The sequence below is a fragment of the Antennarius striatus genome, chromosome 6 (genome assembly GCF_040054535.1).
Source record: "Antennarius striatus isolate MH-2024 chromosome 6, ASM4005453v1, whole genome shotgun sequence".
NCBI classification, from domain to species: Eukaryota; Metazoa; Chordata; class Actinopteri; order Lophiiformes; family Antennariidae; genus Antennarius; species Antennarius striatus.
In genome coordinates, this window is record NC_090781.1 from 21,352,764 (window position 1) to 21,466,010 (window position 113,247).

Consider the following 113,247-nt stretch of genomic DNA (forward strand, 5'->3'; position numbering starts at 1 on the left):
CGCGTCTCCTGACAGGACGAGTTCTTCCAAAAACACACGCTGAGTCGTTGGATTTCTGCCTAGGTCACTCCGTCCCTCCCTTTTCTCCTCTATCTCCACTGTGTGTGTGGGTTTAGTCTGTTGGTAATGTGTGTGTGTGCCTTTGTCCGTCGGCGCTGTAGTCTCGAAACAGCACATCGACATCGCCCAGCGGTTGATTGTTGGTTTACATTGTGCGTTTGAGTGTTATACCATCTTGAAAGAGTACAAAATCGACGTCTTTGGTCGAAGTAATATCCTGATGACAATCTTTTGCGAGAAAAAAAAACGTATGTATTAAGATGAAAGTAAAAACGGAGATGGGGGGGAGGCAAAGAACAAGAGTCTAACATGGCCCTCTTTTGATAAGCTGCTGAACTGGTACCAAAAAAACTCCCCCGAAATATACTCACAACCCACCCAATGGTCAGCGTCTCCCCACCCACACACACACACACACACATACAGACACACACCAACACTCCAGTGGCGTCTGCTGCTCACTATTCCTCTTCATTAGCGTCCCAGAAGGAGATTCTTGTCATGTAATTAGCCGAAGACGTTTCTGGCTGCTTGTGTAACGCTCCCCCTCATTAGAGGAATGGCTTGGGGGGAGGGGGGGCGTGGAGACCCAGGCCTGGGAGGTGCAAAGGGGACACGGCAGAAACGTTGACAGCAGCAAGAACAACTTCACTTAAACGATGCGGGGTGAGGTTTTTAAACTCCGGTCCACCAATGGGGAGGCTCGATCAGGAACCATGTGATCTGGACACTCGTGAGAACGAGGCAACATCAGGTCCTCCACATCCCCGTTGTGTTCACACTGATAAAGACATCAGCGCTGCCGGAGACCAGTCGGCTTCGTTCAGGCTGTCCCCCCACCCCGTGAAGAGACCGCAGAGGAGTTGGGGGGTGGGGGTGGGGGGGGGGCTTATCAGGGCGATGAGAGGGAAAAAGGAGCTGCTTGTCAGTGGCTGGGCCTGTCTCGTGTCTCATCTCCTCTCGTCTGTCAGTCCTGAACATCACCAACATCCCAACAAGAAGAAGAAAAGACTTCAACCAACCATTTTTGTTTGATTTTAACGCAAACAAGGAATCGCTCAATAAAGGACGAGAAAATAAGCACTAAATTAAATACAAATAGATTAATTTAGTGCAAATTTTTTGTCATCTTTTCTGATATATTTGTGTAAAAACTTTTCAAGTCAAGTTACCTCGCAAAAAGTAGTTTTTCATCAAAAGCCGGATTTCTATAGAGCATTTTTATGACGCCAAAAAGCACTGACGGGACGTCTGGGATGAAGCACTTCAGTTTTGATTGACGGTTTCTATAATGGGCCGGTACTCAAAAGCACTTTTCATCCATCTAACTACCTTTAACAAATGTAAGATCTCAGTTGGTCCATAAACACCTGAAAACCTGGCTAACGTTGCTAACGTTCCCTCAAGACCACTGGAATCTCTAGAACTTCCTGCTGGGACAGGAAACGGTTCAATGCTAGGGGAAGAAGCATTTGCATCCAATTTGGATTTTTTTTGGGGGGGGGGGGTTTGCATGATTATATTTATGACATAAATAATCTGCTAAAGAAAAGAAGACTGGATGATAATCCACCACATCTCTGACACATCTCTCCTCACTGCTGTGGCAGGGTGGTGTACTGTTTTTTATTATTTTCTCTCCATCTCACACAATGATTCCAGTTTCCATCGACCAGCCACCCCCACCCCTCTCACCCCTGCTCCCACTCCCACCTCTTACTGTGCAGAAACGGGGTTATTTTTAGAGCTCGGTTGATGTTTTAAGGATGTCGGGTTCATACTGTAACATATTTTCAGGGAGGAAACAGATTTCTCTTTTTTACCCCTTCACCTACCTTTCCTTCTCTGCATCCTTTCTTCCTTTCCTTCTTGACAGCAATAACATTTAAAAGACTCTTTCTTTCCGCCTCACCCTCTCTTTAACCATAGCAATGTCAACTACCACCATACCTTCACCTCCCTCCTCACACCTACACAGCTCTCGTTTTCTCGTCTTCTGTCTTGTCTTTGTTCTCTCTCTTCCTAGCAGCAAGATTTTTTCTTCTTCTGCTCGCAAGCTGGGCCTGTCATCATTCATATAGGCTCACCCACTCTGTGTCTCTGGATCGAAGATGCTTTCAGTATAGTATCACTAAGCCTCGTATCAAATATATGAAATATCTGTGATTTACTGATCGTCGCTGTAGAAATAAAAGACATAATAAAGGCAGGTGAAAAATTAATTCTAGTTGGAAATACAACTCGGGTTTCTGACTTTTTTTTCACACTGCAGGCCAATTTCTCTCTGAAACCCTGAACCAGAGGAATCCGATACAATAATTTGACATGAGTTGACTTTATAGGAACTGAAGTTAACTTAATGGAACTGAACAGAGGCCTGACTCACACGTTGTTGCTGCTGTCAGATTTTCTTTCCACAGCTCAACTCTGCCCTCTATCAGCGGATATCGGTAATGCAGGACGCAGCGCGTCAACAGTAGCGCGACAGAAACCAAAGTAAATATCTGTTTGGCTTTTAATAAAAACGCTGATGTTATTATTAATTGGATATTCTACCATCTTCTACCACATCGGAATAAAAAAAATAAAATTTTCTTTTCCATAACACACTGCCTGGCATGCTGTTTGAGCTGATGAGGCCTACTGTCAGATGGCAATCAAGAGAGCTGGCATGACCACCTACTGACTTCTGTGGCTCTCACCAACCTTCTCAAATAGCCCTCACCATATGTTAACACTTTACTCCCCAAATACACATGATGACAGCGAAACTCTGTCTCTTTAAAACCCGGCGTGGAATGCTGTGGTTTGCCTTTGGCATTTGGGGTAGTGCCCTCACCCACACATAAACACAACCCTTAAAAGTGACTCACTTTTCTTTCTCGACGTCCCTGTCTCCCCGTGCGAGGATATTCCACGCGTTGTTATGGGATATGCGCTTTCTTTGTGCGCATCTTGAGCGTTAAAGAGAAATTTTGCCCGCGCCTTCGTCTGGCAGGCGCAGCGTCAGCGCATGGCATCGCATGTTTCCTGTTTCACCACTTTGTTGCGGCACAGGTAAAAAAAAAAAGAAGAAAAGAAAAGAAAAAAAAAGGACAGGGGCAAAGGAAGGTTGTTGGCGTCACCCTTTGCACCCCTCCTTCAGAAGGAGAACCAAACATCTCGTCATGCGTAAAACCCGATAAACCACAGGCGTCTAATAAACGAAATGAATCACAGTGATCTGCACTCTTCATTGATGCATCACCTGAGCTCATTTATAGGAATTCCTTTGCTTCTCATCCAAGATGTGAGAAGAAAGTAAGGCCAAGTGAGATGCCTCTAGCTTGAGCCAGAGAGCCATCCAGTGGCGACAGCCGGCAGTGGATTTCCTCCATGAATAGGATCAATAGGCGAGCTCTCCTTTATTAGATCCAGATTTGACCATCTTAAGGCACAGATGAATGATTTTTGTAGTCTGGTGAGCAGCACACATCGGGTTCAGCCTGTCAGACATGTCTGGGGGGGGGGGGAGATGGGGGAGGAAAAGAGAGACACGGGCCTCAAAGTAAAAGCCTTGAGAATGCGGGACAGGGGTAAACCCTAAACCTGAGAGCTGAGCCCGGGCTCGCAGCTTTCCAGGGAACAACACTTTTCTTATTGAGCCGGTGGGCCAGACCCAAATGAGAGGTGACAGCATATTCATTTCACTCACTGTTTTTCTATAAGGGCTTTTTAAAACGCTGCTGAATGATGAGCGGTCAGTGGATTTATCGTTCGGGGGATGATTTAGGATTTCTAAATGGCACTGCTTACCTCCTGCGTTTTGGGTTTTTTTTTTTCCACACGAGCAGGCATTTTCGTGGGCTTTATTCCAGCTTCATGTTGTTCGTGTTGGGATGAATTCCCCCCCACACCCTCATGCCTCCTCCCCTCCTGGCGACTGAGATTGATTAAAACTGTAAAGTGAGCACCTTGTCCTCCCCCCCCTCCCCCCCAGTCTGGACCAGGGGCAGGGTGTGTCCGTTCCTACGGCCGAATTGACATAAGATAAGTGGTTTGGGAAATCCACGCACACAACTTGAGAAAATAAAAAGCAATTTTACACACACACACACAAACACACACACACACACACACACACACGCACGCACGCACAGAGCCATCCACTGGACAATGACCCAAATGCACTCCCCTTTTCTTTTGATTAAGTGCATACCAGAACACATTGTATGTAATGATAACATCCATTTTGTCTCGACACCACATGTCCTTCCACAAACATCAGCTCTCCCGAGTTATAACCCCCCTCGGGGGGCGAGAATACCAAGACTGAGTGGATGAGGTCACGCAGTGGACGAGTCGACCGTTTCTTTTTTTTTTTGGCGGGGGGGGGGGTGTCTGGAGCTGATGAGTGGCAACACATCAGGAGGCATTGGGAGGTCGTTAATTTATAGGGATGCTATTACCTTCATAAATGCTTCGCTCATAAAACCAATGCCTTGCTTTAATTTAATACTTCCCGTTGCTAATCACCAACACACACACGCGCATCAGCGCGCCGCCGTCTGGAGCTGCGTCCAGGAACTTTTGAGAAGTTCTGCATCTTTTCTGAACTTTTTTTTTTTTTTTTTTTTTTAAGCAGCTTCGTCGTCATTAATGTTTCTGACACGCACTTTTCGTATCATGATTGCCTCAAACCCCTCTATATTTCATGAACTTGGGAGTCTAATGAGCGCCTGTTGCTCAGCGTCTGGCCCGCAAACGTCTGGAAGCCTGCGTTAAGAGATTTAATATTCTGCCCTGCCTTCCCTGGTGCCACACTGCCATTTTCTCTCTCCCTAAGGAGGAAAAAAAAAAGAGAGAGAGAGAGGGGCTGGAATGGGAGTGATCTCCATCTCCTGATCATCTCTCGGTAGCCCCTTCAACTAAATAAATAAGTCATTACACTTCAGAGTATAAGGAGTTTCATTTACTCTGGAGATGTAATCGCGCTGGTCTGTATAGGTTGGACATATCATCTCCAGTTCGAGTGTTTTCTGGTGGGTTCCCAAGAGAAGGAGCCCTGAAACGTTCACATAGCAGTGAGGAAAAGACCGGTCTGCTCATGGGCGGCTGCTGATGGCAGATTGTTTGTTGGGGAAGGGTCAGATTGTGTTTGCTTCTGCATTAAAGCAGTTATGTGTTTTTGAATCATCACAAAACACTAGTTTCGTGTCAGAATGAGAGATTTTAAACTGAAATAAAGAGATTTTGTTGTTTTTTTCCTCCCTGCAATCAGCGTCAGAATGTTCAGACAACCACAGCTTAACCTCTAATAATTGTCACGTTGTCGCTTGAAATGTCATTAAATGTGCGCTCTCAGGTCAGACAGGCGCTTGTGAGCAATTAGGAATGTTAATTAACTTTGCGCAAACAGGAGTGAGGAATTCTCTCCTTTGACAAAAGTGTTTGGATTCAAAGTTCCCCGTGAAAACCTTCATGATCCGCTCAGTGTAACATATTACTAAATGATTCCGTTATTCTTTTATCAGGATTTCATTTGCGGCTGAAAACGTGTTAGAAAACGTCTTCTACTGTATCCTGAGGAAGGCAGCACAGCAGGCGCATGAATGCCTTTTTTTTTTTTTAGTGAAACGGATGTTGGGATTTCCGTCCATTGTTTGGTGCTGGGAACACTTTTATCAATGTTGTTGTTTTTAATCATTGTATTAGGAAACGGCGCAACAAACACAAGGTCTAGCCAGTGATGAAAGGCGACCTTTTTACCAGATGACCCCCCCCCTCCCCCGCCATACTGTAAAAAATTCTGTAATTATGCGCTTTGGAGTTATTATAATAATTATTTCACTTCCTTTAGAGGTCTCTTGAATTTATCCTTATTATTCATCCATGAATGAGTCATTCATTCATTATTATCATGATTCAAAGACATAATTTAAAAGAAAATAACTTTTATATAAAATTGATGCCTGTTGCGTGAAAATGAGAGCTTAAATTACGCACCAGATTCTAATTGTGTGAGTAATTTTTGTAGATATTTTGCAGCTTTCTGGTTTGGGGGAGAATGGGGGGCGTCCAAGCTACTTTTCTGCTTCACTTTGGTTGCTCTGCGTGACACAGCGACCCTGATGAGGCTATAAAACGCAACGGTTGGGCGACTTTCCTCGCCGTGGATTGCCCCGCGTCCTTTGGGGAGGTGGGGGGGGGGGGACTCGTGGTCCAAAGATGAGAGAAGTAATGTAAAGGAAATGAAGTTAGTGAACTGAGTGGGGTCAAATGAGCAGGAAAAGACAAACCCACTGCAGAGGAACTCGTGCTGCTGCTGCTGCGCTCCTCCGGGAGTTGTCATCATGTGAACAGACAGGAACATGAATGGATCTGAATGACTGTTTCATATTTAAAATGATGTATGGTGAATTTGTCATCGTGTATTGTTTTCAGAAGGTGTAAAAAAAATCTCTCTTTATCAAAAAGAAATATTGAACATAAGCTTGATCTTTGTAAAGGATATTTTGTGAAATTGGTAATGACGCGTAAGATAAAATTCTTTTTAAGGTTTATTATCCATCTTTGAACACAAATTGTTCGCGACTTGAGTTGTGGAAAGAAAGTCTACAGGTTGAGAAAATGTGAAATGACAGCTTCTTGGAAGACTAATTTGTTTTTGTAGAGATTTCTGTGGTGCTTTTGAGGTTCACAGAGGATTAACCCACATCCACCACTCCTGTTATGTTCGTGCGTAAAAATGAATGTCAATTTCTACAATGAAAAATTATGAAAAAAAACAACCTCATTTTGTATTTTTCTTAACCAAAAAAGCTTTACGGGGTAGATTTACTGCGCTCTTTCTCTCCCTGCTTCTCCCTTATTTCATGGTTCAGTGGCCTCACACGGTAGGCGAGGGGAGGTTTTCTCTCGCTGCTCATTGGTCACAGCTTTCCCATCTCAGCAACATTTCCATTCATGCACCCGGCGCTCCTTTACAGCCCCTTTTCAAAATAACTCATTGTCATCATCTGTGGAAAACGGCTTTTTCCCGGACGGAACTAATTAATAAAAAAAAATTATCAGTCGAGCGATCGGATCGAAGAGAAAGAGCGAAAGGCGAACGCGGAAACGACAGGTGAGTGCGGAGAGAAGCGCAAAGTGTTTTTAGCGTTCGCGGGAGTGGCGCAAACTGCAGCGAAAGTGCGCCTGCAGAAGGATGATAGATCATTTTCTCTTGTTTTTATTGATGATCGGGCTGATTATTCAAAACGTAGAACGTAAAAAGGCCTATATTTCATGCGCATCGGTCAATAAAGAGACGATGTTGATTAATGGTTTCTATCCTTGTGTTGATGCATCACTTGTTCGTCAAAGATTGATTTTATTTCCAACATTTTACAACTGCGAAATGCGCCACTTGAAATGTTTGTCAGCTTACTTACTCTAGAAGGTTATGGGCAAGGGGAAAAAAAAAATAATGAATGCGTATTAGCTGAAAATCAGTTGGCTCTCGTTTATGATGGATAACGGCAAGGTAAGATGCTTAAAATGTAACACTAGAGGGGTCCCGGCCCACGGGGCCGTCTCGGAGGGAGGTTCACGCCGTTATTCACCAGTCCTCCTCCGCCTAATTGGCTGCAGATGCGGAATCCTACGCGCTTTTTTTTTTTTTTTTTTTTTTTTTTTTTTACCGTGTAGAAATTGGATGCATTTGGGAAACTTTATGAGGCAAGCGTTGCGTTTGCCTGCAGAAGAAAAAAAAAACCCCTACTGGTCCCCTACAAGTATTTAAACCATGCCACGTTCCTTGACTAATTTATCAGGTGGCAAGAATTGTGGATAAATAAAATAATAACTACAATGTTAAACCAGGCCTAAAGCAGAACATTGCGCAACGGAGGACATGAGTCCTCATTTGTTGTTTGATTTGTGTTTTTAGTTGGAATTTCTTTTGTCAGGCCTGAGATCACTAGGCCCCGTGGTCTGCATCCACTGATAGCTATGCTAAATATAGCCGGCCTGAAATGTTCCTGATTGGTTACTTATAATCCAGAGAGGTCGAGGCACGCTACTGAACAGCAGAATAACGTCCCTGTGGCCTTGTTAAGATGCGTTGAACTTTAACTGTGCGTCCTGGATGCCAGCAGAGAGGCCCACATGCGTCCATTTGCCTCATCACACAGTCTATATAACAGCTATTTGTGCCACTGCTTTCCTAATGATTGCGCAGGGAGGGAAGGGCTGAAGGCACCGTCCTCTGCGTGCCCTTTCACCCTAGACTTTGTAAGCTGCACTTATTAAAGCGAAAAGTGTTTCAATATGTGGTAAGCTTTGGGGGGAAAAACTTGATGGGGGTTGGGGATGGGGCCCTCCTTTTAGCTGTCCAGCTCCGATTGGGCGACTTGGAGTAATTCATCCATCCAAGCCGGTGGTGTAATTTCCATCTGCTGGTGTTTGCTAATGTACAGACAATAATTAAAACCTGGCCGCAACTGATACTTCTGACCACTCTGGAGAAAAATGAGGTCTTGAATGAATCAAAGGGGATGCGTGTGTTGTCAGGCGCACCGGGGGTGGGGTAGGCGGGGTGGGGTGGGGTTGGGGCATTAAGCAGCTTTCCCTTTATTTTAGGGGAAGTGGTAACGCCATGTGCGTCAGTGCAGGAAGTGATGTTTCCCCCACTTTGACGCGCGTTGGGTTAAAATAAATATTAATGATGGTATTTTCCTTATTCCCAGAGCCCATTGGATAACGAGCACCCTTGGGCCTGTCTGTCAAGTCGACATGTTTCAAACTGTCCCTGACACTTCGTCTTACGTCAAGGTAAGACACCACCGTCTCTTCGATCAGGTAATGTTGGAGGGAAACACCTTTATTTCTTTTCTCTCTTTTTTTTTGGTGATTGTTTGTTTTTGCTCTTTAATGTAAAGTCTGTTGCATTAGAAAGTAATAATTTCATAATTCGCATTCTGTTTCATATTGATCACAGAGGCCACGTGATTAGAATTTAGAAAAAGACCTGTTGATTTTTTTTTTCTTTTGCAGAATTAAAAGTTTAGCTTCACACAATGTCTTCTCTCTCTCTCTCTCTCTCTCTCTCTCTCTCTCTCTCTCTCTCTCTCCCTCTCTCTCTCCCCCTCTCTCTCTCCCCCTCTCTCTCTTTCCCTCTCTCTCTCTCTCTCTCCCTCTCCAGAGAACGTAAATAAAGCAAACAGCACACATCTGGTTTTCACATAAAAAAAGAAGAAGAAGAAAAAAAAAAAAGAAAACCTGCGTCGCGTTTTGGCGCAGCGTAAATACCTGCAACTGCTACATATCCCAGACAGTCATACCGTTAAATGCGTGTATACATTTTTAATATCAACCCGTGTATGACTGGATAATGACCGTGTAAAGTCAAGTTCAACGTGCACTTTTTGCTGCCATCCATCATCTACAGTGGGTGACTGTTCTGGTTGAGCCTCATTAAAATAAGCCATTGTGAAAAACCGAGCTTTGGTAATATCTTCATAATCAAGGTATTTTTCCAAAGGCGAGTGAATGTTTTGAAGACTTACTTCCCTTTTTTTTTTTTTTTTGAATAAGGGCCCTTTTCATCCAACTGCAGCGTTTGTGCCACTGCAGCTTCTGGGCTCTGAACAATTCCTGATTTGTTGTGAAAGAGCTGAGTATAATGTTTAAGAGGAAATATGCTCTTAAATGAGTCTTTCTGCTCTAAAATACACAGCAAGCCAGTAACTCCTACTCTGTTAGTGTAGGACTGCTGTCAATTTTACAGTTCTTGCAGTTCATAGTTTCCTCCATTTAAATACAAGCTGGATTATTTCTGATTCTTCTGATTCCAATGATGTTATTCTTTTATATCCTGCCTGGATTCGGGCTGTGTGTCTTTTTGCGTACGATTCGCTCACACTGAGGGAGATATTGGTCAGAATGTGGCATGCCTCAGCGCGAAATCTAAAGAAATATTCCTCATTCAAGCGAATCCCCCGCTCGGCATTTGGTTTTGTTTGGTTAAGGCCAGGCGAGACTGGAACTCTCCAATAAAAATAAATCTCAAATTAATTATGGCCTAGAGCAATGGGGCCAGACAGTTCATGTCTATGTGCTGCAGACTCCATGCGTATGCCCTCAGTATTTTGAATCTAGTTGTCTTTTAACACAAGAGAAGAAATGATCTGATTGTAAGACTGCAGACTTAACACTCACAGATTGTTGAGAGGGAACATTTCTCTTCTCTTCTTTTTTTATTCCTTTATTTTTCAACTTCATTTCCATTTGTGAAGCTTGCGCAACAAATAGAAACTTCCTTTCCAATCTTTCTCTCCTGTGACTAAACTCTCTCCACAATATGACTAAATATAAGCTTAAAGAGAAAGGATGTGCATGGACTGCTGAACATGAAGTCTGCATGTGTTCACCCCCTCTGGCTGGTTGCCCCGGTGCAGAGACAGAGTATGGCTGGTGGTGTGAGGAAGAAATGTCTGGCTGTCTAGTTCCAGCAGCAAGCCAGATGTTCTGTGGTCCACTGTGTAAACCGACTTGCATCTGTTTATTGGCCTTCCAAAATGTTTGTTACCGCTGTATTCATTATGGTCTTGGTTGGTCCTGGTTCCCCATTCTCACCAATAAGCCCGAAGGACTGGTATGGCAGGTATTTTGATACTGAGTCGTGGGGCGATCGTCTAAGGCAAACTGACGTTGAGGGGTTCTTAGATTTGGGGGTTTGGCGTCTCAGGGAAAGTCAAGGGTTGTGTGCCATTTGATAGGTTTCCTGTAAAGTTTCAGTGACACTGCATTTCAGTTATTTACACAAAACAAGAGTGGAGGGTAAATTTGCCTTTTCGTTGATGGAAAGTGATGAAATAGACCCAAATAAGCTCATCAGGGTAGAAAACTGAAACTTTTGTGACTGATTCTAAAGCCTTGTATGGAGAATCACCAGTTCGAGGTCAGTTATCAAGCAACTCTTTATTTGTTTAGGTTCTTTATCAATAATTTTCCTACATATATGAAACACAGACAAAATGTGGGCTATAAAAATAAGGCAAAACCAGTCAATGAAGAGTTAAACAAGGTGTCTCCCTTAATTATAAGAGCCTGAATTGGCCTCGGGCAGGAGAAGCCTTGACCCTTAGCAGGATCCAGATGTGGTGGTCCCAAGGGTGGGGGCCCTTAGCCCCACCAGACCCCCAGCTCCAGCGCAGACAGGCCAGCCCTGCTGTCATTCGGTCTGTGCGCCCACTCTGAGGCCGCTCCCCGAGGCAGAACCCCAACACTGCAAAAAATATTCATCAACATCATTCCACCTTAAATCACTTTATATTTTTGTGGATGTAATAAAACTGTAAAGTTTTTTTTTTGTTCTTATCTGAAGTTGTTTTCTTTTGGAAATCTGTGTGTTTCCCCAAAGTGGGCAACTAAAGCCTGTTTAAAAGTCCATGAAAGAACTTAAGTAGCAAAATCTGGATTCCATTTAAGCTTTTAAGAATAAGTTAACATATATATATATATATATATATATATATATATATATATATATATATATATATATATATATATATATATATATATATATATATATATATATATATATATATATATATATATATATATATATATATGACAGTAAGTTTGTGAAACTTGACTGATTTTTTTAAGTGTTATTCGCCTGGGTCACTTTCGGAGCTCTGGCTCCACGTCTGGCATCTGCACCAAAATTATGCTTGAATTGATGAGGGCAATTCAGACGCAAAGAAAAACTAACTATAGGGGGTGGGGGATTTTAAACACAGACGTGTAAGGGGGGGAGGGAGGCTGACTCTCAACATGGATGATAGATTAAATAATAACAATCACGATAAACATTTTTGTCCTTCTTTGCGCGCTTTGGTGGATTGTGGATGAATCTTGTGCGGGAACAACAGACGCACACGTGTAGAGCAGACCTTCAGACTGCAGCGCGGTTACGAGCTGAGTTCTTGGATTTTATTAATGGTCTCAGGGAAAACTTCACAGAAGCTTCACATGGAGCTGTAACACAAAAAAAAAAATCCACAAGAAGAAAAGACAAGGTTGCAACAACTTCTGTCAAAGGTGTTCATGTTCCCCCTGATTTAGATCTCCGTCAGCAGCGAGTCTAGGAGGAACGTCTGTCCACGTAAACGTTACAACTTAAAGTATTACTTTCTCTATGAAATATATGTGAACACGGAATAGGTTGATTTACAGAGGGATGGAGGCATGGCCAGACGCAAGTCTAAAAAGTGTAGGCGTGAACTAAAAAAAAAAAAAAAACGCACTTAAACATGGAATCGCATGACTTAAGAGATCCTGCGACAGTAAACCTCATTCCAGAAAAGCTCTGTCCGTGTTTGCAGAAATAATTTACAAGTGGGATAAACAGCAACCCCCCCCCCCTCCACAAAAATTGTGACATGACTAGGAAAGCAAAAACTACACAACCTATTCAACAGCAGGCTACATGGCGATGGCTGTGCACAACGCAGGCAGTCATCCTGTAAATATTTCCGAACAGAAAAACATAACAGCAGAGCGAACACTCAATTGTTTTCCCTGCTTATCTCTCTGGGACAGTATCCTGCTTTTTTGAAGGCAGGGCTTTCGGTGACACACAGCTTCCTTCTCAACCTTCTCAACAGCGGTGACTTCACTTCCCAAATTTAGAGGAAAGAAAAAACTCAATCCGGTAAAAAGTGTCTCTTTCTCTCCGCCACATACCGGGGGCTGGAATTAATTCAGGAGCGTGTCATGTTTGGGATATCGTCGAGGTCCGCTGAAAATTGCGCAAAATGGACGGAACTATTAAGGTAAGGGTGGAGAACGGGGTGTATGAGTTTGTGGGAGACTGCTTTTGCGGAGTTGCGCCTCCTTTTTTAAGCGTTGGGTTGAAATGCCCCTCTGTGTCGTTTCTGTGAGCTGGGACTCCAATCTGACGACGATGAGCGGCTTTTTTCTCTCGGGTTGAAAGCGGTAACCAGATTTCCTTCCCTTTCCTCTTTATTTGAAAGTATCCACTTTCCTTTTTCAATACGCTGCCTGTTTTTCTGGATACGCTACGTTGTGGATTCCGGGGCTAAATCAGAATCACGCTTTGGAATTTTTCTTTTTTTTTTTTTTTATGAGGGGGCACCAATTACGCACGTCTGGAGAAGCGACCGGAGCGACTGTTTCTTTCGCATATCACGTTGTAGACTTTCTTTTAGATTTAATTCACGTCTCTGAAGGTTTGGTTAAATCTGGGCAGCGTTAACTGACCAATAGCCATGGCTGGATGTACCGATGTATACGATGTGTCGAGCTGCGCAACGGCGGTGTGGCGCATCGCCCGGCTCGGTCCGAAGATCCTGTCGTGGGTCCCCCCCCCCCCCTAAAAAAACAAAAACAAAAAACTATTATGGTTTGATATTGAAGAAATGAAATTTGTGTTTGTCCTTTTTGCTGCTGTTCGGTTTTGTTTCCCGCTCCGCCTGTCACAGAGGAGCTTTTTGTCGAGGCTGTACGCAAAGCTGTCATTTGGTAACTTCATGCGGTAACAGCTCAGTTTACAACACTTTAAACCGCAGGGCTTCACAATGATACCTCGGCCTGCTCCTTTTTATAGTTACACAACTATTTTGAAATGTTGTTGGTAGTCGAGAGCGCCGGTTTAAGTCAACTTTCGGCTCATCTCCTCCCGACAGTTAAATTCCAGATGCATTATGGCTGCAGCCACCAGATGTTGAATGGCAAGTCCCGATTAGTTCACCCTGCGATGCGTTCAGCGTGCGTGTGCGTGTGTGTGTGTGTCCCCGGTGAACAAGTGTAATCCCGCAGGAATGAAACGTTTTAATTTTCTCTTATTGTTGCTGAAGTGTTGTGTGACTTTTTTTTTTTTAATGTGAAATAGCGGGTTTGTGGCGGTTGGGTGTGGTGTGAGTTTTGGGAGAGTGTAAACGTTGGCCAAGCAAAAAAAAAAAAAAAAAATGTCAGGCTGCATCTCGTCACTTAAATTCCGCCATCCACCGCTCGCAGCGTTGTAATGGTTTTTATTCTGTTTTTTTTGCGGATGATTGCCTTCTGCCGGATGAGAGGAGAGTCTCAGCCTGGATGTTTACGAGTAATAAATAAATCGTGACAGTTAATGCAATCATAATCGAAACGCTGGGTATAAATGTCTGGCTTCTAGCTGCATTCATGCGCGTTTAAAGAGAGGAAGGGCTCTCTAGCCATGAGAGCTTCCTGTTCTACACAATCTTTTCCTGACAGGTTTCCTCTTCCTCCTTAAACAAAAGGCAGGAATGCCCCCCCCCCCCCTTCTCCTCCTTCTCCTCCTCCTCCTCATCCTCCTCCTGGTGGTGGCTCCTGCTCGGTGGCTGCGTGTGAACGTCAGGCAGTCACACGTGTACCCTGGATGTGGAGAATGCACACGCATCCAATCTGCTCCAGACGCGTCGTGACGCATTGGGATAGATAGACTTGGCTGATGTAAACAGAACAGAGGTGGTTCCCAGCAGGTGTCACACTCACACAATGCTTTTAATGGGGCCTGCAGCTTAACTGCTGAGGCATGATGTATTTCATTTGTGTGTGTGTGTGTGTGTGTGTATGTGTGTGTGTGTGTGTGTGTGGGGGGGGGGGGGGTTTCCACCCCTTCCTTGTCTGGGATGCTGTAGAAAGATATTTAGCAAAAATGACAGAATTAGGATTTTATTTCTCTTTTTGCACAAAAAATGCTTCTTGAGATCAGATCTTTAAGAATCGTATTCAGATGGGATCCTCTTCAGAAATTTGAGAGTTGCGTGCTGTCTTTGGACACACGACTAAGTGTAACCGTCACATGCTCTGTAACAGTATGAGTGTGTGTTCCCTGCTGATACTGGAAAGAAAACACAGGCACTGGTCTGGCGCTGGTCTGTCTTTCAGTTTCTCTGGGTGTTGGTGGTCTGTGTTCCTTTTTTTTTTTTTTTTTTTTAAGAAAACAACCGTCTGCAATCTTCACAGTCATACCACACTTGCCAATCATTGCTTTAATTGCACGGTCTGATATGTCATTGTAAATGTGCAGCAGTTGACAAAGTCCTTATCGAGCAGCAATGAGACATTCCCTCACTCTTCTATACTTTATCATCTACAGACTAGCTGGTGTGCTTTCCTCAGATAGTGAATGCTGCCAGGGCTCAGACTATGATGGATCTGCTGATGAAATCACTGGAAAATCTAATTCTGGCGAGACGGTCAAATACTCTGGAGAGGTCCAGCCTTTTTTATCCACCCATTACCTTGGAGAGTATTTTATGAAAGTAGCTGCGTATGCAAAAAGATTTGAATTTGATATCAGGCGTAACGTTTTCTAACAGAAGGAGAAGAAAAGTGGAATAAAATGTCTGTTATTCAAGAAGAACTTAACCAGACTATCACGATGATATAACTTTTATTAAAAGCGGCTGAAAAAAAAGATGGTTAAAACTTTATTTATGAATGCTTTTTGTACAAGACAACCAGTAGTGGGTCTGTGGCAAAAGAGGGCACTATAGTGCAATTATGTAGTCTTCACAACTCCACATTATAGAAGGCTTCTTCTGACATTTTCTGTTACTGAATCATAAGTGGAATTAAAGTAGTTGGGGTTTGATGAGCACTTAAGCTTTTGTGTGTTTGGTTATATGTAAATACAACTTTTTTAAAACCTTTGCACAGAAAGAGACCTTTGTCATTAAAACACGTAGGAGAGAAAACTTACTTCTTGCATTAGATGTCTTAGAATGGAATGAGGCTGAAGTTATGTGAGATCATGAGGATTCTGATTTAATAAAAGCAACATTTTGGAGAATGCAAATGAACACATGCTGGAAATATTGATCAATGAATATCAAGTAGCTTTTTTTTTTTTTTCTTCCCCCGAGGCAGATATGTGGCATTTTGGAATGAAATAATTCAGCACTGTGGAATTAGACACGTCTCAGTCTAAGCTCTGCCATCAGATCCTATCAGATCCAGATGTGCATCAGACACGAGCTTAATCCTCAGCAGAAATGCATGACTGTAATGATTTATTTATTTTTTTCCTGTGTTTGATTGCTTTTAATTATAAAGAATAAAGTAATTAGAACAGTGACTGGCCTTCTAGAACATGCCTGCCACTGGTATCGGACGATAACATCGCCAGACGGTGTTCACTGTCAGACGCTCACCAGTGACAATTGTATGTTAAAAAGTGACCCATGAAGAACCTCTGGGACAATACAGCATGGAGCATGTTGGAAAACACATAACATCATGGCTTCTTGGCTAGCCCTGAGTTTTTGCGTTTGTTTTCTTTAATAAACTTACATTGCTCCAGCTGAGCCACAGCGGTGGGGTCAGTATGGTTGTGAACCCCCCCCCTCTACGCACACACACACGCACACACTTCTGTTGAGTCTTCAGCTGTGGAGGGCGGCCTGGCAGACAAGACAAATCAGGACATGACAGAGGCTTTAGTGCACTATGATAGAAAATGATTATGCATCCAGGTGTCTGAGAGATTCGATATAGAATATTTAAAAATTTCCCGCTCAGACAGTAAACATTACATTTTGATTAGAATTATTTATTTGTCTGATATGAAAAAACCAATATGGTCACGGCGCCCAAGCCCACAACTGTGTTTCCCTCCAGTGTGGGCACGATCGAAGTCATCCCAACATCAACAGGAAGCGGTGGTTGCTATGTGGTCTGTAAACACAAACGACTTAGGATGCCAGACTGCGATATGACCAATAACTGCACATAATTACTGTAAACAAAAATACACAAAAGATTGAAGTTTTGACATCAGAACTCCTGAGTTCTGAGAGGTTTGAGTTCTATCTGTGCAGTCTTGTCATTCTTGCCTGTCTTAGATGAGGAAGAATGATGCCAATGCAACTGGAAATGTAGGTGTTAAATGTCTTTTTTAACTTCAGGATATTTTTCCAGTAGCTTGTGTGGAATTAGGAGCGATGTAAAAACAACAAACAATGCCATAATGTTAAAATAAGTGAGGCAAAAAGTCCTGGATTTGCATCCTTTACCCATTTAACAGCAAACTTAAATGGGTTTGTAATCTTGTTAGCAAACCAAGCAAGTAAACAAACACATAAATGGGGTAAAATTTAAGCTCCATGGCAGACGTAGCTATGGTTGGTTAGCTTTGCTTAGCATGAAGGAGCAGGAGGAAGCAACACATCATGTCTAATGTTTTTCAATACATGCAGAAACTCTGTTATGTAATTGGCTACCAGCAGATTCCAGTCCAAAAAGTGTCACATATCTTAAATCCATCTGATTAGAGAGCATTTTAGGTACTGGAAGGTGTGGCTTTCTAATATAAGATAAGCTCGCTATGAGAAAGCAGTTAATGTTTCCCCAAGATGTTCACATATTGGAATTTTCTCATAAATTGTAAAGTATGTGAAGGTAGACACAAAGATTAATTGATTTTCCACCCACAGGAGGCGCTATCAGTGGTGAGTGAAGACCAGTCCTTATTCGAGCCTCCATACGCTGCTGCTGCCCCTCTCCCCAAAACAGACATGACTGCATCTGGAGCACAGGACTATGGTCAGACCCACAAAATCAACCCCCTACCCCCACAGCAGGAGTGGATCAACCAGCCTGTCAGGGTCAATGTCAAGAGAGAATACGAGCACATGAACGGTTCCAGGTAAGTCGTAATGTCCAGCACTTTTTATATTCTTTAGATATTTTCTATAAATGCAGATGCTTTTTAAAATTTTTTTTTTTTTTTTGCGATTAACTTTTACCAACGTTTCTCCTGGTGTTTATGCAGCAGGGAGTCTCCAGTGGACTGCAGCGTGGGTAAATGTAATAAGCTGGTGGGGGGTAATGACACATCTCAGATGAACTATGGAAACTACATGGATGAGAAGAATGCCCCTCCCCCCAACATGACCACCAATGAGCGGAGAGTCATCGTGCCCGCAGGTGATGAACAAAAATCTGCACATAAAATAACACACAGGTGTAAGTTGTTCTGGATGTGTTTGCTATGTTCTCTGCTGCCGTTGTGATTTCAGGCACAATCACTTCACACATTTTGCCAGTGCCGTAAATATTTACGAGTCCTTTTTCTCCTTTACGGGTTCACGGAGTAAAGTATTGTTCCAATTTTTTATGTTACTCCCGGGAGCTGGACGGAATGTGGGCAGGTAGAGATGTCTGTTTTTCTGCCAGACCTCTATATTTCTTCTCTGGACTCATGAATTGGATCTTTCAATAAGTGAAATAAAAACAGTCGAAGTAGTAACAAGTGCTGTTTTAGAGTTATGGCCCTTAGAAAAGGTAATTTTAAGGCTTTGTAACAACTAAGCCTGCAAGTCAAGGAGAATGAGGACAGTTCCCCAAAAATGAGCCTATAGGTTCTCCATGTAGGTCATCAAACAACAAGGAGTACTCGGCGGTTTTTCAGCTTTTTAGTTTTTCTTCTTGTGATACAGAACTATGTAGAATATCCTACAATGCTAAGTGTGATGGAGCAATCAATGCTTACTGTGGGGTGTTGAGTCACCCCACCAAAACAAATTTTATCCATGTGTTTGAAATAAGACCAAGGATATTTACAAGGATCTGAACAAAATCTGCTACTGATGCAAAATTCCTGTTTCCAATTTGTTCCTTTCTCCTATCACCTTTACCGTTGTCAGACGCGAGCTTCGCTAAGCTCTGCCTTCTGAGATATCTGTCGTTGAGTTCCTTTCTTCTTCCGTTGTCCCACAGACCCGGCCTTGTGGTCCCAGGACCACGTGCGTCAGTGGCTGGAGTGGGCCATCAAGGAGTACGGCCTGTTGGAGATCGACACGGCCATGTTTCAGAACACTGATGGAAAAGACCTGTGCAAGATGGGCAAGGACGACTTCCTCCGGCTCACCACCATGTACAACGCAGAAGTGCTCCTGTCTCATCTCAATTACCTCAGGGAAAGTGAGTACACTTTCAGTAATTTAAATGAGAATAGTTAAAGTAAAAGATGTTAAATTGTTGGCAGTGTTGTCTCATCTTGGAGTTTTGTCTTTGCTCTGGCTCGTCTTCGTCACAATTAAAAACATTTTTTTTTGCCACAGTTTTGGTCAACAAAGTCACACAATTTGGGAAATGCCCACTCATCTATCAAATAATCTGTCAAGCAGTTTAAGCTTAAGTGCTTCTTGAAGAGAATGTAAAAATAAAACTTATGTTGCAATGCAGTTTTTTTTCCTTGCCTCAAAGTTTTATAAAAATCCATCAATAAAGATTTTGGTGTGATCTTGCTAATAGACAGCAAAAGACAAACATAAATGCAAATAATCCCTTAATACCCTCCTGGGTGCAGGTAGAAGAAATCTCCAATAACAAAACAATTTTTTACAACCTAAAGGTAGAAACATTTAACAGTAAACTTGGCGAACTTCTCTCTCGTTACTTCTGCTGAACGTTTGACTGTTTTTGCTTAAGCTGAATTCTGTTTTGGCGTCTTTGCCAAAGAACGGAGGTCAAAATCAACTTTCAGTCAAAACACAAAGCTCTTTTCATAAGATGAGAAGGCAAAGAAAAGCAAAAATAAAACGCCAAAACCCAAGCTAACAACATGACAGTTTTTTTTTTTGTCACGCACTATACTCACATTACCATTCATAAACAATGAGATTGCTTTTACTGGAAACTCATTTCTCTATAATGGCTACCCAGTATTAAGCAGAGCTGTGGAAACCAAGAGGTTTTCTTTCCCAGCTCGAGATAACTATCGGCTACATACCCCACTTGACGTCGCAGTGCCTTATTCCACATGGTCTAGAAAGATGAAGCCCAGGTGCATTGCCTCGGGAATGGTGCTTGGTCTGTGTGTTCAGCACAGTAAATGAAGTTTATCTGCAATTTGCAATGGAGGTAACTTAAATTGAACCTTTGAAGACTTTGTCGGCACAATCCTTCATGTTCCGGTGGGGAAACAAAAGCCAGTTTTTTTTTTTGAAGCGGTATGCAAAATACCTTTTTTTAATAAGTGAAATTTGTTTTCAATGTTGGAATCAAAGGTGCATGTTCTTTTTCAAATCCAGACAAAGTTTAAGTTGGGTATAAAGCAAGCAATTTGTGAGTAATGTAATTGTCAGATGTACATATTTCCACCCATTTTTGCATTCTTCTCATTCTGTATTTTAAAATAAAATAGAGCCGCCTCTGCTGTGGTGGCAGAATATTATGACACCGCGTTGGGTGGAGTGACTGATGGCTTAACTAAATTTAACATTATTCCTAAGAAATTGTGATGGACTTTAGTGTGATGTAATGGGAACTGTATTTTGTGGGTGTCAACAGTTTTCTTTATGCACAGCGTCTGGGGAGAGAGAGAGAGAGAGATGCTTGTCATGAATATAACAGCCTCATTGTGCAGCGGTGCAGCGGGTGGATCTGTCTGACCGCCACTGGGCACACTCTGCAGAGCAGTTTTCATTATGGCCACTGGCTGTGGGACTTAGCCACGGCTTAGGCGTGCTGCACCACAACTCTGCCCTTTTTTTGATTTAGACCTTGTGTGTTTTGGAGACAGAAGAAATGTCTCAGGAATCCTCTCCACTTGCAAGTCGAAATTGCTTTGGATCCCTTCCCGACAATCAAAAAGATGAATGCTCCCCGTCCCGTGCCTGGACCGGCTGACCCGTTTTTGGGTGCCTTCCGAGAAGCGAGTATTATTGACACCGGAGGCCTGAGGGGCAAGAGGAACCGTGTTAGTAAATGAACGTCTAAGGACTGACGAGAAGGCAGAGAGAGTTGAAGGTTTATACAGACCCTGCAGGGCTGATGATTTAGAAACTAAAGTCGCTCCTACCCCCCCCCCCCACGGCACAAACAAACACCACGCACAATCATAGATGAGGAGTAACCCTGTCCGGAAAGTAGACCTCTGGCTTTACTCAAGAGAGATGGAGCTTGGCGGAACATCCGGAATAGAGAAAAGATGAACAGGGGGAAATGGCGTCTTCGGCCCTGGAAGTATTAGTGATTACGGGTCATGTGATGTCTTCCTCCAACCCCCTGTTCCATCTTTTATTACCCCCATCCTCCTCCTCCAAAAAAAACGTTGATCCAAAGGGGTACTGGAATCATTTCATACACATCTGTGTGCATTATGTATGTCTTTGAGTTGTGTTTATTTAACCTCTGATTAACATTCTTCAGAGCCATTAAGTCTTATATCTACACTGGGCAAGGACACACATCCCCACCCTACAGCCATACCATAACAACGCATTCCTGCCACGTCATGTGCACAAACACTCACAAGTGCTGCCACTGCGGGCACAACCGTAGCATCTGTCTCACTACCCAGCTGCTCACGGTAACAAGGCTAGTTGCCCGTGCATTATTTTGGCTTCCTTGTTGGTCATTTATCCAGATTTTTATAAGTGATGGCCACCCGCACCCCCAATGTGCTTTCAATTTGGGGTGCAATTTGAGAATTTGTTCAAATTACTCTGTCAGGCAGGGACCGCGGACTGTTTGCTTTATCGCACCCATGTAGGTCGGTTTGATACCACATGTGCTGGAAAAGAGAGCCGAGCATAAAAAAAAAAACAACAACCCTCAGACAACGAGAGGCTGTATCCTTCCACACATGGAGGTGCAAGAAGAGAAAAGGGATAAGAGGTTGGAAAAGGACAGAAGGAGAAGCGCAATTCAGAGCAAACACTGTATAGGAACGCAAATTGGACGGTTCAATATGTTCTTACCAGATGGATTTTTACAGTAGTTATTTGAGGACAAGAGCGGGAGGGTGTGAGCAAGCAAAACAGAAAAGGGAGCGCGAGATAGAAAAATAAATTTAGGGGGGTGAACTATTTTTTAGAAGTGTGTGGAAAAGTTCCGAGGTGGTCATGATTGAGTGCCGTTGGAGAATAGCAATAGTTCTGTTTCCCAGCTGTCGTCGCTGCTTGTATGTCTGGATGGATTTACAGTGAGGGAGTCAAGACACACTGAGAAAGAGAAAGAGAGAGAGAGGGAGAGTGATAAGTCTGGGCTTCTGCACCGCTGCTGCTGCTCGCTCCAGAGTGGGGGACATTCTCGGGCCCTCAAAAGTTTATACAGACCATAAACATCTGGGCTCGAAGGCTGAGTAGGGAAAAAAGGAGGTCTGGAGAGCTCTCTCTTTCTCTCTCTCTCCTCTTTCTTCCCTCACAACATTTTTATTGAGCTCCCTTTGCATTAGTTCCTTCTATTGGCAGATTATCACCGGCGCGCAGGGGCTCAATAATCTGGCCCCGCGCCCTCGCCGCTGTCAGCCGTCTGCCGCTCGCCGCCGTGGAGGGGCATCTTACTCGGACTGCTGGGCTTCAGACACTCAGCGCTGCAGGAATTTATGTACATATCACATTAGCATCAGTGGAGGTGGATAATAAGCAGTTGCTATTCGTGTAAACACTGCGATGAGCTCAGCTGTAATTTAATCTAGCTTCTTAGAGGCCCATTATAACTATGATTTCAACAAAAACTGCTAATTAAGAACGTTGATATGGGGCACTTCTCCAAAGCTCCGCATTTTATTCACACCATATTTTTATGTTTCTTCTTTCTACTAGATCTGTTGATGGGTTATCAAAAGGAAATGCTAGAATTTATTGTTATTTGCTAATTTATTCCCCAATAAGTGTTAATCAGATGTTGAAATTATGCTGAGCTGCCAAAATGACAATCTGAAGTTCATGTAGTGATTGTCTTTAAAACTGACAATTTAAGTCAAATCACTTTTATGTAGGCCCTGAATGGAACCAAATCACAAGTTACTTCAGGGCACTTAAGAAGAACAGATCTGGACCGAGTCTTTATTCAACAGAGACCCAACAATCCCCAATGAGCCAGGACTTGGCGAGTGGGAAAGAGAAAAAACATCGTGAGACGTGAACCTGTTTTCCATTCTTAGTGCAGTTAATTCTGACAACATTTATTGTTTCAAAGGCAAACAAATAGTTCTATTACCTAAAAGTATTTTTGTTGCTGATACCTCTGAGTAATACCTAAACTTGTTTTTCTCCTGGCTCATGGTTACACAACCTTTCAGACAGGGCTGTATTGTTTGAAACTTTCCCAGTTTAACTCTGGACAACAATCTGAAAGTGAATTTGTACCTGTTAATCTTGGGGTACCGGTGCATTGGTGGCTCCTGACTGTTCACAGGTGTTGACATGTTGGTAGTCTGTCTGGTGTTCTATCCGGGGTGTACTCTGCCAATCAGATGGGATTACCAGGTTACTTATTGGGTACGTTTGTAACGTCTTTACTGTGAGACTATTAGCCTTAAGTGATGGTAGACACAGCTTTTGAAACCTTGATATTCTACGCTCATAAACACAAACTGAATTTCCTGTCCGGCAGCGGTTTGCACCTCCAAAGATTATTTTCGTGCTGTTAAAAGTCCTTTCCGCCTGGTGAGAACATCTTTTCCAGCAGTGAGATCCAACATTCAGACAAATTTCACATCCTGCACTGGAAAGACGAGCGCGTTGGTGTTAAGCCTGTCTCGAAAAGCTGTAGGATGTGACAGTCTTTGATTCAAATGTGGCTTTTTCTTGAATGAAGATGTTCTCACTTTGTTAGAAGTGTGTTTCATTGAGAAATGCATAATGTTTAATGACGCCTGCCAGCAAGCATTGGACTGTGGGGGTCCATCAGGTGAGGATCCGCTCACGTAGGTCGTGATGGATTTCCTTTGGGGGGTCTCTTTGGAACTGTCTTCTATCCAAGATTGAAGACTGGCTTCTTGGTGCAGCATTATCTTCTAGAGGTTAATGAGGACTAACTGTTGGCTGGAGTCCATTTGCAACCCTTGAGGGTGGGAAGATGCCCAAAACTGGGTGACTGGGATTTTCAGCTTGTTGAAGAATCTCAGACCTCATGTCTGACCGGCGGTGTCAGTATCTCTGTAGAATAAACAACAGAGGCTGGAAATCAATCACAAACCTCTTCAATATCTGTATCCCCTCCGTTTTTTTGGGTTTTTTTGGTCATGCCAAACTGGAGGCCGTTTGAAAGAGCATCAGTCCTAGGAAGGAGAGAAAAGAAAATTGTTTGTGGATGTTATGTAATCTAGCCAGACTGTGAGCAGATGTGACTGGGGAAGGAAAAGAGAGAATGAGGGTCTTGAATGCCGTACACTGGCCAGTCCTCCCACTGCGCTGTCAGATTACCGGGACATGTTTGTTTTTGGAGAGAGAGAGAGAGAGAGAAAAAAATACGTCCAAATAAATAGGCAGCACGGCCAAGACTCCCTCCACCGAACCATCAGCTGTGGCGTTGCTCTCCCACCCGCCTTCATACGGCAGCCCTGAATTTTCTCAGCTGGTTGGTTTTGAGGTTTTTCTCAACAATGCTAGCCCGCTAACCCGTCTGGGTTAACCCACATATGTGGCACGCAGACGGAAAAGGGTTAACAGCCCCCTTTTTCTCCTCCATTCTCTCACTCCCTCCTTTCCTCGATGTTCATCTTTCCCCTACACCCCCCCCCCCATTCCAAAGATTGTACTTTGGTGGCTTGCCCCCGTGCGCTTACGCTCAATGTGTGGAATTATTTTTGTATGGGGAGCTGCGTTTGATTGCCGTGCAGGGACCCTGCCTCATACAATGGCTCCCCTGTTCTGAGGCCCCCAGGTTTCTAAACTAGACCCAGAGCCTTGGGGGTGCTGTGGAAGAAGTAGGTAGAAATGGGAGGGGAGGGGTGTCGGGAGGTTAGGATACGTGAGCAGAGCACCCCACTCTTTCCCCACAGCCACCCCCTAAAAAAACAGATCCCTAGTCTGCCACCATGGGCCCCCCCTTAACCCTCCAACCCCACCAGCAGCCAGTTAGTTAAGGATCCTGCATAAAGCCCCAACAAAAGCAGCTTCATGATACTTTGTGTGTGTGTGTGTGTGTGTGTGTGTGTGTGTGTGTGTGTGTGTGTGTGTGTGTGTGTGTGTGTGTGTGTGTGTGTGTGTGTGTGTGTGTGTGTGTGTGTATGGGGTTGGGTTTTTTTTAAACTCAGATCTCCTCATTCATAAAAATGGATCTTCCCCCACTCGGCACCCTGCTAGCCATCTTAGCGCTAAATCTTAACACTTCCCACGTAGTAGCCACTTGTGTGTTTTCTCTGTGCATTTTTGGGTCTGTTTTTCCACTCGCTGATTTATGCCTGGGGGCAGCTAAAATTAAGAGAGCATTTTGGTGCCGCCCAGGGTGCCTGTGTAAGTGGAGGAATGCGGAGCAGAGTTCTGCTCCATAAGGTGAAATGAATAGGCAGCCATATGCAGAGTCTTGCTTCTTTGACTTTATTATTCAGAAGGAGGGTTTTTCTTTAAATTGCTGTCAGGCTACCAGGAGTTTTCCTACATTTAATCAGGCTGACGGTGTTGCTGGATTCGCTTTTATTTGAGACTTGATTTATGTGTCGTGAAATGTTTTTCCTTCTGAGATTATTTTTCAAGACCCAAACAGGATCACAAAGAAATGAAAAAAGGCTCTATAACTGCCGGAGTTGAAGTCATTGAGCTGAATCGTCTGCTGCCACCTGCTGGTCATTTATGGAACCCTTTCAATTTGTGTTGTTAGCAGATAATTTCACTTACAGCAAACAAATGACTAAAAAATGAAGAAATTTGAGTGTTGAAAATATCCAAATTTTCTTAATAAATGCCAGCATTGAATATTAGGTAATGTATTATGGGACGGGTGGTTGATGTATCATTTTTGTCACAGTGCTTTCTTTGGTCCCATTTCAGGTAGCTCAACACTATCCTACAACACACCATCTCACACAGACCCATCCCCACGCCTGGCTGCCAAAGAAGGTAGGCAACACAGATATTTAAGCCTTTATCCTGCATCGTACTGTTTTTCTGTGTTTCTGAGTAGGTGTAGATGTTTTATGTCTGACAGCTTCAGACAAACACAAGAAAAGTACATAGTCAGTGATGACAAAACTCTGCGCAAGTGCACCTTTTGTGTCATTATTGTGGAGGCGTGTTAACAAGATGACAAAAGCAGCATGACCATGAGACAGCAGGGCGACAACAGAGGTGAAGAAGCTGGATGTGAGGCCCGTGGATGATGCAGTTTGTTGGCCAGAAAGGCTTTGTAGGCAAATGGCAAAGCAACTATATGTACTGTATGTATGGTAAAGATGAAGGAGAAGTCTGATTGGCTACTTCAGGATAGACTGGAGTTCGTGTGTGGGTCTCTGCTGTATGGATGGAGAGAGGATATACTGTATATATAAAAAAAAAAAAAGATTATTACACTCCAGTTAGATGCCAAGAAATTCCACAGACTGGATTGAATACATTTGATATCGGTTGATTTGCTTTAGCCAGTCATTTTGAAAAAGCTGCGTCAACCTATTTTCTTCTGTAACGTATAACTGTAGCCGTGGAGGGAGGTTCACCCTTGTAGAAGTCTTGCAAAACCCAGACTGAGTTTCTAAGAACGACGCCCACGACAGCTCAGACAGCTCAGGATGATGGTCTCTTTTCCCTCTGGATACCTTTTCACTCTACAAACATTATTTTTGTGCTGACATAACACCAACTAGGCGATGGCTGCGTTGCGTATCTGTTAAAAGAAATGGCTGCACATCCTTTACTTGGGTTATATGGTGTCACCACCAGAGACAGGCAAAGGAACTGGAATAACAGAGATAGCCTCGCTCACAGGATGAGGGACCCTATCAAGGCAGGAGGAGAGGAAACATTAGGCCAGATAAGTGCTGAGAATGCCCTCTGCCTCTCTCTATCTGCTGCAGCGGTGAGCGTTAGCAGCCTATGTCCTTGTTCTTGCCCGGCTTCAACAGCAATAGACCAATGGGCAAGCAAGATAAGACTCTGCTCAGTCACCTCTGACCCCAGTCTTCCTGGTTCTCAGCACCAGGTATTTGGACTGGCAGGGATAGTGGGTCACTCCCTTCAACAGCATTTCCCTTTTCACAAGAGGTGACTTCTATTACGGGCGTCTCGAACACGAACTGTGCCTCTGTTTTTCCTGTCCCGATCCCAGTCGTACACTTTCGACCTGAGAAAAAGAAGGGGGGGGGGGCAGGGGGGCTCCTCAAACACAAGGATTCATACCGCTCCGATTTATATTTAGCACTTTTAACTGGACAGGTAGAAAAAGAAAAAAAAGTTGTGAGGTTTTTTTTGCGACCCAACAATTTAAGCACAGTCTCGCTTCAGGAGAAGCCTTTATCTACATTTTCTCGGATCAGCGTCGCCAGATGTTCCAAGTTCATATTGCCTTTTTGAGAACAGTCAAATACCATTCAGGCTCTTTGGGGTAGAGTAAGCACAAGCATGAAGGAGGAGACAACCCGTAATCTGCTCCAGACTCTGCGGTGTAAAATGCAATGTTATGAATAAAAAAGGCCGCATATCAGACACTGAACGCTGCAGCCATGCTAAGGTGCACCGTGGAAAATATAGGCTGCATGTTGTGTATTCTTGGCATCTCTCCTGCGACGAAACGCTATAATTCGCAGTGAAGACGCTCACATTCTCCCTCCAAAGGAGGAAAGATGGTGATTCACCTCTGAATTCATTTACTTTGCTGCCACGTCAACACAACTTGAAGTCTGCCAAGAAGATATCAAGAGGTGTAATTCCCCATTTAAGATAAAGCTAATAAAAAAAAGGTTGATTAATAATACTTGTCAGTTTTCCCCTTGCATATGCATGTTTTTTGCCCTTCAACCTTGTGTTGCTTTGCAGCTTTCGCCGGTCGCCTCTCTGTTCTGTCCATCCCCTTTGTCTTCCCTCGTCTCGCCCCTTCGCTTTGTCATTTTCCTCATCTTCTTCACCCAGATGGTTTCTGAAGCACCTGCATTACAGGGATTAAAAGTTTACCCTGTCTGGGTCTCTCTCTTTCTCTCTCCCTTGGCTCAGTTACCTCTCCCCTTGTCCCGACTTTCTCCATCTCTCTCAACCTCTCCCTCTCTGTTCAGTTTTCTTTCCCTCCCTCTCCGTCTCTCTCTCTCTTTCTTTCTTTCCATCTCTTTCTCCCTCTCTCTCCCCCCCTCCCTCTCTCTCTCTCTCTTCGTCTAGCACTCAGACCTTGTTTTGACTAACCGGTCCTGCAGTCCATGTCTCCCAGGAGCGTGCACCACACCCCAGACCAGAGTGGAAACTGGCTCAAGTCGCAGTCGAAGCGAGGCCTGGAAAAATGAATCAGGAGGTGGGGGTGGTTTGCGAAAAGGGGGGGGGGCACATTCGTTTCTGTGTCTGTGTTTGCGTTGCTGGCTCGCCACGCATATCGCTCCACCACCACCACCATCACCACCACCCCCGCCACCACTGGGGCTTTGTGCGTTCTTACTCCTGCAGCTTCTTCCTTCTCCTGCACTTTCACTTCCACCTCGCCTCCTTCTCACTCAGTGCCGTTAACCCCCCAAACAGAGATTATATACCGGCGGAGACCTGGAGCTGTGTCTCTGTCTCGCTCTGATGCCAGGAAAGGGAAAATAGTTTTAGAGGTTAGCGGAATCCGCTGCCAGCGGCGATGATGCCAAGGGTATCTAAAATGTGGATGAGCCCATATTACCGAGCATCTCCTCCGCAGCCCACACTAGACAGTAGCTGGGCCGGCTGCCATTGTTTTCTTTCTTTTCTTTTTTTTTATAATTCCAAAGCTGTGTTTCGTCTGATTCTTTTTTTTCCTCTTTCTTTCCCCCTCTTTAGGTTCTTAAGTTTCTTCTCGTCTTTCTCTGTCGAGGCGTTATGCCCTTAGTCACTCCGTCTCCAAAATCCTGTCTGCTCCTTCACCTTCTCTCCATCATCTCTCCATCCCACCCCAACTACCCTCTGTCATGTCACCCGTTTGTAACCCCTTGCTTCACCTATGGAGGTAGCCCTGTTGTGTGTGTGTGTTGTTGTTGTTTTTTTTTGTTTTTTTAAAAACTTTTTGGGGTGGTGGAGAGTGGATGGAGGGGGTGGCTGGCGCTGAGTGGAGAGGAAAAAAGGACCACTAAAACAAAGAGAGGTTGTCTGCAGGCGAGGCAGGCAGGAAACGCAAGTCTCCCAGGACTCTCCCCCAGTCACTGCTCCTCGGCTGTCCTGCCGGCCCCCACCAGATTGAACCTGACAGTCCCGCTGAGCAACGGCAGCCCACTTGTTATTCGTCCCTCCTTTCCTTTTTTTTTTTTTTTGTCTTTCTCTGGGCCACACTATCCCGTCTTTCATTCTTTTGATCTGGTTAATTAATTCTCTCTGCTCATGTCTTTCGTTTTGCTCACCGTTTGATTCTCTTTCACAGTTAATCCCCTGCAGGCCCACTTTGTACAAATACCAGAACTTTTTATTGTCAGATAGGAATGGGCCTTCTGCGTAAAGGTTTTAAATTAGTCAGGTGATGAGGAGATGTGTCCCCATTTGGTGGATATTCTGCTAGTAGAGCAAAGAAAAACAAAGCAACTAAATATGACCCGAAAGAAGAACAAGACTCATAATGAGATTTGAAGTGTTTACACTTTTTCATTGGAAAATTGTGAAATAAAAGCAATAAAATTTTGTGTGGTTTGCTGCCAGGAAAATGTTTTATGGACACAGAAAGATTTTACAAGTGGTTTTTTTTGTGTGTTTTTTTTAGTTTTTATTGTGCTGAAGGGAGGGGAAAGAAGAACTTCTATTTGTGTTTTCTATTATTTGTTGTCTCGTACAGGAAAACTTGAACTGTCATTACATCCTAATCCACAAGAGGGCAGTGTTGCACAACGCTCGAGGATAAAACGACAGCTAACGATGAACTTGACGTCACAGGATGCCCCCAATGCTGTAGCTACATGAAGTTACATGAGTCAGGATGACACAAGGCCCAAAGGTGTTGTTCTTGTGCAGACGAGCGCATCCGTTTGACACCAAAGAGAACAAACATTCGTGTGTTTCAGTGTTTGGTCTCTCTTTTCTAACGTGGATGAGATCAAAAAAGTGCAGATGAATGCTGGGAATTATTTCAAAATGAACAAGCTTGGGGATGAATACTTTATCAGGAAAAGCAGTTCTAGGAAAAGGATTAGATGGACATGGATGCTTACATAATTCACGGTATATAATCAAGATTAAATTTGCATTCATAAAATCTAAAAATACATTAATTCTTAGACTTTATTCTTGTGATGAATGATCCTTATTGTGTAAAAGCACCACACTGTAAGATGTGTTCACTGCGGTTGTTGAACTGATTCAGAAAGCAGCCTAGTGTCCAGCCTGGAGTACATCTAGGAATTCAAACTGCCAACTTTGATTGCCAATAAGTGTCCTTCTCACCTACACTGATGGGAAATGGGATTTCCTCTTGACCTTAAATTGTTCTCCTTATCTCTACTGCGACCTCTTTTGTCACTGTTACTCTTCATCAGCTGCCCTCTGGGGGTAAAGCTGCTGACAGAAAGATGTAGAGATCACTATAACGCCGGGAAACGCGTGTCACACACACACGTTTGGATACAGCGTGTATTGTATTTCCTTGTGTTCTTGTTTGGTTCGAAATGGTTTATACTCACAATGATCCAAATCATCAAGGGTGCTGGCCAGGTGATTACACCAGTGGGGTTTTTGAAACAGCGCCACGGGAATGATACCATTTCTGTTTTATCTGCTTGTGCCAGAGTGATTGATAGAAACTGGAAGCGGTCCAGCTTCACACTCAGCCAGGCGCTAACCGCAGACACACAGCAGGTAGATCCCATGCAAACCAGGCCAGCTTGGCTGTTTCTCAAGGTCTCATAAAACTGAAATGTGTGGCGAGGGCGAACATCATACATGTGATTTTGTCTGAAGCATTTGTCTCTGTAAGCCGTTCACTTGTGGGCAAAGTGTTGCAAGCTGCTCAACCCATTGCACTGAAACAACATTAGCGTCTCCAGATATCCTGTGCTGGAAATAAAAAAAGAACCGCAATTTGATAGATTTATTAATGATCATTGGCACAGTTTCCCCTGCAGCCCTGCCATCAGGTCAGCCCACATAACATAGAGACGCATACCATAATCACACACTTAAATTGTTCGTTGAATTTCACCCTGTTAGTAAAGAGCAACTGGAATATAATAAACTCAAAAACGTGTTTCCTGTTTCTTCCTCAGACCCTTCATACGATGCCGTACGGCGGACAGGATGGTCAAACAACATGCACAGTGGCAAAGGTGAGCACACACAAGCTGTCCTTAAACACTGTTGACTAGGCATAACCAACCTAATCTGTAAATGCACAATTGAAATTGAATAAATCCCTAGAGGATAAAGATTTGACAAATCAAACCGAAGGTAGCTTCAATACCTGAGTCCCGACTATCAGGACAGACTCCTAAAGGTTTCAGATTCAAAAAACGAACAGATGAATAAAAGGACATCCACCAATTACAGCCGTGCTGACTTTGGACATCTAACAGGCCTTGAAGTTGTATTTTCTTTTATCTGTTGCCCTCCAACTGATTTTATTCCTGAACATTTTTTCCTGTCTTTTATCCTCCTCTGATTCTGCAGGGTCACCGGTGGTGTCTCAGAATGTGAGCAAGTCCAACGAGCAGCCCAGAGCTCAGCCGGGTAACGGCTCACCTTGTGTCTATTGATCATGACTTTATTATATTCATTATATTTTACAATTATTTATTCTATATTTATACTATTTAGTATGGGCAGCATGCAATTATAGCACAGTAGTTAACAAAGCTCTCCTTCTCTGCAGATCCTTACCAGATTCTGGGTCCCACTAGCAGCCGCCTTGCTAATCCAGGTATCGAGCCTATTTCTAGTAAATCTGCCAGTTGATATAAAAAAAATGAATAATAAGCTCTTGTCTGAATGAGGCTGAATACATCACTATTTTTTTGCTTCAGGTTCAGGTCAGATCCAACTGTGGCAGTTCCTCCTGGAGCTCCTGTCCGACAGCGCCAACGCCGGCTGCATCACCTGGGAGGGCACCAACGGCGAGTTCAAGATGACGGATCCGGATGAGGTGGCGAGGCGCTGGGGCGAGCGTAAGAGCAAGCCCAACATGAACTATGACAAGCTGAGCCGTGCGCTCCGCTACTACTATGACAAAAATATCATGACCAAGGTGCACGGCAAGCGATACGCCTACAAATTCGACTTCCACGGCATTGCTCAAGCACTGCAGCCCCACCCCACCGAGTCCTCCATGTATAAGTACCCATCGGACCTAGCCTATGTGCCTTCTTACCACGCTCACCAGCAAAAGGTCAACTTTGTGTCCCCGCACCCTCCATCCATGCCCGTCACCTCCTCCAACTTTTTCGGACCCACTGCTCCCTACTGGAGCTCACCCACCGCAGGCATCTACCCCAACCCAAATGTCCCCCGCCACCCTAACACCCACGTGCCATCCCACCTGGGTAGCTACTATTAAGCCACCCCGCACCGACCAGCCAAGACCTGCACTCCTAACAATGCCCAACCAATGAAGACTGAGTTGATAGAGGCATTTATACTCTGAAGAAACTTCGCTCCTGAATGAAGGATGAAAACTGAAGGAGATTTTTTTCTATTATTTGTAAGAATCTATAAACAACTGGATGCTACGGTCCCAAATGGAATACTACTTAGCTTTACAAGACTAGTGACTGTCTGTGCATGTTTTTTCGGACGTGCGTATGAGTTCTTGTGCCTTTCGCTCTGTCGCCGTCCAGTCAGCTGCACCTACAAGTGTCCTTTCCAAATCTTTCCCCAAACCAAAGCCTGAGGGCAAGGAGAGCGTCTCCTCGCTACGCTACAGCACCAGACATGGGCCTGTTCTTCACAGGTCTCAATCTACACCACCTCCCCTCAGTACATTATGTACATTTAGCTCTGAAACATCTGCCTTGTTGGGGGTTTCTTCCTCCCATCTCATCCTGTCGTCTGCCTCGGTCATCCCGGCATCTCGGTCTGTGTGCATGGAGTGTCCTCTGGAATTTGCTGGACAAGCAGGAGCTCTGAAAGAGATGGACTTTTCTCAGCACTGAATGAAATTTGGCAACAGGAATATGCCATTCACGATTTAATTTATCCTCCAAACTGGAAGGCTAGAGAAGAGTTAAATGCTGGAGAAGGAAGCGCTGTATGTTTTTCTGACCTGGGTCAACTCAGTTACTAAGAAATGCTTTTTTTGTGTGTTTTTTTTGTGGACTGTAACGGTCATTGTGTACAGTTGACTTTACTTTGCTGGGAAAGCTGAGTCAACCTGTAATGGAAATAATTCGCAAGAATAATTCAGGCCAGGTTAGATGTTTTCAGGGGCCCACACACTTGGCCATTAAATGTTTGCCGTCTTGTCAGCCGTGCCATATCCAGATGTTTCTGTTGCGCGACCATGTCAGTATTAATGTGAATGTCTTCTGGTTAACATATGTAAAAAGGGATTCCCTCAAGCAAAATCGAACTTTGTCAATGTTTTTTTTGTTTTTTTTGAATGAGAAATATCATTCTTGGATTTTCAGCACCGTTCCTGCTGCACACGTCTAAGTCATACAAGTGCCTTTTTTTTTTTTTTTTGCGCCAAGGCATAATGATCTGTGATTGATTATGGATAAAAGAGAATCTTAAAATGCGTAGATACATAATCACCATCTGGATTTATGCCAGAAATTTGACAACTTTTGATTCTGAAGTGTCTTTGCATTGAGTCATGTCGCTAGACATTTAAGTTGCAGGGCTTAGTCTGGTGAGCAGCATGTGCGTCTCACTGTTAATAAGACCAGCAAAATGCACACAACTCTCAAAGTCAGGATATCACCATTATGCATTGGTATCAGAACATCTCCATCTTCAGGTGTTCAAAGCTGTTGATAGCAAAAAAGCATTCCTTTGGAAAATAAACTGCTCGGAACTTAGCGGTTTATGAGACGATAAAATCCACAATGAGATGAAACAAAGGAATCCTCAGATTCGCAAACGCTGTGCGTTTGTCAGACCTGTTTTGTATTATTTTATAAGCATCAGACAACTAGGCATTAAAGCAACTTACTGTATAAATTATGCAGAGTTATTTTCATATGTGACACAGTATAAAAATTCAAGAGAATTAATACGAGTTGACCTCGGTCAAAAAATGCAAAACCTTTAAAGTCCATTTCTGCTAAGTAGTTTGTTCAGCATTGTAAGCGTTTTTATATCTGTACATTTGGGCAATACATTTTAACACTTATTCTTTTAATTGTTATTTTTCTACAAATTTGGTTGTACCATCTGAAGTGCCTTTATGTATACAAGGTATTTTCTTGTATTCCCAAAAATCCACAAACTGCTTGAATCCCAATCAAGAGGCCAGGGATTCCTCTACTCTTCATGTAACTTGTGATTTACGGCGGATCTTTTCTTCCCTGAATCACCTTTTTATGCAAAACGGCCCCCAGGAGTCGGCGGCTTTGTCTGTGCATAAAAGAATTTTAGGTATCTTTATGCAAAATGCAAACAGCCTTAATATCCACAACCAGCTTCTCCTAAAAAATATAGCTTTTAAAGGACAAATAAAAAAAGGGAACATGTAATTTGTAGCATAAAGAAATTATTCTAACGTGACTTCCAGTTTTCACAAGCATTATCAATGAAAGGGATATGTGCTACTTCCTATATGCAATGTATTTTGGATATTAAATATATAAATATATAAATATATAAATATGTGTGTCTTTGTGTGTGTAATTTTGCAAGTAACCAGTGTATTATTATTATTATTATTATTATTATTAATTATTATTAATTATTATTATTATTATTATTATTGTCATTCTTGCAATGTATGAAGTAATACCTTTTGAAAAAGGGCTTTTGTGTAGGAAAATGTGACAAAATAAATGTTTTTACCTCTCAGATCTTTCCACTGCCTGTCTTAGTGCCGGGACAGATTAAAGAAAGGAAAAAAAAATTTGAAAAAATTCAGATCCACAAAAGTAGAGCAAAGTAGAAAAAAACTTTACATTTCATTCATGTGTGTTTTACAGTTTAATCTTGTCATAGCTAAAAGGCTCGCTGTCTAATCGTAAGACATAAATGAACAAGTACTGTTTCCCGTTAAAGGAAAATATGTACGGTTTATGGTTTATTACACCTAATTTAATCTAATATAACCGCCTACAAAAATAATTCTACCTTCATGAATGGAATGAATGATTGACGCACTTTTAAATTATACAGTCATACTCTGAGGTATTTCATTTCTTTCCACCCCAATTATTACATACCAGCAATGGCAGAATAAAATGTGTGTTTGTTCTTGCTGGCTGAAGCAGAAATGAATGCACGTTTTCAGTTTTAATCATTTCTAGTAGTGCAGACACAAGGAGGCTTTTGCTGTGATGATCACATGATGAATTGCGCCTTCACCATTTCCACCTCTATCGGCTCCAGAATGGAAAATGTAGGTGCAAATTACTTTCATCTTCTGACGAAAGTCTTTTGTGCCTTTGACTCATCCGTTGCGTCATTTATTTGTGTCTCCAAACGCACCTTCAAATAATAGGCATTGGCACGGCAACAACTGTTTTGGACAAATTATAGCTAATGCCTTAAGAAGTACTTTGTGTTTTTACAGGAACCCTACAGATAAATAGTGCATCACAAGCACAATGAATGGCCATTAAGAGGGTGTTGTATGTAAATACGGTTGTGAAGCAAGTATGATCTGCATCCTGCTGATATTTGTGGTCCTTAGGCCTTGATCTGCTCAGCAATCCTTCATCTAAGTAGACTACGTATACAGTCTGCAGTCCATCATTAAGGAGGTCACAGTGGCTACTCCATCTCAACAAACCTGTAGGAACCGAGTGTTAACAGACACTTTACGTCCTCGTTCCTTTTAATGGAGATTTACAGTTTCCTACAAAGGACCTGCAGGCAAAACAACGAACAGTAAGAGCCAGGTTTTATCTGAAGGGGCCGTCGTCTCCGTCCTATGTTGAACACTGTTTGCTGTCAAAACTTGGCTTTGTTTGCAGATAAAAAACTTCTGTGGGTGTTGGCCCCTGTCATTACTGTATGTTGCTTTGACCTTTTTTGATGACAGTCCGGCTACGATGTCCCGGTTCAATTTAACAGAAGATGAGGGCACAGACATTTTTTTAATGCAAAAATAGTCTTTATTTTGGTGTATTATCCCCTGAGATCAAATACAAAAAGACCAAAAAAACAGTTCTTTTCTTTACAAAGCCTTCAGTTGAGAATAAAAATACAACATTACTTACCGGCCCCTGAGTCTGACCCTTTCCTTGTGACCCATTGTCCAAATAAGGTTTTTAAGTGTCTCCTAATGTGTCTAATGTGTCAGAAATCAGCAGCAAGAACCACTTTCTCTTCAACTTCGGTCCTTCAAGTAGAATTTACTCCCTGTGTAATATATACAGCAGTTCATTTAGATTTCTGCATCTCCAATTACAAATAAAAAACCCAACAAGAAAAGCCAGAAGAACGTTACAATCATTCGTCTTTTAAAGCAAGACCTGGCATAGACAAATCCATGTATGAGCGACTAAGAAAACTCTGCAGCTGCTTCGGTTTCACGTCTGACCCGGTCTCCCTCTGGAAAACAGGTTCCTACTCAGCAGACAGTGACAGGTGTGGTTTTTACATACAAATGGATTACAATAAGAATACTGGCCCACAGACGGCCTTCTTATTAGGGCTCAGCACAACAGAAAAACAAATAAGTAGCACAATGTCCTTCGTGGGGTGACCCCACCTGCCTCCATATCCTGCTTCGGTCTTGAGGAGTTCAATACTAGGAGGCATGCACTTTCCCCAGTCTCAGTTTCTGAAGGTCTTCGCAGTTGAAACAACCTCTCAGATCTTAGTGACTATCGGGGGTTCATTGATATCGATCACCTCGAAACCCTGATTGTCGTGTCCCTCTTTGGAGTGGTGATGGTGACCTTTGATGTTGTGGAAGCAGTAGGCACAGTGAGCGGTGGCCACCGGCACCACCTTGGAGAAGTTGGAGAAATCTACCCTGTACTTCCCCTCCTTGCTTCTAGAAATTATTGGTAAAAAGTTGAAGCCCCACATGATTTCCTGAGGAATGAAGGACGTCCGGACTTGGCAGGTGGAGCTGGTGGACTCTGCTGTGCCTTCCAGGAAGACCACCAGCTCAAACTCCTGCTTATGGAGGGTGTCCACCGCCATCTCAAAGAAGGGACTGCTCTTGTTGATGACGTGGTACAGTGTGAGAGGACAGACAAAGAAAAGGTTGTCCTTGCCAGCATCCACCATGAATTCAATGTTCACCTGGTCCATGATGATCGTCTCCCCATCTGACGTAATGGTTGTCCTCAGCAGCTTGCCATAGATCTGGCTTCCGATCATCAGGGTCTTGCGCAGATTTGCTACTCTGATGGACAAGCAAAGGGAGCCATTTTTGGGGCTAATGACAGCCATATCGCTAAACGTGATAGTCTTTGCCCTTTTTTTAGGTAAAGAGATTTTGGAGAGGATGACTCCACACATAAAGCAGTTGATAATGGCTCCAAGGAGGGACTGGATGATGAGAAGGGCCACCGCGCCTGGGCAGAGAGGCGTGAGAGCTCGACCGCCATATCCAATAGTCGTCTGGGTTTCAAGGGAGTACAGGAACGCTGTCGTGAGCCCTACAACATTATCGACACATGGAGTGTGATTCGTCTCCGGGTTCTGCCACGTCAGATCCCCATTACTTCGGGCAATCCAGTACCACAGCAGCCCAAAGATGAACCAGCTGAGGGTGAAAGACGCAATGAAGAGGAAGAGCACAAAACGCCACCGGATTTCCACAAAGGTTGTCCAGAAGTCAGCCAGAAAATAAAAGTGGTTGCTATACTTGATGTTTCCATACTCGATGTTGCAGCGACCATCTTTGGTCACCAGTCTGGTCCTGTGGCTTCTTCGCTCAGCCAGAAAGTTCTGAATGTGCTTGCTGAAACAATCAAACATGGTGTCCAAGGTCAGAACCTGTCAGACATGAGAAGAGAGGGGGTAAGAAAACCATTCATTCGTGAGATGCATTTAGAACTCCATAAAAAAGGCAGTTCTTAAGCTGCACACAGCATGTTTTTTCTTATCTGATACGTACATTTAACCAGTCGTCCCTAAAAACTATAATTCACTACCATCAAACAGCAAAGTGTCATAACAACGCAAGATGACCTGACGGGTCCAGAGAAGCAGAAAGGAAGCTATGTCAGGCCAACAAACCTGGCTCTTCTCCTCACTGTGGACCATTTAGATTGAGCCTCGCATGTTCCAGCTCAAGTTTTAATTCTTACAGAAAGGCTATAATCCAGGGTGGATGCAGCACCGCGGTAATGACCCAGAGTTAATGAGAATAAAAATTTCCACTCGAGTGTAACACATAAGCGCTCCTAATAAACCAAATGATTTGAGAACTTTGTGCCTCCGCATAAACATCGACTTTGATTGCCAGGTTTTCGATGCTGAAAAAATAAACATGACATTAAAATAATTTGGGCAAAACCAAGCCAGGAGGCCAGCTGCTGGCAGACACAGCCATCTTTGACTTTAAGAGTTCTCATGCGTCTGTTGCTTGATGGATGGTGACTGGCACTATTGGCGGCACAGATATTTCCAAATAATTACGCCCTGTGTTCTTGCCAAGTCATGCAAAGTACCCATTTGGATCACGGCGTGCTTGTTAATCAGTGTGAAATAGTACAAAACAAACTGGCCAGAGAGGTTCCGTTTCCATTTTCGCCCCTTGAAAATCACATGCAGTCATTTTGCAAAAATTACGCCATGCAGCTTGTTCGCAGGTGTTTGTCTTTTGGGAGGTAATCCTAGTCATTTCACACCTAATCATTATGCCAGCATGTTTTCCCACTGTTGTGAGAAACAAGCAGGAATAATTTCAGGTAGTTAGTATTTAATTGTGGCTATGGCCAATAGCCCTATATGATTGCGTTTGCTTAGGAAGCCATTACCGTTATGATTTATACACTTTGGAACGGCATTTAATGGTTATTAACTGCATTTTAGAGATATTTTCTGGAATCAATTAAAAAGTTTTGGACAAAAAATGTGTTTTTCTGGTTGAAAAATTAAGTTTATTCTCTCCTGTCGGCAGATTGATTAAAATTCTGACTTCTTTTGATCCATTTTTACACAAATACGCCATACAAAAAACAACAATAAAGGCAGGACAGGTTGTAGTCAAGTAAAGGTTCATGCCTTTGTTTTACCTGCTATTTAAAATCACTTTATTCGATTAGGAACATTTGGATTCATTAATTCTTTTAGAACAATTATTCATCATTCTAATAGAGATATTGAATATCTTTATGATTTGTAGCTTGTGACTTTTGCATAATTTCAGTCAAGGCAACCGTTTAAAAAGCGATTTAAAAAAGCGGATTATAGGATAAGCCTTATTTAGAGTAACCTTTTTTCGAGGCACAATCTGTCTGTAAAATCTACTACATAAAGAAAAAAATATATAATAATATATTAATATAAATAATAATATATATATATATGTATATATGTATATATATATATATATATATATATATATATATATATATATATATATATATATATATATATATATATATATATATATATATATATATATAAATTCATTCATTTAATTGCAGCCCATTTTCTTTCTTTCTTTGGTTCTTGCGTTTTTTGTAGAAAGCAATATTGCTGATAATCCTGTTTCATGTGCGATCGGCATTTGTTATGCATCAAGCTTTAACAAATTAAATTATCCAACAGAAAATAATTTCATGGAAACTCACCTGAAAGCAGTCAGTGCTCTGGGGGGGTTAATATCTGAACTCCAACTAGACCTCCTCTCCTCTCTACCTGTCTTGTTCAGGTGTGTCCTCCTCTTACTCCTGCTCAGCAGTACCTGTGTGCATTTATCCTCAGCCAGGTGATGTTTACGCCCACAGAAACACCAAGTACCCCCCCCATCCCCCGCCCACAAACACTCATACTGTACACACACACATGCATATCCTTCCTCCCGGCCCCTGATTGCATGTTTACCCCACAAAACGCCTGGCACCAAGGGCCAAGCTGACCTCTGTTTGCCACGCTCCTGGTCTGCTACAGTCTTGGAGTTACTCTAGATTTGCTGCGGGTTTATGTTGACATTTGAATTCACAGTGAATTAAAAAAAAAAAAAAAAAAAAGAGCTAATGTTGACAGTGCAGAAGCGAAAACCAGTAGGAACTGTAACTATATTTGGTTCTGGTTCTTTGTGTCTCCATGACGAACACACTTTTTGATATTTTTACTGTAGCACTCGCACACGCACAAATTCCTTTATGCCTCATTGTGGGGATAGTTTTTGTGTTTTTTTTAGTTGTGAATGTGATGAAAGAAGATAAGAAGAAAATGGGAGGAAAGAACATCATTTTCACAGATACTGATGATAGTCATGTTTAATTAAAACTTGTTTATCCATGTTTTCCTCCTTTTATCAGATAATGATATCCTAAAAACTTGTTTAACACATCACGGAGTGTGGTCTCCCTCCGAGCAACAAAAACCGTGACTACAGGGGTGTGTTTTAAATGGAATACCAGGACCGTGCAATAACGAGGTGATGGAGTGAGCCAGGAGTAACCGTGGAGATCCAAACAGATATATTTCTCTCCGGGGTCGCCTAGGGATTCAAATCAGCTCATGAGCCGGACATGCCAACGGGAGGAAAAGTTGTGAATTGTGAAGGGAGTCGTTTTTCATCTCTATTGTTCCTGGCATAAGTGACTGAAACAACCATAGTATTACCTTTCATGCTGCAGAATGTGTATCCTATCCACAACCACACTACATCACTGTTGACACACAACAAGTTTAGACTTGTCAGTTTTCTTCCGGATCTGTGTAATCGTGGATGTAAAGCTCCTTGCATGTAAGCTTTTCTTTTTTTTTTTTAAATCCGGTGAGCTGTTTGAGTGTTGGTTTAATGAACCACCTCGGGTTTTTTAAAATCCCTTTTATATTGGACAAAAAGAGGCTGAAACAGTCACCAGACCATGTGGCTGGCTGGGCGACTCCTGCAGAGGATGCATAAGATTAATAGGGATGCATTCAGAGTCAATTACTGCTGCTGAATAATAATAGCACCACAGTCACAAATCATTCCCCAGATATGGTAATTGGAGGGGTTTTGGAGCTTTAGTATCAGTGACCCTCAGGTAAATGGGCATCCCACAGCAAACGCAGAGATACCTGTCCTGCCAGGACCTTTGACCCCCCCCCCCTAGCACTGATGACATCATCGCCTGTCTGTGCAGATCCAAATTCCTGCATGGCAGCCATCACCTTCTCTTTGGACCTGAAAGATCAGAACGTCAAGCAGCCACCAGTTAGACTGATCTTTAATCTGCCATCATCACACGATAGTGATTTAGTTTCAGCATTTATTTAATAAATCTGCAAATGGATTGGGCTGAATTAACGAAAGTATTCTTCCACCCTTTCAAGACGTTAAACAGTCAACATGTTGAATGAAATCAATTAAACCCTTCAGAAACCAAGCTCGGAGTCTTGGACTGTGAAAGAGACGCTTCTACCAAAGATTCAAGAAGGTTATTCTTAACCCTGACATCTATTAAATTTCTACTTCTTTATTTTCCTTTTCCATTCTTTCATGAAAAAAAATTTGTGAATCAAATTTGGCTGCTTCACAAAAACAGAAAAAAAAAAATCCATTGCCCTCTGACTTAATTATGAAATGTAGCCTTGAGCATTGGGCTGAAACATTTTAATTAATTATGGTTTGCATAATAATGAAGTCTTTGTTTTTTTATTTTCTTTTTTTTTTTCTTCTTATCAGTCACTGTGTGGTTTCATGATCCGACCTGCTCGACTTGAGCTGAATAGATCAATACTTGTGTATGCATGTGTGTGTGTGTGTGTGTGTGTGTGTGTGTGTGTGTGTGTGTGTGTATGTGTGTGTGTGTGTGACGATGTCTCCATCCAGCCGCTGTGTTGGATCGTCGTGCTACTGATCATTTATATTCTGTATCCATCATCCTGAGGGTAAAAATGGCAAAGCGCTAAATGCCAGGCGTTGGAATCCCAGGGTGCGCGATGTGCTTGTAAAATATCTGCTTCGTGATAACACAAATACAAATATAAGATATTTGTTCACTTTTTCTTTTCAACATTTGTGCATCTTCTGAATGTAACATTAGCAACAAACAAAAAACAAGCAGTTGCGATTCAAACCATCTTCAGATCAGTGCCCCCCCCCTTCTCTAAAGTGTTGGTGCCTTGGGTGCTATAGTATATATACATATCAACACACTCTCATTGAGGGACCTCAGCTGTCAGCCACTAATAAGGACAAAGTGTAAAAGCTAGGCCCACAGCATTTGTGGGGATTTTCCACAAACTCTTGCACCGACTGTCGTGCTTCATTAAAACTAATGAAATTGTGTTTTCACTACATCCCATCATAAACGCAGCTGTTCTATAGGATGTGTATAACCTATTTCGACTTCAGCAGATGGTCGGCCGGTGAGTACAGTATGTACAGTGCATGAGGCGATGAAGTGGAAGATGTTGAGCTTGTCATAAACATTTAAAGTACAGTCAGATTGTTGTGCGGCCGCGGGCCGATGCGTTTGTGTTTCTGCGTAGATTTCAAGTGTAAGTCAATAATTTTATTTATTTCTATTTAATCAGACAAAGGAAGGCATATCACTGTTGATGAGGATGAGCAGAATTCCAGTTTAGGTTGTCACTCGTGTCCTTGACCCCCAGCTTCCTGTCCCACTCAGAGGACTTCGGCCTGAATGAGCAGCGGCGCGGCTTGAATGAATAACTCAATGAAAGAGAAAGCCCACAACAGAACCACAACCCCATTGTGCTGCATGAGGGATCTTATCCATCCTGAGGCGTGAATGCAGTCGGTATATCAGCTGTCATGTGTTATATTCTCTTAGGGCCTCTGTTGTGTTTAATAAATCATTTGCGAATACTCTAAAGTCGTGAGTTTTTTATCCTGACTTTGAATCCAGAGAGGTCGAGGAAAGATATATCAAGCTGGTTGTGCTAATTGACAATATTTCATTACTTTTTCTGTTTTTGTACTGTTGCAGACGAGTTGAGCTGCCGTACAAAATGTCTTATGCCCGTTTGCCTCCATCAACACAGGGCAGTAAGTACTTTGTAAACTCACCAGCCTCACTCAGCAGCCAAGTGCATTTAAAATGTCAAAGGTGCACAATTAAAATTTTAGACATAAAACTCCACAACATCTGAAAGTCAACATACAATATTTATTTAGCCATGAGTTCATTTTTCATTGGTTTTTTGACATGTACAAGATATTGTCTCTCAGCCTGACAGTAGCGGCCTGCAGACTGCATTAGAGGAAGAGGCTGCTCTTCATCATTGCCAAAGCTTTTTGACATTGATGGGCTTGGACTGAAGCGCATCGTAGATTATATGGACCAGCGGGCAATAGACTGAAAAATTCAAGTGCAATGTTATGTTTCATAAATGGGCTGTGGAGGATTCATGTCTTCTCGATGTTGGGATGTTTCTAAAACATAATTTACTTAGATCAAATATTCATGTCTCCCTGGAGCTGTTTGCATCATCACACATGAAGTAAATGGCCCCCGCATTGGTGTCAAATAAACATTTTCTCATCATAAAAAAAAAACAAACCCACACACCATAATGTAATCAACTTTCTTTCTATTCCTGTCAGACGGAAAAAAGAAAGAAAGAAAAAGAATCAGCGATTTGTCAAGATGACATCACGGATGTCAGACTGCTCCTCGATAAGAAGGACACATCGACCCACCATGATGTACAATCTCACATAGAACTTGGGATGAGCTGCATCAATGATGACTGAGATAGACAGCACATTGAGAGAAACTCAGTTCTGACATTTAAAGCTCAAGATCTTGATTTCAGATAAAAGGATCCAGGTAAAGAATCGACCAGCGGTTACTAATTAAATCCTCAGAAATGCAGCTTCAGACTGCCTGTAGCTGATGGATCTCTGTACCACGGTGCTTCATTAATACACAAAACACTTAAACTGCTTGATGGTGTGATTTGTCGCTGGAAAAGACTTAATTTCCTATTCTACATTTAAATGTTGTCCCCGAGAATCAAACTTCTTCCTCATATCATCACCTAATAATGGTCACCCACTCCTTGCTATACCACTGTTGTCCTCCTGGTGTCGCTGTTTCCAGATTGTATCGAGGTGTCCAAGATCAGTCAGTCAATCAGTAACAGTCTGCTCAGATTGAATTCCAAAATATTAAACAGAAATATTGAATAAGGAATGCGTTTTTTAGTAAATCCCTTGTCTATTATAAAAATTCAATGTATGAATTCAAAAAAGTCTTATTGGATGAGGCATATCAGCAGTATTGAAGATTTAGCAGATGATTTATGTCCAAGTGAACAAAGCTGCACAAAGCTGCTTTACTTCCACTGTGGAAACATGATGTACTGTGCTCAAGATAAAAAATGTAGCTCCAGTAATTCTAAATTATATATTCACATATAACAAATGCAGCACTGCACTGTAGATCTTCACACTCACGTAATTCATTATTTAGACACTAATAGATGTACTTTTCCCCTACAGTTAAGCTTCCCTTTAAACGATATTCCATAAATGTAAGAAATAAGAAATGTATAATGGATGCTGGTATGCTCCAATTTTCTCATTTTGATTTCTTCATAATGACGTGTCAAACCAATACGGTGACACAGATGAATATGTTCAAGGTCGCTGTAGCAGCGTGCTCACATGCTCTTTAATTATTCATATGTTTTTTTATTACAAACATACCTTGCTCCTTCATGCATTCACCGGCTGTCCATGCTTTTTAATCTAACAGTTCTGCTCTATGTGTCACCAAATGTTAACAGTCATATATTTCTTTGCACCATAAAGTCAGATGAGTTATGTCTCGACAAATTGATCAGGGAAAAAACAGAAAAATAAAACACATCCATGCCTAACCTCCAACTTTCTCCACTGTGCCCTTGTGGTCAAATGTTTGCTGCGGTCCTCCTCTGATTTCCATTCCTTCCTGCTTCTAACAGTGCAGTTCATCGCAGCGCCTTAAGCTCTGACAAGAGGATCAATCAAAGCTAATGAAGCCTGGGAGGAGGCAAGAGAAAGCGAAGAGGGATGGAGTCAAAGAGCAAGTGAATGGAAGAGTAAGGACAGATAGGGCTGGTGTGTGTGTGTGGGGGGGGGGGGGTACTGCAGCTGAGTGTGTGGAGACCGGATTAAGAAAAACGACACGTCCCTACACCTCCATGCACCATGCTAGGAAGAACTAATTCCCTCTTTCCACACATCTGACCTCTGACATGATCATTTCTTCACCTGATGGCCATGACCTGACTCATACACACACACACACACACACACACACACACACACACACACACACACACACACACACACACACACACACACACACACACACACACACACACACACACACACACACACACACACACACACACACACACACATTTCAGACTTTCTTCTCTGTAAAAAGTCTCACCCATTTTAAATGCCACCAGAAGAATCCCAAAAATAGCACAAGGTCTATAGGAGACGAACATGGGAGCTGAGTTCATTTCATATGGAAATCTCTGCATCAATGAATGTGAAATCAGGCTCTGAACATATAGACCGCCTCTTTTCTTTTTGTCAGTAAGATAATGCAGAGTTTCACTCAGTCTGTCTAATAAAGACAAGGATATTGTGTAACCCTGAATATTTTCTAACTACAGCAACGCAACAGTTTCCACCGACTTCTTGTAAGTAGAAGGGTACTCACATACTTCCACAAAAGTGACATAAAAAAGTGGCATTTAATGAATTGCATAGAACATTCTGTGAGCATAAAAACGTAGTCTGGAATATCAATATGTGGGAGGTATGGATAATTTCCTGCACCAAAAATAATGATATTGCCGGTTGGAAAGAAGGAAAAAAAAAAAGCACTAACCTCAGCAAAAATGTGCACCTCAGGCAAACGCATCATCTAAGCACATGTCAGACGTGCATATGGAACATGTGTGATGTCGACGGTTCCAAAGACATGTCAAGTCATGCGTGAACGTTGCTGGAGGGGCTACAGTCAGCTGCTTCCAGGGTATTCTGTGTGTCCCCGAGCAGGAAATCCATCAACAAGGACCCACAGATGATATCTTCTAAATCTGACCCCCCCCCCCCATTGTAGAAGTCATGTAGCTGCAACAGGTGGGTGATATAAAGTCACCTTCTTATGCACTGACAATATCTGTCTTGAGTTCGATAAGCAAAACAGGAAACCTCTGGACCCTCCTGAACGCGATTCCGGCTTGTTTTCAATCACTGATCACACAGCAGTAGCCGTTCACACAGTTTGAAATGGCTTGTATTTGCTGAGTGTATATGAAAACCTGCACATTGTAACATCTAAATGTCTGGAAAAGGTTTATGGTCATATGCACTTGAAATACCAAACATCACCTCTTAGCCTGTGCAGCACTTGTGGCGAAGCTACAATTTTCCCGTAGATTTCACACCGATTGAAACCGGACCACGAACAACGGTCTCCGTGATGGAGGCAATGAATGTGCCAAGCAGCTTTATTAATGTGCGATCGATGCGAGGTTGTTTCGTCAGCTGAATGGATTTCATCGCAGGATGAGCACCAGAGGCAATAAGGTGGAAGGAGCTCAGCTTTGATCAATAATGGTCTAGCCTCAGGAGGTGAAGTAATTACACATGCCCTGAATCTGAAGCCTCTCCGGGGTTTGATCCGCATGTGGAGCCGCCGCCAAAAAAAAAGCCCCTGAATTTAACAATGAAGAACACCAACACTTTCACAATCACTGCCAAGATTAGCAGCGCTACTCCAAGACCAGGATGAGTGTAGCCCAGAACTCGCATTCCTGAGCCAAATCCCAAGCTTCCCATTACCGCAGCCTCACTCCTTGATGTTCTATAATCCACTGTCATTGGTTCCCCGGTTGGTCGAGGAGGATAGAGGGCAAGGGGGGGGGGTGTATCTCCCAGTCATCTCGTCGTGGCCCTGCGACTCAGCAGGGAGAGGTGGGAGGAGGAGGAAGAGGAGGAGAGGGAGGGGAGGTGAATGCAGAGCCATAAATCTCCTCCTAAACTCAATGCAGGAAGTATATGAAGAGGATTTCTTGTGGGAACCGCTCTGTTGCTGCTCCCACACCTATCATCTCCATCTCTCTCTTTTTGCTTTTACTCTCATTATTTCTCCTCTGTTATGTCAAGTCTGTAATCAATTCTCTCCGTTCCTAATGACATCTCAATGTCAAGCATAAATCTGTCCATCTTTGTGCGTACTGTAGCTCTTCCTGTCCACATGTGCTCATGAGTTATAAAGAACAAACGTCTCCGTGGTGACGGCGGTGGATGAATTTAAAAGGCATGGAATAATTGAGCTCCATTCTGCCACTAAGCTGTATGAATGTATTTCACATCTGAGCCATGGTATTGCGAGCACCCAACTCATTACGACGGTTAATGTGGGGGCTAATGTGGCTTAACAGAGGTCAACCCACTTCTCACTCCACTCATTCAAGGGCATTTAGTTTTTGTGACACGGAAACTGAAGTGCAGACGAGAAATTCTGGGTCAAAATGTCCCATTTTCCCCTCCTCATCTCCAACCGCTGCTCCTTTACGCTGACGCTCGTTCTCACCCTTTACTCCTCTTCCTCTTAATCCATGAAGGTTTCCAGGATTACCGTGACCTGGATGAATGAGAATCTGCACCAACATTCTTCCTCTGATGCCCTTTCTTGTGATTCCAAAGTGTTTTTGTCTCTGTTATATATCTCTATCCACCCCTCAGGGCTTTTTTTTTTCTTCAGCTCCTGTTTTAGAGCCATTGATATAACACACTCCTCTCCATCTGCACATCCATCACACACACAGACACAGACACACACTTTCATTATACCACTGTACTTTAAAAAAAAAAAAAGTTCCCTTCTTTGCAGCAGAGAGAAAGGAAGTGTGTGGTGGAAATAAATGAATGTGCACAACACACACACACACACTCACACACACACACACACACGCGCGCGCACGCACATGCACGCCATGGCTCTGTACAAATAGGAATAAACACACACTTTCATAAAGACAAATCCTGAGAGACAAGCGGTCCTGACTGTGAGGAAGTGAGAAGAGAGAGCGCACACACATCTTTATATATGCCTCTGCTTCTCTCTGGGTCTCTCCATCCCTCTCCCTCTCCCTCTCCCTCTCTCTCTCTCTCCTTCTCTCAGCACAGGCACATGCAGACCCCCCCAGCCACACAGGAGTAGAGAGCGGTGAGGAGCAGAAGGAGCTGGGTGGTACAAGAGAGAGGCAGGAGGGCTGTTGCTGACTGAACAAAGCCAAGGAAAGGAGTGTGCAGTCCTGGGGAGAAGAGCAAGCGGTGAAATGCCTCGAAGTGTGCCTGCAAGCTACTCCTGCAGAGACCTGAAGGTAAGCCTCATGCGTCGCTGATGGGGGGGGGGGGGGGGGGTTAAAAAGGAGAGACATAAGGAGGAAAGCAAAAGGAGGTGGAGGTTTTAAAGCCGATGATGCATGGCACAATCGTGGCTCAATGTACAAGCTGCCTCTTCTCAATCTGTCTGAGAATGGCATGGCACGCTGTGACTGCATTATGCGTTTCATTTCACAGACGCAAATCCCATCTGGAGAGTGTTTGGAAAAATAAAAGAAAAAAAAGTGTGAATTACTTGAAGGAAGATCAAAAACTATTCATATAGAAACAAAGAGATGAGGGCAGTGATGCAAAAAAAAAAAAAAGAGCAGGAGAAGGAAAGTGATGATGGTTAAAGTGACTATATTATCACCATCACATCACCTCCCCCCCTCCTCCCCACCTCCTTTATCCCACGTTACTGCGGAGACACATATCATCACCATGCATCTCCTCATCCTTGTGACGGGGGCTGGGTAATCAAACAGGCGATGGATTTTTTTTTTCTTTATGACGCATGCTAAGAAGAGCCTGTCAACACTCCGGTCGTGCGCCAGTTTGAAGCTCTCTCCGTGCAATGCAGGACTTTTACAAGCGCAGCAGGAGAAAACCTGGCTGATGTGCATCTATGCGTACGCTACTGTAAGTGCATATGTGTGTGGAGGAGGAGGAGGCAGAGGAAGAGGAGAAGGATGAGGAGGAGGAGGAGGAGGAGGATGGGGGGGGGTCTTATTCCATCCATCCACAGCGAAGCGTGTGTTTTTTTTGCTCTTGCTTGTTTTTGTGTGTTCAACACAGGCAGAGGGGGATGGAGGGGGGAGGCACCTTGCAGAGATATGTAGCTGCCTGCTGTGTTTTCATGAATATTGCAGGTTACACAGAAGCATTGAGAGAAAATCATTTACATTGATTCCCTTGAAAACACACTCCGGGGGTGAAGATTACGCTTGAACGTCCGGTGAGACGGCGTTGTTTTTCTCCTCTGATGGAGCCGCAGCTCATTTCACTCATCTCAGGAGTTGTTGCTGTAAAAGTTTGATGACAATGCAGTGGGCTCCACGGACACATTAATCAAGAGCAGCACCCCCTCCAAAAGCTCCTGTCCTTGCTGGTATAATCTCATCAGGGAATGTAAAGACAGCTTGATGGCATCATTTGTTAATATCTGTTATACTACAAGCAGAAAAAGACATGACAAAACATGCTTAATGCTACTGAACTGGAAGATCATTTCAAATACTTTTTAATTCCAGTTAGAAATAAGAGGTGGGATGCATAAAACAGGGAAATCACTTTTAAAATTGGATAATAAAGCTCCAGTTTCCAGATCTTTTTTTTTTTTAAATACAAGAATCAAAGAGAATTAAAGAAGAAAATTGTTTGTTGTTGGAATGATCTGTCCATTACCTCCCAGAAAATCTTAATGAGTTGGTTCCAGGTTCCAGAAGAAATAAGAAAGTGAGATAAAAAACTTTTAAAACAGGATAAGTAATCTTATGCTTCCAGATCTAAGATGAAAAATCTTGGCAAACTCACAAAGGATGAAAATATCAGGCTGCAAAATCCCATAATGCTGCTCAGATCTGAGTGAACCATGACTTTGCTCTTTAAACCTGAGGTTTCTCACAGATGGCCTTTTGACCTTTTTTAATAAGTTCCACCATCATAACTCAGCAAAGCGACATCTCTCACCATCCCTGCTCACTGTGATCTCCCTAACAAGTGGACAAAAAATTGGCAAAGGGCATGCCATAATGCTCGGCAGGAGACTCTCCAAAGAGAAGACACTGTGAATAATTAATTGGATCTGTTTATTTAGTCAAGAGTGTGCGTCTCCTGGGGATCTAAGCAAAGCTCAGCTCTTCCAACAGATTCTCGACCTCTAATACCGCAGCGGAGCATTTGTGTCAAGAGCTTAGTTAGGCATGAACATTTCTTTTTGTATTTGGTGCCCTGGAAAATGTGTGTGAATGTCAGAGTCTTGCATGAAAATCCTGTATGTCTGTGCAAAGCTGTTGAAAGGGGGCTTCATGAACACGCTGTAGTTGTGTCACGCATACGTACAGTATATTCTGCTTCGGTTTCTGCTTCTCTCTGTGACAAATAACTCAAAAATATCTCGCATTTTGCAAGCAATTTATGAATGTAATCTCTTGGTATTTGCACAAAACAGAAAGAAAGCATAAAATTTGCCACATGTCCCCCCCCTCCCCCCAAAGGAAACTCATTCTAGTTATGTTCTCTTAATTTTGCGATTGCTGTAAATGAGCTGCTGTCCAGCATTAATATCAGAGCATCACTTAAAGTGCTTGTTGTGCACTTTAGGTGACTTCATAATGAGAGCTGCAGTGACTTCACAATGGATGCATGTCAAACATACGTTAGCAAGCTGCTGCTCCTCCAACCCTCGTGCAGAAAGAACGGAGAGACGAGAGTCATAAATCACCTCTTTGTTGTCTGTTTGTCCAGCACCAATGCAAACAGTCATAAAGGGGACATGCACAAAGAAATAGTGGATGGAAAACGATAGATAATACCACATGCAGCCGTCTCCTGTAGCCTTAAACAAATAACCAGAAGTGTCCGCCGGTGTTTGACGTTCATACCAGGTCAAGTGGTTTAGGAATAATGGGATTTACGCAGCAGAAGCATCCTGTTTGGGTTAACTGGTTCCATAATCGACTTAGCACTTTGACCCGTCAGCAGCAGGTGAAGTGGAATGAAACTGAAATTTGCTAGTATGTCCTGCACTTAAAGTATGCATTTCTTGCTTTATGCACCGAGAATGATTTGGATAGTGTTTTGCATGCTGTAAATTCATTTGCCTCTAGCTGTACTTACACTAGCAGCTAATTTAGCGCGTATTCATACAGTGCAGGGATGTTTTAGCTTCATGTGCAAAGAAAATGGAGGCCAATCAGAGCGATTCATTTTGAACTTGAGTTCAAAATGAGAAATCACATGTCATTAAATGCGAGAAGTGAAAACACATCCAGGTTTTCGGTACATCTGGCGCAAATATTTTTTCACCGATTTAACATAAGCATATGCGAAGCCTGAGCATGCAATCCTCCTGGGAAACACATTGCTGTAAATTTGCAGCTGATTAACATAGAGAGAAAAGGGATGCTCTGTGTGTAAAAGGCGGCCTGGGGATCGACAGGATCTGCTCAATTCTGCCATTCAACGGGGTTTAAGATTTAAAAAAAAAAAAAGACTGATGGGTGTTCCTCATTTCAGCATCTCAAATCACATTCACACCTTGTCTTCTGATGGAGAAGTTCTAGCTCATCACTTGAAGCCACCTTATCAGAAAACACACCAAGCTAAGGGTGCTTTTACTACCCTCCTGATTGGGCATGTGATGACTACAAGAGGATGCTCAAAGGATAAGCCATGAGTGGAATTCCAATGAAGTCTATTTGACCTTCGGCCCCTTTGACGGACATTCTGATCACCTCTGAGTCTATCCCAGGTAGTTAGATTTGTAATGTAACAGTGATGCATGCCACCTTGTCCTATAAAGTGGAAGAAACTAAAGAGTTCCCACATGAACTTGCTCACAGCGAGGTCTGAGGATTATCTCGAGTAGCTGGGTTTTGATTTCAGCAGAGAGCCGGCGAGAGCCTGACGAACAGGCCAGATGATAAAAAAAGAACCAGGGTGTCAGGGAAGGATGTCCAGACACCAAACCTCACTCATCTCTTTCCATCACGTCTCTCACGCCGTGATTGAAGAGGGTGTGACTTGAATCCAGTAGGTATTAGACTTTTGCGTAAAGTGATTTTTTTTTTACAAAAACACTCCTATTAGCGAAGTAGCCAGTCAGATCTGAAGCATGAAGGAACCATTATACAGCCGTTATAGCTATTCATGAGTCGAAGGAGGGGTTTTTCATTTTCCAAGGGTGTGTGTGTCGATTGTACGGTACAGTGGGGGGGAAGTGTGAGAGGGAGCGTTTGTGACAAATCATTAAGGAAATAGTTTCTCTAGGATAAATCAAACATCTCTCTGCCGCAGTGTCACTCCAGAGAAGGTCACCCATGAGAAGGACACAACTAGATACGCTCAGCTCACTGTCCTGCATAATGGAGACTCGCCAGCAAGAGACGTAGTGTGTGTGTGTGTGTGTGTGTGTGTGTGTGTGTGTGTGTGTGTGTGTGTGTGTGTGTGTGTGTGTGTGTGTGTGTGTGTGTGTGTGTGTGTGTGTGTGTGTGTGTGTGTGTGCGTTGGCTGGGCCCCAGGCCAACCGGGAATGTTTTTAGTCATTTGACCTGCCTGACCTCAAAGTGTCACAAGCGACCAGAGATAGTGATGAAGCCATGTTATTTTACAGTCCAAGCTTAGCTGGGGACATAATCGTGATGAGCCCAGTGACCATGAGTCTTTGCTTTGACTCAAGGGGAGGAGAGATGGAGGGTAAGGAATGAAAGGGAGGAGAAAGTTTAACTCTTCTGCGGCCGAGGAACAACGGCAACAGATAAGCTGGAATTGCTCTGGATATCTGATGCAGTGAATCTTTTCCTTCTCTTCCCCCCGTCCCGTGTCCGTGTTGGCACTGAAATTGATGAAACAACAAGAAACTGCGAGTTATGACCTCAAAATGTACAGATCACCGCCCACTTATAGCCAATTTTGTACTGTAAACTAGAAAGAACTGCTGAGGTAGCGTTGTCTCACTGCCATTTGTAAACCTGTCACACTGAGCAGCAGCATAAGCACTATTTCCACGGCTTGTATTCATTTGATGTCAAAGAAATAATCTCTTTTTCATAAGCAATCATTCCTGGAAAGTTAACAGGTTTGGAGACACAAAGTCTGTGCCTGATAGTAATGTTCTCATCAATGGCTAAAACAATTTAAAAATCTGTGCAAATTTCAAGCAGGAAATGTTTCTCCACAGGCGTCACAACACTAAAATGATCACCTCCTTATAACGGGAAATAATGAGGTATAAAAAAAAACTCATTCATGCAATGAAAGAGTTTAAATAACAAAGTGAGAATTTTAATTCAAGACAATTTATTTCACTGTGAGGTAATTCAAATTGTTAAAGAATTGTCTCAGTTCTGCTCCAAGGCATCTTCTACCGTTACATTTTGTACATAAAGCTGACGACACAAGTTTCTGAAGTTCGGGAAAATGGAGAAATTAAAAATGCCATTCAAGAAAACACTGACCCTCGGGGGGAAATTATAGCTTGTCATAGTCATAAATGAAAAAAAAAGTCCCATTTTGCTGCAGTCCATGCAGATGATTTTTTTTTTATAGCGTGCTGTGTCAGCAAATAAGGAAAATATATGTCCTGTAGATATCCCTGAGGATGCAGGTTCCCTAGTTTTTACTCATGCTCCTTTAAGCGCACTGTGAGTGCTCTTGTTATCAGGAAACAAAACACAATTCCGTTAAAGCGTCCTGTCACTCTCCCAGTAACAAGATAAACGCTTGTTACCCTCTTTAGAGCGCAGATAAAACGCTCCAGCTGGTATCCGCGTTCGAACACCTCTCATCCGATCTGGTTGAGTCTGTCACTGTAAACAGACAATGCAATCACATCCTGATTCCTGAATGAAAAAACAACAACAAAACAAACAAAAAAACAAAACACATAGGTCTCGGTTTCGCAAATCTCCAGTCGGCCATGTTTAATTCATGAGAGAGCTGAAATGAGTCAGAAAGCGAGGCCTCGCAATCGCTTCTAATGTATTCTCTGAGATTTGTCAGAAGCTCCGTGTGCATCCCATGCCTCTGCTGTCCGTCTTGTCTGTCTGTCTGCCTTCCTACCGATCAGATGCGCGTCACGTCAGTCGACGTCAGTCTGCCCTTTGCTTTGGAGCGTCAATGTCAACACCTCATTCCTCCACGGATCGGCTTGTGTGACGCCACCTTCTCGCTGTTCCGCCATCGCTTTTGCATTCCCTCTCGTCACGTCGCCGGTGATCAAATAACTTCAAAAGATAGACAGCAAAGAAATGTCAGACGTAGTTAAGGTCAGGAACACGCCAACACTGCATTTGTTTTTGCTCTATTGGTCACAAGATCCGCCGTATCCCTTGTTCTCGAAATTCAAACCCGTTGAGTTTCAAACAACACCCGGCGGCTCCGCGAGTTAATTGCCTCTTGTGAAGCAAGAGAAAGGTGTTGTAAGATTGATGCTAAAATTGGGGCTTTATCTAAGTTACACCTTCACTCCCCACCCACCCACCCACCACCCTCTACGGCAGCAGCTCTTATTAAATCCCACGTCATTCCGCAGACATCGAAAGTATTCCTTTTCTACTCGTCCTGTCACTTTGTAGCTCACATGGCAGGTGTTTAAAAATACCTGTTTCAGCATTGCAACTCAGCGGAATACTGTGGCATCACAAACTGTCAGCGAGTCGCCTCATCACTCCAAAGGAGCTAAAAACAACCACTAGTATCACATGCGTGCTTGTGGTATATTTGATTGTTTTCTGTTACGGTACATCCTTATTTCTCCATCCTGCAGTTGCTGCTTGTGATACGATACATGAGATCGGTAAATTTGTGTAGTAAGAGTTGTGTGTCTCTACCAGGCAGTGGGAGCGACTACAAATTCTGGCGACCGGCATGCTCTTTGGGAAAATGATTCTGTTCAACACATCCGAGCTGAATGGATGACACAAACAAATGAGTGGACGCCGGGTTCAGCTCTCATCCGATGCTAAGGGCTCATATTTCACTCGTTCTGCCAGTCAATCATCTGATCTCATTGTATTTATTGCGTTTGTATGCAGGGACAATCAATGAGATAATATTTAATTTTCATCTGTCCTGTATACAGTATATTTACGCCAATCATTGTTTTGCAAAAACATTGTTTTGGAAAATTCCTGGAACTGATGCTTTTTTTTTTTACCCAATTAGAGGTTTCAACATCCTCAGTGCTAAGCTTGGTTAAAAAACAAAAACATCTTGTCTCCTCATTCAGACCACAATCATTCCTGAAATCTGAACAAAAAACACGATATACTCTTTTTGGGAAAAAAAGAGAAGGATATCTACTAGATGTTTAACATATGAGTGAAACACTATGTTTTTAGATTAGATATCCTCCAGGACGTCACTCTAGAAATACCTCCAGAAAATTTATTGCAATCCATCAAGTATGGTCATTGGGAATTTATAAGCGCAATTATCAACTTTCACTCATTCATTCATGTTCTTATGCACTTCTTCCGCTTTCGCGGGTCACTGGGGTTGCTGGAGCTAACATATTGTTAGTAAAAATCTGACACACATCTCAATTGATTTCTACGGGCTCTAATTACACCAGCTGGTAAATATTGACATATTGACAAATTCAAGCTATTTCAATGACAGGTACAAAATAATGTGCCTGGTGATTGCCCTATACATCAACACGGTAGTGTTGGCGGCAGCATATACATGTACGTTTCAAAGGGAATGTGTAATTTAGCACTGAGGGTGTAAAGGTTGGAGCGCCTTAGGGAATGTATGTGGTCCGAAAGCACTATGCCTTTGACTGGTTCAACCAATGCTGGCCATTAATAAAATCTATGAAGTCTTATTGTGCTGCAAACATCCAACAAAATGTAAGTTTTGAAGGTCTAAATTAAAAGGACTGTTTCTAATGTTTTGCAGGTGTTGAGCTTCAGCTGAGGATGGCAGGAGACTCTCGCATCCTCATGGACCACAACATGGAGATAGGAGTCACACCTGAACAGGTAAAGCGCACAGGCACTGCTGGTTAAACACTGCACCTGTCACAATGGTATTTACACAGTGAAATGTGACAAGTGAGAGGAGGCTTGGGAGGACGAGGCCTGTGAAAAGTGTGATATGATGGAGGGGAATTGAGCGAGCAGAGAACAAAAACGAGATGGAGAAGATATAGATGGATTGAAATGGTTTGAAGCCAGGGAGCCGTGATACATGGGAAAATAACAAGTCTTGCAAAAACGGTATGAATGAGGAGGATGAAAAAACTGTTAGATATACAGAAGATATTCTCCTTTCATACTTAATGGAAAAAATAACAGTACAGATTATAGATCAAGCCCCACAAAGTGTAACAAAAGCTGTTTCTCCAGCGCAGGTAGATAACTCAGTTCACTTAACAGCGGTGATAGAGACACCATGAACAGACATCCCGCTCGCTCTCATCGTTATCTGTTATGATTTTCCAGCCTATTGGAATTTCTTCTGTCTAACCAAGCACAGCCAGAATGGCTCAGTTAGAGAAAACACCCACCACTTACCAGTGTCATGCAAAGAGAAGTAATGAATTAGTTTATTGACCATCACCCTGAATAACGTATCGACTCAGATGGCCAAAGATTGGGAGGCACTGCCTTGACAGCTTTATATATCAAGCAATTAACCCTGATGAAAAGCATGGAAATTACAGGAAATATCTTCCATTCAATAACCGTTTAGTGGTGATTAACGGCCATTTTAAAAACAGCAGAGCACATTCACTTATATTTGGAGTGGAAAGTTTCATTCTGATACGGTGGACTGACTGCGGAATCTATATCGGATCCAATATCCCCGAGTGGAGTTTGTAATAAGGGAGCCCAATGACATTTAGCGAGGTATCGTCATCGAAGCTGCTAATTGCAGCGCTGCTCAATATACATCGTCTTTCGATTCTTCTTCGTCAAAACGGTCTTCAAATGAAGATCACGACAAATCGATGTCTTAATTCGATACCAGGTCTGACCGATGGTGCGTGCAGAGGACAGCAGGCAAAACAGCACCTGACATTGCAAAGGAACAATCCTAAATAAATCCGCCTGATGCAATTTATTATCCAGGCTTTGCAACTGAAGGCTCTGCAGGGATATTATGACACATTGGATGATGTCCTTCCTGGGATTGTTGGAGCGATCATCTTTGAGATAGAGGTGAAAGAGTGGTCTGCAAAAGGACGTAACTTTCCCTTTGGTGTGGTGTGAGACTCCAGAGATAGATCGCAGGTGTCAGACACTAAGAGCATCCTGGGAGTGTTTTCATCTAAACAACTCAAACCATTTCAATTATCAACTCAGATTGGTTTGTGTCATTGTGATGCCGACTTGTCCGTGGCTGATTTGAAAGGTGCCTTTCAGTGCTCTTCTCCTACACATATGTCCATCTATCTGTTTGTGTGGATCTGTCACGCCTCGAAGACAAAAAATTCAGTCCTGGACAATGTGACATTCTTTGTTTGCTTTAATTTAATAACTCTAAAACATATATTATCACAATTGTTTTTGGTATATATGCAAAAAAGCCAGTGTGTAGATAAACTAAGTCCAATGTCTGCCCAGGCATATGCCACTCTGTTTAGGGATGCAATAAGGGTCCATTGGCAAAGAATTGGGATCTGTTCATATCCAGGCTTGCCAATGTCCCACAGGCTGCAAGTGGAGGAAACACAGGGGACAAGGAAGGAGTGAGGGCACAGCTGTGGGGCCAGATCGCCTCGCTGGAGCTCGGCCAAGGCAGACATTGACCTCCTCGTGTCCTCGTGTCCTTATTCTCTTTCCTGTCCCCACATATAGGATGTGTCTATTCACCGACAGCCCAAACATCATTGTAAAGTAGTGCAACGCAGCGACTTTATAATGGCCCTTAAACTTACTTACTTCCCTGCCAGCAGCACAGAGCCAATAGTAAATCACATTAAAGAGGTTAACACCTACTTTCCAGTAAAAACTTTGTGATAAATATTAATGGAAAGGTATCAGGATGGTTACATCAAAAGGAGAAAAATGTAGATAGCTAATGTTCTCTCTCCATCAGAGTTTCCACCTCTCTTCTTTTGTTTGCTTTCCGCCTTTATAACCTTGCTTTGCTCTTACTCTCTCCTTCACTTTGTTTTCCACATAGGTGAAGAAGCTTCCTAAACACTTGCGGGAAGCTCAGATCACAACAGAGAGAACCCACTTAATTTCTGACCCTGCAAAGAAACCACGTCAGCGCTACGTGCAGAAGGACGGCAAGTGCAACGTCCATCATGGGAACGTGCAGGAAACCTACCGTTACCTCAGTGACTTATTCACTACGTTGGTGGACTTACGTTGGCGTCTTAGTTTCTTCATATTCACCCTGGTCTACGTCGTCAATTGGCTTTTCTTTGGCTTCCTGTGGTGGCTGATAGCGCTCATCCGCGGGGACCTGGTGCACAGTGACGAGGAGGGCTGGACCCCCTGTGTGGAGAACCTCAACAGTTTTGTCTCAGCCTTCCTCTTCTCCATTGAAACAGAGACCACGATTGGGTACGGTTATCGTGTAATCACAGAAAAATGCCCTGAAGGTATCATACTGCTTTTGGTGCAAGCCATCCTGGGCTCCATTGTTAACGCCATGATGGTGGGTTGCATGTTTGTCAAGATCTCACAGCCAAAGAACCGCGCCGAAACCCTTATGTTCTCGCACAAAGCTGTCATATCGGTGCGAGACAACAAGATGTGCCTGATGTTTCGGGTGGGGGACCTGAGGAACTCTCATATTGTTGAGGCATCGATCAGAGCAAAGCTGATCCGCTCGCAGCAGACCAAGGAGGGGGAGTTCATTCCACTCAACCAGACGGACATCAACATCGGCTTCGATACAGGAGATGATCGGCTGTTCCTGGTGTCGCCCCTCATCATCTCACACGAGATTAATGAGAAGAGCCCCTTTTGGGAGATGACACTGGCTCAAATGGAGAAGGAGGAGTTTGAGATCGTGGTTATACTTGAGGGCATGGTGGAGGCTACAGGTACGGGGAAGTGGGGGATTACCAAGAGAAAGAGATTAGAGCGAGAGAAAGGTAGATGGACAGAGACGGAGATTGATGACAGGCTTGAAGGGAACTGAGTGGGATTGATGGTAACATGGGTAAATGGATGTAAAGACCGGAATGGATCATACGAAGGGAAGCACCAGAGGGATGTCCAGTAAAGCAGGACCTCTAAGTGCTTCTGATTGCAGCAGATAATATTATAGTGGATGGAAAGAAGGAGACAATAATGCTAACAGATAGTCAAACATAAATTGAACATAGTTAATGTTAATATAGTTCACTTCAGAGTTCGTAGGGGTTTTAATGAGGATTGTTTCAGTGATCTCTCAGTGGAAGGCAGAGGTAGTCTGAGGACATCGGCCTCTATTTTGTTTCCTGTAGCATTAAAACTGCCATCATTTTATACACACGTGAATCCAACACATTTCCAGGTGTTCGTCATTTAAACTAAGGTAGATGGTTTTAAAGCTCAGTGCAGCCCGCATCTCCACTGTTGCTACTTCAAGGTTATCGCTTTGATATTGTTTATTTCAAAATGAATGAAGGGTAGCTACCCACACTGCCGGTCTGTGTTTTGGGTAAACGCCAAGCGCTCCTGAAAGTGGCCAGGTGTTTCTGGAACAATCAGAATGAGATGAAATCGCTATTTTTATTCAGCTCAAATACAACGTTCTGTCGCTGCTGGAAAATTTATACACCAATCACCTCGTCATTTGTAATCAGAATGTGTTGAAACCAGAAAAGCTGACAGGATGACAACTGCTTTTTTTTTTTTTTTGGCAGGGTTGGGTGGGTGGGTGGGGGTAATTGCAGTACTATAAGCTAAAATCAAGTATTATTTATCTGCCCAAAGTAGAACACTTACAGCCTGATTATAATAATCCACTCATTTTAATACAGTGCATTTGAAGTACTGCTAATTTACTCATTACAAAAAAGACATTTAGTCACAGATAGGACAGTATAGCCTTGTGTTTTTGAAAACAAACCACAGACCCTTTATGCAATCGGACACAGATTTGGATTCATGCGAACATTTCTGCTCTATTTCATTTAGGATAGTTTATGTGTTTTTATTATTTCATTCTTCCCCTCTAAAGCTCCAGTAGTCATCATGCTTCCTGCTCACGCTGCTGGATGCTTGACTCAGGCATTAAATCAACTCTCGCTTCACCGGAAGAGACTGTGGCGTCATGCAGGGGTTACGCTGTCACCGTCCTTGAACGGCAGGCACTCGACCAATCCGACCATCCAGTCGGACCCCCCCTGCTGTCTGAGTCTTTCCACTATTAGCTGATGGGATATGATAAGCAGTGTTATCCTGTGATTGAAAGGATATCTAATGCTGTAGTATTTTCATTTGATTTTTCATTTAGAATTTTTAGCAGAATGCCACTAACAAAAAAGAAAACAGTTCCATTAAAAGCTTTAAATCTATTTTCATCGTAGTTTAAAAAAAAATGGATGCCAAACTTTTAGCTTAAAAAAAATGAAAGTGAGCATATTACTTTTTGAAAAATTCCAGATAGAGACAAAGAAAAAAACAAGCTGCTATGTTTGTTTTTTTGTTTATCACAAGGAAAGTAATGATTAATTAGGACATAACGATGAACTATACAAAATCAAATTGAGAAAGATTGAAATCGGTGTCTGTGGAGGACTGAAAAGTGTTATATATATATATATATATATATATATATATATATATATATATATATATATATATATATATATATATATATATATATATATATATATATATATAAATATACACACACACACCCACACATACTGTATATAAAATGTCATAGTGCGGTGCAGTGAAATCGTCTTGTTGTATCTTACTTTGTGTTGTTTTTTTTACCATCAGTGGTTTTCTCCATGAACAACCAGCCTACAGTTTTCAGAACAATGAGAAGATGAGAAGAAAATTCATTTAAAAAAAACAAAAACAAAAACTGGTAACCATTACTAGTTTCAAAGATGGCAAAAAATGTACTAAATGGAAAATTTGTCTCAGGCCGTTAGGCATCAACAAAAATGCCCTCGGCTGTCTCCAAACAGCTGCACGATGTAGAACTATGAGTTTGTGCACCCTGCTTGTTTATTCCCTTCCGTCGGTGTAAACAAAAACTAATTAGGGTGCAGTTTATTGAGATGTTTCTGGTTCTGTTGTGCTGAAGGCCTTCTCTAATGTGTCAGTACAGCTGACAGCAAACATCGCTTTCATTATGGACGCATCTCAGGTTGAAGGCTTGATTTTTTTTTTATTGTATAAATAAAAGCGTGTTTTAGTCAATTTCTAAGAGCCCTTAAAAAAATGTATCGTCAGTCAATATTGGCGCTGCAGCTGGAGTGTCTGCCCTTGTGTTTATTTGTTTGTTTGTTTGTTTGCTTAGTTTTGTTTAATACTCAATGGAATCCAAAGGCAGTCAATTTTAGGACCTTGGAATTACATTCATCCTCCAGCGTGATGCATTCAGGTTCCTGAATCAGCAGAAAGTCAGAAACCATTGAGGAGAAATCAAACGTTACAAAAGACAAGGGCAAAGTACAGCCTGTACTTGAAAACACATTGAGTGTTTTGCCACTCTACAAAATTCTGCCTGCATTTTTTTTTATTGTGCTACTATTACCTTGTCAAGGCCTCCAAGGATATGACAGCATAAACTTCTCTCTACAGGTAAATGCTAGGGAGGTGGACATAAACACTTGAGACGCCAGCAACAGCATGAAGGTGTAAACAATGATCTAGCTAATAACAGTTTTGATGGCCATTTTCCATTTTGGCTCACCAGTAAGGCAGCATGCCCAGTAACCAGCAGATCCAAGCCGGAAGCAGCAATAGTTCAAACTCAAATTGTTTGTTGCTTCCTGCTGTATGCTTTGATTTGGAATCATTCGTATTCATGGAGTTCCTTATCCTGTTTACTACACAAGAGTTGGAAAGCAGTCTGGTTGCTCTGATTGCTTCGACGACTTTAAGCTGTTTGTGCGTTTACATGCTGTGGAAGCTGCAGCTCCAGCTTTTGTAACGTAAGAAGCATCCAAATTCACATCGGCATCCTCTCAAGACACAATTGTTTCTGTATTGTTTGTCGTTTTTGTCACTTTTTTGTCGCCGTTGTGGTGGAACCACCGTCAAGCGTGATAATATTACAGAAGTCAGCAGTCATAATGGAAATGGGTCGAGTCTTATTTCAGAGGTTTTCAATAGTAAATATAACAAATGGGGAAGAATTAAACGTGTGAGCTGCTATGTGAAAAAAATTTGAATGGAAAAGCGTTTGAGCAGATACAGCTGAATAATCAATGAATGAATTCCTTACCATCTATTACAGTATGCTAACGTTCAGCTGCCACCTGTCAAGTCTTGAAGCACTCGAAAGTGTCACCACGTAAGCGTCTCCTGTGCACTCAGTGCCTGGCAGCAGAATCTTTCTAACCAAATGTATAAAACATTTTTTTTTAAATGCAGGTATTTTTTTGTAGAGGCGGGAGAAAAGAGCCGATTCCCGATTCTGGAAACCAAAACTTAGAGGAACAAAGCAGAGAAAAGAGGGACACAACAAATGGGGAAGCAGTCAAAGCCTGCTGCTGATGTTGGAAAGTTTGTCTTCAACTATGAATAGAATGTCTAAAAACTGTGTGGTCTACTTGAACCGATTCAGTCTCTTGAAATAACGACTATCATCCTGCATTTTTATGATTACAACAAATAAACGTATCCTCAATATACCAACATTGTGCTCGCCCCGGCTCCTCGCCTACCGACGCTTTTGTGATGCCTTTGGCGTCGGAGGCCGATGTGCAAAGCCTTCCATCATATGAAAGAACACTTTCAAAAGGAGTTAAGGATGAAACTGAATTGTTCAGTTTCAGAAAAGATGCTTATTTTTCCACGAGGGATCCAGGGTTGAACGTCTGACCCATCAAAACTCCTCCAGGGACTATCTGGCTTATAAATATGTCACACTGTGGGTTTTGGGTTTTGTTTTGTTTTTTATTATTATCATAAAGGTACATTAAAGGTACCATCATGTATCCCATCAGGGTAGCTTCTGCATATGGATGAGTTGACGCAGAGGAGTGTCAGTCACCCTGCTCATGTGACACCTAGAAGTACTACGTCAAAGGCAAACGGACCCTTAAATCATGACAAAACAGTCACAGAAGTGACAAGACTGGGTGCAGCTAAAAGCAGGAGATAATAATAGATCCTCACAACTAAACATAATGGATTTGGACTCAAAGTAGTGACTAAAACCAACGCATCAAACGATATGCCAACGCGTTATAGAAAATCCTTCTCATTGAGATGCTATACGGTCTTTGATGATCTTGTCACAGAAAAAGCAAACATTTCACAAGTTAAATGTAGAAACTAGGCCACGCTTATCCAGAGGGAGCGCTGAAGAAAAGGAGCCAAAGCCCCTCCTCCTCCTCCCACCGTGACATTAAACACCATATCAATTTGGCATGTACATCTATTTTAGTGCACCTACTTGATGCCATGCGTAACAGAGACAAAAAAGATTATTTAACTCAACAGCTGGGTGCAGAGGAGACAAACTGAGAGGAGGATGGAAGAGGATGCTCCTCCCATCTCCTGGAGGCCGGAAAGTTGGTTGGGTTGTCTAATTAGCCGCACACAGTCCACCAGGGAAAACTGAGACTAACGGTAAATATTTGTCTGCTTCAGAAGCTAAATGCTTTTGCTTATTAGAGAATAAGGAATAATAAAAGCAGCCGTTGTTAGCATTAAAGCTAAGAGCCATAGCCCACAATGATGCAAAAGGAATGGGAAGAAAAAAATCCTGCACCTTGTTTTTAGTGTTCCTCAATTAAAGGATGTGTTTGTGTGAATTTGAAAATGATTTATTGGGACACAACCCCCACCCCCCATCACCACCAGCAACAGCCAGGCTGGATAGGATTTGACTCAATAAGAAATAGAATAAATAAATAGGTTATCTGCAACTCATGGTTTTCCTCTACAACATTTTCAGCGGCATAAAAAACATGAACGTGATGACAGTCGTGACAAAATTCCCTATTACGTACGCTGCTTCGCTATAATGGCTTCCTGGAACATTTGATGGAATGGCCATCATGTCATTACATGTCGTGCATGACGCAAACACACCAAAACAGATGACAGATGATTCGTATCTGACAAAGAAAGACGGTATCACCGCCTGGGATTGATGCTTATCCATCAACACGCATTTCATTCTAAGCTCTATGTTGAAAAGTATTGTTTTCCCTTCAGCACTGCTGTCAGGATCATGATGGAGGTTTTGAAGAAACAGGTGCAGATTGCAGATTTTGACCCTTTATGTGCAGTTCTTGTAAAGCAATGAATAATGTATTGATGCAATCTCTCTTTCTCCTCACCCCTCTGCCCACCTTTACCCTCCCGACTGTGTGCATGGGTTTGTCTATGTGCATATTTGTGTGCATGTGGATGCACACAAACCCATCTGTACCTGCCATAGGGATGACATGTCAGGCACGCAGCTCCTACCTGGACACGGAGGTGCTTTGGGGCTATCGCTTCACCCCGGTTCTCTCCCTGGAGAAGGGCTTCTACGAGGTGGACTACAACAACTTTCACGAAGTCTATGAGACCAACACCCCAACTTGCAGCGCCAAGGAGCTTGCTGCTAAGCTTCGAGACGGACCGCTATTGCCTCAGCTACCCCTCCTCAGCCCCGATCCCAAAATGCACACTTTTGATCCCTTAAACCGCCTGTCCAAACTGGACCCACTAAGCCAGGACGACGACAAGGAGGAGAGACATCAGGGGGGCGACAGAGGAGAGACCAATGGCTCAGCGGCCGCCTTAGAGGACCCACCTCTCGCTGATGGACTTCCCGGCTGACATCACATGATTGCCACACAAACTGAAAACCCAGGAGTGACCGGACAAGAGGACAGGATGACATAACGCTTCATTTAGTCAGTGGCCAGCTTGTCCCATCACAACGCTTGGAGATGTAAGACGTCCATGTCAATGCAATGCTCCTCTCTCAGAGTGTCAATCTATAGTATAGATTGGTTTTGTAGACACGTAAGTACACACAGACACACACACTATATCTATATTCACACTAAAGGGTTTGGTGGCTCAGATTGTCTTTTTATAATTCTAATGACCACATACTGCTAAAACAGGTCAAGTTATATAATGTAAACTTGATCTGAAACTGGTAGCCATGATAAGAGCAGACCATGGACTCGTTATGGATGCTCCAATATTCTCATTTTAGCGTTTCTGTGTCACAACCCAGCTCATTCTGGCAGCAGCTTTTGTGTGGTAAAGGAAGCTTGTTATTGATTTTTTTTTTTTCTTAACGTGGGGCTTATTATTTACTTTCCATGTCAGCAATGTTGTTATTATTCTGTGTCGGAGACACAATTCAACCACGAGAGGAGAAGTATTACATTTACGGTCCACATAGACAGGAAGAAGGTGAGGTAAATTACTCTGTATAAGGTCATGTGTGCTGGTAAAAAAAGAAAAAGGGAAAATCTAATTTATTTATTCATTTTTTTATGCATGGTTGTCTCCATCAGAAACATTCGAGGAAATATCTCATTTTATGCACATATTCAACGTTTGGAATTAACAGTAAGAGCTATCTGGCAGAAGCTAAGCATTATACACTACTGACTGACTAGTTTAGTGGTCAAATATTTAAGTCCCCCCCTGCTGCTGCAGCAACTAAAACATTAATTCCAGACCTTTTCTTGGTATGTCAAGCACAATTTATGGGCATCAATATTTCAAATGCTACACAGGAAAAATGAAACAGTGCATGCATCTTTTCTTGTTTGTTTAGTTTTGATTTTAAAAATTTAAGACATTTGTGTTTTAAATATTGATATTTTCCTGCCACCTGCAATATTTGCCATTTCTTTTTTAGTTATTTCTTCTTAACTTCACAGTTAGTGTCTCATTTTCACACTTAGCACTTTGGCCTTGTTCCACAAAACCACCACTGGGTCATTCTGGGGGTTTTTTTTCTTTTTTCTTTTTTGCTCGAAATCATTTATGGCCTTCATAACTACTGTTTTGAAAGCGAAAAACATAGCCTTCGGTGTTTTTTCTTTTTTTTATTTTATTTTGGAAGGACGCAGCGCTTGCATGCATGAATCAGCCCCTATGTGTCTCATTGCTGAGTAAGTTTAATACGGTAAGAAAAACAGGGTATTTTCTAGGCATGCAAATGATGAGATTTCTAAAGTATATTATCAGATAATGTATTAATTAATATTTAATTATCATTTATTGAAAGAAAAATGAGATTCATTATACCTTTAAAACCCCACCCTCCCAGATTTATTTTTTTTCTCCTTCCTTGTCCAGTTAATGTATTTATTAATCCTAATAACTATTCCATTAGCTAAATGCTATGTTTTTCATTAGAGAGAGCTCATCTTTCTTTGCTAGAATGTCATCTGTTTTCTGTGTGTTCTCATGGGAATAAACATAATATGGCCAAAAGAACAACGTGTTCCTGTTAGATCATGTGTGCATGCATGAGTATGAGAGCGTGTGGATATTCTGCACTGGAGACTGTAAAATCCACTGTATTGATTATAGTATGATAAAACGACTGTCTTAAACATGCGAGTGCGTTTTACACACAAAACTAAACTAACTACCTGACAACTGAATTAGCTCTGTATCAAATGATGATAAAAGATTAAACAACATTGTCCTTTTCGGCTCGGAACAATCTTGTCTTTTGCTGCAGCTCGGGGCAAAAGTTGGTTCATGCATGCTAAAGGAACAAACAGGAGGGATAACATCAAGAACTTTGTTGTCCCTTTTCCACGGCTAATCAAAAGGACACAGCCACAAAAGTGTGGCTCCATATCAGTTATATCGCATCCTCTCCCCTCTGATAAACCCTGAAGTCTAACTTGTCCAAGCTGATAACAGTAGATAACTGAGTGTGTCTCTTAAATTACCGTGATTGCAACCACTGGAGTCCCTGGTATCTCTGAGTTAGCCTTTGTGTGTCAGAACCTGCCATTACGCGCGCGCACACACACACACACACACACACACACACACACACACACACACACACACACACACACACACACATACACACACACAGGAAGACACAATCACAGAAAACAGCTGGCAGACTGATTAAGGCCACTGCAGCTATTTACTCGCCACAGAGGAAACACAGCAGAAGTCGCTGGGGTAATCACGTTCATCCAGCGTCTACGGAGTACAAGCAGTCAGAAAATGAAACATGAATCACAGCATTGTGCCGTCGAGGCTATTCCTATCTCAGCTATTAAATTTGAAAGCTGGATCGTCAGCAAGCTGACAGATCCTGATTCAGGTCTGAATAATGTACAATGATGAATAACGGTGCCTCCATAGAACGGTGCATTGAAATAGGTGTATGGCAGGTACTTGTGGTTAAGCAGGGGTGAACCACTCACCAGTTGCTGATGTGAACACATGATAAAAAACATGCAGAAAACTATCTGTGTAAGCTTTGTCTGAGTTAGAGCTTTCTTTTCAGTAAGGAAATTAAAGGAAAGAATAAAGGCAAATGCAACTGCAATGAATGGTGCCTCACAACTCGCTATTGTTCTTTCCCTTTCCATGGCGAGCTAATACTCCTCTCTTCAGCTTTAAATAATACATGTGCATGACAAAGAAGGAAGCACATAGGCCATTAGTAACTGCATAGTCAGAATAAAACATCCTGCACAAGAAGGGAAATTACAGTAACAGAAAAAACAAGCACCTCGGAAGAATTATGCTCCATCCTGAGAATTCTGAAATTTTAGAGCACTTCCTTTTAAGCTTGTACTTGAACTCTCTCCATGCATAAGGTGCTGCATCTGCACATACATCTTCATGTGCAGCTCTCTCCAGGAGAACCTGGTAGGTTTCCTGGGAATCTTTCCCTGTACCACGTGTCTGAACAAAAGCTTTAAACCTCCAGAACCCAGCGGCGAACATGTTACGAAGACTTACATAACACAGCTTTTCAGAGAATGAGTGAACCAATCAGAAGGATTTCTGGTGTGATCTGGTTTATTCCTGGTGAAAAATGTACTTGGAACAGTTCATTTTGAAGAAAACCAGTCACATTTCACACCTTTCAACCTCACTCTTATTCACATTCATTTTCAGTAACTGCGTTTTCCCCTGTTGCATGTCACAAGGTCGCTGGAGTCTATCCCTGTGGACTTGGGGCGAAAGGAAGGGTACACTCCATGCGTGACACCGATACAAAACCTCACCACACATTTTATAAATTTTCCTGGAAAATTATGTGGCAAGAAAATCACCAGCAAACCATGAGCCAGGCACTTCTGTTTGGTTCTGTATAAAAGAAGCTTGACAAAGGATCTTTATCCCCAAGGTTCTGAACGGGACACACAGAGAAGCCTTTTGCATTTTCCCATCCAGTCTTGAAACCAAGGTTCTGCCCTTTTATGTGTTTGGACATTCTTTAATACGGATTTCTGTGGCTACGCTTCCAAAATGAACCGTCTTCATCTGCTGAGAAGGACACAGGAGGTACGTCGACTCTAGTCTGTGCCAAAGTTTTAGCAGTAGTTCAACATTTTCAGAGATGCTCTTGTTGTCTTCCTTGCCAAGACTGGCGCAAATTTGATGCTAATAAGCCGTCTTATCAGCATGAAGACGGAAAACAGTTGGAAACAGACTGTTTTTGTCAGAAGGTAACAAAATCTGCCTGCCAATGACCTCGTACCTCACATAACAATATGCTATATCGGGTTTGTTTAATCCTTATCCCTGGCCTGGCAAGCCCGTTTCCCGCTGTTTTCAGGGTCTGTGCTTAGCTAAAAGTGACCGCTGCAGGCTCCATCGTCTTATAATTAGCATTTAGATATGCAATATTTTGTCTAACTAATTGAGATTAATTGAGGTTAGTTACTAAAACAAGAACTACAAGCAGTAGGTGAAAGGGAACAAAAGAAATTAAGCAATTATTTGCTTCAGAAACTTCTGCAATTGTATTTTCTTCAACGCGCTGTCAAACCCAAGCCTCCTTTAAATCCGAACAAGTTATCACAGCACACAGAGCTAATTAACACTGACCTTTAAGCACCCCAGTCATAACCATTACCCGAGCATTAATGCTGCAGTGAAATATGAACTGCATTTAAAGCCCCTGCATGAGAGGAGTTTGTAATCCAAACCCACTTTAACATCTTACTCACCATCGCGGCGCAGTGCAGAGCAACGCGGCAAACGTTCAGACGTTGTGTGGTGATTTTAAAAAGACAGAGTTCATTGCGGAGGTTAATTTTGCTCTTTAGTGATTTTATTCGATTTATTGGACAAACAATGGGACTCTGTGGGTTTTGAGTAGCTTTTGAGGAAGAGCAGGGGAGTTTGTCAGGTGGGAAAACATCCATATGCTAATTGGGAAGAAGATAGAAGACATAAAAGTGCAAAGCAGTAAAGATAACAGCGTGCTATGTTTTCATTTCGCTCCACAGTTCCACCATATTGAGATCATTTTCTTATCTCTTTCTTTGTTTTACACTGGGTTTTTACATAAAATGCTTTCCCTGGTCTTTCGTGTAAATATTGCACCGGTAACGGTTCGGGAAGAAGAAAAAAAAGTGAAGCCATTGGAGAGACTTTGAATGTGTGGGAGAAAGTGCTGAGGAATGTGGGAGATCTATCATTGATAGAAGTAAATCAATAGTTCCACACATCTCTGAGTGGAGACATCCGTTCGCTTCTGTCTGCAAGCTCTGATACCAAGAAGATCTTTGTTCTAGTTTAGCCTCCGCAAGACCCGCTTTAGTACAGCCGGTCTGCTGTTTAAGACCGATGCAGCGCTTTTTTTGTATCTTCAGTGAGATGTAAGAAAAATAGCAGACAGAAAGGACAAATAAATACCTTTAGAGCTTTATTGATTGAGTCTAACGGAGACTGACTCGACACCAGGCTGAAGGAGCAGCTGACTATCTGCAAATCAAATAAATTAAACAACAGCAGGCTTATGCATGTTTTCATTAGCTGCAGAGAGGGCAGTGTTTAATGTTGCGGTTGCACAAACTGTGGCTTCATTTGCATAAATCTCATGACAAACAGTGTAATTAGTTTTATGTGCATTTAACACTGCAAACCAAATGAAATTTCTTATTCGACACCGTACCGCACAGTTTAGCAGTTTGACTGCAAAAGGCAGCTGTGGGAAACTAAATTACCTCATGCTGATATGAGTTCACGCTCTATATTTCTCTTTCCATCCCTCTCTTCCTCTTTCTATCCACCTCTTTCGCCCATTGAATCGGTAACCCCCATGACTCCTCTTCCTCCCACACGCCAAAGCAGTGCTAGAAACAGGAAAGAGCGCCGTCCGCTTTTCACCTACCTGTGGATGACGAAACAGGGTAAACGATAACACAAAAATAAGCACAACATGAGGTGAAATGTCTCTTTTAATAACTGTGCAATGGCTTAGCTGTGTTGCACAACTAACAAAATGTTTGTGCCTTGGAAAGGGACGAAGGCGAAAATGCCTTCATGATCTCCGGAAGCCCTAAAACAGTGCCTTTGTAATTCTTTTTGCTCTGCTGGAAATAAAGCTCCCTACCAACTGACAAAGCGAGTTCTCCCCCAGCTTAGTCGCTGCCTCCTAAAAGACATCCTCAGATATTACTCATGCCCTCAAATCAGATCATCTGTACAGTATGAACGCCGCCTCACATCGGCTTCTGTGAGCTGCTAGATTTCGGGCAGAAATATTAAATATTTATAGGTGCGAATAAACCATGCTGTTCTCAACTGTACTATTTTGTTTCTTTTTTCAGCAAGGACTATTTTCTCCTTCGGGTCCCGGCATTTACATGCATCTGTAAGCTGCTTTGTACTGTAGCCCGTCATGCATAAGGTATCCGTTCTGACTCACGCTGTAATCCCATCAAGCATATACAGTACCACTCATGCACTGCCGCAACGCTTTATAGGTTCACAATAGGACAATTAGAGCAAGCCGCTAGAAGAAAACGCTTCCTACCGAACTATAAGCTGATGAGGCTCGAACAATTCTGCTGCATCTTCCATACGTCATCGTGCACATCCTCCTCCGGCCGAGTTAGCTGTTTCCGCCTTGACCTTTTCAGAGCCTCCCTTGGCGCCCCTGAGCGCCCCCCCGGTCATTTGCAGCGTGCTTCGTCGCAGGGTAGCATGGTAAACGTTTCCAAAAAGGGTCCTTACCGTGCGCCAAGCATCAGAGGTGGGCAGGCACTTGATGTTTTGTTTGTTTGTTTTTTTGTACAGAAAGCGCGTGTTTATACTGATGAAACGTTTTAACGGTGAAGAATCGGTAATATGCTACCCACACATGCTGTGATTTATTTGTTTGGCCTTCAGCATTGGATTAGGACTATATTTAGACAAATGAAGTATGCTAATGAACACCTAGCCTCCTGGAAGGCATATCTGACAGCCTCCATCACACGTTCTGCAAAATCAATAATCTTTACCCCCAAAAATCTCTCCCGCCACACCTACCGATTTCCAGATGTTTCTTCACTCTATTGTAAACTTATTGTTTAAATACTAATGGCCCTTATTGCATAAGGGTCACTGACATGGATATGGGTGTGAAGGGTGAGAGCAGCTCTCAGGTTTACTCATTAATTTGACACTTAGCCCGCGGAGAAAGAAAATTCTTGCATAATTGTGCTCTTTCAGACAGAGCTGAGGAATGTAGAAACGATATTCAGCATCACGCAGCATTTCATAATAATAATTCAGTGATCCAAATGAGACCACTAAGTCATGTTTCTTTCTTGTAATCCTCTTGCAGCAGGGAAAAAGTGGAGTTTCACTTCTGTACCGAGTAGCAAAAGGGTCTCCATGTTTCATCTAAAAATAATTCACCTTATTTTCAGAGAAGTATTCCATCAGAGTAGCGACTTGCTATCTAGGCTAAGAGATGAGCGCGCAGAAGCGAGGGTGATTACTAACGTAATTCAAATCGGCCGTGAAAACTTGAAATGACGACGTCTTCGCTGGAGGAGCAAAGTTGTAATTTGAAGGAACAAAGGAAAGGCTGTTCACTGATTCTAATTAAGTGGAGCTCACAGTATTTCTAAAAATCAATGGACGTTATTTTCAGGAGAAGAAGCTTTTAAACCTCCAAAATCAATTCTCTGTGAGCATCAGGATTACTTTGAGAAAAGGAAAAAAGAAGACAAAAGTGGATTATATGAACAAGATGCTGCTCTTTTTTTGTCAGTTTGCCCCGATTGTCACCTGAATTAGCGACTGACAGCTTGTGGATATGAAGACACAACTATTTTTATCAGTTTTTCAGTTAATCAGGCCAAAATGTCTCTTTTTGTTTGTGTAAGTGAGAGGGGGATCGCCTCCGGGTCCACCGAATAGGTGTCAAGCATCATTCGGAGAACCTACTTTACTCACAGCTTTGTTAGAAGAAGAATACCTGACACCTGAGGCCATGAGAAATAATGAAGGTCAAGTAAAAGAAGAAAAGCTTTACACTACCTGTTGTTTTTTGTGACACAAACAACTGAGCGAACTGATGCTCCTGTGGTCCGAATGCGTTCCCAGAAAAGCCCTTCAGCAGCATCACATTTATTTTAGACTGCGAGCTAACGGCGCTACTTATCGATCCCATCTATTACCAGCGAGCGGCGTTTCATGATGAGCGATCAGGCTTCTGTGTTTTTTGGGTTATTTTGTGACTAAAATAATCAAATCGCGGGTATCGATTCTTAGGATTCACATTTCATTATTCCAAAAGGTTGAAATTTGTCAATGAAATCCTCAGGGGTCATTTTCTCGCCGCTCAGCAGATGAAGGTTTGCTGCTTAATGAAATATTTTCCATCAGCTAATCGGGAAACATCCCATGACAGTTTTTTAATGATGGATCTCAGGAGATAAATAATGTTTAGTGACTCCTTCAGTCCTCCAAATTGCCATTTTATGAGCATGCTGCTAAAGTCACGGCCCGTAAAAACAGCTTGAGCCTCCAAGGATGCCATTGCTGTTGACTTTTTGATCGACACTTTTGCAGCTAACGAGGCCGACCACAACTTATATGAAGAACTCTTTTCCTATATATAACAAACATTTTATATTTCAATTATAAACCTGGCCGATGTTATTTTGGCTCCTGTTTACTTCATTCAAATTTGTTAAACTAAGATAACAGTAAGTTGAGCTACGGTAACGCTCACATACAAGAGGCACGCTTGTTATTAAGACAGCAAATTGGATCTTTTTTCTTTTGAGAAAAGCAATCTTAGAAAAAAAATTTAAAAATATGATGGAAGTGACAAATGCTTTGATGAAATTTGTGCTTGAATGATTTTTCAAATGTCAAAAAATATCATTTGAGTCTTCTCACTGAAGAGAAAAACAGCTCTCTGCTTCCACAGCAGTCTTTGAAAACATGTTAGATTGCAGATCGAAGTGTGTGTTTATTATTAATCTGTGTGTGTGTGCGTGCGTGTGTGTGTGCGTGCGCATGTATTGTAGGAGGACTCAGCTGTAAAAAGGACTTTAATTAAGATTGGATGGCTCTCTGTTTCCGAGTATTCTCAGCTCTTACACAGCTCTTGCTCCTCCTGTGGGACGATCCCTCCCAAATTAGAAAAAGGAGAGCTGCTTCTGACTAAGATTTATCCAACCATTTCATTTATTCATTAGAAAGAACAAGCACCTTGTATTTTTCTCTGGCATCACGCGTCACGCATCTCGGATCGTCTTGTGGCCGTTTAATGAGAAACACTTTAATTTTGTCCCTATATGAAACGAGGTCTGTCTGTCAAAGTGCGCAACAACACACTGAATACACACCGGTTGCCATGTACTGCATACTAAATGAAAGACTAAGTATGTTACCAGTATCCACCTCTGCATCACATAAGTATTGATCACAACACGATTGATCTTTTTAATATGTCTGTGTTCCAGTTTCCATGAATTAAAGGTATTAATCACATATCTAAATCACTACTTCATACAATTTAACACACACTAGTGGTATTTTAAGGCAAATGGACTAATGTAAGGTGTTGAGAACATTTGTCTCTGATGATGTATATTGTCTAAACTTTCATAATAATAACAAATAAACAGACAACATATAGAATAACAGAAGCTAGAAACATCATTTGAGTATTGGAAACTGAAGCCAATGTTTATTCCCATTCATTTTCATAAAACTTCAAATATTCAATATCTACACACCAAATTTCATGTGTAAAAAGTGAACTTATTTGTACAATAGCATGAGAAAATTATAAAGTTGTCCTCAGAGACAGTGTGAAGAGATGAAATGCATTGTGGGAGCAGATGAATAAGCTAGGCCACACCTTCTGGAACACATCCACACATTCACACACACCCACACACATACACACACACACAAAATCCATATACTAAAATTCAGTCTGTCGACACACACGACAAACTGTATATAACATCACACTTTTGCTGCTTTTCTGCTCACGTGGTTGGGATGATGAAAAAACAATGAGCCACATGGTTTTTTAAAAATTTCCAAACGCCATCTGACAAATGCCCCTGGATGGACCTGGTCGATATCATGTACAACCTGCACACGTCCCCATCGGGTGGACACTGATGAGCTAGGGGGACGTCGACCATCTGCAGTCCGATGGAATCATCAGGAGGTCCTCAGCGAGACATTTTCTGTGACGATGTGCGACTGGACCAAAGGGAAATTATAACACAGGTAAATAATCTATTTTTAGCACAGACACATGACAGTAGAGTTGTCACTGCTGGTGACCCGAAATGTAAATCTCATCACGGTTAGGAGTCTTCACTATGATTTAAGAGGCAAATAAACATGATAACTGCTGTTACCAGCCTGAGATGAAATGTTTAAATAGACGCAATGGCTTTCAAATGCACCACCTCATGTTCATGTTCTCTTTTATTTTGAAAGTCCCTTATCCCCTGTCCATGTTTTTACATCATATTTCTTGCTTCCATCTGTTTTCCCTCTCTTTTTGATGGTTCATTATTTTCACCTGAGTCTTGTCCACCAGTTTCCAATCTCATCTCGTCTCCCTGTAATCCCTTGATTCAGTTTTTTTTTTCCAGCTCACCTGTTCCGTTCTGCTTTATGAAATTAGATTTTTTTGTTTTTTCCTCATTGACACAGTCCGCCTGTGAGTTTTGAGTTTCATTATTTCATTTTTGAACTGGCTCCAGATTTTCTCTACCCCTCAGGTCTGCTTTTGGATCCCAACTATCCCATCATTGAGATGTTACACCACTGTGTTTATTTGCACATGTGCTTGAGTATTTTGAGTCAAATTAAAATTTTAATATGAAACCTGGATTCCCTTTTTTTTTCTCAAAAAGACAGTAACCCTTGTTGACACTGTCTATCTGTTTTTGTTTCACGCTGATTTCCTCTGTTTTCTTATTTTGTCATCAAAGTAGACAAATCGCTATACGCTTTTTTTTTTTACACCCCTTGAGTGCATGTGAATTTTACTGCAAATTGGCTTTTCTTTACCTTTATTGGTGTGTGGCAGGCTTTGAGGTGGTAAAAGGATTGTATCTGATTATCAATACCAATACCAATATGATATAAACCTGAATCAGTAGTACTGCAAACATAAATGTGTCTATAAAAAATAATTCACCTGTGTTTTTTTGGTCCTATTTTTTAACAGAATGTTTCATCCATAACTCCTCCTGTCTTTTTAATACAGTTAGCTGCTTCATCCTCATCCTGATACTTCATAAATTGTTCTTTCTGTATTTCACTTTTTCCTCTCCTCAGCCTCATAACTGTGTTTGAGTAAAAGCACAGAAAAAAAAAAAAAAACAGTTAAAAAAAAAAAGAGAAAGTACCAGAAATATCTCTATTTAGGAGCTGTTCTCTCTTTTTAAAAGGGATAATTAGGTATTGGTTCCTATCAGGCTAACGCGCTTCTGTTGCTCTGGGTGTTAATTCAGACTGTAGCACAGAAGAGGCTAAACCCTCACGACATTATCATTATTTGGAGCGTAGCCCGAGAGCTCCGGTTCATTCCCATTTCAAATTTAGTGATTCTTTTGACACCAGCATCCCTCTAATAGAGGTAAATTGCCGGAGAAAATGACAGCCTATCTCTATTAATTCTAATAGTGATCCTCCCATCCTTTAATTAATGGATAAACCGGATATAGCTGACAAATCAGAATGTAATATCCTCCTGCGGCTAACCGTTTATTAGCCAATTTTTGTTATAGCGAGCTGAGCTGAGGTTAAGGGTCTCCTTGGTCATGGGTTGCTGCAGGGAGTCAGTCTATAATAACCCCATTTCCCCCTACAATTCCATCGTAATTGCACACACATCATAGCTGATGGTCAACATCTTTACTTTCTACTCCTCAAATTGAGTCTTTTCTATTACATTTACAGTCGGCCTCAGTCTGTAGTTCCTTTATCTGACAGCTGTCGATAACATGCAGACAGATGGTGGCTTATATTCACTCCAGACAGAAATGAGGAACGAAATTGTGCATCAATGCCAATTCTTCCTCATGGGCTATGAATGTATGCTGCGCCTCTACGAAAATGCGATGTGAGGTGCAGGTGTCAGGCCAATGGACAACTCGAAATAAATGAAACTGCATTTGATTTCCTTAGAATGAATGTGAAAAGCCATGTTTAAAAAGGGTAGATTATTTTTACACCCCTTACTAAATGTAATGTCTTTTTTTTTTACACACACAGAAAAAGCACAAAATGTTCTCTCAAGCTGTCCAAAAATTGGATTCAAAATACTTCAAATGAGCCGGTTTGATTTTTTCATCTCCAAATTTTAGTTGTGCAAGTGTAGAATTGCCTGCTGCAGTATTTCAGACTGTCAGCGCTTAGTCAGGTGTGCACGGCTGAAAGCCATTTAGGAAAATAGCTCCTTCATCCTTTCTCTTTATATATATATATATATATATATATATATATATATATATATATATATATATATATATATATATATATATATATATATATATATATATATTTTTTTTTTTTTTTTTTTTTTTTTTTTTAATTATCAACTTTTACATTTGCAAGGTTACCACACAGAACAGTGTCAGAGACCCAAAGCAGCTGCCAGGAAAAGTAAAAGGATACGTTACCAAATCAGCAGCAGAGAGAAAGGAAAGTACAGTATGCTAATTTGATGCAAATTGCTCATGTCATCGCCGTCGTTACTACGGCGATGCTCCTTTGAATAAGCCAGGCTCTGGAACTGGTGCTGATACAAGCAATGGAAACCCATAAGGCCGTCAATACATTAAATGTAAAGCTAGTGTGAAAAGAGATATGCAGTGTTTAAATCACACCACTTTTAATTTAGAAAAGTTAACGATCCAATATAAAATTGTCTGTGAGGAATTTTACCATCAGTCAGATACCAGTAGAGATGTCCATGTTGGATCTTAGTGAGAGGGGCAGTATGATGGCGCAGTGGATAGAGGTGTTGCATTACAGCAAGAAGGTTCTGGGTTTGATTCCTTTCTGTGTGGAGCTTTGTATGTTCTCCCCTCGTCTGTGTGGCTTCTCTTCACGTTCTGACCCCGTGATGAGCTGGCACCTTGTCCGAGGCGTACCCCACGTTTCGCCTGTAGCCAGCTGGCATAGGCTTTAGCAGACCCGTGACACGTGAGGGGGATCAGCGACGGAAGAAAAGACGATCGCGATCATCTCGTCTTGAGCCAGGCATCGTTGATATAGATGATGGTGAGATCAGTGGGTGGCTGTGGCTCAGGTGGAGAATAGAATAGACAAAAACATGCTTAATATAATGGTTTGGCATGTAGATGTGACCCCCCCCCCCTCACACACACACACACACACACACACACACACACACACACACACACACACACACACACACACACACACACACACACACACACACACACACATATACACACACACATAGACATAAGGAATTACACCCATAGTTTTCAGAGCCAGGCCTAGTTTTTCTTGAGCATAATCAATTTTTAAAAATTATTCTAATATTAATCAGTAGCTGCTGAAAGGAGGACAAGACGATAAAGCTTCCTTGAATTGGTCAAGCCTGTAAACCGCATTTGTATCAGTTCAGATAAAAAAGCATCTTAAGAGCAACAGAGCATTAAAAGGACTTTGTAAATATTTCTTTAATTACGAAGGCAAGGCTATTTGATCGCTATCATTTGTACAGAGAAATAAATGGCTGTATCAAATAGATTCAGAGCTGCAAATGACTCACAAACAACTGGAATGACTAATTCTAAATCAATAAAAGCTTATTTAACTGGTGTCACAGAAGAGAAAATAAACTATAATAATCCACTATACTGTTGTAATTGGGAGTTTTAAATTACAGTAAATTATGCTAAATACTGTACAGTCGTGTTGTGTGTTGCCGTGTGCATGCATCAATGCATGCATGTCGTCGCATTGGTCTTCCTCTATGCTAATTAATTGGGACAGGAACCAAGGGAGAGTGGATCTCCAGCTGACCCCCAATCCCCACCTCCCCACCCATACCTCTGGGTTAGCTCGCTCCTCTGAGACCAATACACACACATGCACAAACACACATATTCACACACGCCATGCACACCAATTGTCTCGCTCACCCGTGCAACAGAGCAGAGGAAAAAGAAAGGAGGTGTCAGTGGGAGGGAAATAGTACGAAAGGTTAAGACTAATAGTTGAGAAGGGCCGTGATGGAAGTCAAAAGTGATATCAGTCTAGCCCACTCGGCTAACGGAGAAAACGGCCTGGGGATACGGTTACAGCAGCCCGGAGCTAAAATGAAAACCACAACAGGCCAGGCGCACTCCAGACAAATGGTGGTTCGTGATCTGAAACGTCTTGTCCTTGGCCGAACATGTTGTCTGAATCTGGTCCATTTCTCACATCTTTTTCTGTCTCGTCTCATCTGTAAAGAAGGCACACATTGACATTTAGAGGAGTTGCAGGTTTTTTCTTACCCACTGCGACAGGATATAGAGTTTACAATCAACAAATGAATGCAAGCTAAAGGTGAGCTCTGGATAACAACACGCTACCTTCGCCCGGGAGATCAGACATCCCATCCCGTGTGAAGCTGTTCCAGAAAGGATTTGTGCATCAGGAAGAGATGTGAAGGATGTCGCGTTGGGATCTGGGATGAGAGTTGAATTGGATTGGTCCCTGCTTCTGTCAAAAACATGAATTTAAGGTACAAGAAGCAAATGACTACCTTTTTCTGGATGCTAATTAGACTTTTCCTCATCTCTTCTCATGCTTTGCTTCTTTGTTGTTTGAAATGTTTGGTTTTCAACATTAAAATCTCCATCACAAAAAAAAAAGCTAAAACTTTTGTTCATAGCATCCCATTTTTCCACAGACTCCTGTTTGGGAGTTGCGGGAAAATGATCAAATACTTTGCCAGTTTTATTGCAGTTAAAGGGTTCATTTGATCTCCTGTTGTTGCTGTTGCCATGACACCTGTCATAAAGTGGCAGCCTATGCCAGTCTGCACCGATTCATTTCCTCCTGATCCCTGGCGATACGGTGTCCTGGCTTCTACTTTAATCAAATATTGCTTTGGTTTTGTGACTGTTTCAGAATTCTGGGGTCTAAGACTTTGCTCTCTCAACATTCCAACTGATGATCACATGGATGCCATTTAGTCATATTCTCATTTTTCCTCATCAATCCGTCTATCTTCTACTTTTCCAGGGAGGAACTTAAAATGGATATTCCACATTTTTCCAGCTCATCCTGGGTGATCCAAGGCATCCCATATCCAGATGATAATGCCTAGACCTTCTGATCCAGGTGTGTCTCTTTACCATGACAGACTACTAAATCCAGTTCCCACATTGCCGCTGATGGAGATGCTAGGTCCAGGGTGTGCTGAAGACCACAGACTGATGAAGGTAATAGAACCGCATCATCTGCAAAGAGCTCCCCAAATAATAAGGGTGGTAGGAGATACATCTTTGAGTCGTCCATCCTCTTCCTACACAACACGAGTTCCTTTACTCAGACATTACGGATCACTTTATCTGTGACTTAATGTCTCTGCCAAATTGATTTTTTCTGACATTGGTTTTTTTTTCTTACTTCTCTCTCTTTGAAGAGAGAGAGAAGTGGGTAATCACCGAGGTCCTTTCCTTTGCCAGAAGCCAACTTTAACATGGGGCCAGCTAATCAAGGTCTTGTCCCTCATTTGCTTACTGCAGCACATTTTCCTCTCTCTTGACCAGCGTGTTGTAAATTCAGATTGTCAGTCATGGTCTCCTTTTGAAAAACAGCCAGGGAGGTGTAATGCCTCACTTGGAGGAGAATGGATTACCTACTGTGTTTGCCCTCAGTCCGTTGACCATGTGGACGCTTAACCCTCACTTATAACAATTAATATTACAAATATTATAGAAAATAAAAATGTGTTATTTGTGAAAGAAGCAGACCGATACGTCTACACCACTAAAGCAGAAGCAGCTTTATCGGTGTGCTTAGGAAGAAGTCAGAGAGTCCTCTTTGGTACTTTCAGTGTTTCTATATTTGGATGAAAAGAACAAAGGAACTCAACAAATCATTATTCTTAATTGAAGATTTATTGCCATCTGCTTTTAAGTGTCAAAATGAAATCTTGGTTCACAAAAACAAATTAAAGAGTTCATTAAATGTGAGAAATATTGATTAAGAGAAGCTAAATTCTGCACAAAAGGCAGATTGCATATGCTATAAAGATTCAAAAGTCTTTTTGAAAGTTAACTAAAAACATTTCTTTGAATATGAATAATTTTTAGCCAGATATGGACATAAAATTAATCCTAAATCTTATAATAACCAAACTTTTACCAATATAGATACATTTAAATTAAGAAGCACCTGCACACTCTTTTTGTAACGCAGCAATATCTTACACAATGTCATATTGTGCTTTAAATAAGCCATCCTGAGCAAGATAAATGAAATGCTGCACGAAGGGAAAATTGTTTTTTTCACTGAGAAATAAATGAATCTTGGTAGTAATGAAAATATAAGACATGCAGCAAGATGACGAATGTAAAAGTGCTTCAAAATAATGAACAACAATTTATTAAAGGTTAGTTCTTGGGTTAAATAATACACACTGTTGTTGTCTTCAATGTGAAGAAATCAAAATGATTGAAATGATAAATATCTTGTACTTCAGCGTTGATGTAAAAACTCAAAAATTCGGTGACTTTTCATTTTGTGATATACTACTATAATTCAGAGCACATTGGTAGAGCAAGTATTTTATAGATCAAGCAAAGAAATCACAAAAAAACCACCAAAAAAAACCAGATTGCATTCACAAGAATCAGTAAACGGGTCCTGTAGATGAGCTCCTCTGCTCCTGATGGCAGCATCATCTATCATCCTGTTCTTGGGGCTCAGGGAGAAGAAGACCTTGAAGGTAAAAAGCCCCAAAGTGTCCAGCACAATCTACAGCAAGGCCAATAAAGAGAAGTGCTAACTGTCAAATAAAAGTATAGGAAATAAACCATCAAATAGTCTTAACAAATCCTGGTTGCTCATCTAGTTGGTTTATTGCCATAGCAGAGCCATCCTGAAGGTTTCTTCCACTCCTGTGTACAGTTTAATTAGAGTTTAGCAAGCAAATTTAGCCTTGTAACACTAATGTCCACAACTCTAGCATTTGACCAGCTGTCTTTGCCTCCGTGTTGCTAAAATCAACAGTCTTATTGACACTGAGCAGCTGGTTGCACCACTTTGCACGAGTTGATTATCTTGTAATATGACCTCTCATCGTTGTGGAAATCTGGCCTGTGACGACATTTCTGGAATTGCAGGTGTTGGCGTACAACATGAACGGGAACGGGCTAAACACACCAGCCTGGGGTGCTTCCACTGCTATAGTGGTGAGTGGAGGAGGTGCGACTCCCAATCGGAACAGTCTGTTTGTGTGAACGTCCAATAACCAATAACTATTACTACTACTGCTAAGTTTCTAATCAGCGCCATGGGAGAGACCGTATTGATCGCTGAGCTGGAATCAACTGCATAATTTCTTTATACGATTTTTTTTACATGCTGTTTGCAGATTTTATTTTGGATGGTTTTTGAAGACCAAGTTTTTCCAGGTGGGTTTGGATGGACCACCTGTTTGGAATGGGACTGGGAGCACCATTGGGTTAGGATTATTTAGCAGACATGCTACAGATGCTATGACCGCCATTACTATCAGTAATGTCTTCTACCTGACTGCCCAGTTTTAAACATAGAACCAGGGGTTATATCAGGCCCAGAACCTTTAATCATGTCACATCAGCAGGTTTCCCCTTGTATCCGCGGTGCTGACAGTGACTGATCCTCTGGAGGCAGAAGAGACCCTACAGCAGACTCTTTGTTGAAGAGATCAAAGCCAGTGTGAAGGGATTTTTCCTGGACACGCTGGTTATTCACTGCATGTGTTCCGATATGACCGGTTAGTCTCTGGCAGAAGACTTGAGTTTGCATGTATGCTATACCAAAAAAAGAGTGTTTAAGGCGCAAGAAATAAATGCTGAATATAGAAATATGAAGGCTTAATTTTAGCAGGTGGATAAAGCGATCTTAAAAAGATTTATTATAGTCTAGAAATGCAAATGTTAGATTAAAAAAATAAATAAAAGGACATCTGAGATGTGCAGAATAGTTTGCAGGACATTTTTGCTTTGGACTCAAGCAGAAGGTCCTGACTGGCGGGAGGTAACATGGTGGTAACGAGCGGCAAAAATTACTCACCGGATTTCCATCACAGCACGTGTCATCCAAACGACCTAAAGTTCACATGGAATGAGTAAACAAAAGTGTTCTTACGACATTTTTACCAAAACAGAATAAAAACCTGTGTACAAAACAGACACTCCCACCGCCACGACACTGCTGAGAAGTGGATTTCTGTAGGAGCTCTTCAGCCCTACTCAGAGGATTCGCTCATGAATATCATTTAGACAGGAAAAAGGACGATTATGAAACCACCCACCTCCGTCGGTATTTTTACATTGTTTTGTGCAGTCATTACTCTGCAGCGGCAGCAGACAGGGAACAGGAGAAAGATGGAACTGACCTTGTGATAATGTGTGTGGGCTTTCACCACGTTGAGAGATGGTTGACGGGCGCAGAAGGTTTTAGTTCACTCCCCCCCAAAAAAAGTTAATGTGGATATTGAAAAAGCTGAATTTTATTATTATTGGAGTGCAAAAACAAATAATTACGAACAGCGGAATATTTATTCATAGAACATTATTTGCCTGAAGCTTAGAATATTAGCATGTGTAGAGACGTTTATTTATTTGTATATAACAATAACAGTAAGATTCCAAGCAGCGTGGCACTTCCCATTTGTGACTCTCACTCCAACCAGCCGTCTGGATTTACAGTCAACACGACACGATGAGTGACGAGCTCCCGGATGACCTCAGACGGTTTTATTGAAGAAGATGCAGGACAGACAGTGAGTGACTGTCTCTGTTGTACCCTGTTTGTGTTGCTGTAACAGTCAATAGTAAATGCAGCGTGCAAAACTATTCTGAGGGAAAGGTGCACAATAAAGAGTGAGGTGCGATGCCTCGCTTGCTTGTGGGGAGATCAATGAGCAGCAGTATAAAACCCAACATTATACAGTGGATATGGTATCTCAGCAAGAATAAGAATGAGAATAAAAATAAGAATAATGGTGAGCCTGAGATTTTAGTTTTAGTCCTCTAACAGTCAGAAACCTCCGAATAGACTCTAGTCGGCAGCTATCTGCCTTGACTGATTGATTGGGTTGACGCAAGCAGAAAGATGGACGAGAGGGGGAGAGTGTCCCTTGTTAGTAAAATGAGGTGAAACAACTAAGGTCATCAGAAGAAGAGAGAAGATATAGGTTGTAAGTCATCGCAGCAGAAGCTCTGACCAGGATTCCCGGGAAGACCAGAAGATGGGCAACATTTTGAACGGTTTGTTTTTCACAAGAGATTTCATTTTTATTTTATCTACTTTGCCATTTGAAAAGCTGTCAAAAAAAAAAAGTTTTCATCTATCTCACCATCAAACACCACTTCAATCAACATCTGATTTGTCTGGTCGCTATGGTAATGAGCCAACCAGTCTAGACAGGAAAGACAATAGCGCAAGTAAATGGATGAACAAGTGAATCTTTAACAGTAAAGCAATGATTTCAGAGTTTTGTATTTTATATTAGTTATTTTATTTAGATGTCTTTTAATTGATGATGATCTAGCAGCAAGAAATATGTTTATGTGGGAGAAAAGAACGTGGAGAGAGCAAGTGAGGAGGCAGACGGCGTGAAGTAACTGTTGTTATGGTGGCAAAACATGAACTGAGGAAAAGAAAGTCACAATACAGATTTACCCAGAGGGGAGGTCTGATCCTACAGCTGCTCCTGTCATCAGTGTGTCACCCACATTCATTTAGTGGTCGGCGTTCTGGTGTGACAAACTCTTAAACATCAATTCAGAACGGACACGGAGGCATACTGGTTGGGTTGTGCGTCGTTAGCGGAGTGGGAATCGAGTTGGAGTTCACCCCCCCTGCAAGATTGATAGGCCGGAGTATTTTTCTCTCTGTGTGAGGAAAATACTCCGATTTTTCCTTGAGTTAGTCGATGAAGACCGGCGGTGATGCTGTCTCAGTGAGATTAAGTAATAATGACTTAAATAAGCTTCACTATTTAAAGCAAATGAGACTTTTTTAAAATTCTTTTTAACTATTCATCAAATAAATCTTATTCCAATAAACCAATTTGGGTTTTGATTCTGCTGCACCCTGAAGGAGTTCTTTTGCTTTTAATCAGCATCAGAGGACAAATGGATCCTCTGCCTACTTCCCACAATGCACCAGGCCAAAACAGTGCGATTTAGCCTGGTGCAGCGTGAGCAGGGTCCTTTGGCATCTCCGGTGACACAAAATAAAACGCTGGGCGGTGTGTGAGCGGCGTGCACCGGTGCCCCAGACGGCGAGTCCTTGAGCACCGCCAGACAGATGCAGCAACAGACCAACAGACAGAGAGGTGCCAGGATCAAACTCCACCCTCTGTGGCACGACAGACGGAGGACAGGCCTGTGGAGCGGCGCTCCATATGTGGAGTGGGATAACCGTCTTACAAACCTCTGCGATACAAACGACTTGAAGATCCACGCATAAAGCCGGAATAAATCAGCACATCAGAACTTACGCTGATTTATGTCCCACAGTGCATCTAGAGGTCAGAAGACGTCATCCGTCTGTGTCACCGCCATCAGACAGATTGTTGCATATTTATGGAATTTGAGACTTGAATCATTTCTCAGCTCATGTTTCTAGATTCAGCTCTTGGTCCTCAATACTTTGGGCTAAATAAAGAACAGGAGGAAAATGTGGCACAAATAACTTGATTATGAAGCAGTTTTATAAATTTCCTGAGGTATATTCTGATGCTTTTCCACTCGGCGGTTTGACGTTCAAGGTCTGGTTTGATTCACCAACTGCAGGTAGACGCCTGCCAGGTGTGATTCTCCTCAAAGCTCCACGGTCGACCTTGAAACTGGCGGCCTACACAGGAAAATTGGCAAGCTACCAGAAACACAATCGTGAATTATTGTATAAAAATTAAAAAAGCAGCAGCTGTTAGCCCTAATTTTAAGAATGTAGCCATTTTATTCCCAGGGCAGTTTGGATCGGGCTGATTGGCATTAGAAGATCAAATTAATTTGAGGAATATGCTGACATCACATCTCGAGTCATCGCCTCGTCACTGCTGTGACCTTTCCGCTCGTTGTTTTCACGGGAAGTCTGGAAAAGCCGTTTTAACTGGAAACATTTCCCGCATCTCAACAAAAACCGTCTTGAAGGGTGATGCAGAAAGCTGTCACTCAAAGCCAAACTTGCATCCTGTTTACACTAGAATCACCATTCTGCGTCAAGATGAAAACTAAAATAAACACTGAGTCGACGTGAAGCGTTCCTTTCTGGCTTCGTGCGAGGAAACGATGATGCCATGTTAGCCTTTAAATCAGCTGAGCTGGCTGACCTTTAGGGTTGTGCAACACATACCAGGAACCACTTGGCATAAAATGCAGCAAATTAGTCTGCTTGGTTTTTCTCCTCTTTTTCTATTTTTTCCATTCTTCAGTTGTCTTCTTCAGTTACTTTAAAATGCATTTGGCTGCTGCTGTAAAAAAACAACAACAACAACGAAAGGAAATCACATAAAATAAGATTCTTTCTCTACATGTGAGTTGGCAAAAGGCGCTTCAAGGAGGTGGGGGGAGAAAAGCAACTAAAAACTCACACTGGAGAAAAGGAGCTCATCGTTTTCCCACTCGTTTGCATGAGCACCTGACTCATGGCGGCTCTCTGGGCTGTGGGGGAGTTATGTGTGAGCCGGGCCCAGATGCCCTCTCTATGGGTATCTGGCTGCGTATACTGCACCTCTTCTTCCTCTTCCCACGCAAACTGTCCACTGGGCTCCCATCACAGACACAGAGCCACCATGCATGTGAGGGGGGGGGGGGGAGAACCCTCTGGTGTCTTTCCTAGATTTCTGCGTACCTGGCATCCTCCATTCAGCAGCAACACCAACAATAAATCTCCAGTACTTTCCCGCCTGTGGCTCCTAAGTTACCTCCCCGTGATGATGACCCCCCCCCCCCACACACACACACACACCACCCAAAACCTGCAGAGGAGATCCCCTCTCCTCGCTTTCAGTTCATTCTCCCTTCTTCGACGCGCAATATAACGCAGAGCGAACGCGCGTTAAGACGCACCGCGGACGCGGACCGCGCAGCATCATTTGTGTTATCTGTCAGCGGATCCACCACTTCTTCACAGGAAACACAACTGCTTCAAAGTGAGAAGCTGCACTGGCAGGCTGCGAGCACTGTGCAGAGAGCAGATGGTGTAATGAGATATACTGTAATAACAATCACACAGTCGGAGCTTCTGCCTGCATGAGGCTGCACTTAATCAGCGGCACGGCAATCACCACGGACCATGTATTTTTCTAAGAAATAGCTGCCTTGTAAAATTACACCCGACGCGTTCAAGGTCATAGTTTACCAAAGGATCCGCCTTCAAGTTCAAAGCTATGCATTTCAAATGAATTTCATTGTTTATTACAGCCGTGGGCTCGTTTGGAGGATGAGTAAAGAAAAAAGAAGAAGAAGAAGAAAAAAAAAGCCCTGCAGGGGCTCAGTTGTGATGCGCCGCGGTGTGATCAGTGCCAGGGTTCGGAGATTAATTCACACAGGAGCCACAATGGCTAAAAATATACCCACTCACTGTACCGTGAGATGCATTACTTAACAACAGTGCGTGTTCGCTCCGCGGCGCAACGAGGCGCGTCCTGGACCTCTTGGTTCAAAGGTGCGTTTACGGAACAACACGTCGTGCTGAGAAGTCTGACCTGATTTACAGTTGTCATGTAAACAGCCCCGCAGGTCCACGCAAATCCTGTTCGATTATGTAATTTACTGTTGTGTGCGGGGAGGGAGGAAAGAGGAAAGGGGAGAGGTTGTCTTTCTTCAACGCCCCCCCCCCCCCCACACACACACACACAGACACAGACACACACACACTCCTGTGTCGTCGGGAACCTGAATGCATCTCAAAAGTACAATGAAATCCATATAATGGGACTCAGGAGAGCGACCCCCCCCCCCCCGCCAAGGCCGGTTCTGACTGCAGTGAGAAATAAATACCATACCCTGTGAATACACATTGATTCAGCCAATCCAGAGCTTTACTTGGACCCGCACAGCACCGCACACACTCACGCACATCAATGCCACACACACATCTATAATTTATGTTAGATTTATAGACTATTTGCTGGGAAATAAAGAACTCTTCCAAAGCGGTGTGAAAGATCCTCCTGCTGTTGATGCTGATTCTTTAAAGGTTTTCTTTTTCTGTTCTTTTTTGACACTATTTCTATCTTTTCAACAAGTATTTTTTTTCAGGGGGCGGAAATGGGGGGTGATTCTACAGATAGGGGACAATATTCACCTCACAAACAACGACGGGCCTCAAAACGGGATCAAAAGGACCTTTTTGTTTTCCGTCAGATTGAACTTCAGCTGCAAACAAAACCATTTAAAGGAAGCAATTCTGGGTAGATGAGAAAGAGTGTGGGCGTATGATTGCAGTCTGTATACCCTACCGCAAACAGGATTGTTCTCGGTATCACAGAGATGCAGGCAAAACACACAGATTTAAGTCAGAGTGGATCCACAAGGCTATCGTGACGAACAACAGCATCAGCACCGAGTTGTAAAACCTGCACCCAAGCGTGAATCAAATGAGATTTTACCTCAGGAAGACATATGGTGAAATTAGTAACTGTTATTATTATCAGTTCTTGTAGAAGTAAATGTTTTTGAAGCATCTGTTTAAAGGTTTAAAGCGCATCACATGCCTGCTGCCGCTCTGACTCCAGCAGATGAAGTCAGTCTTGTCACAACTGATGTTTAACCAGCACATGACTAAAACCCACATTGCAAACACCGAAGGCAAAACTACGTTCATGTCAAAACTAATAGGAGGCAGAGCGCAGGACCCGTGACGTGTGTCGCTCCCGGCTCATGCATGTGGCTCGGTTATTATTACTGTTGTGGTGCAATTTTTTTTAATGATTTTCCCAGATGTTCGGGCTGCACATGTGTTCTTAGCACATGTTCTGCTGCAGGTTTTTGGTGTTATCACCACCCCCAAGCGCTTTGAAATGAGCTGCCGCATGAACGAGCTCATGAGCGGCGCAAACTTGTGGCCGGTGGATGAAATTGTGTGTAACAGCACCATCTAGCGGCCATGACGTCAATTGCATGTAACACCAAGTTGCATCTGATCCATTTAAAGGTCATGATCCGGTCATGTGCACGTCAAGAAATCGACACAAATGATAACAAATTCAAATTGAATTGATTTTTTTTTTCTAAATTTAACATTTATTCCATTCTGTACAATTTTTTTAAAAAATCCAGTGGTACCATTTACCATTATAGCTTAAGAAAAAAAAAAGATTAAATAAATTAAAAAAAAGCACACAAGAAAACTTGTGAGTAAAATACAAGAAGTATTTCCAGTCCAACAAAATTATTGGTGGCCGTAATCCACAGGTGAATCAGATTTGTTCTCGGTTCATTCTTCTCTCATTTAAACTAAATTACATTCCTCAAAGAAGTTCCCATAGATTCAACTAGAAGTCTTTGCCATAAAACTCTGAACTCTTGTAAATTAACACCAAACTAATACAATGAGCAGATTGCTTTTTTTTGTTGTTTTGTTATATGTGGATTAAAAAAGAAAAGGAAGTGTGTTCAAGATGAAATCTTCTTTTCCTACAAAGTGCAGCCATGAGTCAATTATCACAAGGGCAAAAAAAAAGCAACATCAAAGCTTTGGAATTGCCAAAAAAAAAAAAAAATTCCACATAACGTCAAATGAATTGTTTTCTGGGTTATCACAACAAGACAACCGGGTTTCCATGTGAACAGTTAGCGACCTGAGAACTAACTTTAAAAGTCAGGTGTGGGGAAAAAAAAATCAAACCTTTAAAGGTTACGCAAAGTGCTAAGCCACAACGATATCAAACAGTATTCTACTTGAAAGATGTAATTATTTCAAATATAAGGTGCCAGGGAGGTTCTTGCAGTGTACCAGCACAACATCTTGCATGTCGCTACAGAAGGCACGTTAAGCTGTGATTTGGATCAGCTGATCAAAACCGCATTTGGTTTTTACTCTTGTTGTTTTCAGATTTGTGCATCACGAATGTGGGTGCAGGTACTGGATAGCTCCCAAATCCTCCAATCTCTTTAAGGCTTCAGCCTCATGACTGAGGTTATGGTAGGAATTCTGCAACAGAGAGAAAGACAAGTCAAAGAATTCAACGCTTTTCCAGCCTGTATGTTAAAAACAGTATACACATCTCTGTAGTCACTTCCACCAACCTTCATGGACTTCATGGTATCGTATCCATAATAATGGATAGGGTGCTTTTGACTCTTTGAGTTGGGGTATCCAAAACCGGCTATATGGACCACATCACAGTAGTTGAGAGCGACAAACACAGCGAGGATTCCCGTGGTGGGATGGACCGGCTTCTGGAACAAACCAAACTTAATGACAGCATACTGCAACCAGAGAGAGTTTTAAGTGTCTCAGGTGTAGGGTTTGAATATTTCTGACATATGAAAGCAAAACATAACGCAGAATATAGATAGACCTTGAATGGAGTTAGACAGAAATAAAAAAATAACAGAATGGGAGCAATAGTTTAGTGCCAGATGCTATTAATAAAAGTATTCCTTGAGCCCAGCGGAAAACTGAGAGGTCGTCAGAATTCATTCAGAGAGCTGAGAGCTGTGACAGACCCATAGTTCTCTGTAGGAAAAAATACCCCTTGACGGGCACATAAACGGTTTAGCACTTTATATACCTGCAGTCATAAAACAGTTTGGTAAAGAAGAAGCTGCTGAAGATCTGAAGCCTTGCCTGACAGATTCCAGGATTGTAAACGGTGAGTATTTATTCACGTGTTATGCATTGAGCGCAAGTAATAATAATTTCTGGAGCATTCACAGAATGCTCACGAACACGACAGATCACTGAGGGATTGACATTAGACGACCTGCTCTACCACCTGAGCCCCTGCCGCCCAGTAGATAGACAATACAGTAGATAATAAAGGAACTGCAGTCTCTTGTCTCGCCACTAGATGGCAGCAGAGGAAGCAAGAACCCGCTGCCTCTGACATTTAGTTACATGATTACATGATTCTACATGTGCAGAATATGATTCCTGCTTGCAACCAGCTTTGATGCCACGAATTTAAATGCACTGTATGTGCAATATAAGTGAATCAGACACATCTCTAGTTTATAGCAAAGAGAGACAAACAACAATATATGTGACACCTAAGGGCAAAATAGTCATACATTCATCTTTTATACACGTTTTTGGAGCTGTAAGGTGAAGCTGGGGAACCCATGCACACACGAGAATAATATTCCCAGGAAGCAAGTCTGAATAAGAAACAAGAACCTCGTTTCTGTGAGACGACAGTTCTAACCGCTGCTATCCACCATGCAAATGAAATGCTTCTCGTTGCCCAGAGCGACCCTCTTCTGAAGACAAGCACTCTCCATGCCAGGAATCAGCAACAACTTAAGGCCCATTTATCACTTGATTTTTCTGACCAACTTTCACCTCAAAACGATAAACCTTGGATGGGAAAAAACATTAAAATTATGTTTTTCAAAAATTTAAGAGGGGACTTGGCACTGAGGCAAACACTCACAGGGACACTTTTGTCCAAATATCAGAACATGTTTGGATACCAAAGAGAAAGACATGGAAAAACATTGTGTACTTTGATGCTTTTGTACCGTCGCGCAGCATCTGATACCCTGTCCTTACGGAAAGGTTAAAAGTGTGACTCACTTCAGCGTTGGCTACTCCTCCGTTGGTACGTGGCTTAATGCTGCGCAGATGACAAATAGTTGTCTACATTATCTACAAACATCTGAGACCTATTGCTGACCTTATGAAGCACCTCAAATTGGAAACTTTCAAATGGAGAACTGAAAGTCTTACAGTACATAGGATCCTCCCTGATAAATGTCAGATGAGGAGAGGAAGGTGGAGAATGACTGGAGAAGAACAGAACAACAAACTGTATTAACCCCAGAGGAAATATGTTCTGCTGGTCAAGTGTTTGGTTTTTGTTCCAAAACATTTTTGGCAAATCTGCACGTTATGGTAACAAATTCTTATTATCCGATCTTGATCACATAAAAATGTTAATGGATTATTTTTGTTAAATATTGAATATTCTGTTATTTCTATTGAATTTGTAGTATGAAAATAAACAATGCTACACTCTTTACGATGATTTGGAGGGCATAGTGGGAGACGATAGCGAGTTTGAGGGATGTGATGATAGCTCAGATGAAGGCTTCGATGACCCTCTTTACAATCCCAATAGTTAAGACAGGGAGAGTGATGAGTCAAGTGAGTGTGGTGATTCAAACAGCAATGAACCAAGTGGATGTACCACAACCAAACATGAATTCAGGGCAGCAAAATGCATTCGTCCATGGAAATATAGAAGGAACTGTCATCTGTCATCTGGCCTAGGCTGTCAGAAAATACTTTACAGACCTAAGAAGTGAAAAAATATTTCACATATGGTGCTGATGATACAAGTTTCATTTCTCTTCAGCATGTAAGTTTTTTTTGCACAAGTTATGCTTTTAGGTCCGTTGTTCGGATCTCTGTAGCTATGGTAGCTTATTACTAATGCTCCCAAATAGGTAGTGTTATTTATTTTTGATGCAGTTCACATATTTTGTGATGTAAAGTAAAACTAATGAAGAATTTCTATGCTAAACCTTGTTATATACTGTATATGTAACAGACCAGATCTATAGTATTAAACTTATTATCCTGAAAAAACTTTAGAAAATGTTTTCTATATGGTCCACTTGGTCTGTGGTATAACCCACATAATTTTCCTGTACGGATAAATGGGTGTGGGTTCCTCTAGGTTTAAAGAGGAAAGAAGGATGTCATATATCTGAAACCACCTGGAGCGTAAGAATCCATTTTTAATAAAGATTTAAAAGGTTCAAAATGATTAGTTATTCTAAGCTATTTTCACCGAGTTCGTTTCCTCGTTGCTTCAGTGGAACAAACTGACTCAGCATTTCTCCTGGACTCAAGCCCGGCTGCATATGATGCAGATTATTTCTACTTACATGGAAAATTAAATCTCATTGGTAATGATCGGCATACTTGTCTCAGAAAGTTCTCAATTCGCTTGGAGTCAACCATCACATCTTCCCCACATGATTATTTCCTATTAAAATGGAAATGCTAATATCCTGTGTCTCCAGATAGAAATAAAAGTAGTGCTAAAAGCCATTTTCAGAACAAATACAGCCTTAATCTGACCCATCGTGTTAGAATGAAGTCTCATTCAGATCTAATGAGTTGGGACATGTTTTTTCTGTTTGGTCCCTGGTGGGCTCTCTTACTCTGCATGGAGATTTCCTGTGCTGTTTGCCTTTTCCCATATGACTCTGTCAATGATTACCCGTGTTCACAGAGGCAAAGGGAAGAATGGCTTCCACATGACCGCCAGATAAAAGAAACTTTCTCTCTCCATCCCTGTCCAAAACGCTGGCGTAAAAATCCCGGCAGCGTTTGCTTATCTCTCTCCTCCACAGCTTTCTGTTATCATCGGGTTCAGCCTTTGCAAGGACGTCTCTGTTACGCTCGCAGCCCCTCTCTCGCATTATATTCCGAGATTTAGGTTGGAAATCATTTGAATTTAATCACCATGTTACTGTTGTCATTGACAGCTCTACGCGTCGCTAATGAGCACATCGTATCTCATTTGTTCCATCGGTTCTTGTGGTTTAACAGGGTGTTATTTCTAGGTTGGAAGAGTGTGTGTGCTCCATTCCGCTTGGGTGGTATTTTTTTATATCTGCCCTGGAAAATAAACCAAAGATTCGGATGGACAACAAATTACAATTATTGATGCACAGTTCACGTCAGCAATAGTTCACAGAGACTAACAGGAAGGATCTCTGCTTCGTTTAAACCGAGTGAAGGCGAACATGTGTGAAATATTTGCTGCAAACATGAATACATTTTACCAAATTAAAAAAAACGGTCTCATTGACTGTTGTGATACGAGAGGCAGATGAGAAAGAGGAACAAAGAATCTGTCCTGAACTCCTCTTTCCAATGAGCTAAATCACCTTTTTTTTATTATTCTGGAACTGCAACCCACAGCCACCCTTGTGTGTGTGTGTGTGTGTGTGTGTGTGTGTGTGTGTGTGTGTGTGTGTGTGTGTGTGTGTGTGTGTGTGTGTGTGCGTGCTTGCGTGTGTGTGTGTGTGTGTGTGTGTGTGTGCAGGATTGTCATGCGGTCGCCACCATGATCGCAAACACCGGCCGTACGGTTCGGCCCACGGAGCCTCGATGAGGGGCTGCAAACGGCTCCCAGTACAAATAAGACCCTCGAGAGTTTCTGGAGGAGGGTGCGAACTTATGAGTCGTTTGTGTGTGTGTGTGCGTGTGTGTGTGTGTGTGTGTGTGTGTGTGTGTGTGTGTGCGCAGACTAAAAACCCCAAAGGAAGCAAAAGGGAAGTGAAGCCAGAAGTGGTTGCATGTGTTACAGTTTTGAGTTTTGCCCATGTGTGTGTGTGTGTGTGTGTGTGTGTGTGTGTGCTTTAAAGGGGGTCTTATTTATCTGGAGGGGTCATTAGTGGAGGGAGGGTGGCGTGTCTGCAAACTGGAGGTCTGATGCAGGCAGGAATCCAGCTGGTATTATTGGAACAACGAGAGAAGAGGAAAAAAATGAAGAAAAAAAAAGGAAAGAAGATCCAAGAATGAACAAAGACGGTGAAACGTGGACATTTCCTGTTGCATCGATATTGTTTAGGAAAAATATAAATATTTGCGGGTCTGAATAAAATCCGATTCAGTTCTGGTGAGAATATAACTCACCCTCCTGCCTCCTTTCAGTCTCGATGCGATCGGTGCAGATGGTGCAGAACTCCCCGGCTTCCCAGCCCAAACCCTCTCCTCATGCACCAGCAGCACCCTTGTGTTTGCACTGCAGCCCCCTCCTCACTCACTGACAAATAGGGCTCAGAGGAGGAGGGGAACAGGCAGCACCAAAACAAAACCGGGTTTTGGCTCCCGTCCGAGACGGTCCCCGCCACGACAGGCGCACCGCGGCGAGCCCATAAAAGTTTCATTCTAAGTGAGTAATAGTCAAATCACAGGGTGTTCCGAAAACCAGCCACACTGGAGGTGGTGGTGGTGGTGGTGGGGGGGGGGTCCAAATGTTGAAAAAGTCCTGTGTTTCTCAGTTGTTTGTTGCCATTTATTTACCACTTTCTTATGAATCATGAGAGAACAGCGACGGGAATCTCTCCCAACGAAACAGGAATCACTTCTGTTTCGAGCTTTTTTGGGGAAAAAAAAAACCCCCAAAAAAAACACAGCATCTGTTTGAAATTTACACAAAATTTTGGCGTCCGTTCAAAAACCAATTAATTCCCAACGATCCGCCGTGCGGCCCAGAAGACACACGGGGAGCTTATCTTGTAATGAGATGCCAGAACACCGAGCAGAAGCTGATCTGCGTCGTGTTTGGCAGAGACTAGATCAACAGAATTGGGAATGACCCCGCTGCGTTCCCAAAGAAATCCCTGTTTCAGTCAACTCTTTATCAGAGTCATATCGCTGGAGGAGCTGTGGCTAATCGACTGATGCTTGAAGCCACGCTAGCGATCGTGTGCAACGTCGAGAAAGGGCAAAAAGGACAAAAGGGAGGTTTTGGGAGGGAAAAGCCAGCGAGAGGTTTTCTGTGGGAAAGTTTGCTGGAGGATGCCAGAAATAGAATCCATTTATGAACTGTGAATGAGGAGAAGCATCGCCGCCATGGTTACACAGCAACAATCTGAGGCAGGTACAAAGAACCACAAGCGTCTCCTTTCGGGATCAGAAAGCGTCCAGATCCACAAAACAACGCCGGACTGACATCTCACCTGTTTGCTATTGGGATGCAGAGGGATCCGGAGCAGTCGGTCCGCCGTCTGGTGCATGAAGTGTGGGTCCAAAACTCTGAGTTTACTCACATCGCCCAACCAGATTTGAGGAGGAGGCTTCCAGAAGCCTTTCCTCACCTGAAATGAAACAGAGAGAACGGTTAAAGATCCAAAGTGAGAAACCGAAAGGAAGAGAAGGAGGGAACGACAGGAAAAGCTTTGGTATTTCTAGCTGGCGCGCCGAGTTCATTTACACCTGACTCCGTCATGTCGAGAGGAATCTAAATCAATGTGCAAATTTGCAGGTAATGACCCGGCGACTGTGCCAGGAGCAACAGAGTGAAATGGAAAGTACAGAAGGGCACCGGCATCGCTGACGTCGAACCTTTTAAGCATTTGTTCCTGATATGGATGACCGGCGAGAGTCAGACAAGAGGCTAAAAAAGAGTGTGTTTATGTGAGGCGGACAAGAGGGGAAAGTGTGTTTAGCATGCGAGAAATGCCATTCTCACAAATATCCTGTACCCGCTTTTCATTATATAGGATCTCTTTGAGCCACCGTAGATCTTGATGTTTGAAAGGCACCAGGACCATAAGGGTGTCGGGGTCGTTGTGCAGCCCGGGGTTGGAGGAGGCCGACTCCGGGTAGAAGAACCTCATGGTGGTCTTGTTGCCCACATCCTCCTCGAAGCCTCTCACCGGGGCGTCGTTCAACCTGAGGCCAGGACACCAAGTTTTTGCGTGGAAACATCGTCTAAAAATTTAGCAAATCCTAACTTAGCATTTACACCTCAACTCAGGCAGTTTCAGGGAAAACAAACATCCAATCCCACCAGCCTGAGCAACTGAGCTAATGCTAATGCTAAGCAAACCACTCTTTGCAACCTGGATGCTTTTATTTTGGTTTGCGCTCACTCCCTTTAAGGAATGCATTTTATTCTGGAAACTTTCCGGCTTGATGTCATCAAATTCTGGACACCTTCAAATAAACACATCATAACTCAGGCCTTTACCAAACCCTGAGCACAGTAGCGCAGACCAGGACCCTTTACTGCTTGAATGATTAGTCTGGGATTTGGAAACTTCAGTCTCAAGAGGCTTTAAAGAGTCCAACGGCGATCTTGCGACAGTGAAAGCCGGGTGACGTCAAAGTCTCCGGCATGCATTGCATTCTTATTGTCAATAACTTTAGTCTGCTTAGCCAGGGAGTGATTAGCTTCTGAGAGCAGAAGCAGAGAAAAATGCATTGTGTCCAGGCCAAACTCTGGCTGTCTGAAGGAGGCTTGTGCAAACACTGTACTCCAAGTCATATTTAAAGACTGCCCCGAAAAGTTGCCTAATTATTGCAACACAATTAAAATGAATTCATGCAACTTTTAAAACTCTACCCTTCATTTGACATCAAGTCATGACCTGCCTGTTCCCGATTCTCTGTCCTGACTGTGTGAAGGGATTCAGAAGAAGATCTGGGGTGGGGGGGTGGGGGGGGTGTTGGTTTGTGTCCTCACCGAATTACAACGTCATACTTATTGATGATGCTTCCCAATGAGCTGTTTTTAATAGCGAAGCCATTGCCGATAACGACACAGGTTCTGCATTCAAGGCTGTGGAGGAAAGAATAGCACACACACACACACACACACACACACAAACACGCACACAGTTGCATATATAAAACACCAGACTATAGAATCGCGTGTTCCATGTCGGCTCAAACGTGTTGGTACTCACTCATCAGTGTTGGCTGGCACATCGTCATTAGCAGTTACAGCGAGAACTTTCAGCAGCAGCGGCTCTGGGAGAGAAAACCAGAAGAGAAACGGATGTAAAAGATGTTTGACTGTTGTAAGTTTGTCATAAATCTAATAAGCTGATAGAAAGAGGTGAGGGGTCATTGCTGTGCTGATAACAATCTCAACTCCAAAAATAACTAGGATTTAAAATATTAACAAAAGTAAATATCTTTTCCTCATGGAATATCAAGAATAAGACATGAACTTTAACAGTCTACAGTCTATAATCATAATCACCTAAAACTTCAGGGAACCTTTGACCCGTCAGGCATCAAAAAAACCATAAACACTCTAAATTTCTATATATAATTCGCAGTGCCTTCAATTTTTTAAGTGTTTTCTCTTTAAATCAAGCTAAACAACCAAATATCAAGCTTTATTTGGAATTTAAAAAATTTTAAAAATTAAAAGAAGTATACTTTAAAGACCTTCCTCAATTGGGTTTGGATGATGCTTTCAAATTTCTTGTATTATTGGTCAGTTAATAATAGAAATTTGCCATCGTGGTTGGGTAAAGATGATAACGTCTGACAACGAACTGGTAACTATGAAGGGAGGATCTGTATGTTTCACTTCTTTAAAAGCCTTACTATATTCTAAACCACCAGTCACACAACCCCTTCCTGCTTACACTTTCAATCCTGTTGTCAAAAATTCTACAAAAATTTGGAACCAATTTAGAAAATCCTTTTCACTCACAGATCTATCTAAGGCTTCACCGAAACCATATGTCCACCCCTCGACGGGGCCTTTGATAAACGGTCTGAAGGCAGTATGATTTCACTCTCTGGTTGTTATAATTATTTCTAAATTATATTTTTATCGACAATTTGCACCGTGGAAATATTGTAATTTCAAATTTAAAATGTTTTCCCCTTTCCCCTCCAACCGACCTGCTGAATAAACTTTACATTTTTTTAAAATTTAAACTAACAAGTAAACGGACCACAAGCACAATCTGTGAAATGTTTTTACGCTCACAACTTCACGCCTTTGGATCATTTAAAAAATTAATTGGAGACAGATTTCGGATGGAGCAATTCCAGATGACACTTGACATGAAATAATTTGCGAATACTGTGTTCTCTGCTTCCATTTGCAGACATTCAGTCATTCAATTCACCAACTTCTGTAAAACTGTACACCGTTTGCACTGGTGTAGTTAAACTTGTTAAGTTTACTGCAAAAATAGATCCCATCTGTGATCAATGTGGACGAGATTCACCACTCTGCTACACATTTTGGACCTGTCCAATACTTTCCACTTTCTGGCAATCTATTTTTGAGACTTTGCTTATAATTCCTCCATATATTGAACTTTTTGAGGGTAACCCAGAGGGATCTCCCTCTAGAGCAGTGGGAAATTAGCATGTTGGCTTTCAGCTGTTACTTAAAAGGAAAGTCCCAAAACCTCCAACATACAGCCTCTGGATCAGCGATGTAATGTACCACATCAAGCCGTAGAAGATCAGGTATACAGCTAGAAAGTTTTATAGTACTTGGAAATTTCTCTTTAGGTTTGTTGATGATATAGAAGCCAACAATATAATGTGATCATGTAAACTTCTGCTGCTGCCCTTTGTCATTCATTTCTTTTCAGCGACAGTGTTTGGGCTTTTTATTTATTTTAACTTCTGCATGGATGTTGGAATACGTGATCACTGTATCCTATAGATTATAGATGTTTGTACGTGTGTTTAGTGTGTGTATGACTTCCCTGGTCTAAAGCAGAAACATCTTTGGATCCGCTCGTAAAATATTTAGAATTTGCGAACGCTGTGTCCTCCAGGCTGAACAGGAAAAGGACGATCCAGATTATTTTCAGTGCAAAGTTCAAAAAGCAATACCTGTCAGGCTACTGGGGGGGTGGGGGTGGGGTGTTGGCACCCATGGCAAGGGTATCTCGAACATCTGTAGCTCTGATGGGATTTTTCCTTTTTCAGGGATTATACAGGAAACTATGAAATCAGGATTTTGAGTAACAGAGTCCAGGAACTAGTCTGACCCATTTGCAGTCCAGACCCGAGGCTTCAAACACAACAGAAAACATGTTGAATAACGAAAGAAGGACCGGGACAGAGATTCCTCATTTATCCGAAATATCTGGTCAGGATTAAAGTCAATGAGCATGAACAGAGACTTCATTGACATTTTCTATGACAACATATTTGGAAACCAGGGATGTAAATGAAGCAGACGGAGCAGAGGACGGTGTAAAAAAAATAAAAAATCAACGTACCGCTGCCCTTAATGCCGTATGGTAACGCCAGCTTCGACAGATGCTCCTGCCAGAAGAAATCCTCCAGTTTCAGGAAGAGCTTCGTCCGTCGGGTGATGCTGAAAGAAAAAGGAGTCGGAGCGGGAGTTAGTGCGAGCAAACGGGCTATCTCTGGATACATGCATTATATTACAGGAGTATTGCGGCCAGGAGAGAGAGAGAGAGAGAGAGAGAGAGAGAGAGAGAGAGAGAGAGAGAGAGAGAGAGAGAGAAAGGCAGAGAAGAGGGAGGGTATGAATGAGGTGTGAGACGCTGCTTCACAATCCACAATACCGACAGCGACGCCAGACAGTAGTAGTGCTCGGACAAGCTGGATGTGCATTTTCCCCAAACGTTCTGGTATGTAAGAGCATTAGGCAGGTAAACCAGACTCATTACAGTCAAAGCCCTCGATTACATGATGCAACTCAACAGCAATGTCCCTCATTAAAACCTCATGCTGGCACGAAGGGGGGGGAGAGAAAACAGTAACTAGGAGAGAGGCGGACGTGGCAGGTTGTAATGTATGAAGCTGTTGCTGCTCTGTGTTGGGACTCCAGCTGGTTCTGACCCCGCCGACTTTGACAGTGAGTCGCTTAGACGTCTATTACCCTCACGAGCATGGCTAGATCTTCGCAGGAGTTCAGGATAAACCTCAGGGGAAGGGGGTCTAATTAGGGAAATGTCACCGTAATTGTCTGGAAGGGCTCCCCCCCGTGACTGTAATGACTGATGAGATAATCCGAGAACAACCGACCTGGAAACAGAATGTGAGAATGCAAATCGTGGACACGGGGCAAATGCTATTGCCTCGGCTGGTTTAAAAAGCCGGAGGGTGGGCAGGGGGGAAGGTCTGCTGAGCTGAAGAAATAAACAGCGGCCTTGGAGGAGGTCCACAGATGGAGAACATATTCTCGCAAAAAAAAAAAGAAAGGAAAACCAACGGTAAATACACAGCTGAGTAAACCGATAACGGAGCGAGAGAAAATAAATGAAAAGAGGAGCTCGGGATCGTGGAACAACGATGATTTAACAAGGAAGAACGCGAAGGAGGACAAAAAAGATGGAAAAATGCAGCTTTATCAAAAAGTTAACTGGGTTTTCCATCAAGTCTGCCTCTCGGTCCGTTTTTGACACATTCCGGTTACGTTACTCTAACCACGCTTCAGATGGAAAGTCGTCTCTTGTAATAACGTGTTGTTCTCTCCTAATGCGCTTTTCCTCACAGCTGCGAGGAGCCCTGGCTTCTTGTGTTCAAATAAAAAACGCTGGCATACCTTCTTCCCTTAATAAGACATCCACTCCCTCCAGCGTGCAAAAAGAAAAACACAGACATGCCATTACTCACTTAAAGTTAAGGCTCTTCCACTTCTTCTGGGTTACCCAGCCGCCACACACTGACTTGCTACTGTTTAGAGACTTTCCGGTGCCGTTGTAGCTGGAAGAAAAAAAGTTGGCATGTAAAACTGGCTGCAGAGCGCCAGGAAGTGGTACTGGACTGACCAACGGCTCAGGCGGGCCACATGATCAGACTGTTGGGTTGTAGCTTTTTAGTGACTCAGCAATAACCAGACCTCACGCTTGCTTTTTTCTTTCTTTTTTTTTTACCAGCGCTGTAATAACATGCCAACAGAGCGACCAAGAGAGAAAGATGTTGTGTGTAAATTACCTATGAAGTATGGTGTTGGAACAGTAGTATGTGACAAATGAGATGAAGAAGAGGAGGACTAGGAGAAGTCTAAGCCACCATACTGGAGGAAAAGACACAAACAGAGGAGAACATGTTAGAATTTTTTACAAAATCATGCCTGTCAAGATTTCATATAAAGTTTTAGATTTTGTATAAATGCAGTATACAGTGCGCCCTCTCGCATACGCACATCAAAGCTTGCGACTTCACCTCATCGCGGATTTTCGGTAGGCAGTCACGTGATACCGTACGCGCATTCTATTGGCTGACGGCATCTGGAAGTGCGCTCGGTTCTGTGAGTCTCGGACTTACGTGAGACACAAAAGTGCTTTAAACGGTCGATCAGAGTGTGAGAAAAGGTAATACATATAGAAGGTGGTTTAATATCAGTATGGGGAGGGTTCATAAACGTCTAAATTACCCTCAATAATAAGATAAATGGTTTGTCGCTCTATTGTGGAATTCATTAATCGCGTGTGGTTCCTGGAACGCATTTACCGCAAAGAAAGAGGACGCACTGTAATCTAGAAAATCTAAAAAGGTATCTTGTTCATCAATAAAACTAAAACTTTGCTGCTAAAGAAAAGTCCCCTCACTGCAGGTGTTGTTTCACTTTAGTGCCACTGAATTTCGTTTTAATCGTGACGTTTCGATTTGATTTTGACTCAAAGTGAGTAACCAAATGAGAGATTAGGTAAGTCAGGAAAAACCCCACTTTGAGTTGTTAAGACACAGGAAATGAAACGTCATCATCAACTTCCTCAAGAGGCAAATAAAGCTTTGTCTATGAAACCTCCATAGCCTCTACGAAACCTGATCAGAATTTATCCCACAAGCCTCAGCGTACGACCGCGGGGAGTGATCAAGAGATTCGTCTTCATCTCTCGGGGTTCAAGAACACTAAACAGCAACCAGAGGAGCAATAATGTGTACGAAAAAAATTGGACATTTGAATTAAAATGTGAAGGTGCAACCAGCATAGGTTTAGCTTAGCACAAGAATTTTAAAAAGGTGATTAAAAAGTTGTATCTTTTTAGTTGCGGTAATATTTTACGTTAAAGGAAACGTTAGCTGACAGGCCGTAATTGTAACGCAAACACTAAACATTAACCGATATTGACTGCGCTGTCGTTTCCCATGAATCAACGCGCGAGGGTCTTTGTCTGTGGCACAAAGGGGAAGGGCCCTTATTTAAATCAGAGATAAAAGCTGTAAAAAGCATCCAGACAGTTTTGTGTTCTCCCACAGTAATTTACAGTAGGCAACATCTGGAGCAAACAAGACCTTTTTTTTTTGAGAGAGAGAGAGGTGATTAAACGTTTGTGCGGCGACAGGAATAGCAGCGAGACTGTGGTAGGGATGATTATCATGGTGGGAAGAAAAAAAACGGTACGTAGCTGTAGATTAGTTCAATCTGTAACTACAGGGATGAGAGTCTTAACATTCTCTTGAAATTAAAGGCAAAAAAAAAAAAAAAGCTGAAGTCGTTTTTGGGAAATGAGAAAAAAACTGATAATATTACAGCTGAGCTCCATGGTCTTCTTGTTGCATGATAAATGAGAGAAAAATATCGTTACAATAATCTGCATATCAACGATAAACCAGAAGAGAATTAAAACCACATCAACAAAAAGCGTGATTATCCATCAACAGACACCCCCCCCCCCCATACAATAGCCCCCCAACCCCAGGAACAGAGCTTACTTTTACTTGCCATCTGGGACATCTTCACATGCTCCTGGGTCTTCTCATGTCTACAGAGTACATGAGGTTATCCTGGTGATGAGAACAGGAAGAGGAGAGACCACACTCATCAGCACCTTTCAAAAGCACTTCCTCCACCCTCCCCACCCCCCCACAGAGAAGAGAAGATGGTTTGAGAGAGGAAATGCTGCAAATCAAATTTTAAAATTTTACTAGGTTTCGTCTCGGATGAGGGTGGAGTGGAAGAGGAGAGAAAAAAAAAAAACAATGGGTGGGTAGACGTATAAGAGATGAAAAAATGGAGGATAATAGAAAGATGGAGATAAAAGCTGTGGGAGGAGATCAGTTTAAGAGGATCTGAACTGGGGGACGTTTGAAAATCCTCCGGCGCCACATCGGTTTCAGCTCAGAGTGCTCGGTTCAGACGCACTTTGGATTACGGCCAGATTAAAAGTCATCTAACGCAACACACATCTGACTACTTAACACACAATGTACATCCTGTCCACATCCACGTATCAGACATGTGCCGGTTGGTTCGGACCAGCATGCAACAGGAGCGAGGAGCCGGGGGTGTCTATTTAAAGTGGCGCATGTGTGCACATGTGTTTTCTACATGTCAGCGACCGTAACGCAATATGGTGGCAGGCTGGTCCATATATGCAGATGACACAGGAGTGGAAGACATATGATAGACACCATTGCTGGGGGATTGGGGGGGGGGGGGAGGGCGTCTCTAATGTATCTGTCTATAAAAAAAAATAAAAAATGACGTGATCTGAATGCAGTGGAGGATCCAGCTGTTCTGCATCAACTTAACATCGATTAAGAAGTCGATGTAGAAAACTGAAAGTGTCCCGCCTCATCAAGGGTTGAGAATATGCTGCTTTTTCTTCTAATGCCACTGCAACATGGGCAAAATGGTTTAGGTTTTACAAAATTGTGATGTAAGATTATTTTATCTCTAAATAAACATTAATCAAATGGAATTAAAAAATCACATCTTAATGACCCGCTCAGCTCGTGTTCATTTTATTTGTTGGAAGCAGATCCTCCTCAAGCCTTACGATTGCAAATTGATGCTTAAGTATTAACGTCCAAAGAATACAACATTACATCAGAACAACTCACCCTTTCCTTCTTTCATTTCCAAAAATTAAATCCTCAGCTGTGCAGACAAACTGTCATAAGGCTGAGCTTCACCCTGCAGGGAAAGGAAATCATCATGTGGCACATGAACACAAACGGATGTCACCAGAATTAACCTGCTATTCTTTCTTTTCTCGTCATCTTTGCACAGTTGTGAACAAGAAATAAATTTAAACATAATGTAAGAATGGATTCACAAAGGACATTCTGGACAAGAACAGTTTTTATAATTGATCATTTGAATTAGTTATCAGTAAAATATTTCCTGCCTCAGGCTCCTGACTTGTGAAGGTTTTGTTGCATGTGTCTTTTTCTTTTTTTCCCCCCGGTTTGATTAACTTCGGAATTTGGACTGTCAAACAAAACAAGCACGGGGAATTTTTAGGGGGCATTTTTTTCAGTTTTTCCCAACTTTTTGTTGACTCAAACTCAAAGTCCTGCCCTTTATCACGCATGTTCTTAAAGCACTGCTGGTGGAACCCCAAAAGAAAATGCATGTAAAGTGCGTTCAGCTTAGTCACACACTATAGTGATTAAAGATGAGTCAGGCAGAAACATCCTAGTCATCCTGGCAAAAGCGTTACATGGGAAAATGATGTAAGGTGATTTATTGGTTAAAACTACTGCCTCCCAACTTCCCAGGGAAGGGTTGAGTTCTGGCAAAGCTAACATTGTAGGTATTCAGGCTAATGCTGCTGCTAATTCAGATGATTGCTATTTAACATTTATGCGGACACGCTCGGCTGGAGGAGCTTTTTATTTAAGGGATCGCTGTGCTGCAGAATTAATCAAATCAAACTGATGCATGCATCATTCTTAAGTGTTGGTTTGTGACACACACACACACACACAAACACATATTCACACACACACTCTACTCTTCATAATCCCTGTCTTTTAAGTCTTTTATGCCTCTAAGTGACCTTCTCCTCTAAATCCCTTTCACCTACCGACAGAACCACAGATTCTCTCTTTAAAGGAAATCATGTTTGTTCTAATCATAATAGACAAATAAATTCTAAAACACATAATCCCAGAATATAATCCAGTCAGAAGCATTAACTCTGGTGGCTATTTCTAACATTCGGGCCCCATTTATCGCGTCTTTTTTTGCTCCGGAGAACATCTGCATGTGAAATGCCATCTTTCACGGTGCTTCCATAATGAACAGCGTGAGGCGCGGCGATTCCCCGCAGGGGCCCTTTTGTTGCAGTTGTGGTAAATTTTTAATCCAAGGATGTGGCTTTTCTCCAATATCCTGATCCTGTTTTTAAACTTTCACAATCTCAGATTTCAGAAAACACATTAGTTATGCATGATGGAAGGATTTATTAGGAGTCTACACATATGGAGAAAGAAGTTGCTACAGAAAGTACTAAAACCAATCTATACCGGACCCTTCCTCATCCAGCAGTATGTGATTCATGCTGCTGATGGAATCTGGTTGATGAAGGCAACCTCCAACTCTTCTTCACAGTCTAAATATGCAAATATGGTGGAAATAATTAAATATGATTAACAAGATTTACATGTTCCTAACTATATTCTGACTATAATATGTGATCTTTGTGTGTGTCGTGTGTGTGTTTCTTGGTGTGTCCATACTTTGGTAGAAATCAATCTGGTCATAATTAGGATGAGAAGTTTTGGCGGCCTCAAATCATTTCCATTTGGTCATTGCAGATGATTTTTGCAACAAAAACACATTGAATCAAGATCACAAATCTATGCTTGCATGTGTCATCTCTGTTTTGTCTTACAGGACAAGTATGAGGGCATTAAAAAAAAAGATGAGTGTTTGTGAGATGTACAAGATACTGGCAACTGTAAGCAGTAAGAGAAGCTTTCAAGTTGCAATGTTTTCCAAATGATCGCCATGGACAAGGATTCGCAAAACCTTCTGTAGTCCGCACGCCAGAGCTGTAGGAGGTATTGTGGACTCTAAAGCCTGTTAATGCCGCAAGTGCATATATGAATGGAAATAACTGGTCCTGGAGCTATTCTGGTTTTGCAGTGTAACGTCTGTGGGCTACTTGACTCATGATTTTTGGAAAAGTCATATCGCTGTTAAAGCATGATGAGCACCACGTAGAATAAATTCTACATCCATTCAACGGAAAAGAGGAAGAGGAGGGAGCTGGAAGGGCCAGTCTGGTTTGTTTTTCAGCGCTGACCTTGAGACGGTTTGACTGGGAGGGGTAATCTGGACACCGAGCAGTAAAAGGTCTCTGAAAGTATGAGAGGTGAGATAAACATTTTATCCCTCCCAAACAGAATAGGATAACACCTTCAAATAACAATACCTCTTATCACTCTGTTCCCATGAGTACAGTTTTGTTTTTTCCTGCACCATTCAATGAGATTTGGGAATGATTTATGCTTGTCGGAAGTGAAAAAAATCAATCTGAGATATCGGGTCCCACGAACAAAGCAGGGTTGTCAAAATTACATAAGATAGGCTTGTTCTCATTCCATTTGATGTTGGAAATGTTGGAAATATCTTTTCATAAATTTGCAATCACCAAATTTCACCTGGAGGCCCATGAAACGAAGCAGGCGATCCATCTTTTCATCTGTCCTGTGCTTTCAATGTACTAAGTATGAACAAACTCAATATCAATGATATGTTTTTAATTTGATGCATCCATTAAAAAAAATCCCTCAAGGACTCACAAAGGCCTACACTTCTGTGTCCAGTTCATTTGAGAATTATTACCCTGAGATTTATGTTTGGAAGGCAGATGAATATTCATCATCGAGACAGATTGATTGATCCAAGCAGGAGTGACTCACGAAGGCAGAATGCATATCGGGATGCTTTTGCTGATTTGATGCAAGTTGCCTCGTGCAAAACATATCCAAGCCCCATTAAATGCAACATCTGTGCAACGGTAAAAGCTCTTTTGTGAAGCCTACAAACACTCCTACAGTGATTGAATTCAACAGCCTGAAAAGGGTTTTCAAAAAGAAAACCAATCAGATATCTTCCTGTGGGTGACTCTTTGTCTGTTAACTCCCCAGTCTGCATAAGTTGGTATTTAATATTAAAATTGTAGTAATAATAGTTCCTAAAAATTTATTGCTTTTAAATTCAAGCCTCCCATTATCATCAAAGAGAGAGAGAGTCCACAGTTCTGTAAACCAGTTTGGGTGAATTCAGATTCGTGACATCATGACAACTTCTCTAATCTGAGTACCAGAAGCAAATGTTCTCCTTCTTTGTGTTCTAGGATTTAACCTAAAGCAGTTTTTTTGATTAATTTCCTTGGTTACATGTTTTCCTGTTGTGCTGCCTGTTGTACTGCCTGTGTTGTACTGCCTGTTGTACTGCCTATTGTACTGCCTGTGTTGTACTGCCTGTTGAACTACCTCTGTTGTACTGCCTATTGTACTGCCTATTGTACTGCCCGTGTTGTACTGCCTGTTGAACTACCTGTGTTTTACTGCCTGTGTTGTACTGCCTGTGTTGTACTGCCTGTTGTACTGCCTGTTGTACTACCTGTGTTGTACTGCCTGTTGTACTATTAGAGTTGTACTGCCTGTTGACCGTGGGTCTGAGAGGACTGCAATTTCATCTGTGCTGTATGTCGTGCATATATGGTACATTTGACAATAAAGCTGACTTTTGACTTTGACTTTTGACTTCGACTCTGAGTCATTTCTGCTTTAGGATTTTTAAGCTTTTATCCCCCCCCCCCCCCATAAAACATCCAAGTAACATTCTTTTCTTAATGAATCTGACTGTCATGCTTCTTGGTATCTTGTAACTCCTAATTTATTGGGTTTCTCGAAGCCAAGCGGCTAACGGCCATCCCCACTGCAGTCCCTGGAAGTCTGACATACTGTAGTCTGACGAGAAAGAATCATTTCAAAAAGGGAATTAATTTGTCTTAAACCTCTCTCCATCACTATAAATTGACCAATCTGAAATAATGTCACATCCAGGAACATGAAGTTGAACCGAAACCTAGTTTTGCCACAAAAAAAAGACCACCCAGAGCTGATGTGGGGAAAGTGGTTTGTAATTGTCTTCGTGTCAGCAGCATTGCATCTCATTTGTCTCAGCCTTCACGGTATTATACTACTCTAGGAAATAGAAACATAAGGATTGTGGCTCAGTGTCAGACTGAGAGAGATCTAGCACCACTGATCACTGGGAGGGAAACAACTATTGTAAAGGAATAAATGGAGGAACATGTCATTCTCCTTCTCCAACATGAGCCGTTCCAATCCAGATCCACAGGTTACCGCCTCTCCACCCAAAAGAAATTAAAAAATTTTTTTTAAATCTAAGCAGTCATTGACTTAAATATACAAACCAAGCCTCGTTCCAACTTAATTAAATCTGTTGTCTTATGATTCATTTTAACTGATCCTTATTGTTTTTGCGCCTCCTAGAAAACAGCTGCTGCTTCATGTTAAAGGTTTCAACTCTTACTCACCAAAGCTGCCAGGCAGTAGAAGTTTAATCCGCGGATCGAGCTTGTTGTACTGTACAGTGATGTTGCAATCAGGTTCACGTCGCTATTTGTGACAATAACTGCGTGAGAAAACGAGAAACGCGCGTCGGTGTGCCACGCACGCTGGTACAAGCCAGGATGTGATGAGCGCATCCGAGCTCAGCAACGCAGCTGAAACGAGAACCGCGGAGACTTAACAGTTGGTCTGACGGGCATGAAGTCTACATCCAGACACACGTTGAGGTTTACTGGAACGCTTTTGGTCCGTTACAGCGCGTTCCCGTCGTTCTGTCTTCTCTCTCTCCCTCTCGCTTTCAACTCTGTGACGCATGCGCACGTGGAACGCGCACTGGAGAGAACAGATCCAAAATACCACGGCTCCAAAAAATAAAAAAATAAAAAGGCGAGACGGAAACCTGTCGATTCTCTCTGACCAGTGGACTCGCCATGGGCCACACAGGTCATCGAGATCCTCCATGTGATCTCCGGTTTATTGGGGATTATTTGCCCCGAGCCTACTCGATCCGCCCCGATCCGAACTCCCATCCCAGAAGGAACAACATCTGGAAAGACTTTACTGTTGGCCGTGATTTTTTTTTTAATGCAACAGATAACAGAGTGAAACGGGGACATGCAGCGGAGGAAGGATGACTCAGTTTTCATATGGATTATGCAAAAATGTTCAGAATATGCTTTTAATTTGAAAAATTTATGTCGCATCAAAATGAAGTTGGTAAACCATCAAAGAAGAACCCATTTCATACACCAAGTTATGACTAGAATTTTCTTTCATTATGATTATTTAATTTAGTCCATACATTTGTGCTTTTCAAAAAAACAAAAAGAAAAAAAAATGCAGAACAGTTTGTTCTAATGTGGATCTGAGAAATAAGTTTAAAAAAATAAAAACTGAAAAAAAGAAGAAAATAAAGTTAAATGTAGCTTTTGAGGAGAAAGATTAACATGGCTTTAAATGGAACAGTAAGGATTTGTGCTGAAGTACGTAATGCTGAAGTAAATACACTACCATATTCACTCCCTGCTCATGTGTGTGAAATCATCACATAAATGAATTAAGTTAAATCATAGTTTCCTGTTTGGGGATCATCTGTTAAACATTAAACAGGACTGATTGTGATTAGTCACAAAGAAATGCTCTTTGTAGTAGAAACTTTTCAGCAAAACTGGTTTGAAAAACTGTTCCGTTTTGGGGTGTGTGTGTGGGTTTGTTGTTGTTTTTTTCTAATTTTCTCTGTAAATTAGCCTCACATTGAACATCCTGAACACCTGTAGTTCTTTTCTGCACACATGTATGTTTGAACGCTGGAGGAGACAAGCTTCGCAGCACACTGAACATGTGCAGAGACTAAGGAGCGTTATCCTCGCTGTGTTAAGGGCCTTCCTTTAGGATAATGAAGGCATAGTAAATGCAGATTTTTGAGTAGACCCATGTGGGTCCTACCCCACTCCTCTCTGATCCCGGCATGTCAAGGCAAATCCAAAAGCCGTGTCTATGGTGGGTTGAAACTGATGTTGGAGTGTAAAGGTTGATGAACTTTTCCATGTCTTCTAATGAGGATGACTTGACCTATTCCTCCTCCATCTGACTGCACATTTCTCCCACAGGGAGCAACATCTGGAGTATCTTATTGCTGTTGGCTGTGATTTTGTAAATCTCCATTTATAATATAGATAAGAGAGAGAACGCGAGGACAAAGTCTTCTGCAGAAATAACATTTATTTAACACACTGTTGTCTCTATTAGTCCCTGTGCACATTAATGAGAAAAGACTGATGGATAAAACTGCATCATCTTATTATTAGAAGAGAAACCCTTTTCTTTAGCCTCTTTTCACACTGATTGGAGCATAAATCTTTTACTACATTGAGGATAGCCGCCATCTAAATACCTCGTCTAATGTATCTGCTGGCAACACGATTGTTTTGCACAAATGTAAACCTGGAGATTACGTGTTGAAGTAAGGGTGTCTAGCTGCGGATCATGGTCAGTGTCAGTGTAAATAATCTGAGAGCATAAAGAGTGCATCCTTCCTTCACAAGCCAGATTCCACTGAAGCGTTTGATTGTCAGCTTATTATTCAAATCAGACTCAGCTTGTGTGGGTTTTGAGCATTCTGTTTGCAACAAATGCAAATGTTTTTTTGGCAGTTTCTATATTTTTAAATGTTAAATATTTTCCTTGGCTCATAATTTGTCAAGTGATTTTTGTAAGAGAGCCATACGGACCCTCCTGTCTTACATGTTCAATGCACCTTCCAGCTCAGTTCACATTAAATTTTGAGGATTCCATCATGGGAACATATTTTTCAGCAAGGCAACATCAAAAAAAATGTTGATTCATAATTTATTTTTGGAAGCTTTTCATGAGAGAAACCAGATACAAAACATGGAATCTCCAGACTCTAACAAGCACTTCCTCTTAGGAGAAGTTAGGACTTTCACTGTGTTGAATGTAGGATGTGTCATTGAGATTTACACTCTAAATCCAATAAAATTCACACAACACGTAACATTGTCCAGCACAGTAAAGCCAAATCATTGGACTTATTTCATTCAGTTGGACATGGGATTAAAAGTCTTCTCTTTCTCCTACTTAAATTGCTGCGATGCTGACTTTCATTTAAAAAGATTAAAAAAGAAGAAACTGACTGAGATGATGCATGAATGCAGCATTGTATTTATAGCAGTTTGCAAGTCAGCGATGAAATGTTTGAATATCTTATAATAGGACCGATACACTTCTAAAAAAATATCTTGTCGAAAAAACTTTTTCCCAAATTCACTGGTTTATCCAGATGTACTTTAAACTTTTATGGGTTCTTTGTTTATTAGAGTTCATGTAATCCTCTCAGAGTGAAACAAACAAACAAGCAAACACACCAACACCGGTGAAGATATTGCCTCCACGGTGGAGGCAAACATCAGAAATAAAGTCCTGCCGGTATTCCAAACAAGAGGAAGTGCTGCCAAGGACATTTAATCATACCTCGCAAAGAAGTAGAGACCGTTTTTCTTTGGATGAAGGAGAAAGAAGGCTCCTTCCAACTCTTCATTATGTTCAAACTGTGTTCCAGCTATCGGGCCTTAATCCACTTAGTAAGAAACACTGTGTTTTTAGAACCACATGTCTGGGCCTTTGCTGCATTTAAGGAATATTTAACAAAAATCAAAAAGAAGATTTACTTCTGTTTTTTTGTTTGGAAGAATTACACTTCAGCTGTGAAAAGATCATTCCAGTGTCAGCAGTTTTTTTTATTATTTTTCTCACTCTCGATCTTTCTTCACACATGAACGACTAACACTGGGTCTGTTTGAGGGTTTAGTGACCCTCAATTTTAAAGACATTGTGCTGTAGGCATAGGCTTGGATGACCAACTTAAATTCCTTTTAGGATTTCCTAATGTAATTGAGTCTTACTTGAGCAACAGACTATAATTAGGTAGGTCACATAAAGGTTTTTTCTAATAGTTAACATTCCAATAGTTAACATGATTCACCTGTGACAATCACCCACCTCTAACTTGTGCTTCAATGCATATCCCGATTTATTCTTTTATTTAAAATAAAATTAAAAAGTTTAAATACGTTTCAGTATTTACTGGGTTTACAGGGTCAGGTTAAGTCAACCCAGAGTCACAGGTTTTACTCAGGGTTTGTTAACCCCTGACCTCTGATTACCTTCAATCCATGTTAAACTGGATAAAAAGAATGAAACGCGCCCTCTAGCGGTGATGACCAGTAACAAAATACTTTCATCTCAGTTGAATGTACAGTACTTTTTATATCTGCTAGCACACATTCCTCTTGATCCGATACAAGAAAAAAACCTGAAAATATTTCCTGTTGTTTACCAAAATATTATAAAGATAAAGTGTAAAAGACAGCTTTCGATATAAAGTAATTGAACGAGTAGAACAAGCATTGTTTATGCACAAGCCCTCTTCAGTGTGACAATGTTCAGTTCAACAAATGTTTGAGACTTGATTTTAGTATTTAGGGAAAGAATATGGCAAATAAAAATGTAAATAACAGGGAGATATGTTTTTGAAACAGCAATAAATGAATATATATCTAGACTACAATTACAAAACTTAATATGATTTTAAAAAAACATTAACAATAGCTGTAAAAAATAGTTTCTTTCTTTTATTAGAGTAAGAATTAGTTCTAAAGCTCAGAGGCATTAACCACTAATAGTCACCTCCAGTATTTAAACATAGTCAAGTGAGTTTTTGTTGTTGTTGCTGTTGTTGTTGTGGTTTGTTGCTTGCTTTCAAAATAAAGTTTTGCTATCCAAA

At 42.1% G+C, this 113,247-nt stretch overlaps 4 protein-coding genes across 14 annotated transcripts; 2 read left to right on the forward strand and 2 right to left on the reverse strand.

Annotated features, from left to right (window-relative positions):
* The first annotated feature begins 7,133 nt into the window (after nucleotides 1-7,133).
* Nucleotides 7,134-34,671, forward strand: fli1 (Fli-1 proto-oncogene, ETS transcription factor). Of its 10 annotated transcripts, none has more exons than XM_068316979.1 (10): nucleotides 7,134-7,165; nucleotides 8,769-8,853; nucleotides 17,505-17,716; nucleotides 17,846-17,997; nucleotides 18,790-18,993; nucleotides 25,794-25,862; nucleotides 31,139-31,198; nucleotides 31,539-31,598; nucleotides 31,741-31,788; nucleotides 31,892-34,671. In XM_068316979.1, exons 2-10 carry the CDS (start codon nucleotides 8,815-8,817, stop codon nucleotides 32,419-32,421), a joined length of 1,374 nt encoding a protein of 457 aa, XP_068173080.1. In that variant the 5' UTR covers nucleotides 7,134-7,165; nucleotides 8,769-8,814; the 3' UTR covers nucleotides 32,422-34,671. The 10 variants fall into 10 exon arrangements, with proteins under 10 accessions (XP_068173080.1, XP_068173079.1, XP_068173078.1 ...); XM_068316978.1 differs by having other exon boundaries at nucleotides 7,144-7,165; nucleotides 17,843-17,997; XM_068316977.1 differs by lacking the exon at nucleotides 7,134-7,165 and having other exon boundaries at nucleotides 8,769-8,880.
* Nucleotides 33,442-39,900, reverse strand: kcnj1a.1 (potassium inwardly rectifying channel subfamily J member 1a, tandem duplicate 1). The gene is made up of 2 exons (XM_068316987.1): nucleotides 39,773-39,900; nucleotides 33,442-37,967 (listed from the first exon to the last, which is right to left on the reverse strand). Exon 2 carries the CDS (start codon nucleotides 37,947-37,949, stop codon nucleotides 36,828-36,830), a length of 1,122 nt encoding a protein of 373 aa, XP_068173088.1. The 5' UTR covers nucleotides 37,950-37,967; nucleotides 39,773-39,900; the 3' UTR covers nucleotides 33,442-36,827.
* Nucleotides 39,901-48,354: 8,454 nt separating this feature from the next.
* kcnj5 (potassium inwardly rectifying channel subfamily J member 5) lies at nucleotides 48,355-66,795 on the forward strand. Its single transcript, XM_068318162.1, has 4 exons — nucleotides 48,355-48,503; nucleotides 56,131-56,213; nucleotides 58,363-59,236; nucleotides 64,759-66,795. Exons 2-4 carry the CDS (start codon nucleotides 56,151-56,153, stop codon nucleotides 65,142-65,144), a joined length of 1,323 nt encoding a protein of 440 aa, XP_068174263.1. The 5' UTR covers nucleotides 48,355-48,503; nucleotides 56,131-56,150; the 3' UTR covers nucleotides 65,145-66,795.
* A 22,429-nt stretch (nucleotides 66,796-89,224) lies between these two features.
* Nucleotides 89,225-109,459, reverse strand: st3gal4 (ST3 beta-galactoside alpha-2,3-sialyltransferase 4). 2 transcript variants are annotated; one of them, XM_068317017.1, is made up of 12 exons: nucleotides 108,911-109,459; nucleotides 104,451-104,523; nucleotides 103,320-103,391; nucleotides 101,595-101,676; nucleotides 101,274-101,363; nucleotides 99,908-100,005; nucleotides 97,607-97,670; nucleotides 97,384-97,479; nucleotides 96,401-96,590; nucleotides 95,876-96,013; nucleotides 90,257-90,409; nucleotides 89,225-90,161 (listed from the first exon to the last, which is right to left on the reverse strand). In XM_068317017.1, exons 3-12 carry the CDS (start codon nucleotides 103,339-103,341, stop codon nucleotides 90,072-90,074), a joined length of 1,023 nt encoding a protein of 340 aa, XP_068173118.1. In that variant the 5' UTR covers nucleotides 103,342-103,391; nucleotides 104,451-104,523; nucleotides 108,911-109,459; the 3' UTR covers nucleotides 89,225-90,071. The 2 variants fall into 2 exon arrangements, with proteins under 2 accessions (XP_068173118.1, XP_068173119.1); XM_068317018.1 differs by having other exon boundaries at nucleotides 90,257-90,406; nucleotides 108,911-109,452.
* Between the last annotated feature and the right edge of the window lie 3,788 nt (nucleotides 109,460-113,247).

Coding starts and splice junctions, on each gene's coding strand:
- kcnj5 (XM_068318162.1), top strand. CDS start 56,151: ATGGCAGGAGACTCTCGCATCCTCATGGACCACAACATGGAGATAGGA. Junction 56,214..58,362: donor TAGGAGTCACACCTGAACAG/GTAAAGCGCACA, acceptor TTTTCCACATAG/GTGAAGAAGCTTCCTAAACA. Junction 59,237..64,758: donor GGGCATGGTGGAGGCTACAG/GTACGGGGAAGT, acceptor TACCTGCCATAG/GGATGACATGTCAGGCACGC.
- st3gal4 (XM_068317017.1), bottom strand. CDS start 103,341: ATGTCCCAGATGGCAAGTAAAA. Junction 101,364..101,594: donor TCCAACACCATACTTCATAG/GTAATTTACACA, acceptor TTTTTCTTCCAG/CTACAACGGCACCGGAAAGT. Junction 97,480..97,606: donor GTGCCAGCCAACACTGATGA/GTGAGTACCAAC, acceptor TTTCCTCCACAG/CCTTGAATGCAGAACCTGTG.
- fli1 (XM_068316976.1), top strand. CDS start 8,815: ATGTTTCAAACTGTCCCTGACACTTCGTCTTACGTCAAGGTAAGACAC. Junction 8,881..17,504: donor ACCACCGTCTCTTCGATCAG/GTAATGTTGGAG, acceptor TTCCACCCACAG/GAGGCGCTATCAGTGGTGAG. Junction 17,717..17,842: donor GAGCACATGAACGGTTCCAG/GTAAGTCGTAAT, acceptor GTGTTTATGCAG/CAGGGAGTCTCCAGTGGACT.
- kcnj1a.1 (XM_068316987.1), bottom strand. CDS start 37,949: ATGTTTGATTGTTTCAGCAAGCACATTCAGAACTTTCTGGCTGAGCGA.